Here is a 144,179-nt window from a genome sequence, read left to right as displayed (position 1 = left end):
CAATTTTTTATCTTCAACAGCATCCAGAAGTGTTGCCTGCAGCTCACTGTAAAGTTTCTTCCATTCTTCGAGCTTTTGTTCAGATGTGCAAAGTTGTGCTTCCAATTTCTTACGTACTTTTTCGCCATTTTGAATATTCATTTTGCACTTTGTATGATCTTCCAGGTCTGAAGTATCTTCAAGATCAACTTTTGTTGTCACAGTATTCATATACTCAGTTTCAATTCTCACTAGATCTCTGTACACCTTATACTCAGTTGTTACTTCCTCTAGCTGGTGACGCTGAGCAATTATTTCATTTTGCATGTCTTCTTTCTCTTTCATAAGTAATTCTTTAGCTTGTATTTCATATTCAAGTTCTTCTGCGAGAGAGTCTGTCCGCGGCACATCGTACTCATAATATTCATCCTCAAAATCTGTATATAGAATCTGGTCGTCATAATCTTTTTCTTCCATTTCGCTGTATTGAACTGCACATTTCTGTTTCATCTCTTTCAACTTGTTTTTGGTTTTCCGAAGTTCCTGCTTGATCCTTTTACATAATCTATCAACAGGTTCTTCGTGAATTTGCGTGAGTTCAGCACCGGAGAGACTGAAATCTCCTCTCTCTGGTTGTAGAATTCCACGTACTGCATTTTCCAGCTGTTGATATCTGTTCCTTGTTTCCCTTAGCTGCTCCTTAAGATTTATCACCTGATAATCAGCAAGTGCTGTCGACAAAAGGTGACAGAGCGACTTTTGATAGAGGGGAATGACTGGAGTCACAGCCAAATTATCGTCAGCAGATGCTTGTTTCCCGGTATCATGCAATATGTCATCAACTGAAACGGAATGCTGACGACATCTTTCCTTCATCATATTCAATTTTTTTGTTAACTCTGTAAGACGAGATTTCAACTGGGAAAGCATTTCATCTCCAGGTGTCCTTAAGAACTTACACACAATGTTATCGGGAGCACTGACGTTGAAACTCAACAAAACTTTTTTCTGGCCTTTGCGGAAAGAAAAAACATTTCCATCCACATTTTGGTAGTGCGCGATTTGTGGTGTATCAGGTTGTTGGCTATATTCACTTTCACCGCTGACTAGAAGACTCCTAGACTCATCAGAATCAGTGCGGACAATAAACTGTTCAATTGTATTACTGTCTTGAATTCTGAAATTTCTTGATTCAGTTTCAAGATCTCGAACTTTTCGTCTCAGATCCTCACACAGTTTATCTTTGTAAGAAACCTTCCCTTTTTCGGTTTCGAGTAACGCCATGAGTGAATCCAATTCCTGCTGAAGGCTTGCGTTTTTTTTCATCGACAATGAGTTTTCTTCTTCGAGTGCTTTATTGTTATTCGTCAGCATTGCTTTATCTTGCATGAGTACTTTTATTTGTGCGCCAAGATCTGGAGAATTCATTGTGAGCACGTCATATAGACTATCAACTTCATTTTCAAGCTCTTTAACTTTGACACATAGTTCATCATTTTTCGATATCAAAGATTCATTTTCTAGAAGCACTTTCTCTTTCTGTTCTTGAATCTCTGTAAGTTTTAATTGAAACTCATCGTATTCTTCTTCTGAATCATATATTCTCATTGCTGGTGGTTTGATTCTTGTCAGAGTTGTTGAACCTTTTTTTGAGTCAGAGAAAGAGGCTCTCGACTGCTCTGACAGTTGCTGAAATAGCATTTTTTAGAAAAATATGTTATGAATGACACCTGAAAAAATTCTTTTATTGTTGTAAAATTTTTCACCATCAACATTTAATGTGTGAGTGCTGTAGAATAAAATTTAGTCCACCATTGTGTACATTCAAAATGCCTAATGACATCACATCAAAAAACTAACCTAAGCTCTTTGAAGTAAGGTAATAGCTCCTTTTGCATCTGGGGGATCAACCGTGAGTTGATCTTTGATAAGAGAAAAAGTCATATCATAGCTTGTCAGTGCCGTTTAAATACAGATCTTTTGCATATACCAGTAGTCTTCTTATGATTAAAAAAAAAGCTGCCATGCAAGAAATTCATTTCAGGCCGGATTATGCTGGGGTAAATGCGCGAAATGGACAAAAAATTGTGGGGCAACAATTGTTCCTGGGCCTCAACAATCACTTTCGGAATGTATATTTAGTTACCATGTGGTTCCCTAGCAATGCGTTTCAGACAAGGATATGCCTTTACAATGGTTTGCCCCTCCTTTAATGCTGCCAGTATTATGTGTAATAGCTTATGCCCTTATAATGGTTTTTGTCACTTTTTCTATCGTCCCAGTAATGAGGCTTTTTGAATAGACGTCATAATCACCATCAGCATCACTTTTAGGAACAGGCAAAGGATGATCCCCATAGAAATTAGTGTTAAAATTGCTGATTTCACTTTAGAAATGCAGAAATTTAGTGGGGTTTTCCGCCCCATCAATAATTTTAAAAATTATGGTGAATTCTGGATTTTTGAAATATATTGAGTTTGCTTAGAGATATGAAAAGCCCACAAAATTAAATATGGAGTAATTAGCCGGATCTACTTTTGAGTTAACCAATGCAATAACATTGCATGGATTTCAACCTTTTATTTATATCTTCTCGAGCATGAAAATTAATGTCTCCGTATTGTCTCTTTTAATATTCAACTGCATAAACTCATATAGTTTAGGATGTTTGAAAATTAATTATGAACCCGTAAAGTACATCGAAGGAATTCCACAGCTTTAATTAAGCATTTTTTGAAGCAGAAACAGGCAGATGCATAACTTGCAAATTCAAGGGGGGGGGGGATCGAAATGCCTAGCGCTCCTTGAAAAGGGAAAAATATATTAATTTCTACGTTTCTTTAATCTAGATTTGTTTCATGAGTCGCGCGGGAAGTCTCCATATTGGTTAACTTGGATACGATTTGCATGTCCCTCAAAGAAAGAGGGAGATATCACGTGATCCAAAAAGCCTCTCATTAAAGAAACCCCGGGCAGTGCCGGGTATTATATCTAGTAAATGAATAAAAATCAAACCTCAGCAATGGAAATAGGTTCCAGTTTCATGTCTGCAATTTTTTTTCCATCCCAGCAGAACTGAAATTCCGGTTGCACAGTTGCGTTCTTCCTAAATTTCAAAATTAGATTCTCATAAGGATATAGCATTACAGTAGGCACCGCTTATTTTAATCACAGAAAATGTTATCATTCTGGTATTGTTATCACTTTTCCGAAGTATAGAATGGGGACCAATATCACATAAAATGGGAAATAACCAGGACTGTGGTTCCATTATCAATTTTTTTGGTCGGAAAGTTTTTTCATATTTTGAAGCTAAGGTGATTCTTAGGCTTGTTTTTATTATTATTATCAGTTACTATTATCAAACTTCAATACTATGTAGGAGGTCAGAAGGTGTCCCCCCCCCCCTTGAAGACAAAAATTTCCGTACTTCTTAATTCGCAATGCCCTTATCGGGCCCGTCTTTAACACTCGATAAAGAAAATTACCTTATACTAATAAGATAATGTCTACATTAAATTATTCTGGAGAACACTATTTATATATATATATATATATATATATATATATATATATATATGCATATAATACTCACACAGCTTCTTTCAGGTTGAAATCATCGCCAACAAAACCTCTCATGCTCAATTTGGCATACTGAAAATATGAGGAAATGCATAAATTGATGATGACACTAAGAAATTGGAATATACCAATAACTGTGGAAATGGTTAGACAATTCAAAACATAATAGTACAAGAAAAACTTGCATTCGTTTGGATATAAAGTGAAACTCCTATGTAATGATACTCAAGGGATTAGAGAAAAGTGTCGCTATAAAGGAGCTATCGCTATAGCTGTATTACAGAATTCCCAGTAAAATCTGCTTCATAATTTCCCTGGCCGAAACTCAAAAATTTCCCACACTTTACCTGACCAAACCGGAAGAAAAAATATAATTAAAAATCTCTACCTTCTAAAAATTTTGAGTTTTCTTTCTTTTCCCCCTTCACATAATTTTTCCCTGTTTTTTTTTTCCATTATATGCATAATTCCCTGACTTTTACCAAATATTTCACATTCCTTCTGACTTCTCTCCCCTCGACCATTTTTCATTTCCCTAACTTTCCATAAGTTTCTGAGAACCCTCTATTAACACTATAAAGTACATCGGGATCAGAGAGTAATATCGACATATAGGCGATCATCAATATAGAGGATATAGTTATATAGGATTTTTCACAACAAATTTATCTTCAATCAATATAATGCAGTTATTACTCCCTTGAAGTGAATGGTGCGACATTCTACGATACCACGAAAATCACGTGCATATTTACTGGAGGGGGCAGGGCTAGCTATAGCCCAGAGCAACAAGTTCAGAGAATGGATAGCCACACGAAAATTAGACTAGAATTGGAGGATGGCAGCAAAATTTGTATAGCCCATGGGTGGAAAATCCAAAAAAAAACCGCCCGTAATCCGATATAATCTGCACAAGATTGTTCAGGGGATGTTGAAAAATGTACAGGTTGGGCACAAATTAGTTGTACAATTTCACAACTGTATAATAATTTGAAAGATTGTAAGGTACCAGTTTAATGGCATTCGAGTAGTATTCCATGTTTGCGGATAGATGGTGTTTTTCAGTGGCAAGGCAACTTCTCATTTGAGTGGCAAAATGAATAGATATAATGTCGGGATTCGGGTATCAGCAATCCCTCATACTGCGCAGACCAGGGACCCTCAGTGCACGGCCCACAAAGCTCTTTGGTGGCATGTGTGTAGTATGAGCTTAGTGGGTTGGGAACTTCATAGAAATATCAAATGTGACCCTAGCCTAGGCAGTATGAGGATTTGCTGATCCCTGAATCCTGACATTATGCCCATTCACTTTGACACTTAAATGGAAAGTTTATGATGATTTGCTGATCCCTGAATCCTAATATTATGCCCATTCACTTTGCCTCTCAAATTAAAAGTTGCATCGTCACCCAAAATCACCATCTATCCACAAACTCAGGATGCATCGCTACCGTAAACATGGACTATTTTGGCCCCGGGGGTCCTTCTTTGTCTCAGGACAATAAAATAATAAAACACTCTAATTACTGCAGAAAACCTTTCTTGACACTATTTTCATTATTACCTAGAAAGAAACCACAGAAACTAGTTCTGAAAATAGTTTTACATAGTAAATATAGTATGTTTCATTGGTTTATCATTTTGAGGAAAAGAATCACCACTGGGCCAAAGCAGCCCCTGTTTATGGTACATAATTGCCATTGAGCTGACACCGTGCAACTAATATTGTGTAAATTATTATTCAGTTGGGAAATTGTCCTATTAATTTTTGTTCACCCCGTATTTTTGGGATGTGACTTCCAGAAAGTGTGTCGTGGCACTTTAAGATCTCGCCAAAGTTCCTCATCAAGAAGAAAGTGTCGTGAGGTATTTTAAATCCTATAATCTCATTCTTAAAAGTATTGTTAATGCAAAAAGGTTTTGGAATCCCTACATTAATGGTTCGTATAAATAAGGGTGGGATTCTTTATTTCAAAATGAATTTTGTTGTCGAGGCACAATTGCGTAATCAATCAACTGATTCCATAATACCATTATTAATTAGCCATAATACCATTATTATTCTAGATTATGAATATTATGTGATTTATAGCTGTGATTTACTTACCTCTATCATCATTTTTTGATAGTTTTTCTTTCAAATTTCACCTTTTCCTCTCGTCATATGGACTAATGCAATACAGCTGCCATGTATAGACATGTATCACACATTGGCGATTTAAAAAAAATGTATTTGCCTCTTACCGGGCAGTCTTATATCTGCACTCAAGCTTTGGCAAGGGATCTCCAGTCACTTCGCGAAATGGCCAGCCAATGTCCGAATTATTTCTGCAATTTGGACTTTGGCCGGTCATTTCGCGAAGTGGCTGGAGATCCCTGGCCAAAGCTTGATGTGCTGATATAAGACTGCCCGGTAGGAGGCTAATACATCTTTTTTTTAATCGCCAATGCGTGATACATGTCTATACATGGTACTATACTCTTGGCCAATTTGTGAAGTGACCGCCAAAAATTGGTCGGAACTTGTCTCCTAAACATTTTGATTGACGCCTATTTTTTTTATTTTTTTTTTTTTTGAGTTAATCAAGCCCTAGAAAGTAACAGTAAAAAAACTTTCTGGTGGTAAATCAAATTTGAATCTGAGAATGACTTAATAAGTCTTATAGACTTATAATGCAGTGCAAACGCGAGTTATAGACACGCAGGTATACGCGAAATAAGGAAAATCTGCAGAGCCTTTAAATTTGATAACGATATGGCATCGCTCACCAAGTCCCTACCAAAAAAAACCGCTGCAACTAACTTTTCCCTAATATTTCCATAAATCATAACAATGGACTATTTAACGAGCATTTGTACCGCAAAAAAAAAAGATTTTAAGAGTTTTTCTGATGTTGTCACTGAACATCTGAAGCTCCTTCCTTTGTTAAGCAATGTACAAATTCTACTCATATGCTTTGGCTCCTAAATTGAGTTTTGGCTCCTCTGTTTTTCAGGTTTGTCAAGCCTTACTATGTTGAACATATTTGACAGGTTTAATGTTGTCTACTCAGACAAATTTATTAATTCTTCTTAAAACCCCCCAAAAAAAAGAATAAGATACATACGACGTCTGCTCTTCCTTTATGGATATCCGAACACTGTCTCCGAGCAAACAAGAGCCATTTCAAGCAGTGGTTTTCTGCATGAAGTCTCTTGATAGCCTTTGTGAGAGGAAAAAAAACATGAATTAATAACTAGATCCCGGATTTATATATGCACTAAAAAAGTAGCGATTTCTACGCTAATTTTTGTAAAATTTCTACTTCAACGAGTGCTGATTTCAGTCATGTGGTGCAAACAAAAGGCTAAATCTCTCCTCAACTAAAACATCGATGTGGTTTGTTGCAGGCTCTTTCGACAGCTGGTGGAATGGACAGAGTTTTTGTAAATTTGACCGTTTGTGACTAAAAAATATGTTTATGAAATTGGCTGTCGCAGAATTTTGTTGACAATTCGATTTCGCACTCTGTCAATCTCTCAGCACTTGTAGCTCAGCATTAAACCTAGATATCTTGATGGAATTGGTGTCACCTATAGGAATTTTTTTCCCGCTTTTTTCAAATACAGTCGAATCCCATTATAGCGCTCTTGATGTCGCACTTACCATGCTTAGAACCAGAAATTTTCAATGAACAAATATTTCATTTCTAGGCATTACACTTGTTAAACGGTGCTTCAATATGATGCCAAAACTTGTTATAGCGTCGAAATTCTCAGAAATAAATGCTGGCGTTAAATCGGGGTTCGGATGTATGTGCTTATTTTGCATGTAGGTATTTCAGAAACTTCACAAATTGGGGTTTTCTTTCATACTCGACACATTTCCCTTCTATCCACCATGACTTAAAAACAGTTACAGATAGGGCAGTGTTGCTTGGGCATTTTATGCTCCACATGGGCTCGTCCATCACAACCATCTTTCATTTGCCGACTTGAACCATGTTATATCACAAATGTAATATAATATTACCTTGTAATGTATATTACCTTGTCATAGCACATAATGTAAATAACTAGTTTTTGAGTCATGACAATCTGTAGGCTTTTATAAGAAAAGTGCACCGATTTTTCAACAGGCATACAGTGCAAAACCTCCTATGCATTATCACAGGGTTACTTGGCGCTGAAAAGGTTGGAAACCACTAGTACGTGGCGGTGTAACTTTTCAACGGCTTGCACGACATGAATTAACACGTTATACCATGTGAAAAAACATCAATGTTAAAACCAAATTAAATATCACTAGAAAATTGTACTTACGTCGTCCATGCCACCACCCATGACATGCATATACGGCAGATGCAAGCCAGCTGCGAAAATATAAAGAAAAATAATCAAATGTCACCTAAAAATAATGAATGTGAATATGAGATGACGAAAAATAATATATGATAAAAAGATGATTTTAAATATGCCCTGGAATAATAATGATAACAAATGATATATAAAGTGGATCTCGCTTATAATGTGTTTTTCCAAAAACCATCGTGAAAAAATGTTGTAAGCGGGAAAATACTTTAAGCGGAAAATCTTAATGACAATTCCTTAGAATTGAGACGAGGTGGGGATCCAGGGTGATACGATTGGAGGGACTAATAGTTTGACCATCCCGTATTTCGAGGGGACAAAATTTCACCCATATCATTCCGCTCTTAGGGGAGGAAGGGAGGAGCAGTGGTTTCCATCCCCTAACCTGAATCTGCACCTCAGCAAAGGCAAATATTGCTGAGCTGCAAATGGAGCAGAGCCAGATAACTTCAGAGTAAATAAAGTGAGGGCAAACATCTTCAGCTTTCAATAGAGTGAAGGCAGACATCTTCAGCTTCAAATGGAGCGAAGGCAGCCATTTTCAGCTTCGATTGGAGTGAAGACAGACATCTTCAGCTACCACTGGAGTCGGGGCAGGCGGATACAGGGTGATGTGTCAGAGAAGCAGCATATTGTGTAGGTACAACGGATCATCCTGTATTTTACGGAGCAGAAAGCCACTGTGTGGTCGTGTGATCATAGTGACGCAACACAGGCATAACGCATCCCCCCCCCCCCACGGCACTGAGCCTTCAAGTGCAGAAAGGGCCTCATGAAAATGAAAATGCGATATGGTCAAACAGTGAGTATGAGTTTAGACAGTGAGTATGTAAATTGAGTAGCAGGTATTTCTAGCTAGGTGGGGAGGGGCGAAAAAATCATTTTCCTCGAGGGGGCCCGTAATGCTCTTAAGATGGCCCTTTAGTGACGGACTCGTGTCAAGGGAACCTGGGTGCTAGCCCCACCGATGACAAGTTGGTGTTCAGCCGAACTTCGAGGCGCGAATACGAGCCCATCTCTTCGTTGGAGAAAGTCTCTCCCCACAGAGACCATCAGGCCCACAATATGTTTGTACAAACACTACAAGCAATCAATAAAATCATTGCACTTCACTCATAGTTTGAGGAAAATAGGTAGCGGCACTAACAATTCCTGCACAGCACTGGATACACAGTCAAACTGTTGCGTACACATGCACACACTTCCGGCACAGCTCACATTCGGTAGTAAATTACTCGTACAAGTACTGCAAAAAAAAGCTAAAGATTTCGCACACGTCGGACTGCTATATCCAATGGCTACAGCTGAAATGAACGACTTCAGACATCAAAGCTTCTCGCGGAGGCTTTTCTGCTACAGAAGCTGTTGATTAGGTACAGACACACACTTCCGGCATAACTCACTCGGTAGTAAATTGCCCATGGCGATAGACCGTAGTTGTACTCGGTTTGAAAGAAAGACCATACGTCCCATGAAGTTTTACTTATTTTTGGCCGTCCTGTCGTTTTGATCAGAAACACCCACGAAGAAAAATATTAGGGGGGGGGGCTATATATATATATTTTGCTTTTACATACGAAATTCAATGGTGTACGCCGTGGAAAGAATGTGTTCTTACATTGCATGTTCATGAATTATTTGGTGTAGGGCGGGGGTGCACAAAAAGTATTGGGAGATACGAGTTGGGGGGCCTCACCTCCCACCGCCTATAGCTTTAACGAATACGTGTGTTGTTAATGTGTACATGGATGGGAGCAGAGTCGTACGTGGGTGGACATAGGGAGCTCGTCTCCACCAGAAGACAATCAAAACCTTCAATTACGTTAACGGCAACAAGACTCAAAATTAGGGAATCAGGGTGGGTGCATAGTCGGATTCAGAGAGGAGCGATGGAGCGATCGCCCCCTTCTATTCAGTGAAAAAATACAGTAAAGCTTTTGCCATCAGCGAGAGTGCAGAAGTGATCATTCGTCCCCTACCCCTTTCTCCGCACTCTCGGTGATTCACCCTCCCCCCCCCCTTTCTAGTATCCTGTGTCCGCTTATGGATGGGTGGTACCATAGGCGTATGGGGGAGGCGTCATCATTCGCTGCCAGCAAGCCAGTGGGCAGATTTTCAGTCTGAAATGGGGGGGGGGGGGGGCAGCCCAAAGCACCTCTTTGCGTAGTGACCAAGGATATTTTTATTCAGGCTCAGCAGGAGCAGGGCCACAACTAGGGGGGATCAGGAGGGTCTCGTGCCCCCCGAGGTGGCACAAATTTCATTCTGAAACCTCTCCTTCAACATTAAAAGGGGACGTCAAAATGCGAGCTTGCCCCGGGTGACCAAGCATCTAGTTGCGGCCCTGAGCAGGAGAATACATGCACCGATTTTTCGACCTATTCATACTCGTCGATAATAAACCTGCATTACAAAAAAAAAAAAGCGATAATGGTCTCACTTACCTGTGCCCATGGAAGGTGGAACATCCATGACTGCAGTCGTTTGATGAGGTATCAAAGGATTCTGACAAAAGATCATAAATACTATTGGTTACGAGGAAACGCATTTTAAAGCATTGTTAATCGTCACGTGACCCCATCTACATGTACATATGTTACTGCCAAAGAAGTTATAAGAATTCAAGTTGGGGCTTTGTTCAAAATGCGTGAAAAACCGCGATACTTGCAAAAAAGTCGGAACAGCCAAATGATGTGAAAATACGGGAATGTCCCGGGAAATACGGGGTGTACGGTCACCCTAGTCATATGGAAAACATCTGCCGAAGTTGGCCACTTCGCGAATTGGCTATCTGAAATTGTTAACCGCGCTCATTATTGTCAACCGCTCTTTTGAACAGAGTGGGAGCCATTTTCTGGTTTGGTAGTGGCTATCCGAAATTCAGGCTTTTGCCGACCCCTATATATTGATCCCTTCATATCCCTATATCGATCCATGTGATTCAATGTCATCGCCACGTTGGAGTATTTTTTGTGATACTTATGACAAAATTTATTATTATCCCTAGCTGGTCATAATTAATTATGGTTTGCTACGGCAATCCTTACGATCAAATGAATCTGAATATTGATATCTTGGTGATCCATATATATGTATATAGGGATCGTCATATAGGGGAAGGCCAAAACTAGAATTTCGGAAAGTGGCCGGATCAGCAGGGCCGGCCAGCTCGCGAATTGACCGACTTTGGGCTTTGGCAGTAACATATACGGTATATAGGAAATATATGCATATACCTACATATCACACTCGTCCTTCAATATCCTCTGGGTTAGTCCGAATTATGCCATTTTCACCGGCTTCTTTTTAGTGAATTTTTGTGTAAAAAAGAAGAAAATAACGTAATATATATGGTGGATCTCTGGCCCACCATATTGTATAACCTGCCAGCCTCTCATGTTAAACTGTCAGACCCGTGTTTAGGCTGGAACAATCCGAATACAGCCCCAGGGCCCCGAGCCGAGGAAGGGGAAGCCTCAAAATTTATACTTATTTTGCATAATAATAATTACCTTTTCAAGAGACTCTAGGGAAAAATCGGCCCCGAGGTGTCGAGAAGGCACACACTACGGCCCTGTAAAATAGTCATCTGTCTGTAGAGCTTGGGCCTTGTACGGTAGAGGGAAAAAAAAGCCTTTCATGTGGGAGTCATGACAAAGCTGTTCATTGGAGGACTCGTGATGATTATATTTGTTTTATTAATAATACATTTTCATAATTACAACATTTCTTCGTAAAATTCGTCTCTTGGGAAGGATGATCACCGACCTTCTGGATTCAGCCATGCCGTTCCAACACCATCTATAGCAGAAGGTTTCCGTGCGAAGCACCTGACGTCACTGGAGAAAGCCATCTCACCTACAGCCATTGGATGTACTACAAAAAAGTACAAAGATATCGCATGCGTCGGCTTGCTATATCCAATGGCTATAGGTGAGGTGACCTTCATCAGTGGCGTCACGAGCTTCGCGTGGAGGCATTCTGCTATAGATGGTGTTGGCCTTGCCCAGGGTTCCAAAGATCGATTTCATTTGTGCAACCCTTGTTCGTTATAAATTTAGTGTTTTTATTAAATCCAATTCGATAAGTAGAAAAGATCTCCCTCCTGTGTGTATGTGGATGAGGGTAGAGGAGGGGGGGCCCTGGGTAAGACGGGTGGCACGAGAAGAAAATAAATCCGAAGGGGGTGTCCCCATGGTAAAAAAAAATTGTGAAATACTGGTTTAGACATCTCTGGGCCATAACCGAAATCGCGATACATTTAGTACTAACTTTATTGAAAAACTCTGGACTAAACACATTTAATACATCTGAGTACAAATTGGTATGGACCGGACCACGGGCTGAAACCATGGATAGCCACTTACCCAAGCAATTATCAGCTGTCACTCAGCAACTGCATTTCTCAGGACCCTGATGCTGAAGTTGACCGAGTCGGAGAGGTACTGTGCCCTCGTTAGACACGGATTACTATGCTTTTGATTTTGCAACAATATGTATCAATTAATCCATGAAGACCCTTCGGTATTTAATCCTCTGCAATGGATGTCGAGATATTCTCGTTGGAAATACGCCGCCACTGTTGATGCGGCCTCTCTGTTGAGTACACGGGTTTCTTGTTACCCGCGTTTGTATTAGTAAATCGAAATTTTTCGAAGGAAAATTGCAAAATTTACGGTAAAACCTCTGTTTTGCGGACAAAAACTTTCGCCCGTAAAAGACGGGTGACTGGGTGACTGTCAATCAGGGATTTGAAATGCATAGTTTTATTATACAAGGGAAAATAATATTATTTGGCCGTAAAAGAGGGGTGTCCGTTAAGAGGGGTTTCATTGCACCTCGTATATCGGGCGAACACTGGGTCCTGGAATCAGGTCTCCGGCTCGGTTTTAGTATCATCTGGATTGTTCTCAATGAAGTGGTCTTTTCGATATACAGAGAGAGTCCCGTTTTCCAATTTTCAACTTTTCTCCATTCAACCTCATTATGTGACGATGGGGTAATACAGAAATACGGGTTTTTTGCCGCAAAATACTTGAGCCCGTCCTTATACAGAAATTATCGATCAGGGTGTTCTTAAGAACGTTACGGGCCCCCGGGCAAATTGATCTTTCTGAGATCCTCTAACTGACTAGAAATGATAGTTTGCCAATTTTCATGTTTTATCTCAAAAATCTCAACGAGATCTCATTATCATAAAGGTCATTCTGCACTTCGCGAACTCGGGCAGTGCCCGGATGGTCCCATGAGTTAAGACGGCAGTGTTTGGTATCTTAAATAATACAGGAAACATTTATTGCGTTTTTGAACACAATAACCAATCCCTTGAAATATAAATGATGTATCTAAGGTCTGCACGTTATTTGGATACTTTTGGAAGTAGGCTTCTATTATAGGTGGTTCGCAAGTAAAATGCGGCAAGGAGAGTTGAGGATTCACCCTGTATATACTGTACTTCTTTGCGATTGCCATGCGGGGGCCTCAATTGCATAGGGGCTTCCACGTTAAGATCTGACACAATGATGTATGACAATAAATATGCTTTTTAGAGGTGGTGGTGCCGCAGCCCTCTTTCATTTTGCCCTGGGGCTATGTTGCTTCTGAGACTGCCGTAGGGACTTTTTTTTGGATTAAATATTCAAACACTTGTTTAAGTTACGTAGAATAGCCTCATTATCATCAAGGGTTCCTCGGAACAGCCTTATAACTATCAAGGATTCAGCAAGAAACTTTACGTTGGAAACCCCTGTGTTCTAGGTCACTCTTTTAGTCATTCTCATGTCACTCTTTTAGTCATTCTCATGTCACTCTTTTAGCCATTCTCATGTCACTCTTTTTAGTCATTCTCATGTCACTCTTTTAGTCATTCTCATGTCACTCTTTTAGTCATTCTCATGTCACTCTTTTTCCTCGCTAACGTGCTTGCACACTCATTTGTTCACTCACATGCTTACAAATTCTCTAGGTCAGTCGCTCAGTCACTCACTCTGACCCGATTTTCACTCTCTAGGCAGAAGCGAATTTATACTTTTACTACCCGTGAGCTATTAAAAATTTTGCGACCCACACATTCCTCAAATTTGCCACCCTGGGGCCCCCTTCCCCCGTAAATACGCCGTTGATTATACTAATATGTTTGTTCGAAGAAAAAAATAAAATATATATGCAAACATTGACGAGGAAAACATTTTTGCAACACTTCCGCTTTCACTTTTTAATACGAGGGCGGAAGCCGAAATCGGAAGAAGTTGCCGCTCGCCAACGACTCAGTTCCGCCATTCGATTCCACGAAGTGAAAACTCGTCGACTTATTGGAATTATTCAACGACGTGTCGTTGAACAACAAATCCGCGGATGGTTCGAATGGTGTCTTGCGGTATTCCGTTCCGATATTTCCGTCTCCCATCGGCTGTTTGGCTCGTCAGTTGCTTAGTCGAAGTCGTAGTGAGTAAGTGGAAATGTATTATCATAGTACAGTCGAATCCCGTTATAACGAACTCCGAGAGACCGTAGAAATCACTTCGTTATAACGAAATTTCATGTTGTTTGCATTGTTCCTGTGTAAACTTATTAGAGGGATTAGAAAAGTGTTCGTTAAAACGAGATTTTCGCTACAACGGTATTCGTTAAAACGGGATTCGACTGTAATTAATAGAGCTCGGGATATAAGCGCTGAAAAAATGGCTAAATATACACTAAAATACCGCTTAAATATGCACAAAGAAAAGCTTAAATATGCACTAAAAACTTCAGTTAAAAATTCCGAGATATGACACGATGATATGATCTAATAATGCTAAAGTATGGGACTAAAAATGAAAAATTTCATAAAAAATTTTTAAATATGCATTTAAAAATGCTGAAATATGCATAAAAAAGAAAAATTTGTTCTGAAAATTCTTCAGTATATCCTATGGGAATATGCGTACGTGAAATGAAACAAAAAATGCATTTAAAAACGCTGAAGTTTCCCAAAAAAGGGAAAATATGCCCAAAAAATGAAGGAAAAAAAACACGGATTTTTGAAAATGCAAAAAATATCTACAAAAAAATTGCAGAAAAATTAAAAGCAAAATATGTAAAGAAATTAAAAAGTTACGCGGAAAAATGAACAAAAAAATGCCATAAAAATAGAAAAAAAAATACACTTATCAAAAGCACTGAATTAAGAAGCGTAAAGAAAAATGCGCAGTAAAACTGAAAACTACCGCATAGAGCAACAGGCCTACACAACGGTATACTATTCAATCATCACACTTCATACATAGTTAGAAAAATTGATGGCAGATGCAGCACTGCACATAACAAACATTACACAGAAACAAACTTCACGGAAGGTTCGCTACATGCACGCACGCACACACACATTCCGACATGTACCAATTCGTTAGAAATTAGAGGAATATGGACGAGGTGCATGTCCGGTTTAGTAGTAGTAAAACTGAAAAATATGCGCGAGAAATGAGAAAACGTGGATTTAGAAATGCCTAAAAATGTGACCTAAAATGGTGAAATATTTTCTTGATAAAAATTAACGAAATTTGATTAAGTTTTAAGAATAATCTTGAAAGTTTTAAGTAAAATGCGAATTAATAAAAAATGTGCTACAAATATGCACTTGTTCTGAAATTTGCATTTATATGCAGTAACTGTAACAGGATCTAAAATATGCGATTGCATATGTACTTATGCATTTGCATATTATCCGGGCTCTAGCAATTAATAGAGCTCGGATATTTTATGACAAGGCATATTTTTTTCTGTTTTGGTCATTTTATTACCCAGAGTAATAGGCATTTTCTTCTAAAAAACGCAGTACGTATTCAAACAATGCCTCTATCTTTAAAAAAACCTTTGTTTCTAGCGGTAGCCAATTTTTTGTCTGCGAGGTTGACCCCTTCCCCCGTGCTATGTTTCTGAAGGGGAACCTTGAAAAGCATGCCAAGCATGTGCAAATGATATCATATTCAATTGAGCATACTCTTTCATCATATCTGAAGGCTGGGCCGTAAATAGGATCCTTGTGAAGACGGACAAACTTGATTTTGCTGCCATCGCCACCATCACTGTAAAACTTTGTGACAGTGTTTTTAACATTATGTTTTGAAGTAAAAATCATTTTTCAAATTTTAACCCTGACGTTTGTCGCTCTCTCAAGATTGCCACCGGGGCCAATTATCCCCCTTCGCCTAGTTTCTGGCTCTGCCTGAAGTTGAGTGTTCAAAGCGTAAAGGAATTTCTTCCGAGAGTTTGGTGGGAATATTTTCATCACCGATTACTACTACAAACTACTTAACCGTAAATGCATCTCGTACACATTCCTTTACGGAATTTTCAACGAATAGGCACATGCACTGAATGTATGGGAATCTAACGTGAAATTTGTTTCTGTGTAATGCTAGTTATGTATAGTGCTGCCATCTGCCATCAAGTTTTGTGACTATAAGCGAAGTGTAATGATTGAATAGTTGCACCGTTGTAAGCCTGTTGCTGTCAATGGTGCAATTACCAGTGAAAATACTATACATTGATACTGCCCTCTATACCGATAATCGGCTAAATAACGGTATGCCCTCTATAACGATAATCGGATAAATAACGGTATGCCCTCTGTAACGATAATCGGCTAAATAACGGTATGCCCTCTATACCGATAATCGGCTAAATAACGGTATGCCCTCTATACCGATAATCGGCTAAATAACGGTATGCCCTCTATAACGATAATCGCCTAGAAAAACGATATGTCCTCTATAACGATAATCGCCTAGAAAAACGATATGCCCTCTATAAGGATATATAAGATATATCGCCTCTATAAGGATAGATATATCGCCTTTCTATGTAATGATAGTATTCTGTGGTTCCAATGTAATAGTGTTTCCAATTTTTCACAGTGTAAATATATATATTTTTTTAATTTTTTTTTTTTTAATTACATGGACACAAATATACAAAATAAAATAAAGACAACAAAACAAAAGACAAAACATACACTATGCAGCTCTTAGGGACCCATTTGGTCCGTCCTAGAGCTTAATAAATATTATATATAATAAACGGCACGCTCGATTTATATTTATTTCATTTCATTCATTTTTTTTTTTTTATTATTATAGATATTTCAAATTTTTCCTTGGTTACCTATTTATATTTTCAATAAACCTTTCAAAATTCGTTATAGAGTTTGAGAATGTGAAAATTTCTTTCTTGAGATGTTTATTTATTCTAAGGTCTGATAATTTTTTTCCGAATTTGTTACAAATAGTTGGTCCTAGGTAATTTATACTTTTTTGAACAAGGTATTTGTTTGTTTTTGGAGTTATATACAAGAAGTTGTATCTATTTGAGGTTCTATCGTTATTAGTTTTAAGAAATAAATTATGGTTTTTAGTCATAAAAATTATCATTTTATACACATAAATTTGTCTTAGATCAAGTATTAAAATTTCTGATTTCAGTAGATCTGGATTATTAAATAACATTACCTTACGTTTTATGCGATTATAGATGTTATTTAAGTTCTTAATATTGTCGTGATAGGCACCTCCCCACACTGTAATAGCGTAAGTTACTCTTGATTGGATCCAGGCGTAGAAAATTGTTTTAAGGAGTTCCGGACTTACAATGTTTCTTAATCTATATAAAGCTGCAATTTGTTTTCTTATCGTATTACAAACATTGTTAGAATGGCTATTCCATTTTAGGTCGTCTTGTATAACTACACCTAAATAACTATATTCTCTTACTCTTTCTATGTGACTGCAAGAACAAATTTGGGAGGGATATTTACAAACGTGTAATCTTAGTGATATTGGAGTTTCTGGTTTAATATCTCTAATTTTTAGACAGATGAATTTTGTTTTTTCTACGTTTGGAAGTAATTTATTTTTTGTTAGCCATGTGTTAATCTGTCTAAGGTCATCTTCAACTTCAGTTATCGAATGAGAAATATTTTTACCTTCAACATATAATACGGTGTCATCCGTGAAAGACACTATTCTACCATGCAAATTTAGAAGGCATAATTCATTTATATATATCAGAAAAAGTGTGGGGCCAAGTACTGTTCCCTGAGGTATTCCTTTTTTTATTTCAAGGTAATCACTGTTTTCATTTTCTATATAGACTGCCTGTATTCGTCCATAACAGTGCATCTCGAACCACCGCAATAGTTCACCACGAATTCCGGCATTCTCCATCTTATGTAATAACAAAGATGGATCTACATTATCAAAAGCTCTTTTTAAATCGATAAAAACTGCTATTGAATAATTATTGTTGTTGAAGCTCTGGTTTAGATATTCATTCACTTTTGCGATTGCCATTTCAGTGCTTTTTCCTGTTTGAAAACCGTATTGATTCTCCATTATTCCATTATTCCTCCATATTCCATTTATAACGATACGTTTCTCTGGTCCCTTGATTATTGATGTAGAACCATTTTTCACTGTATTTTATGTTGTGAAACATGTTAAAGTTCCAGCGCAAAAGTGATTTGATGTGCAGCAACACTACAATGCAGCTAAAGAAAGAATCAGTGAAGACGCGCGTCTGCTTTACGACAAGGAAGGCTTCTTTAAATATTGCTCCATTTGGAATTTTTTCCGAATTTTTATAAAACTTTTGCCGAAATCATGATTTCTTCAGATTTTCCTTTAAAGAAACAAAATGACAGCAGTTTTTCAAGATTTGAAAAACCATCCCATGATTCAGTGCGATGCTAAAACCTATTAGGATGGTAATTGCATACGGTTGCCGTAGTTTGAGAGATTCAAAATCATTGAATCAAAAGTTTCCAATGAATCAAAATCACTGGAAACTTTTCAATCAGGTAAACTGATGCATTTCTTGTTGTTGTTTTTAAATTTAATACGAAAGGGAGCAAAAACTGGATCGGAAGCAATGAAACAATCAGGTCACATTTTCATATTTTAAGGTCATATTTTCATATTTTAAGGTCATATTTTCATAGTTTAAGGTCATATTTTCATATTTTAAGGTCATATTTTCATATTTTAAGGTCATAAATGCTTGCATATTTCTAAGATTTTCAATTCATAAAAATTTCTAGCTCTAGTGCTTAACATTTACCGTTAATGTTGTTTGTATCATGTATGGTCATTATTTCAGATGATAACCCGGTTGTTAATTATCTCTTTTTTTAATTCCGAAGGCGAGACGAAAATATGTCCACCGTTGCCGTTCTTCTCGCTTCCTAATGGTCAGGTCGTTCCGATCGGATACCAAAAGTTCCGATTCTTATGCGATGACGGGTATGTGTTGGGTGGACCACAGCAGGTGCGGTGCTACGAAGGAGAGTGGTCATCGAAGATCACGCCGATATGTTGGCAGACAGGTTTGGATGCCTTCCCGTTTGTTTTATTGCCTTCCCCACGCTGATACAGCTCCTTTGTCAGTATTTATATGCGTCTAGGATTTTTGCCGCCTGGGGTAAGCATTATTTTGCTGCCCCACAACTTTAAAATTGGATAATTTTATAACGGTGTTCTTTGTTTGAACCCAAAACTGGCATCCCACCTCCTAAATTTTTCCGCCAGGGGCAGTTGCCCCCCCCCCCGCGCCTCCCTCTAGTTCCGGCACTGTGTAGAACCTAGACACCTAGTAACCGTGGAACACTCCCCTTAAAAGACGAGCCAACAGGGCCCAGGCCCTGAATTAAACAGGGGACCCTAAATTATCGAAGACTCTTTTACTTATTCGCAGATTATATTTTTTTCCTTCAATTCTAAAATCATTTCTTTTGTTAATTCTGAATTGTGATTTCTTTCTTTTACTTAAATGCGGGTAAAACGGTTTTTTTCCGCATTTAACACTATTTTTTCCCCAAATTTCCTCCATTTTTCGAATTCGAATATCTCAGTGAATGTTGCACTTGAAAACATTAATTTTTTTTTTTTTTTGGCATCGGGAGAGACAGGGCAACTATTTTCTAATTTGGTTTTTGGGGGCAGATGGAGACTGTGTATAAAAAGTTTATTCCTTTATTTTACTAACTATACAACCCCTTGAAACATGAATACACATGACTTACTACACGTTATTTGGAACCTTTTTTCTACTGAAATTATATCTCTACTGAAAGTTTCTCAAACTTTTTCTTCCATCGCCCCCTTGCTCAGATATTTTTTTCTCAAATCGCCCCGACTCAAGTGAACCCATAGGATCCTATTTTTTACGTGTAGCTTCTATCGCCCACCATATCACCATCGCCAGAGGGTGATATTGCCCACTTTGGGAGAAACACTTGTCTAAACCATAAGTTTCCCAAACTTTTTATTCCATCACCCCCTTATTCAGAAAATTTTCTCTCTAATCAACCCTTCTCCCATCCAAATCAAATGAACAAATATGTAGCATCCTATGTTATATCTATAACTTCTATCTTCCCCCTGGACTATTTCATCACCCACCTGGGGGGCGATATTGCCCACTTTGGGAAACATTGCTCTGGGATCAACGACTCGCCAGTAAAATGTCATACCCCCCCCCACCCCCGTTTGCTATCCCCATTGTTCAGCACAATTACTGCCTGTTTTCGCTTTAAAAAGAGTAAATTATCAAGATTTCGTGGGACATTGTTAAAATCAAATTTTTTGCATTTATTCATCACAAATGGCACACACACACACCGTATTTATCACTTATCGCATCTACACTCATGTCCATAAATTAAAGATAATTCAGAATCACACGGAAATCGAAATCCAAAGTAAAAATTTCACCTGTAGAATCATCACACACATCTGCAAGAATGATACGCAAATTTCAGGAAGCCACCAGATGATGCCGATAGTATGTCACAATGACGAGAGTGTAGGGGGGGGGGGGTACATAAGGAATCGTGGCAAAGAAGTGAAATTGTTCACAAGAGTTCTGTAAGGCGCTCAGTGCCATAAGCGAATAGTTATGACACAGAGGACGCATGTGGATGATTTTTTACGTGGTAGAATTATCGGCCGCCTGGAATGTGGGCGTACTCAGATGGAAGTATCCGAGGAACTTGGAATTGCCCAAAGTGACATCTCTAGGCTTTGGCAACGATTCCAAGATAACGGAAATGTCAGTAGACGTTACAGTACAGGTCGCCCCCGAGTTACAACGCCGAATGAAGACCGGTATTTGGCAGTAACTGCCAAAAAGAAGCAGACGGAGCACAGCATCCGACCTGTCTCGTCAGCTATCTGCAGCCACGGGTACCACAGTTTCAAGGCAAACCGTGTACAGACGTTTGGGAGATATTGGTCTATATGCTCGCAGGCCTGTCAGATGTGTTCCGCTCACGGCAGCGATTAGCCTGGAGTAGAGAACATGCAATGTGGACATCGTCACAGTGGGCTTGTGTGATGTTTTACGACGAGTCCAGGTTTAGCTTGCAGTCTGATTCACGTCGGACTTTCATATGGAGAACGCCAAGTACCCGTTACCACCAAGACAACATCATTGAACGGCACCGTTACGGCGGTGCAGCATTGCTCGTTTGGGGTGGAATTATACTGGGTTCCAGAACAGATCTGCATGTTCAAACCGGAACCATGAAAGCCCAAATTTATCGGGACATCATTCTGGAACAACATGTGCGTTTGTTTAGGGGTGCCATGGGCGCAGAATTTGTGTTTATGGATGACAACGCCCGTCCTCACCGAGCAAACATCGTAAACGAATGCCTTGAATCTGAGGATATAACCCGTATGGAATGGCCAGCATTCTCACCTGACTTGAATCCGATAGAGCAGTGGTTCTCAACCTTTTTTTGTCCATGGCCCCCTTTCACCCATTTCCCATTCCTGTGGCCCCCCTTGTGAACATGAATAATTTTCTACTCCCCCTTCCTTCTCCCCCCCCCCCCGTTTTCCCATTAGAAGATAGTTACTCAAAAATTGTCTGAAGTATATACATATGTTTGAATTTAATTTGATTAATTTTTAATTTATGAAAATAATGAAAAATCAAAACAAACACATAACAGAATACAGTAAAAAATAGAATATTGATTTTCAATCAATGTAACAATGCAACTCTGCGCTTAAAGACGGTACAATGTCATCAAGTTACTGTAGTGGATGAAATTTGTATTGTTACCAAATTAGTTTTTTTTTGTGTGTAAACGGTTATGGTTTCATTGAGAAATGTCAGTTGTAGCTTCCAAAATACGCATTCTTATAATGATAAAATTCGCAAAAAGTGGTAGCAAGCAGTTTTATTAATTTTATTCTCTTCATGTGCGGATAAAAGTAGTAATGAGGGAGTAGCCACACAGAAATGAATCACAATTGAAAAGTTCTTCCTTACACATCGTTTTAATACATGTATCAAGGATATAGGTTCATGTTGTAGTTCTACTATGAATTCAAAAAAATTAACTAAAATACGTGTGAAATTTTTCTGAATATTTGTTTGAACCTTTCATTCCAGAGAAATCATGTACGCAGTGACAACACTGTTCATGTGAACATAATAATGATTCATTATCAGGATTTCAAGCCCATCGGAAAATATAAATAATCAGATTTTCAAATAAGAAAATTATCAGTTTGTTGACTTCAATTTCGATACGTGAAAATCTGATATTTCGTTGGATGACAAGTTACCTTCAAGTGGCTTTTTGGTTCATAATATGACCGCTCTCTCGCAGGCGGACGAAGCAACGTGCAAGTTGGCTTAAACACAGGGCAATATTTCGCATAACAGTCTATACTATAATCAGGGCGCATAGGTAACGGGGCATATGACATTTTACTGGCGAACCATTGGTCCTAGAAGCATACTTCCACTTGGAAAAAGTACCCAAATAATGTGTAGTACTCAGATATTTGATTCATGTTGCCAGGGGTTACATGGTTATTAAAATAAAAATGTTAACTCTTTATGTGGACACCCTGTGCCCCAAAACCCAATGTGAAAGTTGTTTCCCGGTCTCCGACAAAAAAATTCAACGTTTCTAAGTGCAATATTCACTGAGATATTCGAAGAAAGTTGGAAAAAAAAAAAAACCAGCATTAAATACGGGGAAACCATTTTATCTGTTAGTGTTTTTTCCCAAATTTCCTCAATTTTTCGAATTTGCATATCTCGGTGAATATTGCACTTAGAAACGTGAAATTATTTTAGTTGGCATCGGGGAAAGACAGAGCAACGACTTCCTAATTGGGTTCTTTATCGCACGGGGACGGTGTAAAAAGTTGGGGTTTTTTATTTTATTTTATAACTATACAGCCCCTTACAACATGAATGACATATCTGAGTTGGTCACGTGATTTGGATACTTTTTCTAGTTGTATGTCGTTGGGTATATGTTGGGTATGTCTCTAAGACTAACGGCCCGCCAGTAAAGTGCCATACGCCCTGTTACCCATGAGCCTGCATATACACGTAAAAAAATAGTTTGGAACGAAATAAAGTCGACTCTCGTTTTAACGAATACTGTTATAACGGGAAAAAATATCGTTTTTACGAAAACTTTTCTAATCCCCGAGTAAGTTTACATAGGAACAATATAAAAATCTGGAATTCCTTTGTAACGAAATTTCGTTATTACGAAGTGATTTCTCCGATATCTTGGCGTTCATTATAATGGGGTTTAACTGTATTCAACTCCCCCCCCCCCAAAAAAAAAAAATCTGACATTTTTGCACTAAAGTAATTGAACTTCGGCAATTTGATCTGAAAACAGTCCTTTTTATAATAATTATGTCCTTTTTACTTCTTTAAATTTAGGAAGGAAACAAAAGGAAGAAAGGGTGGGTAGAAAAAAAGAAAAATTACCAAGACGGGCTCGGTTGTGCATAAATGTCTCGAAATTCCACTTGTGCGCAAGGGGATTCGCGCCTCACTCTCAGTTTTACGACAAAATTTGACATTTATGAGACGTTTGACTACCGTCACGATTAATCTCTATATATAGCTTTCAATATTAAAATATTTCATTTATACGAAGAATAATTTCAATTATTTGGCATTTTCATTTTGATTCGAACTCTCTAAATCTTTGGTATTTAGACATCATTTCTATATATCAAATCCACAAGATTTTTGTAGATTGTGAAAATGCGTCGCTGAATTGGTTTTGCATGCGTATTATCAACACTAAAAACCATAAATTTTAGGTTGACAGATACAAAGAGATGAATTCAGCCGGTTACGGACATTTCAAAGTGAAGACTTACGTGAGAATTTATTGTACTTTTCTGAAAATCAGCAGACGCAGTGAGTCTCAAATAAACAGATTTAAATTGCTTTAAATGTGGTCATACGCCCTTTAAGAATTTTTTTTCTAATGTCCACAACATTGTTCTTGCAGGATAGGAAAATTGCATTGAAATTATTTGGGATGTTGCAGGCCAGTAGTAGGCGCCTATCGACATTTGACTTGTTTATCGACAGTTACTTGAATAGGGGAAAATTTGCGAAAAAGATATGCTATATATATGCTATTCTATGCATTTTGTTTGCAATTAAATTTTTTTAATCAGAGTGACAAAAAAAATTTAATTTCATAAATTTTTTCGTGGCCCCCTTACCAGTAGCCGTGGCTCCCCTTTTGCGAGATTTTCATCCGTGGCCCCCCTGGAATATCCTAGGGCCCACCTGGGGCCATATGGCCCCCGGTTGAGAACCACTGCGATAGAGCATGTGTGGGACATGCTTGGCCGACAAGTTGCAGCCCGTCAACCACCTCCTACATGTGTACCGGAACTTCGGAGGGCATTGCTTGCTGAGTGGAGTGATCTTCCCCAAGATCAGATCGATAATTTGATACTCAGCATGCCTAGGCGTTGTACGGACTGTATTTCATCGCATGGGAGACATACAATGTATTAACCATCATACCAACCATGTAATAGTAAGATTTTGTAAAGGAGATATTTTTTACAATTGCTCCAGGGAGTAAAAATCGTAGTTTTTATGAATGGTATCATACATACACCATCGTTTTTGTTCTTTATCTTTTGTTTAATAAATGGGCTTTATGAGTAAGTAACGTTTGTTTTGTTTCTGAACCTTTATTTGCCGGAGCTGGCATTATCCTTAATTTATGGACATGAGTGTATTTATTTCGTAACTACGAAAACTGCTTATCTCTAGCGATCACTCGTGTCACTGTGTTCTTGCCATCTCCTTGCCAGTTTATTTAAATTCTATTTCCAGAGGACCGATGCGAACCTTTACCGAGCATCCCGAACGGTTACATACTCGGAGGAGACCAAAACAAGCACGACAGTGTCGTGCATTACTTTTGCAACGAGGGATATTCTCTACTCGGAAACATGGAAAGGACATGTCTCAGTAACGGCTTTTGGAGCGGCATCACTCCTGCTTGCATGGGTAAGTCTGAATATAACGTGCTCAATTGCCAATACACCGTCCCCTCCGATAGCTCAATAATGTTGGAAAATCCCGTATTTTACAGAACAGTTGTGACCATTAGCACACAATAAGTCGTCCCCTCCGAAACATCACCCAGGATCAGCACTTGCGTAGCCGGTCAATTTGTCGCAATCAACTTGTCGCGCTCAACTCGTCGCGCATCAATTTGTCGCAGTGCCAATTCGTCGCGGTACAAATTCGTCGCAGAGCCAATTCGTCGCGATACAAATTCGTCGCGGTACAAATTCGTCGCAGTGACAATTTGTCGTGTAACCAATTCGTCGGGACGTCAATTTATTGCAGAGTCAACTCGTCACGCGATCTGTATGTAGGTTTTTTGTCTCATACGTGAAAAAATAAACATGAAGAAAAGTTTTTTTCCATCAAGAAATGCACACAGTTTACTAAAATTTTTTTTTGTCATTTCGAAAAAAATCATCGAAATTAAAATTACAATTGATATTAATGTTTTATTATTTAATTATTGTAAATGTTAAAAAAAATCATTTTTTCTATGATAAAATTTTAAAATTCTGTAAAAAAATGTCGGTGTTTATGATATTCCCCAAATTACAGTACAGCGGAGGCTGTCTTTAAGTGTAAACTTGTATCTGTGGAATCGAGACTCCCACCAACATTAACCACTACAGTATCTCCACAAGAACCTGAAATAATTAATAATTTAATTTAATTAATATTTCATTTTCACCGGATAAGCCACACTTGTCGCTTTCTCTCGAGATTTCCATTACTCGTAGCGAGGGGAGTTGGGGCGCACACCGAGATGATAAATTGCGATCACATACATTTTCAAAATTTAATTTGCACCGGATAAGTTGCTCAAGTTAAAAACTCAAAAAATCCAACCAATAAAGTTCATAGGTTACATTCGAGCAAATGCAACCGATAATTTTATTGGTTGAATTTTTCAAGTTTTATAAAAGGACTTTTAGAACACTTTCATAGTGTAATGCTAGCCTTAGATATATTGTCGGTAAAAAATTCCTCAAAGATGTATTCCCTACATGGCAGATACATATTCAATAGTGAATTAGGGCCATTCAAGTATTACGTAAGCAGATTTTCAGCCATTTTTGACCCCCTCCCCCTTGTCAGCAAAAATCAGCAAAACACTGACCCCCATCCCCTCCCCCGTCAGCAAAATTTCACCAGAAGCTTAGAATATTTCATATCTTCAAAAAGGGGTGGTTGATGACTTAAGCGACCTTCAACCCCCCCCCCCCCCGCCATCAAAAGTCAACAAATCCGAAACTCCCTCCCCGATCCTGACGTAATACTTGAATGACCCCTTAGGCAAATTGTGCTTTGGGATGGGCATTGATCCTAATTTATCATCTTGGTGTGTTCGCCCAACGCCCCTCGCTGCGAGAAATGGAGATCCCGCCAGAAAGCGGGAGTGCGGCTTATACGGTGAAAATTTAATTTTGAAAATTTATTTTATCATAACTTATCTATCATCTTGGTGTGTTCGCCCAACGCCCCTCGCTGCGAGAAATGGAGATCCCGCCAGAAAGCGGGAGTGCGGCTTATACGGTGAAAATTTAATTTTGAAAATTTATTTTATCATAACTTATCTATCATCTTGGTGTGTTCACCCAACGCCCCTCGCTGCGAGAAATGGAGATCCCGCCAGAAAGCGGGAGTGCGGCTTATACGGTGAAAATTTAATTTTGAAAATTTATTTTATCGTAACTTATCTATCATCTTGGTGTGTTCGCCCAACGCCCCTCGCTGCGAGAAATGGAGATCCCGCCAGAAAGCGGGAAGTGTGGCATGAATACCATGAAAACTGAATTTTGAAAATTTATTTGATCGGCGTACTGACTCTGCGACAAATTTGTACCGCGACGAACTGACTCTGCGACAAATTTGTACCGCGACGAACTGACTCTGCGACAAATTTGTACCGCGACGAGTTTGTAGCACGACGAATTGACGCTGCTACAAATTGATTGCGACGAATTGTCGTGCGACAAGTTGATCGCGACGAATTGACCTAGACCCTCAGCACTTGGACTAATCAAATCATACGCAAACCTACCAAACTTACTACCCCCCCCCCCACCCAGATTATCGAAAATTTATTTTTTTGATGCAAATGATTGTTTTTTAATTAAATTTTCTGAAGGAAATTCCTTTATATGTTATTACAATCAATTTCTGTTAATTTCAATGCTGTTGAAGTCTAAGAACTCAAATATTCTCGTTAAGAAATTCATTGCGACCCACCCTCTAAGTCATATATGCTAAACCTCTGGCCAAATGTGGCACGCCACCTCGGACCTAGTTTTGTAAAAATGAACTAAGCGGCACATTTACAGCTCACTTGAGTGAACCGCTGCACGGTTCCAGAAAACTTAAGGGATCTCTAAATGTGCCACGGACAGCTTAAGTGACAAGTGGCACAGTTTTAGAGCCCGCAGTGCAGTTCTACATCACTCAAGTTACCCGCGACATATTCCCCAAACTACTTAAGTGATCAAACTACTAAGGTGTCTCTGCAGAGGACTTATCAATAGGAAGAAACGCTGATTCAAGTGCCCACAAACTAGCGAAAGCTTATTTTTGTTTTTTGGCACATTCAGTAAAGATACCATTAAGACTATTTCATATATTGGTGCGGCCGCATCTTTCGCACCTGCTTGAGCCCGGCCCTATGTACGCAGTTTGTAGTCCACTAACCATCCAATGTAAAGAGCCAAGATCAAAGTAGTGTGTCGTTATGTCGTCATATATGCCGTCGCATGCTTAGCATTTTTGATGTCAGTGTAACATTAACACGATTAATTTTCCATTGCGTCCACCAGGGGATGCCGAACCTCTCCAAAAGATCGCAGAACGTTTCGATGAAGGTTTCGTCAAGAAAATGGAGTCGTACACAAACAATGGTAAGTTAATTATAGTGGTTACCGCTCCAAGGGTTTTGTCATCCTACACCAAACTTTGAACATGATGTGTAATAACGATATAAAAAACTGACTTCAATTTTTGGTTCTTAGATTCCGTGCAATCCGTCAGGTTCTTGGATAAAGGCTCGGTCGAAAATGGTTTGGAGCTGGTTTTCCTGATCGACAGATCCAGCAGCGTCGACCCTCACGACTTGGATATCGCTAAAACCTTCACGAAGTTCTTGTTTCAGGAATTCAATGTTTCCAATGGGCTCAATGTTGGTAAGTTACGTCACTCATACGCCGTCTACTTTCTTGTCTTGTGGGGGACGGGCTTATGTATGTATTTGGCGGCCCGGTGCGAAAACAGCTTCACAGCCCCCAAAAAAATTATTTTTATAAAATTATTTTTATTAATTTCGTTTCTTCACCTTTTAATTCACTGTAGTGTGGCCTGTGAAAAATATCGGTCCCGGGGCCCACCAAAGATCACAGGGAGCAGCCTTGGGACCCTGCTGCAAAATGTGGGAGGGCCACGTGTCCATTACAGTAAAACCACTCTGCGGTAAAAAAAAAAATTTAATACTCTTACTTTTTTGCACCTTTCTCTTTCGCGGGATAAAAAATTTTTTCCGTAAAAGAGAGGTGGCCCCCGTTTCTGAGGGGTGTCCGTTAAAAGGGACTGCAGTACACCAAAATGGAAGAGCTGTCGAGGTGATAGACGACGGATCATCTATATATAGATATACCAAAAGTTGCAACTAAATACTCTTTCAGCTAGCAAGCACATACATTCCCCCCACTTCCCCATGCAGTTTTAAATACATCATTAAAGGGGGGAACTCCAGCTCACGCACGTCATACCCGCGTGCACTCTTGGCTTAGGGCACTACCTGTTCCTCGCATGGGAAAACGGGGAACCTGCCAAAGCCTCCTAGATACTATGTCTATCTAGGAGGCTTTGCACGTGCGTCCCAAAATTGGCTGCTTTTTTGCATCACAGGCAGGTCCACGCCTCTGCCTCACAGAACACTATATATAAGGGGGCCCAAAAAAATCATATTTGCACTGGGGCCCGAACTTATGAGATACAGGGCTTGGCTTGGGGGGGGGGTTGTCTGTCCCAAGTTTAAGCTATTGGATTGTTAAGAAGTCAAAATGTAACTCAATATAATCAAACTACAGTAAAACTCCTCTTGGTTTTTTTTTTTTTTTTTAACTATGAGTGAAGTGTAATGATTGAATAATTTATCGTTGTGTAGGCCTGTTGCTCTCTGTGGCGAGATTTTTTAATGGGGAGATCGACTCACATTTGCGCCTCAAAGTTGAGAACCAAAGGTACCCTATGACTGAAGAACTTCTTCTTCTTACTTGCCCACAAGTCCTTTCCACACTTCTTTCGAAATCCCTGGCTGCGGTCTCCGGCCCTTATGTGCCACTGGGCGCACATGCAATTTTTCTCCCTAGTCATTTGGTTCAGCTATACATTTTAGTCAAATGGCTTGTGCGTTGCATCGAGTTGATGGCTGTCTTCATGGGGAGAACGACGCGAGTGACTCGATACTTGCGAGCACGGGGCAAGGGGAGCCACCACTATAAATCTTTGCTAACTTTTCCGACGCTACTCTGCCTCTTTTGAGGTAACGGAAGTAAGGCGCTTTGCATCAGTCCGGGGTTTTGAGCGGTTCTATTTATCTATCTACTATTATTTGATCTAGTGATTTATTGCATATTTCCAGATTACTTCAGTGAACCGCGGCACTTTTACCGATCACTTAAGTGGTTCGCGGCACATTCCAAAATCGCTTGAGTAGCGTGTGGGCATATTTCCGGATCATTTCAGTCACCCACGGCGCATTCTCACTTCAATTAAATAGTCCACGAAACATTTCCAGATCACTTGCGCAGTCTACGGCCCATTCTACATCACTTAAGTTGCACGCAGTACATTTGCAAATCACTTCAGTGATTCACGGTACATTTGCAAATCACTTCAGTGATCCACGGCACATTTACAGACCACCTAAGTGACCCCCCTATAGCCCCGTTCACATGTACGAGATTGGGAGTGGCTCTGATGATAATTACCGGCATGACAACTTTTTTCCCCTCGTAGGGAAGATAAAGGTGGGAGAGAAGCTCATCAAAAAAGGCCCATCTTTCTTGGGGTGGATTGGAGGTCGACACCGACCTTCTCTCCCATAATCCTTTGCGCCGCGAAAACTACTATAATCTTCATCGTCAGCCATCTTGAATCAATCACTTCCGTTCAACCTACGTAACCAGTGACAACTTCCGGAAAAAAGAGGAGGATTACCGGCATAAACTAAACGTCATGTGAATGGTTTGTAGCGAAAATCCCCGTTACCGGGAACTTCCCGGGATGTTTTATTGCACATGTGAACGGGACTATAGATGTGACGGTGTAAATACTATTTGCTCCTTCTCTTTCCCCCCCCCCCAAAAAAAATAAGGAGCTGTGAGCACTGTAATACTCCATACTGTCATGCTAAGATTCAGTGGTTGCTTTTTTTTAAACCGGTTTATGAAATCCTAACAAGCAGTCAATGGGAGAAAATATCTCAAAATGTTTTCGGAACATATTGAAAAGAAACATCCAAAAATCTAAGATCTTCTCTTGTCTTTTCTTAAAATTATGAAAGAAAAATTCCAAAAAACTTCCAAAATGTTCCAAAAAATAAAATCCAGGAGATATTATCAGAGTTTGTAAGTAGAAGATAAGGAGAGAGGCAAGACTTTCAATGTCCGTGCTTAGAAATATTCACATGATAATATTCTGCCTTAGATAAGTTACTTCTGAAATACAGTCGACGTGCTTATTAGATCCACGGATAATGTTATCATTCGAGTATTGTTATCGCTTTTGCAAGGAACGGAGCCCACCAATACCATAGTATAGGATAATATTCGTTTTTGTTGTCTGGACTTCGGATAATACTATTAAATATTTTTATCCGTCGAAAGTATTTTTTGCGCATTCTGAGGCTAAAGTTTAATCAAACTTAATATTTTTTTTCGCTGAAAGTAATGGTTATCAGGCTGCACGACTATGTAGGAGGCTAGAGGGGTTTCCTATCCCTTGTTGACAAAAATTTCGGTAATTAATGTCGTAATCAGTCCAGAGTATTCGTTGTGCGTGTGGAGCTATTTTTGCAATGTTTTGGGACAAATGTATGACGCAAAGAAACGCTTTCGTTCAGTTACCTTATCAGTTTCTTTCAGTTGACCAGATTCAAAACTTCTTTTACCGAGAGAATTTCTGAAGGGATTTATGAAATGTATTTTGTGCATTAAAAAATATCGTAATCTGTGATATACATTGGATAGAGAGATATAGATGGCTTTTTTCTCAGCCAGAGATATCAAGGAAACAGTTATTTTCCGGATATTATGCTGAGGTGAGCTCGGAAAGAAAAGTCATCACGTCTCTGCCGGGACTCGAACCCAGTCCCTCTTGCATACCGGGCAAGCATGCTACCATCTACACCACTGGAGACACATGAATCTGCCTTCCTAATTTCACGCACTGTGTCGTGAGGCGCTGAAGTAGAGGCATTAGTAGCCTCTCTTAACTTCAGGAAATGGCCCCCGGGTGGGACGGTTTAGAGAGATATAGATAGCTTTTTTCCGGATATTTTATAGATATAATATTCGGAAAATAACTGTTTCCTTGATACATTGGATAGTTCCATCCTAACGCCTCGCAATGGCTCAGTAACAAAAATACAGCATTTTAGCGGAAAGGAAAGGAAAGAAAAGAAGAGGTTCCCCCCGTTTTAGAATCGAATTTTATTAAAAATGGAAATGATTGAACATTTTGCAACCAATTACGTGGAAAAGAAAAACAGTTGTCCCGTTTTACTAACGCCAATTTCCCGTTCGACCAAGCGGGATGTATGGTCACCGTACTTGCAAACGGGACTTTTCGGATATAGTTATCCTTTAATTATGGTTATCAGTCCTCGAGTCCCGATCTGATGACATTAAGCGGCATAGACAGTATAAAATTTTTTTTTTTTTTTTAAATTTATAGATTCAATATCAAGTAAAATATATTTGTACGGACCGGAAGGGGGCACCAAAACCATTTAAGTGCCGTTGCCGTTGCTAGTTGATGCGAAGTGCCGAGCACTGAGCTCTCGTCTTCTTCGTCTTGGTTTCTCTACTTAGGTAGACATATTGATCAGTCAATGGCAAAATGGTTGCTTAAAAACAACCACCGGTAATTTTTTTTAAAAATTATATATAATCCTTTATATATAAAATAGTCTCACTAATACAAAACAATATCAATATACCGTTAACAGTTTTCAGGGGTTAAAACATCTTCTACCCCATCAGACTACACTTACTTTCAAAAATAAATCTCGTCGATTGCAAACATTCCCAATATCTACAATATTAAACAAATCAGTTTTTCACAAAGTGACCGACTTTGCCGCAAATTGTAAAATTTTTACAACATAAGTTTACAGCATAGTTTGCAATATATTTCCATTTAGACAAAAAATTATATGTGTAACATGTAAACTCCAACAATGTCACCAAAACCATTCAATGTGATTTCTAAACATTTGACAAATATATTTAAAAAATAAATAATTATAAAATAGAAAAACAGCGTATAAGGTTACGAATGGTCATTAGAATTTACAGAACCTCAATACACTCCTCAGAATCATATTACGTAACTTTTGAACATTTAACAATTATATTAGATTAAAAAATCTATGCTGATTAGGTCACATAACAAATGGTTATAAAATTCACAAAGCGTTCATATCATATACCTTTCAGTTAAGTGCTTAGGGCCTTCAAATGTTTTAATCCGGCCCTGTTAACTGTCACCCCTCTTTTACGGACGCTATAAATTAACTATAGAGGGGCTCCATGAAAAGGCTGGAATGGGAGCCCTTGCTCTAGAATGTTAGGGGGGGCATGGGGTGCTTAGACTGATGGTACAAAATACTGCGGGCGCTCAGGCACTGGAACCAACATCCAAAAAGTCCCTCGAATTTGACGACATACCGACTATTGCGGAGGACTGCAGGCCTAAGTATCATTTTGAAAACGGGTACGCAAAATGTTTTAAGTCAGGAACCTCTTGTTTGGACTGCAGAACTGGTAGAGTTAGGATGAATATACCGAAAACCATAATTGGTGAGACAGGGTTCCAATGGGTAGTTATCAAACCCCCTTCATCATGACTCTGCCAATTCCTGTTGCGGTAGTGCAAGGATGAATATAACAGAACAGAATCAAATTGTTACCCCCCATGCCTAACTCTTAAATTCTAGGTGATTAAATAAATAATTAGTTAATTAAGCACAATAATAACTAATAAGCACTTATAATTAAATAAATTCATTTATATTTATCATCATTTGTTGTATCACTTGCAATATTTTATTTGTTTACAAATACATACATTGTATATTTGTAAATTTTAGTGTGTATACTATCTCTGTACACTTCTCAGAAACATAGATGGCAGCACTATTTCAATTTCTTTTTTTTTAAATATAATATGCTTATTTACAGAATTATGCTGCCCATATTTCTCTGACAAAAATATGGTAATATGAGTTCGCCAAAGGGGGAATATAAACGTACGCTTTAATTCGAATACTTCACACCGAACATCTTCATCCCGTTGCTCGCGAGTACCGCGGTGCTCCCCGAAGCCTCCAGGGTGCTCGATTCTCAGATCGCTTAAGTGACTCGTGGCACATTTTCAGATTACTTAAGTTGTCTGTGGCGCATCCCTTGAAGGACACATGGTACAGTTTCAGAGCACTTAAGCGGCCTCAGTGAAGTTCTATATCACTCTAGAGTTATCCACGGCACATTCCCAGATTATTTAAATGATCCGTGGCATAATTACGGATCACTGACTTGAGTGACGCGCTTCACAGTTGTAGAGCACTTAGGCGGCCCGCAACACATTTCTAGAACACTTGAGTGGCCCGGACTCATTTCTAGATCACTTGAAGGATACGCGGTACATTTAGAGATCACTAAAATGACTGTAGAGGATATATATAAAGGAAGAGTGTTGGTTCTCAGGTGCCCACAAACTAGAGAAAAATTTTTCTGGTTCTTGGCACACTCAAGTAAAGACAATTCCGTCTTAACGTATGGCCTGGGGGGCTTCAGAAATATGAGAAGTAGTTTAATTTTTCGAGAATTTGCCGGGAATGGCCTCAGAAAAAGTCACTTGGCCCGGGGACCCGTGATGCTTTTGAGACGGCCCTGAATAAAGATGCCATTAATGTTTCATGTTTTGTAAACATTGGTAGATGACATAAGCATCGGTCCAGCCCTTCTCCCCTCTGTCATCAAAAGTCAACAAACCAGAACCACCCGCTCCCATCGATGCTGACGTTATACTTGAACGACCTCTAACAGAGAAGGAAAGAGAGAAACAAAGAGACTATTTCCCCTTCCTTTCAGCACAGTAAATAAATATACGCTCAGTATATATAAATACTGCAAAAAATCTTTTCTCCCCCAAGAAAAGTATTTCTCTTCCTCGAAAGCCATGCCCTTCATACCCTTCATAGTAGGTCTTTGTATCGTAGTGAGAGAAATAGAAGTGATGGGCGGAGTAAATTTTCTTGGTTTCTTGTTGGGGAGGGGAAGTATTCATCAGCTCGCAATCGGAAAAAAATATAGGTGGCAATTTGTAGAGGGGTTTATGATTTCCAATGTACGGTCAGGAAAATTTTAAAAACCGCTTAAGGGTTAAAACTTTCAACTTGATAACTCTCAGCAAATATTGAAATGAAAAAAATATATATATCGTGCTTTTTCCTTTTTTTAGATGGAACAAGAGTCGCTGTCATTGCCTTTGGTTCCGAAGTTGAGGTGCTGATCAATGTGGACGACGAGAAAATAGACAGCAGTGAATCCGCATCTAGGGCGCTTGATGAGCTCCTTCAGGTCAGAAATGTCATAGTACAGACTTCTTGTCGAAAATGCCAAGTATTAAATATTCAATATGGGGCCATTCAAGTATTACGTCAGCATCGATGGAAAAGGATGTTTCCGGACTTGCTGACTTTTGATGACATGGGGGAGGGAGGGGGGTTTGACTGATGTTTACGTCATCAACCACCATCAAATATGGAACATTCTCAATGGCATCTTTACTAGGAATGAGGAAAATTAGAATAATTCTCCCTAGTTTCTGGGCACCTGAAATAACATTTCCCCCTCTATTGATAAGTTCTCAAAAGACTTCCTTCTCTAATCGACCTCAACAGGCACCCCCTTCCCCGTTCTCATTTATGGGCGGGGATAGCTATACGGTTTTGTATCCACTCAGTGCGTCACATGCTTGGTCCTTGAGTGATTTGCGAATACACGCTCTTCGAACGGGAGGGGGTCACTGAGGGTGTGCATGGTGACCGTGGGAGAATTGTTTACTTTTGCCTTGCCACCCTATGTATTCCCGATCAGAGACGCACCAAAGAATCCTAGATGCTTCTAGGAGCTTTGAATTCACTAAACAGTCCTGGGAAACAGTGGTCCAGCCGAGAGGTGAGCAGAGGCCCACTGGGTTACCCTGATGGGATGGTCTGGGGAATCGGATGCTTGAAGGAGCGTTGCCCATGGTGTCTGCGGCTATGGAGTGTGATGGAAGCTTTTTTATGCTTCACCCCCACCCCCTCGGGGGTACTAGGCAATAAGTCATCTTTTGTCAGGCCTGGGTTGAAGTCGGATGTAACTGTAACTGCTTCTAGGAGGCTTTGGGCGTACGCAGGATCGAGGATGCACAAAAGACTTAGGGGGTGGATCACAGTGAATGTCTCGAAGAAAATTTTTGAGTTATTAGTCCCTTCAAACAACATTGAAATTGACAGAAATTGATTATAATAACAGTTTAAGGTATTTTCTTTCGATATTTTAATATTTCTTACACATTTTTTTGTACATCAAAAATAAATTTTTGATCGTCCGGGGGGGGGCATAGGGGGCTCCCTTTCCCTTCCCCTCCTGCGTGCGTCTTGGATCCCAATATGCGTTAGGAGATAGAGAGCAAATAGCTGACGAAATTTCGCTAACAAGTGAGGGAGTCAAAAAAGGTTAAAAATTTGCTGATGTACTTAATACTTGAATAGCCCCCTAGGCACACTTATATAGTTTGCAAGTAGTTGGTAGTAACTTAAGTGTAGTCGCAAATTATACCTGTGTAATAGTGTGTGATAAACGGCTAATTGCTCATTAATAATACATTAAAACTTTGAGTGAATGCTAAATTCATTGGCCTTTATTTGACAGCCTGGTGGTGGTGGTACAGCGATGGTGCCTGCGTTTTCCACGGTCATAACGAGAGTCATGTACCTCCTACGAGACAACACAAAGAAAGCCATCTTCCTGATTTCTGACGGTGAGCCTAACATCGGTGGTGAAGGTGCGTCACCAGAGGACATGGCAGTTGATTTGAAAGACTACGCTGGTGAGCTTGCGAATTCTTTCTCCTGGTGAATTTTCGCTATTTCAGTTATGAATGATTCACGAACTCATTAGAAGTCGATGATTTTCGCTGAGCACCGTTTCCGCAGGTTTCGAGATATTCGCTATGGGTGTAGGACCAGAAGTCAACCAGAAACTGATGGCGAGTGTGGCATCGGAACCGATCTCGAGCCACGTTTTCCTTCTCAGAGACTACGGCGACTTGTCGACATTGGTAGCGATCATCAGGAATAAGCCAGTCGAAGGTTCGTTTCTTGTTCCATCTGAAGGCTTTACGCCGGTCGTCCACTGGAAGCTACCCCCGAGCGAAAACGAGTCGTGTGCATGCGCATGACCGCTATAGTAGTCTTGCGCATACACGCGACTTGTTTTTGCTTGTGGTAGCTTCCAGTGGACGACTGGCCTTTGGCTTCTTGAGACGGCTACACACGCATCTGCAAACTTGACAAACAGGCATGTTCAATCTTTTTGTACAAGCATGCATAACTTCCTTTCGCCTCTACATGGTACATGCATGCTTGCAGAAGCACCAGTTTGTGCAATGAAGCAATTTGCGAAAAATTCACCGACAAACAAATCGGTACAAGTAAGTGAGTGAATGAGAAAATGAGCAAGTCAGTGACCAAATGAGCGAGTGAGTAAATGAGAAAATGAGCAGGTTAGTGAATGAAAAAATGAGCAAGTCAGTGACCAAATGAGCAAATGAGCGAGTGAATGAACAAGTGAGTGAATAAGCAAGATAGTTTACCGTGTCAGCAAATGAGTGTGCGCGAGTGAATGAGCAAGGAAATGACCAAGTGAGAAAATGCGCGAGTGGATGAGAAAACGAGCAAGTGAGTGAATGAACAAGTGAGCAAGTGAGTGAATGAACAAGTGAGCAAGTGAGTGAATGAACAAGTGAGCAAATGAGCAAGTGAGTGAATGAGCGAATGAATGAATGAGCGAATGAATGAATGAGCGAATGAATGAATGAGCGAATGAATGAACAAGTCCGAATGAGCAAGTGAGTGAATGAGCAACTGAGCAAGTGAGTGAATGATCAACTGAGTAAGTGAGTGAATGAGCAACTGAGTAAGTCAGTGAGCAAATGAATGAGTGCGAGGGAATGAGTAAGTGAACAAGTAAGTGACCAAGTGAGCAAATGAATGAGTGCGAGTGAATGAGTAAGTGAACAAGTAAGTGACCAAGTGAGCAAATGAATGAGTGCGAGTGAATGAGTAAGTGAACAAGTAAGTGACCAAGTGAGCAAATGAATGAGTGCGAGTGAATGAGTAAGTGAACAAGTAAGTGACTTACCGTGACCAAGTGAGCAAATGAGTGAGCAAGGTAGTGAATGAGCGATCACTTGCTCACTCACTTACAAGATGCTGAACCGTATTTAGTGAATTTCCCAGTCCATGCTTGTGTACCAAAATTCTTTCGAACCCCAAGCCGCTTGTACAATCGCAATGCTTGCTCAAAAAGCTCTTTAAGCTTCGATAATGCTGTCAATTCTGTCTCTTCCTCTCATCAGCTCCTCCGGTCAGTCCTGTAAAATGCGGACACTTGCCGGATGAAAAGGACACTTGGCCTTGGTTGGCAGCCGTATATATCTCAGTAAAAATGGAGCAGCAGGTCGACAACGGGACAGATAACAGCACCAACGACGACGTGGTGCCCTCTAAGATGAAGCTCTGTGGTGGGGTACTCATCTGCACCAAGTGGGTCCTCACTTCCGCGTCCTGCTTCTTCGACGTCCATGGAAGAAGCGTCTCTTTGAATATGGAGGTAAATGTTCATCAAGACACCATCCTCATACCAAGCAAAATGACTTCTGTGTATTGGATATGTTCCGGTAAAAGCCTAGAGACTAGTAAAACTCAGGCCCATATAATAAGGGCTGTCTCATAACGCACCAGAGTCGGTACCAGCTGACGTCATGGCCCTGAGAGAACCGGTTAATTGCCATTGGCTATCCTGGTATTTCAAGGTCGCGTTTTAGTTGAGAAGTATTAGAGCAGTGACGTCACGCACCTGATCCGATACCCACTGAGCCAAGGCGGCAATAGAAACTTCAAAGGGATGAGACAGCTCTTAACATATAACTCTGGGTTTTACCAGTCTCTGGGCTTTTATCGTGGTAGATATACCCAGTATCTTCTTTTCTTTTATTTCAATCAGGAGTCCTTTGTGGTTTTGGGCGAATACAACCTGTTGAAGATGGACAGGGACCAAGAAAACTTTTACGCCACTGATATCCAGATTCATCCGGATTTTGAACCTCTGAATATACTCAGAAATAACATCGCAGTCATCAAACTAGACCGACCTGCCAAACTGGGAGCACTCAGGACCATATGCTTACCACCCACCGGTAAATACCCTCTCGTATCACATTTGTCAATTTGCAGTTTCCCTGCGATAGAAGCTTACACTGCAGTCACAAAACGTTGTCTTCTCTCAAAGGCTAAGTTGTCTCACTGCTTATAACAAGTATTCTTAATTTTTTTTCCGAGCCGCGACCCAAAAACTAACAAAAAGATTAGACTAGCGACCCATCATGGGGCATTGTTTTTCGAAATTAATGAAGCCGGTGATACAATAAGTGCAATTGTAATAGAACTGTGCAAGGGCGTAGCCAGGGGGGGGGGACTTGGGGGTCTGGTCCCCCCCCCCCGAAATGTGAGAAAATGACCGAAAAAAGGGAAAAAGATGGCCAAATCCATTGTTCTGTCACTTTGGTCCCCCCCCCCCGAAATGAAAGTGGTCCCCCCCCCCGAACGAAATTTCTGGCTACGCCCCTGGAACTGTGAGTGGATTTGTAACCCAAAGTTGGGTTGCATCCCATAGCTCAAGAGCTCATGGTTGGTGAATTTGAACGACCAATTTTTTTGTTTTTCGGAAGCACCTGCGAATCAACTACGCATCGTGAAGCGTAGCTCATAAATCCCTGGCTGTAAGCGGATTTGTACGACCCATTTCGGAAGCCATGTTTGGGTCGTGGCTCAAAGCTCAAGAGAGCCTCCGACTTTAAGTTCATTTGTACCACTGATTTAGGAAGCCGCTGAGAATCAAGTTCGGGTTGGGACCCATAGATCAAGAATCCCTGGCTGTAACTGGATTTGTACGGAACTCGGAACCTCCTGCGAATCAATTTTCGGTGTGAAGACCCGCAGCTCAAGAACTCCTGGCTGTTAGTGGATTTGAACAACCCATTTCGGAAGCCTATGCGAATCAAGTTTGGGTCGTGACCCGTTGGTCAAAAATCCTTAGCTGTAAGTGGATTTGTACGACCAATCTCAGAAGCCAAGTTTGGGCCATGACTCCTCTTTCACTCAAGAACTGTTGATAGACTTGAACGACGCCATCGCGGGAGCTCAGTGATCGGAATTTTGGTCGTGACACATATGTTAAGGACCTTTTTCCTATACAGTACTTTCTGCAGATCCGTAACTAGGACTTTTGCCACCCGGGGCAAACATTATTTTGCTGCTCCCCACCACAACTATAAAATTCGATAATTATATAACGGTGTTCATTGTTCCCACCTAAAATTGCCAACCCCTAAATTTTGCCGATCAGGCCAACTGCCCGACCCTCTCTAGTTCCGGCCCTGTGTCTTGTATTACCGTATGTGATGCTTTCGGATTGTTTTACTTCCAGAAAGAGCCGTTCCTATGCACTTCGACGATTCGCTGAACGTAACGACTGCCGGTTGGGGTACTTCGTTGCCAGGAAGGATCGACGACGTGGTCACAGCAGGCTACACTCGCGTCAGCATGACCACCAAAGAAGTCGCTCTGATGGGAGGAGGAGCTTGCCGAAGGATGTCCATGAGGAAAGCTGCTGACGGGTCGGTTTTCTGCGCAACAACAAAGTAAGCGTTGGAATTTGTATCCTTCATTAGTCACTTTAATCAGAGGCCTTTCACAGTTCTTTCTTGAAGCATATGGGGTCCATGCAGAGACTCACCCGCGCCCCCTCTACAGGATGATTCGGAACTCGTGCGCAAAAAGGAATTGTAACTTCTAAACCAGAGTTGCCCTTAGAGGTGTGCGCGACAGGTGCGGTCGCACCAGGCACCGTGTATTTTTGTTTTTGTCTTCTTTTTTTGGGGGGTACACTCTCTTGAAGCAGATAATTTCTTTCACAAATTCCATCAATTCTGGAATTTCATCAATTGTGCAAGTATTTCATTCGTTTATTCTGTATATTCAGAGTTTTCATCAATTTCTACAAAAATACCTTTCCCTTGTTCTGTTTATTCTGAATTTTCTTCAATTTATAGAATATACCATCAACTCTAGAATTTCGGATTTGGGACCATTCAAGTATTACGTCAGCAGATTTTTTAGCCATTTTTGACCCCCCCCCCACTTCAGCAAAAGTGAGAAAAACACTAACCCCTCCCCCTTCCTCCTTGTTAGCAAAATTTCGTCATTAGCTAAGAATATTTCATATCCTCTGAATTTTCATCATCTACGGAACTCTAAATTTTCATCATATTATGGTCATCTTGAGCATTATCTCACTGGCTCTCCCCCTCCCCCCAACTTTTCCGAATGGTCTTTCTTCGCAATGCACTATGGTCGGCTTGCAGCGGCCATGGTGCACACTCGTTCAATCGGCCATTAAGATTTTCCTATTTGTTCTGCTCTGTTGAGTTCGTGGAGAAAATCAGGGGCCACAATGCACCCCCACCTCAATGTAGATATAGCAACATAGACCACATAACCAAATTAAACACGACAGAACTCGAATTTTGTTTTGGTTGTAAGCCAAGGGTGAGCAAACCTTTAGGAGAGTGCGGTCCACCTCATTTATTTTAAAACATATCGCGGGCCACTTAATCAGGGAGAGTGCCGCGGGTCACTCAAGAGATATGAGAACGTGCCGCAGTGATCTGTTAATATCATGCGAGTCACTAACGCAGTGTTTCTCAAAGTGTGCTTCGTGACTCCTATAGGCGTCACCAGACTTTGTCAGAGGCGTCGCAGTGAGGTGGAGACATTAATTTGCGTATCTACAGATTGTCCTTGAACTCACGGGCTTTAAGGGAAGGTAAAATACACATAAAGATGAATTTTTTTTTGTATAGCAATGTGGGGTCGGAAATGAAAAGTGTTGGCGGAAAAACTCTGATGAGGACCTCATTGCAAAACTTTCAGTCGTTGCTACAACTGTTCGTAAAACAACCTGGCACACACACACACACACACACATACAGTGCATCCTCGAAAGGGTACACCAACTACTTGCTAGACACCGCCAGGCCTGCATCGATGTTGGCGGTGGTACATTTGAGCAGTTACTGTTATTACATAATATAAATAGATTTTTCATTTTCTCAGCATTTCATGTTTTTCCGCCAACACTTTTCATTTCCGACACCACATTGCTTTGCATAAAATGATTATGTGTATTTTACTTTCCCATAAAGATTGGCCCATCTATTCAGGGACACCTTGTATATATATGCTTTGAAGTGGTTTTTCATATTGAGTCAATATCTACTAAACCAATCTGGGGAGCCGCGCAGGAATCGTGAATTGGATAAGGGAGCAGCGGGGTGACAAAAGTTTGAGAACCACTGCGCTAAAGGGGATCTGGGAATGTGTGATGGGACGCTCAAGTGATCTGAAACGGTGCCGTGAATCATTTTACGTTATCTGTAGGCATGCCGTGGGTCACTCCACTCAAAGAATCTGGGAATGTGCCGCAAGCGACTCGCTTCGCAAATAATGTGGAACTGCAGTGCGGGTCACTCAAGTGATCTAGAAACGTGCTGCTTAGTTCACTTTCACAAAATTAGGTTTGATATCGCGAACCACATCAGATGACTCCGAAAGCTACATTTGGCCCGCGGGTCATGGGTTGAGCATGTATGAAGTAGGCCTACGTGCATGTTAAGAAATCCTGAGTTTCAGAAAAATCCCATAAAAAAACGGATGGTATTGTTATCGTTTTGAACACTTATTTACATTTTCGTCAAAATGGATGAAAGTTCAGGGTGAAAAATGACAATTGTGATCTGGATTTCATAATTATTCCTTGACATTTTCTTGCAGGTACCCGGACCAATGCACAGGGATTACTGGTTCACCGCTGGTAGCTGAAGACCCTGGTTCAGGAATATATCACGTTATAGGTATTTTGAGCGAGAGGAAACGCTGCGACATGGGCCAAGGAGAATACACGCAGCTCACGACTCACGTCAAGTGGATCAATAAAATCACTGGAAAATGTCACTTCAAACACTGGAACTGAATAAAAAAAATGATACATTCAAAACTTATGAGAGAATAATACCGTTTTTGATTATTATGTTACCCGGATTAAGTTACCAGCACTCATTATGTCACTCGCTCACTCTCTAAATTACTCAATCTATGATTGGGTCGCTCATTGGGACACTCACTCTCTAGGTGTGACTTACTCTATCGCTAGGTCACTCACTCTATCATTCGCTAGTTTGCTCATTTACCAACACTAACCACTCTTTCACACACTCACTATAACACTTGTATCATTTGCTCACTGACTCATGTCGAACTGTTACCAGTGACTTTACCGTCGATGAATTGTTTTTCGGTGAATTTTCTGTCGACGAATTATTGGTCAGTGAATTTTCCGTAAATCGCTTAAGGGGGTTTTGCACGCAAATTTTACAAAATACTATATTTTCCCATTTTTCAATTTTTAAATACTATGAAATTTTCTGCGTCTAACTGTATTAAAGTTTTTGCTCGACCTGTATTAAAAGTATTTTTATATAAACTGTGCTGGCAGGCATTACACATGCTAATGTTTTTCACTAAAATGCGTTTTTCTCAAAACTACGTTTTTTGTTAGATAAGGAACAATTTTTCGAACACCGCTCATTCAAATGGCGTGAAACTTTGTGTGTCTCTCAACACTATTCTGTTACATACTTTAACACGAGCTTTTAGGATTTCAATTGTTGGTTATGTTTTTATCGAAATTTAACTCAAACAACATGCAACTTTTTCAAAAATCCTCAAAATTTGCCTATATTTTGTGCCATAAAAATTTTTAAAATAATTTTAATACAAAATCCTCGAGTTAAAGTGTGTAACACTAAAGTGTTGAGAGACACACAAAGTTTCACGTCATTTGAATGAGCGGTGTTCGAAAAATTGTTCCTTATCTAACAAAAAACGTAGTTTTGAGAAAAACGCATTTTAGTGAAAAACATTAGCATGTGTAATGCCTGCCAGCACAGTTTATATAAAAATACTTTAAAAATGCTTTTAATACAGCTAGGACAAACACTCTAATACAGCTAGGACAAACACTCTAACACAGTTAGACGCAGAAAATTTCATAGTATTTAAAAATTGGAAAATGTGGTTTTTGGAAAATTTGCGTGCACCAACCCCCCTTAAAAGACAAATCAAAAAATGTTCACGGGATGAATCACACGTGTCTACGACAAATGAGTTCCAACAGGTGTGGAGGGGCCCCAAAATAAAGGTGCTCATCACCATTTTATTTTCCATCGACATCAGTGATTATCATTATTATTATTTTTCCATCCGCCTCACTGATAACCATATAACAGGGAAGAGAGGCAAAGAAAAATTACACTGAACTTGCTTATGGAAGTTATGGCGCCTCCCCCCCCCCACCTCATACAAATTCACCCCATGGTCGTAGATTTTCCTCCTCATACCCCCTGAACTAATAGTCAATGACATTTCGTTGGAGGGGGAAGTAAACAAGATGGAAAAAAAAAACAAGTTAACTAACCATTAGATGACTCATGGTTTGCGGTTTACCCGCGATTGCGCAACTCTCTTTGAGGTTAGGGACACAGGTGATATGCTCATCTTCCGTGAAGTTAGTCAAGCAAAAATAATATATAATGCCTCAAAATGTCGCCCTCGGGTAGTTCCCAGCCATTTTATATTCCTTTATATTCCCATGTGTGTGTGTGTTATTGTTATATTCTTATACTTATTATTATGTTCGGTATACGTTCGGGTCGGACGAGTCCCATTTGGAAACGGTATCCTTATTATGCGCGTGTTTCTGTGACTTGAATTGTACAGCGAACCGTTTATAAGCCATGAATCATGGGCCTTGGTTTGATGAGAATGGATTTATTTTAGAGATAAATTTAAAAGAGTGCATTTATTGGTTTTGTCTCTCCCCCTTCTCTCATTTTACTAATTTTCTTGACGAATCGTTCCTCAAATCTGCCGCCCCTACGAAATTGCCACTCTAAGCTATAATTGCCACTGCTAAGCCCCAGGTAACAAAGTGCATATCATACGGTAAATGTGATGAATTATGCGTAATCGTCCATCATTTTGGTAAGTTATCACGTTTACCGGTGATTATGTACAGTACCCAAGCAACGTTGGTAAATTTGATAGATTCAAAATCAATCTAATTTGATTCTTAATCAATCAATCACTTTTACCGGTGATTGTGCATAATACGTAAACCTCGTTGGTAAATTTCCGAAAATTAATCACTTTTACCGGCTGTTATGCATAGTTATGCATAGCACTCAAGCGACGTTGATAAGTTTGATAAATTTTTCTAAATCAATCACGTTTACCGGCGATTATGCACAGCACGCAAGTGTCGTTGGTAAATTGAATAAGTTTTTTATTTATTTTTTTTTATTTAACAAAACGTGCAAACACATAATACAATGGACTATGCAAAACATGAACTAAAACATGAAGCACTAAACAAATTTATCACTTTTAAGGGTTATTATGCACAATACCCTAGCGTCGCGTCGTTGGTAAACATAATAAATTGTACCAAATGAAATGCTATACATGATAAGTCATGCGTGTACTGTATAATTATATCGGAGTACGATCGTAAAATTTGTTATCTTTATATCGGGGTCAGACTATAGATTCATCACACATGCAATTGCGTTGTTGCAATTTTTTCTCATATTTATAAAATTCACCAATTACACTAGGGTATTATGCATAATCACAGATAAAGGCAATAAATTTTCAAGTATTTATCAAATTTTACCAACGGCACTTGGTTATTATGCATAACCGTTTTTAAAGGTGATAATGTTTTCAGTATTTATCAAATTTACCAAGATGATTGGTACGTATGCATAGTAACCGATTCATCACATTTACCGTAACAAATATACAGCAAACTTCTCCAAAGACCTGGGCTGGTTAGAATCGATTGCGAGAAAACGATTATTCAAGTCAATGAACTAGCATAATCCAAATTCTCAGAAAATATCACGTATAAACTATATAATATTTTAACAGTTATAAAACATTTTTGTTTAACTCATTTCATATGTTCATAATTATCTGTAAAATACGTGCCAAGCTGTTTTGATGAAATAAATGCAAACCATAATTTTTTTTAATCCTTACGAATACAGTATAGCATGACCGCCGGAAGATGGCCATAAACCTTGTATTGCCTTCATGACCATAAGAAAGAGTGCATTTTTCAGTGGGGAAAAATAGGGAAAAAAACAAAATAAACATCCTCAGGGTTGCTGATGAGTAGTGCTTTGTCCCCCTAACTGAAGAATTCCCTCTCTTTTCATGTTGAAGGCCATACATGGTCAGAGGTAATCTTTCCGTGGTCATACTATACCTCGAATGTCAGCTGGTATAGTTCCCAGCCGTTTTATATTCCTTCATATTTCAATGTGTTATTGTTATATTCTTATTAATATGTTCGAGTTGGATGAGTCCCTTTTGGTAACAGTATCCTTATTATGCATGTATTTCTACTACTAATTGTACAACGAACAGTTTATAAGGGGCCGTTAAAGTATTACGTCATCATCGATGGGGGATGGGGGGAGGGGGTTTCCGATTTGCTGACTTTTGATGACAAGGGGGGAGGGGGGTTTGGATAATGCTTACGTCACCCTTTATGAACATATGAGTTAGGATTCAGAGGGGCAGAACTGATGACGAAATTTTGCTGACAAGCGGGGGGAGAGGGAGGTCAAAAATGGCTAAAATTTGCTTACGTAATACTTGAACGGCCCCTAAGCCATGAATCATGGCCGTGGTTTGATGATGTGTACTCGATTTATTTTAGAAACTGCGAGTGTCCCATAAATTCCTATTCACTTGAAAATTCATAAAATTGAAGGAATTCGTTTTTATTGAAAGCGGTATGCGAAAAAAAGTTATTATCACGAAGGGGGGAATTTTATTAAGCACCAGAAACAAATTAGTTACCATTTTCGTCGATAATGGGCGCTGCATGGAAGCAGATCACAGAATTTTAAACCTGGACCTTTCTTCAATATCTTCTCTGTCCGAAACGTTCGAGAAGCTTCAGCTAGAGATTCGTGGCTGAGATAAAACAACTTCACGTATTTTCGGATAAAAATGAAATTAAATAAAAATAAGTGTTATAATATGAATGATAAGAAAGTATAAATTATTAATCAGTCAAGTGTATAATGTTAGCTTTCTTAACATTTGTCAACATTTTTAAACATAATCAACATCTCACCAATCTAATCCATCAAATCCTAAACTGAAGTTTGAGCGAAATGTCCTGTCAACTTGAGTAATTAACTGACCATTCATCATATTCCCCAATACAAGCTGGGGACTACACATAGTCACTGGTAAAAAAAAAAAAAATCTGATAAAAATTCCCAAAATGATTGGTAATTATGCATACTGGATTTGCCAGATTTAACGTAGCATGTACTACAAGGAAGAGAACTTTTTTGTGAAAATTGTGGCCAATCTCCGTCAATGGTTCGCCAAATTACATATGCCCAGAATCGATTTTGATAACCAATTATACTTAAATTATTTAGAATACTTTTTACCTATCACAATTATAAATGGAAAATAATTTATATGTTATATATGAACTTTACAACATTATAACAGTTATAAAAAGTAATTTTTTAAAATTCATTTTAGTATGTATAATCATGTAAAAATATTTTTAAAGCTGTTTTTTTTATGAAATATATAAATGTAAACTATCATTTTCTTGATTTCTCACAAATTATATACAATAGTTGACACCAGGTAGCGTTTGTCTCAAGAAATTTAAAAAAAAATTTTGACGTTCTGTGGCATGGAACGAATTTATAGCATATTTTTCATTTTACAGCAATACCTTGCAATTCGAATTTGGTTTGAAGACAGTTTCGCGGACCACCCTCTTAAATGCTTTATCCACCAATGTCAACATCACAATGTAAACCTTACGGAAGCGCCAGTAACAGGCTAATTACGAAAAATGAGATGTTTTAATCGTACACCCAACATTTCATAGGCCTGATTTGCTTTTGTGACGTGACCTCTGTCGACAAAAATTTGAACTAATTTTTTTCTGTACTGAAACAAACCCCTCTTTCGTAAGAACAATTTCTCCGCGAACCGCATTCAAATACAGTATATACCGATTTTTATGAATTTTCAAACTATTTACGAATTAATGGAACACCCTGTATTTTAGAAATAAATCCAGAGATGAATTTATGTATAGTTTTGCTGCCTTTGTGTGTGTGTGTGTTGGCTACAAAATTTTCCTGCCTTACTCGAACGGTCCAGGTTTATTTTCTGGACCACTTATTCCTCGAATGTGCCGCCCCAGGATCTGTGCCGTCCGACTTGGGCACGGCCCGGGGGCCTCAAGAGAAGAGGGAACTCAGAAAAATTAGAAGTAGTTTCATTTCTGAGAATTCGCCTGGTAGGGCCTCCGTAGGTCTTTTCCCAGGGGGGCCCCCATGATGCTCTTTAAGACTGCTTTACCCAGGCTGTAGCCTGATTGGCTCCCTGCCACTGTAAATACGCCTGTCTCTAAGTCACTCTTTTGGTCACTCACTTCCTTGCACACTTTCTTGGTCACTCTTTTGGTCACGCACTGGCCTGGTCTCTTCTCTGAATCACTGCCCTGCTTACACGATCTCTAGGTCAGGCATTTCCAATGTTTCGGTTCAGGCGGAACCCCCTTGAACTTCGCCAAGGGTTCATGGGACAGTTTTGAAATCATCTAAACTGTCCCATGAACCCTTGGCGATAGCGATTTTGTTCCACGGAACCCTTGGCGATTGCGGTACCACGGAACCCGATTAAACATGAATATTTCTCGAATGCAGCTATTTCTATCGTGAAAGCAATGAAAAAAATTTTACAGCTTCTGACGGAACCCCTGAAAGGGGCTCTTGTGGAAACTTACAGGTTCACGTAACACCAGTTCGAAATCTATGCTATTAGTCATTCTTTCGGTCGCTATTATGCTCACACATTCTCCAGATTACCGTTTTGGTCAGTGCTTATAGACTCTCTACAATGAATGAATGAATGAACGCCAGGGGCTCTGCCACCGGACTTATCCCGTTGCCGAGATCTCTTCCAGCCCAGCTTCGTGGCAGAGTCTGGAACAAAGTGAGTGCACCTAACAGTCTCTGTGTGTGTAGCTAGTGTTGTGCTTGATATTTCAGTGCTGCCATCTATACTTCAAATTGTGAGTGAAGTGTAATGATTGAATATTTGTTACGTTGTAGGCCTGTTGCTCTTTGTGGCGAGACTTTTTAACGGGGAGATCGGCTCGCATTCGCGCCTTGAAGTTGGAAACCACAGAAAACCAACTTCAGCTGACCACCACTGTGGCGCCGTTGGGGTTCATATAGACTCTCTGCAGAGGAGTACGCAAAGTGGATCACGGGGGAATCGTGCCTCCCACCCCCAAGATGATATAAAAAATATTCCTATTCAAAACATCATTGTAAAAAATAATTGAAATACTGTAAAAGTACCTTCTTGACTCTTGCAGTCATACGTGCTCAAGAAACGGTCCGCGGGCCGAATTTGTCCCTTGGAGTCATCTAATGTGGCCCACGACTTCTAAACTAATTTTGTAAAAAAATTTGAACTGAACGATGCATTAACAGATCACTTGAGTGGCTCGCAGCACATTTCCAGATCCTATAGGTGACCAGTGGCATATTTACAGATGACTTCAGTGACCTTTGGTACATTTCCGGATCACTCATGTGGCCCGCATCACATTCAGAGATCACTTAGTATCCATAACCTGTGGCACAGTTCCAGAGCTGTGGCTCGCAGTGCAGTTCCACTTCAATAAAGTAACCCGTGGCAAATTTACAGATCACTTACATGATCTGAGGTGCATTTCCATAGCAGTCAAGCTGTCGAAAGTGCAGTTCCACATCAACAAAGTGACCCGCGGCAAATTTACATATCACTCAAGTGACCCACGGCACATTTACGGATTGCTTGAGAGACCCTCAGCACAGTTCCAGATCACTAAAAGCGGCCCGCAGCACATTTACAGATCACATGAGTGGTCCGCGACACTTTTCCAAACAAAATGAAGGGGCAAAAATTCTCTTGAAGTTTCAGCACCCTTGCTCTAGGTCACGCTTCTAGTCGCTCACTGACTTGGTTGGTCCTTCGCTTTCTACGTTTCACTTTTGGTCGTTCACATGCTTGAAAACTCACAGGTCCCCGCTGTCTAGGCAAAGTCGGATTTGTGGTTTCACCATCTTCTGGGGCTATAGAAATTTTGCCGCCTTTCTTTATCCTACTAATTTTCTTGTCAATTCATTCCTCAAATTTGCCGCCCCTCCAAAATTGCCGCTCTGAGCTAGATACCTCTAAGGGCTCCCCTCCCCTCACATGAACACGCCTCTGGTAACAAAGTTTGAATATATGTTAGGTAAATGTCTTGAATCCGTAAATATGCATAACAAACGGCATTTATGCATAATTACCACTCTTGTCGTTAAGTCCGATAAATTTTGCTACGTTTATCACTTTTTCCGGTGATTATGCATTTTCCCGAATGGAGTTGGTAAATATGAGATAGGGGCGCTACTAGAGACCTATTCACAGGGGGACTTAGCGGGCGAACGCCCGGGACAGCAAATTTGGGGAATGAGTGGTCAAGAAAGTTAGTAAAATGGAAGAAGGGTGGCAAAATTTGATTTGCCCACAAGCGGCAAAACCATAACCGTCTGCCTTAAAAGCTGTCTTTATACTCTTTATTGTAAGGACTTTATTATAGGTCTTGATTTACAGGGCCTCTGCCTAAAAGGACGAGAGACTACGTCAGCGAGTGACCAAACGAATGACATAAAGCGTGAGTGACCTCGAGAGCGAGGAACCAGTTCAGTGAGTGGCCCAGGCAACGAAATATTAAGTGGTGAGTGACCAAAAAAGTGAGCAAGCATGTGAGCAACTAAAACAGTAACCTAGAGAGAGAGGTAGGTAAAAAATATGTGACCAAAATTGTGAGCATGGGATCGACCGAAAGCGTGACTTGGAGAGTGTACATGCATGCGAGTGGCCAAGTGAGCTAGTAACCAGATCAGTGAGCGATCAAAAGAGTCGTAATAACCGGATTTATCATATTTACCGTCACGTACACTGCAAGGCAAAGATATTTCTGTGAAGATTGAGCATATTCGACCTTATCTCCACGTTTGAAATGTGCCTAGAATCGATTTTGCAAACGACTATTAAAATTCAGCTACTTATCAATTTTTAACTGTGACATAACAGACAGTATTCTCAAGTATTTTATTCTGTTGACTTTGCAGACGCTGCATGTTGGTTTTTGAAACATGGGCCCATACTGGGGCGGCGTAGGTCATGATAGGTCAAATGATTGATTTAAACAATGTGACTTTGTTTTTAAGAGTTAGTCTTGTGCTTGGAAATGTAATGCGTGACATCATTCCCATGGTTTGGGTAGCCTTAGTTCTTACGTGATTTATTTGAGGAACGAAGGATAATGATTGGTTTAGAATACATCCCAAATATTTCACTTCCTTCACAGGTTTTATGGCTTCTCTGCTCAGCTAGATTGGTGCTCTAGTGCAGTGATTCTCAACCAAATTGTTCCAGTACTAGGACAATTCGGGGAGGGGGGCCACGGAAAAAAAATGAAGTGGTGGGGGCGGGGGGCATGACATGTACGTAGTTTGGAGGGCCTCAGAGAGCTGAGTACAAAAATGTAGGGAGGAAGAAATAAATCTTTTTCAAGTCAAAGGTGTTCAACCCTTTGAAGAGTGCAGGCCAAACTTCATTAATTTGAGAACTTGTTGTGAGCCACTCAAGTGATCTGGAAATGTGCCGCTGGTCAATTAGTAGAATAGTGCTCCGGGTCAATTGATTGATTTGAAATGTGCCGCAGGCCACTCAAATGATCTGTAAATGTGCTGCTTCGTTCATTTTTACAAAGTTAAGAGTTTTAGGTCACGGGCCACATATCAGATGACTCTGAGGGCCGCATTTAGCCCGAGGGCCATGGGTTGAGCATGCATGTTTTAAGTGAAATATAGGGGAAGGGACTGACTACTTATAGACTCCAACAAAACCTCCCGTAAAACCAGTGTCATCTTAAGGCATTTACCATCCTTAAATGACCCTCTACATTTTACAGCAGGGACCCAAGAATGGGGCGTCATTCGTAGGTCTCCTGGGTAGATTTTTCGCTGGCCCCTGTGTATTAGATTTATACTGTGAAAAAACACAAATTGATGAGAATCATATCAGGCCCCAAGCTGCAGTTCTGTTAGTCCCAATTCTGTGAGACGCCAGACCCGGGGGTCCTCATGTCCATAAGTGACCCCCCCATGAGATTTTGCACAGTACAATAAATTTCTAAGATAAATGGTAGATACATACTGTTTTTTAGACTATTTCCAGCTAAGTATGGGACTACCAGAACATCCCTTTGCCTAGGGGCCCATGACGGTGAGACTGCCCTGAATTGAAGAACTCGGACTAGAGGGGGTGCTCAAATATTAATGAAAAAAGTATGTAATATAAATAAACTTCATAATATATATTGTAACAGTTATAAAAAATATTTTTAATAATGCATTTTACATTGCGTTTGTAATTACGTAAAAATATTTGCAAAGCTGTTTCTGATGAAATAATATGTGAGAGACAGTCATATTATATATTATTTTTTTTACTTTTCTCACAAATTATATGCAATATTTGACGCTAGGTGGCGTTTGCCGCAATGTATTTCATGGTGTGTCGTGTGGCACGGAACGAATTTATTGTTTGTATATTATGCCGCATTGTACTCCATTGTACATGATGCCCTGCAGAATAAATGCATTGTTTTGGAGGTTCTCATTTGGCCCTTTATAGGTCTCTGGGATAAAAATTTCCCACCGTTGAAAATTAAATTAATTATTGAAATTTATTATTTTGTCTCGTGAAATTGTATGAAATCGGGAATGTTCATAAGATGGAGTCATTTTAGGTATGAGCGAATATTAGTGAGTCTCTGTCAGAGTACCGGGATTTACTATTATCCGCTAGGGAGGGGAGTTCAGATGTGGCAGTGATTTCAGTGTGTTGCCAAGGGGTAGTAGGGGGGTATAGACAATACCTTCTAAAGCAGAAGGTTGCCTTCTTGCTCTAGAAGGTGTTGGTATAGGAGTAGGATCCACCAATTCAATATAGGCCTGAAGGACATTTGCTCCTCACTTGGGGTCACGTTCTTGGAGCTTCCCGCATTTACCGATAGGTGGCTTCGTTCGGATGGGATCCATCTAAATAAGAGGGGGGTCTGGGAGGTTTACGATAGTCTCAGGTCAGGTTTTTTACTCCCAGACCACGTAGTCGGGAATGCGGGTTAGTTAATGATAATCACAACAGTACTGACGGGGAATTACCTACCTCTGACTTGGATGGTTTCTCGATTGACACTAAATCACCGGGCAAATTAAAATGTGTTCTAATAAATACCAGGAGCTTGGGTAATAAGAAAGATTTTTTAGAAACTATGATAGTTGTGGAGGGCTTGGATCTTATAGCCATTACAGAATCTTGGGCAAACGATGGGGATGAATCTTTCTTACACATCTCAGGATACGATACTTTTTTGAGAAATAGATCTGATAAGAAAGGGGGTGGAGTGTTGATATACGTGAAAACTTCTATGCCCGACACCGATTTTCCTATCTCTTACGCGTTTATGCCTATTTGCGTTTAAACAGATCCAGGACGAGAAATGATTTCTGATACAAATTAATACTGAGAGTTGAAGATTTTGGTGAATAAGAAATTTTTCTGAAGTCTTCAATGCTAAAAATATCCAAGTTCTACCGAATATAGCCTCTGAAATTTACGAACAAACTTAAAAAAATATTAAAAGGGTATTTATGGCAGGAAAAATTGAAAAAAATGCATTTTTACAAAAAAGAAAGGTTGAGATAGGCAAAAAAAGGCATTGATGGCATTTTGCCTGAATTTCCGGTCTCTGATTATTATTTGTGCATTCGGTTTTTTTTTTAATGTTTTATTCCAAAGAATAGGGTAATTTCATATACCAATTTTAATTTAAATAAAATTTTGTTTCATTCACTTGATTTTTTTTTTCTATAGATGCAAAAGTGGGAAATTGTGTTATCCTATCGCTCACTCGATGTAGCAAGTTACGCTAAACGGGCGGTGGGATAGTAATTTCCCAGCCCATAATTTGCATAATATCATGAAATTTCTACAGTGACATGGTCTTATATACCTTCTGACATATAGCAAGGCAAAAAAGAATTGAAATCTGTGCCTTAAGTCTTTTGCCCTATAAAGGGTTTTGAGCTCAGTCACTTTTTTAAATAATTTTTCAAATTAATATTGCTCATAATATTATCATAACATCGGTTGTTGTTTTTTTCCGCAGGTGGATTTAGTGAATTAATAGATAAGATGTTTGTAATACAGAATTTTCCAAACATCAACCGCTTTATCTTAAAGCTATTTTTAGAAATATGTCAAAAGTGTTCGCTTTGTTTTAGAAGTAGTATCGAAACTCTCATTTGGTATTGGTATTTTGTTGCTGAGCAGTAACATCGACGCTTGAGGTCGGCTGAAGATGGTTTTCTGAACTTGGTTTCCCAACTTCTCAAGGCACGAATGCGAGCCGAAAATCAAAATATTATTTGATTTGTGCAACTACAAAAATCAAATAATTCCTCATTTGGTTATAATTTAATTGTGAAGTCTGTCTACGGACTACTTATGCCATCGTCACGGACCATATAAGCTGAGATACGCTATACTAGGATATTATGTTCAAGACGATAAATTTCAAGTATTTACCAATGACACTTGGTTATTATTCGTATTCGCAGGTAAAAGTGATAAATTTATCAGACTTAGTAAGGCGATTGGTTATACTATGTGTAATAACCTGTTATTAAGTATAATAACCGATTTACCATAACATATAACCCAGGCTATATTCATGAGTATGGTCAATTACCTCCACACGCTTGTTGACAAAGGATGGGTCGTGTAAATTTAAGTGCAGTTATGGGGGGTGGGGGGGGGGGCCTGGAGCAATAAAGTATACAACGAGGAAGAGAAAAAATATATAAAAACCTTGAAAAATCTTCCGTTGATCTTTTTTGCCGGTGGCCCCACACAGCAAGTCTGCACTTCTTCATACACATGTCAGTGATGATTATGATTACCCCCTTCTGGGATCTAGAAAATAATGACTCATCCGTCATTACAAGTGTTATTTGGGAGAGAGATGGAGAAGAGGAAAAAAAATGGTTTTCTCTCATCAAAAAAATGTCTGCAGGTGTGTAGATGATTCGTCATCGTGGCACTTTACTCCAGAATAGGGTGCCATGACTGAGACATGGCATTAAACGGGCGTGTCAACTCGAATGTCTCGGAGAAAAACAAAAGAACGAAATGGTGGGAACATGGCAAAAGTTTTGAAAAAGCTATTTTAAATACATTCATACGCATTGCAGCCATGTAGGCAAGAATTGTTGATAAAAGACACTGACCAAGTCAGAATACAGCGGCACGCAAACATCCGATCAGAACAGTAATGATGTAGACACCATTGGCAAGGACACAGGTAGGGTGTGTCTCTCGCATGGACTAACGGGACACAAGCCTAGGGTTCACAAATCTTTACTGGTGCTTCTGTAATTTAAACACGGGATCACATCCCCCGCCCCATGTATGCCTCTACCTCAAAGAACACAATGTACATAAGGAGGTGACAAAGATTCATATTTGCCCATTGTTTTAACTTAAAAGGAACAAGTCATGGACACAAGAGCCAGAAAGGAATTGCCTCCTCTGATTTCTGTTTAACCCCTTTGCTTAGAAGCTTTTGGAAAGAAATTCGGATGATCTATATTTGACGAATTGGCGATAAATATGGTAACCTCGCCTTTTTACTTCGTGCTAATGAAATTATTGGTTAAGTTACACAAATCAAAATGTTCAATCAAACAGTGAATCATCAATCAATTTATCTTCTTTTTTTTTTTGTTCAATTCAAATTTTGTTTACATACTTTATTTAAAATAATCCTTAAGCTTGGATTGATGCATTTTTTGCTCTCTGAACTTTGAGCCTTCACAAATTCATCTATAATAGCAAGAATTTCAAATACAGTCCGACCCACTTATAGCGAACACAGATATTACGAATTTTCACATATTACGAAGTTTTCCACTCTCCCGAGATTTTCGTATTGCTCATCTACGCTTATAAAGCCGACACGGATATAACGAAGTGCATGTATAACGAATATTTTAGCTGGTTTTTTTTCTTCCGACTTCGTTATAAGTGGATCCGACCGTGTTTCGAGCACTATTACCTCTGTTTGCTTCAGGAAATGTCGCAGCGTTTTTGCAGCATGTGTTTAGCGTTTTTCACGCTGTTAATTTTATGATTACCATTCAGAATAAAAGACATGGGTATATGCAGGATTTCCCCCCCCCCCCGGGGGAAGGATTAAAATATTATTTTCTTCTGAAGGGGGGTATGTTTTTTCCTGCAAATTAACACTATAATCTCGACTCGGCTCCCCCAACTCCGCCTCTGTGTAAGCCAACGTAAGGACCATTGCTATAAATAAGAATAAATGATTTCTCCAAATAATTATGAGGCCTTGTTTGAGATAAGGGAACTGGGCCCATGGGCCCCGTCGAAAGAACCCATTAGGAGACACCATTGCCTATCTGAATGGAGGCTGTGGCGGGCTCTTGATTATTTATGAGTTATTTATGTAGTTATTTATTTATTTATCATCTTCCCGCCATCAGCGTTGAAGGCGCTAAACTTTCCGGCATTTCCTCTACGAGACTTTCTTCTTCATCTTACTTCCCCCCACCCCCCAGACATCTTATTCTTAACCAATCAGAATGCGGTTTACACTTTCGCGTAGGCGTCTCCACCCGGTTCCAGTTCTTGGCTATTTATCGCCAATTTGTTTTTTCCCCCTCGTTTTTTTGCGGAAATGAATCGGTGAACTTGAACATAACACGTGCAGTGTTCGCCAATACGCATCGAGACGCGATTCACGCATGAAATTTTTCAATTTTACTCCTCTAAATTTCATCGAGGAATGAAAATACTCCTTCAAATTTGAGGATTTTTTTCAATAGTTACATATCACTGACAAAAAAAACATTCCTAAACTGTGGAGAGGAGTGAAATTATTCAAATTTATATTTTCGGACAACACTGAGCGCTTGTGCCTTTTTTAGTGGCGTATTTGCAGGGGGACAGCCCAGGGCGGCAAATTTAAGTGGCCAAGAAAATTAGTAGAATGCGAGAAGGATTTTCTAGAACCCTAAATAAACCCATTTCTGTCGAGACAGTAAGGGACTGGTCATTGAGTGACCAACACAGTGACCTAGAGCCTGTGAAAGCATGTGAATGTCCAAAAAATTACATAGAGCATGCGTAGAACTGTAAATGATCAAAAGAGTGGCCTAGAGCGTGTGCATGTGAATGACTAAAAGAACGACGTGGAGAGTTTTCAAGCACGTTAGTGAGTAAAAGAGTGACTTACAGAGCGAAGGACCAGGTCAGTAAATGACCTACAGCGTAAAAATCATACGAATATCCAAAAAAAAAAAATGACATAGAGCATGTATAAATCTTTAAATGATCAAAAGAGTGACCTACCATGTGAATGACCAAAAGAGAAAATTAGAGCGGGTGCAAACAGGTGAATGACCAAAAAAAATGACATAGAGCATGTGTAAAACTTTAAATTATCAAAAGAGTGACCTAGAGCGTGTGCAAGCATGTGAATGACCAAAAGAGTGTCCTAGAGGAGAGTTTTAAAGCACGTGAGTGAACAAAAGTGACTTACAGAGCGAAGGACCAGGTCAGTGAGTGACCTAGAGTGCGTGAAAGCCATGGCTTCCACATACTGGAGCAGGCCCCTAGGCTGGGATTTTTTGCGGGACTCCTGGTTGGACTTTCCACGGGTCCTTCTGCAGTTAATTTATGGCGTGAAAAGTAAAAAATTGTGAGACTTCTGAGCCTCAGGGCTAGACCCTTGTCAGCTTCGCCCTTGTGGAGGCTATTGTGAAAGCATATATAAAAGTGTAGATGATAAAAAGGGAGTGACCTTTAAAACAAGGAACCATGTAAAGCGCGACCAAAACATAGGTGGAGATGGACTTGGAAGTCTGGGGGGGGGGGGGCACGATGATGATGATGTCAATTCATGTATACGCATATACATTAGATCTGTCGACTCCATCTTTGACGCCCCTGTATCTCCACCCATGGACCAAAAGCAATTTCTTTCATCGCTCAATACACTCAGCATTCTGTATATTCTGAAGCAAAAACATTGCACTAGCGGTAAAACATTGAACTTAATCACCAATTGAAAAATAAATTGATGAAATGGGTCGGATGGCATTCAATGATTAATTAATTAATTAAGTAATTAAATTAATAATTAATTGTTTCAAAAATTAAAATTTCCCAATTAATTCTAATCAGATAAGTGAATTGCGATGTTTGGAAAAACGTTTCCCGAAATATGTTCCGTAGACCTCAGGTGGTGGATCCTCAGACAGACATATCCTCACTCGGTTGAACATGATGCCGTTAAGGGATGGGCATGAATAGGCAAAAATATGTCACGATAAAATGTGATAAATCCGATTATTATACATATACACCGGTTATTATGCGTAATCACCGAGCATTTTGGTAAGTTTTATAAATCTCTCGAAATTTAATATTTTAACGGTTATTAAGCATAATACCCAAGTGCCGCGTCGTTGGTAAACATGATAAATCGTATTTATATCATATACTATCTCACATGATAATTCATACATGTAGTGTATCATTATATCGGGGTACGATCGTTTGTTATCATTATATTGGGGGTCCGACTATATTCATCTCACATACTAGACACATTTGGATTTTATTTTTCATGGTGATTAAATTCACCAATTACACTTAGGTATTATGCATAATCACAGATAAAGGCATTTTCAAGTATTTATCAAATTCACCAACGACACTTGGTTATTATTCATAATTACCGCTAAAAGTAATAATTTTTTAGCATTTATCAAATTTACCTACAACGTTTGGGTATTATTATATTCGCCGGTAAAAGTGATAAATTTGTCAATCTTACCAAGACGATTGGTAAGTTGCACAGTAACCGGTTATTGTGTATAATTACCTATTTATCACATTTACCTTAACTTATACACGCATTTTCAATTAGAATGAATGTAAAATTTTTAATGTTGATAAATATAGAAGACGGGTGCCATCTTTCGATGGATGATAAAAACTACTTAACAGTTGCAATAATTAGAATAAGCTTTTTTCCAAGACATAATTTATTATCAAAAATATTTATAATTAATATATAATTGTTTTAGTACCAATCATGGGAATAATTATCCGAATCTTATAATTTGGAACAAAGTAGTTGATAGATTATAAAGATGTATTTTATAGATATTTCTCCAATTTACTTATTACGGCGCATTGACAAATGAAAGTTTCGATATACATACGGCTGCGATGAACATCGGGGTCCCATATGTCAATCTATTTGCACCCGATTAAAGCCAGGGGCCCAAGGAGGAGCAAGGCCACATCCAATTAAAGCAGGGATGTCAGACTCAATCGGACCGCGGGCCATTTGCTTTAGAATTCTCTCAAGTGGGCCGCCTATTATTAAAAATGAGTAACATCTGTTAATTGATAACAAAAATTTATTGTGAACATTTAAAAAACGGTTCGATAGGGAGTAAAAGAAGAATTATAAAAAATTAATTCTACCTTCATACCAAAAGTAATTGAGAATATTGTCTTGCAAATGGCTTTTGAGCAGATTCAATTTACGCATAAACTTGGTTTACGGAAAATTCACCGACAACAGTTCGTCACAAGTCAGTGAGCGAAGAATGACCGAGTGAGTGAGCAAACTATCGAGTGACAGAGTGAGCGACCTAGTTAGTCAGAGAGTTGCGCACTCAGAATGTTAGGTACACACACTTGCACTTACGGCACAACCCCACTAGGTAATAAATTGCCCATGGCGATAGCCCTGAGGTGTGATCGGTTTGAAAGAAAGTGAGAGTGACTTAGTGAGTGACCTGGTGAGTTAATGATAGAGTGAGCGACCTAGTTAGTATAAGGAAGAAAAAAGAAAAGAAAGATCTAGTTAGTGAGTGGCAGAGAGAGTGACCAGGTGATTGAGTGTATAAACATAGTGAACAACCTAGTGAGTTGATGATAGAATGAGTGACCTAGGGAGTGATTGATCAGAGAGATGATGATCAGCCTAGAGATCAAGTTAGTGACAGGCCTACTGAGAGAATAATCGAGTGACATAGTGAGTGACCTATGAAGTAGGTGAGTGAGCAAGTGAGTGACCCGGTCTTAAACAAATTCCCGTGCCCTAGTGATGCTAACCCTGCAAACCGTTTTCTATTTCGGTTATTTTTCAGATATATTGAGCCTTCTTTTCTACTTCAACCTACGTGTTTTCTTTCGCTCTTACGTGAATATAGTAGAAATATACATTATATGTTTGAAAGAAAAACTAGAAGTGAAAGGAGGAAAAGAAAAAGCAAAGCCCTTCGTCCCGTCGAAAATGGACGTCATATTGGGAGGGTCGTTATATCGAAAGTAAAATATATACAGAGTATAATATTCGTTTTATGAAAACATTTGAGATTTATCCTACCGGTCGTTGCAATGTAATCGTCGCTATATCGTCGGATCGTTATAACGAGCGTCCATTGTATTACGCTAACGAACGTCCATTGTATTACGCTCGTCGTAAAGAAGTTTACAAACATTTAAACTTCAAAATTGACGAAAAAAAAATCTCGGAAAATAATTTCGAAAAATTAATGAATATTTAAATTTAAGGTAAGAAATCATTTTGCAATTAATGAAAGAAAAAATTTTCAAATAAATGAAAGAAACTGTCCAAAATTAATAAAAGAAATTTTCCAAAATTAATGAGAAGTTATTCAAAATTAATATGAGTTTTATATTAATTCTGAACCTATTTCTTTTTTGATTATTCTGAAATTAGTTCTTTGTATCCGTATTCTTCTCTCATAGGCATCTTTTTTTCAGCCACCTCGTTGGGCAATTTGGCTGTTGTGGCCTTGGTGTTTGTCATTCTATAAATTCTGAAATTACTTCTTTCATTTATTCTGAAATTATTTCTTCCATTAGTTTCAAAACTGTTTCTTTTATATATTCTAAAATTATTTTTTTCAGGTATTCTAAAACTATTTCTTTCATTAATATTGTGAATTTTCATTAATTCTTATTTCTTTTTCATTCTGAAATTACTTCTTTCACTAATTCTTAATTTTTATTGATTCTGATGTTGCTTTTCCCATGAATTCTAACGTTACATTTCTTACATTACTTCTAAAATTATTTTTTTCATCAATTGTGAATTTTTTTGATTCTGGAACCATTTCTTTTACCAGTTCTGAGTTTTCAAAACTACTTCTTTCTTCATTTCTGAATTCTATATTTATTTATTTCATTAATTAAGAAATTATTATTTTCATTAATTAAGAAATTATTATTTTCATTAATTAAGAAATTATTATTTTCATTGATTAAGAAATTATTATTTTCATTAATTAAGAAATTATTATTTTCATTAATTAAGAAATTATTATTTTCATTCATTAAGAAATTGTTACTTTTCGTGATATACTCTGAAAAAAAAATTTGTGGCCCATTTTGACAGAGCCCAGTGCCGTCTTAATGCATAGGGCCCACCGAGGCACGGCCCGAGGCCTCACAAACACGAGAATCAGTTGAAATTTTCCGCAATTTGCCATGTAGGGCCTCAGGGAAATCAATTGGCCCGGGGGGGGGGCATGATGCTACTGTATTAAGACGGCCCTGCCTTGGCTAGGTCTCGGTTGTCCCACCCGTTGAGATATCCCCCGTGCAGTTACGGCAAAACAGCCAGACAATCATTTTTATGAATTTTTAAAGAATTAATTAGAAATAATTGCTAAATACACACACACACACACACACAATTGCTCCAATTGTTTCCATTATCAAGGGTAAACAAATATTTGGCGTAGAAAGCGTTAAAGATCGCCAACTAGCCGATCCAAGAGAAAGGATATTGGCGAGGGAAAAGAAAAAGTTGGTGTTGTTTACCGTTGGAGATTTCGCATCATTGCAACCTCTCCACGTACAACACAGAGAGAAGAGATGAGTGAGTGAGAAGAGAGAGGATGGTAGCAACAAGTGTCTCTATCATTTTTTAATGGCGTTCGTTGATTATGTGATTATATAATAATAACAATTTCATGGTGCTTATTATTTATAGAAAGGAATTCAGTTCACGTACTCAAAGTACTTTTTTTTTTTAATATAAAAAGAATTTAAGTGCACTTGGTGTCATCAGTTCAGTGTTCGTCCCGCGTCCGTGCATTGGATTTTAAACACGACTTTCACTCCGCAACAGAGTATAAGGGTATGTGTTATATTGTTGTTATATAGCATTGTTGTTCCGTCCCGTATTCGTTGTTGTGCATTGTTTAATCAATTGTTGTTAGTATTTCGTTAGTATTAGCGTGATTTGTTGTAAATCACGCCCATACTTGAACCCCGTGACCTGTTGTTTTTCGACTTTTTAGTTAATCGGTTTGTTTCCGTGGCCCCCGCCACGAAAAGAAAAAAAGCTGAGAGGTCACTAGATTTGGGGCCCGGGTATGGAATTTTTCGACCAGATTTAAAGTCGTTAGTGCTGGCCCGCTAGAGGCCCTGGTTTTTTGGGACCTGCCAGAAAGAGAGTCGCCCTTAGGGCTGCGCGACAGGTGCGCGCGATCGCACTGGGGCCCCGCGCTGTGGAGAAGAGTTCCGCAGTTACGGTCTTGGAAGTGAAAGAATATGTATCAAACGCATTTTTTTTTTGTTGCAAACAAGTTGTCTGTGCTTCAAATATGGTATTCTGGAGTTATTTCTTTCATTAATTCTGGCCTTTCAACTATAGAATTCTTAACTTCCACCAACAATGGAATTCTGAACTTCCATCAACAATGTAAGAATTATGAATTATTATCAAATGTGGAATTATGAACTTTCATCATTTTTAGAATTCTGAATGTTCATCAACAATGGTATTCTGAACGTTTATCAACAATGGACTTCTGAATGTTCATCAACAATGGTATTCTGAACCATGGGCGTAGCCAGAAATTTCGTTCGGGAGGGGGACCAAAGTGACAGAACAATGTATTTGGCCATCTTTTTCCCTTTTTTCGGTCATTTTCTCACATTTCGGGGGGGGGGGGAGGGACCAGACCCCCAAGTCCCCCCCCCCTCGCTACGCCCTTGGTGGGGACCACTTTCATTTCGGGGGGGGGGGCAAAGTGACAGAACAATAGATTTGGCCATCTTTTCCCCCATTTTCGGTCATTTTCTCACATTTCGGGGGGGGCAGACCCCCAATTCCCCCCCCCCCCCCGCTACGCCCTTGTTCTGAACTCGAGTCAATTCAGGAATTCCGAACGTTCATCAACAATGGGATTCTGAACTTTCATCAACAATGGAATTCTGAACTTTCATCAACAATGGAATTCTGAACTTGCGTCAATTCAGGAATTCCGAACGTCCATCGACAATGGGATTCTGAACTTTCCTCAACAATGTTCATTTTATGATTGTTTTATCTATTTTTGCAATATTTCGAAATCCTTTTGATTGTAAATCACGCCAATACGTGACTTGAACCCCGTGACCTGTTGTTTTCCGACTTTTTTTGCAGTTTGTTTCCATGGCGGCCCCCCCCCCCCCCAACGAAAAGAAAAGGCCGAAAGGTCACTAGCTTTAAAGGCAGCTATGGAATTTATGCATTTCTTAATTTTTTTGCGAGCTTTGAAGTTACTAGTGCTGGCCCGCTAGAGGCCCTGGCCGTGGGCCTGCCAGAAACAGAGCCGAAAGGCTGCGCAACAGGTGTGGTCGCACTGGGACCTGCACTTACGGTGGTAGAAGTGATAGCATATGTATCAAACATTTTTTTGTAGCAAACAAGGTATTCGTGCTTCAGATATGGTCTGGGAATTATTTATTTCATTAATTCTGAACTTTCTTCAATTCTGGAATTATTTCTTTCATTATTTCCAGACTCTCATCTATTTTGCAATTATTTCCCATTAATTCTGAACTTTCATCAATTCTGGAATTCCGAATTTTCATCAATTCTGGAATTCTGAATTTTCATCAATTCTGGAATTCTGAATTTTCATCAATTCTGGAATTCTGAATTTTCATCAATTCTGGAATTCTGAATTTTCATCAATTCTGGAATTCTGAATTTTCATCAATTCTGGAATTCTGAATTTTCATCAATTCTGGAATTCTGAATTTTCATCAATTCTGGAATTCTGAATTTTCATCAATTCTGGAATTCTGAATTTTCATCAATTCTGGAATTCTGAATTTTCATCAATTCTGGAATTCTGAATTTTCATCAATTCTGGAATTCTGAATTTTCATCAATTCTGGAATTCTGAATTTTCATCAATTCTGGAATTCTGAATTTTCATCAATTCTGGAATTCTGAATTTTCATCAATTCTGGAATTCTGAATTTTCATCAATTCTGAATTTTCATCAATTCTGAATTTTCATCAATTCTGAATTTTCATCAATTCTGAATTTTCATCAATTCTGAATTTTCATCAATTCTGAATTTTCATCAATTCTGGAATTCTGAATTTTCATCAATTCTGGAATTCTGAATTTTCATCAATTCTGGAATTCTGAATTTTCATCAATTCTGAATTTTCATCAATTCTGGAATTCTGAATTTTCATCAATTCTGGAATTCTGAATTTTCATCAATTCTGGAATTCTGAATTTTCATCAATTCTGGAATTCTGAATTTTCATCAATTCTGGAATTCTGAATTTTCATCAATTCTGGAATTCTGAATTTTCATCAATTCTGGAATTCTGAATTTTCATCAATTCTGGAATTCTGAATTTTCATCAATTCTGGAATTCTGAATTTTCATCAATTCTGAATTTTCATCAATTCTGAATTTTCATCAATTCTGAATTTTCATCAATTCTGAATTTTCATCAATTCTGAATTTTCATCAATTCTGGAATTCTGAATTTTCATCAATTCTGGAATTCTGAATTTTCATCAATTCTGAATTTTCATCAATTCTGGAATTCTGAATTTTCATCAATTCTGGAATTCTGAATTTTCATCAATTCTGAATTTTCATCAATTCTGAATTTTCATCAATTCTGAATTTTCATCAATTCTGGAATTCTGAATTTTCATCAATTCTGAATTTTCATCAATTTTGGAATTCTGAATTTTCATCAATTCTGGAATTATTGCTTTTTTCAAGTCTGAAATTCTGAGTTTTCATAAATGCTGGAATTATTTCTTTCACTAATTCTGAATTTTGACAACGCTGGAATTATTTTTTGCATTAATTCACATTTTCACTAATTTTTTGGGAATTATTTCTTTCATTAATTCTAAATTTTCATCCATTTTGGAATTACTTCTTTCATTAGTTCTGAACTTTGACATGCTGAAATAATTTCTTTTTTAATTCTGAACTTTCAATTCCAGAATAATGTCTCTTTCAATCGTTTTTCTTATTCTTCATGCACCGATTCTAAATTTTCATTTTTTTTTCAGACAATTTCTTTCATTATCTTCTGCTTTTCATTCATTTTCATATTATCATTTTATTAATTCGAAATTACTTTTTCGTGCATTACTGACTCATCAAACTGAAATTTTAATTAGTTTTTGTGTTAATTCGCATTCAATTGTATCTACATTTTTACTGAGCCCCCTCTATCATTTTCTCCCCCGCCTTCGCTTCTGGTAAGGGCGGTTCCCTCCATAAACACTGACCTGGAGATATATGGGTGGGGGGGGGGGGGTAATTCTTGGGATCCATATGGCCATTTAAGATGTTTAACAATTGTTAATTTTTCTGAAAGGAAATATTTTGCATGAGTTTTCTACGATAACACAGATGGGTCTTTTCTCGGTAAATGCACTAAATGGCACATTTGAGGCTTGCCTATAGAAGATGGGTAGCAGCATCAGAGGCATATTTACGTGGGAGCTTAGCGGCCCCAGGGCGGTAAGTTTCAGGAATGAGAGAAGGGTGCCGAAATTTCTATAGTCACATTGGATAAAACCATAATTATCCCTCTGCCGAGACACTAGGTCAGTAAGTGACGAAACGAGTGACCTATAGATTTTGCAAGCATGTGAGTGACCAAAGAAGTGACCCAGACAGTGAAGGAACGGGTCGGTGAACGGTGAAAAGAGCGTCCAAGGAAGTGTGCAGCATGCGAGTTGAGTGACCAAAAGAACCTATATAGGGAGTGTTTGAGCTGGAAGTGACCTATGACTGATCAAGAAAGTGTAGAAGCATATTAGTAGTCTTGAGAGTGCAATTTAAATAGCGATCGACTAAGAGACTGGCCTAGAGATCGAGGGGAGGGCAGGTCGGGGAGCAACCTACGGAGCAAATGAAAATTTCGAAACAGAAAAAATTAGCCCATAACAAAAAGAAATTATCTGACAACTAATGAAAATTTAGCATTGGTGAATTGAAAAAATGATAATAATTGAAAGAAATGATGCAAGCACCCCAAAGGAAATTCAGAAATTATAATAGATATAATTCCTGATTTCACGAAAGAAACAATTCCCAGAAAATTCATTGAAATTCAAAATTCAGGAAATCATTCTAGAATTAATTAATGAAACGAATAATCCCATAATCTAGGAATAATCTCAGAATTACATAGTTGAAGCTCAGACATCTTGTTTAATACAAAAAAAAATGTATTTGTGTGAGATATACACTGAAGTGCCAAAAGTCATGGGATACCTCTTAATATCGTGTGGGACCTCCTTTTACCCGGCGAAGTGCGGCAATATTAAAAGGTATGCCATGACTTTTGGCACTTCAGTGTATATTTTTTCACATCTATTACAATAAGTGCGGAGCCCAGTATGACAGCACCTGTTGCACACTCGCCCCCCTACGGGCGGCTCTGGAGGGAGGGAGAGAGGGGGCATCATTTGCAATTCAAAACCTCGCCTATCCCCTTGTAGTTCGTATTATATTGTTCCATGTAACATATGAACATATATTTTGACAGAGTCTGGTTTTGGTCAGGCTTGAATAAAGCTTCAGCTCATGTTCTAGAAAAATGAATGCTTTCTGAAGTTTCAGGTGTCATGGTCTCCACCCGCTATTGAATCAATGTTTCTTTTTTACCTTGTGTTTGTATGTTGTGGAAAGTGTGTCCCACTTAAATGAATAAGAATATCATATCGTGAAAGTTGCTTTGTCTTCCTTTTATCATTTCTGTATCTTCTAAGTGCTTGTGAATTGTGCATGTTGACCTAAATCTTCTTTGTGGTTGTTTGAAAGCGAATCCAAAGCCGATCAATCACTACGGTGATCTGATCAATTGTGTGAACAGGTTCGTTTCAGGGCCTAATTGTTGTTATTTCTCTTATAGAAAATCGGAAAGCAATTCACACACACACATTAAACGCCCGTGGTGAAAAAATGCGATATAATACGAGGTTCTGTAAATATTTTCATCATTCAATCCATTGGAATACCACCGTTCGCATCAGTGCTGCTCACCCGGCACGTGAAAGGACGTGGGTTCGATTTCCCGCAAGGGTAGTTGAATTTTCTTTCCTGTATCTATCTTCGCGTCAACCAGCTGTCGAAACGTTTGTGGCTTCTCAGTGTCCGTCGCCGACGAGCTGAAAATATTTATGACGGGCCACCCTTATACGCGGGGCCCCGGTGCAAAAATAATTTCGGGCCTCCTTTTTGCTCCGATTTTATATACAATATTTTGATGGGGCACCCAAAGATTTATGCATTTCCAAAGAGTATACAAGAATGCTGAAAAATATCTATTTGCCAATGAAACTTTAGAATTTATCAAAAAAAACTCCCAGAATTGATGAAAATCCAAAATTAATGAAAGAAAAAATCCTAGAAGATGAAAATCCAAAATTAATGAGAGAGAGAAAAAATCTCAGAATTGATGAATATTCGAAACTAATGAGAGAGAAAATCCCAAAATAATGAAAATTCAGAATTAATTGGGAGAAAAAAATCCCAGAAGAAGAAAATCTAGAATTAATGAGAGAGAAAATCCCAGAACTCTCTCTGATGAAAATTCAGAATTAATAAGAGAGAAATCCCTGAACTGATGAAAATCTAGAATTAATGAGAAAGAAGATCCAAAATTAATGCAAATTCAATATTAATAGGAGAAAAAAATCCCAGAATTGATGAAAATTCTGAATTAATGAGAGAGAAATCTCAGAATTTTGGTGACAGAAATAAATCCAGCGTTTATGAAAATTCCGGAATCAAATCAGTTGAGGCTCAGACACCTTGTTTAATAAAAAAAATGTATTTTTTGGATATATTTTTTCACTTCTATTACAGTAAATGTAAGCCGCCCCCAAAAACCAGAGGGCCCAGTGCGACCGCACCTGTCGCACATCCTTAAGGGCGGCTCTGTGTTGATGTGCGCGTGTGCCTCTGTGTTGATGTGCGCGTGTGCCTCTGTTTATGCTGTGACATGATTCTTTTATGAATATGCACAATATCTAAACTATTCTGGGCACCTACAAAGATGAAACATGAATAGAACAAAGGAAGACGTGAGCGACAAAAGTTTGAAAACCACTGGGTTACGTGGTACGGCGCATGCGACACCCCCTGGTCCTTGGAAAATGAATGACACTCGTGATTACAATCCATTCACGTCATCCGTCATTATTGGATGCTATTTTTACGTTCCATTCTACATGGATGTTTTTGCGATATTTCTCTTCTTTATTTTTTTTTACCTTGTGTTTGACAACCTTTGCATTATGAGGATATCTAATAATGACGTTTGAAGCATTGTTTTTTTCACTTTTTCTTTCGGAATATCTGCTATATCATCAAAATATCGTGGTATCAGCTGTCGACTAATAAGTGTCCTCATTACGTAAAAAATTCAAGTATTCTGAAAATCGGCACATTCCTCGGAATGGCATTTTGTTTTTACTGTTGGTATGGTCTTATTATTTTGTGATATGTAGTCGTTAGCACTAGTCAACGAAAATGCTTCCATAGTTACAGAATTTATAGAAATGCTGCAATAAAAACATCATTGAAAAATGTGTTAAGTATATAATTGGTGAAATCAGTAATTTAAAATTTACTTTCAAAACTAATGGTAGAAATGATTTCAGAATTGATGAGTAACAATTTCAGAATCAATGAGGCCCCAAAGCTTAATTTGCCAAAATCTGAGACGTACGTCACAGAACAATCTGAAAGAATTTTAAGAAATGTGTATAATGGGAGTTTTTATCGCAAAACATTTTTCAGGGAGCCGGGGACTCGTTGCAGAACAATGCGAAACATTCTGCTTTTGGGGAATAAGGAACAATTCCCTACCTACTTATTGAAAAAAATATATTCAGAATTGGTGGAAAGAATTTCGCATTTCGTTAAAATTCATAATTAATGAAAAATATTTTTAGAGCTATTTAATGAGTAAATTAACTATTTTACTCCAGAATTAATGAAAAGGAGTTTTGAGCAATGTTTCTAGAATTAATGAAAAATATATGCAGAATTTATGCAAAATATTTTCAGAATTTATGCAAAATATTTTCAGAATTTATGAATAATCATATTTAATTGTAAAAAAATCTCAGTGTGTTGTTTATATATGAATAAAATTCTCAAATATATAGGGCCCTCTGTTGAGACTCGGTACCCTCGGCTTCGTTGGCCCTACCCGTTAAGACTAAACTGTGAATCTATACACCACAGTGTGACTTGTTGGCCCTCGAGCTTCATCGTGGGAACATTTTTTTGGCCGGCAATGTCTGAAAGCCCCCCCCCCCCCTCCTAGGGGCGATATTGCCTACTTTGGAAAACACTGATTTAACTCCAATGATAATGAAGTAAAAATAACCTAGCATGATTATTGAATGTATGTTATTCCTTTTATATGCGTGTTATTGAAATGTGTTAATAAAAGAAAAAATATCTCGTAAATATATATTCGAACCTAATTCCAAGATACAGTGCAGAAAGATCTATTCCTAAATTTTATGCATGGGAAAAATATAAGCTAAGGTAAGCTTAGTCATAGCTGCACTAAGTATTGCTCTTAGAAACGTGGATTTGTTTTAGTTGGTCTCAGAGAAGAGCCAGGGCAACAACTGCATTACAATGGGACACTAAGGTTCCCCTGATAAAAAGAAACAAAAAAAGTGGCAAAATTAGTTCCTGTCTTGAATTATATGACCTAATTGCTGATTTAAGATGGTAATAGATGTTGCGCCAACTCATAAATAACGTCGGACGTGAAATTTTTTAAAAGTAAAAAAGTCTAAAGTTTTTGCTCGTTTTTTTCCTTTTAACCAAAACTCATTAAAATCTGTGAAGGAATAAAAACGTAAGCTATTAAAAGCACCGTCATGCAAGAGTCCAAAACACATCATAATAAATGCATCCATCAATTGCGCAAGAAACAATCTCTAGAATTTGTTTATTTAGCTGATGCTAAATGGCACTTTGGTTGTGCATTCAGTGATTTGCGAAACATTGCCTCACACTTGATACTGAGTCGCCACCAGACATTTACTTCTAGAGGGGCTCACATGAATAAAAGCGCTCTACAAGAAAAATGTTATTCCATGAATTTTATTCGGGCTCAAATGCCTTTCACGTTACATAAACACAGATTTTTGGTGTTCATATTTCTTGCTTGTTAACAGTTCGTTTGTTAGCTTATTCATTAATGCTGAATTAAATTTGAGAGATTAGGTGAAAAAAAAATGTGTTCTTTTTAATGATTAACGGATAACAGATAAAAAGATTTTTTTTAATTAATAAGCAGTCAGTCAAATTAAATTTTAAAAATCGGATTTCAATCAGAAAAAATCATGATTTTTTTGATACTGTGGAAGAACACGTTGCGGTTTTACTTACATGTTAAGTGTTCTCTTAGTCACCACGTGATCAAGGAGAACGTGACCAGCAAGCAAAATATGTTATGGAAGAATCAAGTTTGACCGCGTGCAGTTCGAAGTTCACGAAGTAGCTTGTTCTTTGGGGGGAACAGCGCGTGTCCGTCTGCGTACGCTGCCCTACAGTTTTAAAAAAAAAAACCTGACCGTCAACAACCATCCAGACCCAGAAGTGAAGGTTAGTGACCCCTTTCTCCCCCCCCTTTCCCCCCTTGGGGAGTAATAAATACTACTACATATGTATGTTCCGTGGTGTTCCGACATGTTCCTGACGGACACGAAATGGTTTTTCCTATGAAGGACAACCCATTGTGGCATAATGGAATTTTATTCGTAATGAAGGGATTTGTCACTTTCACTGCTGATCCAGACACAACAATGGGTTGTTCAACACTTGTTCTTTCTTTTCGAGGTTGGTGCATACAGTGCATGGAATGATTCCCCCCAGATGGAAATAAGCATCGTGGAGTGGTACCACGTGTTCGTTCCGTGCTGTATCTAACAAAATGTTTATTTTCGCTTGGGTTTTTTTTTCTCCTTCGCTTCATTCTTGGAATCATATAAAAACATTCGCGTTTTGTTTAATCAGATATTTTCCCATGGGAAAGGAAAAAGAAATGAATATGTGTGTGCGGAAGCCATGGAACTCGGTGTGTACGCGCACGTGATGGAAGAGAACGATGTTTATAGGTCTCAATACCCAAGCCATTATTAGTCTCTAAACTATTTCAAAATTCCAATATCTTTGCATTTTTATGCAGACATTTTTGATGATAGCATAAAAATAATAATAATCATGCTGTTGCCCCTGCTGCCACCTATCACATAAAAACAAACAAATTATAACTAAACTACTATCACATAAAAACAAACCAATAACTAAAATTCTTCAAGTAAGATTGGTTGTACGTTTTAAACCGGCGTGCGGCATGAAAATAAACAGTGCATATCATATATTTGTTTATTTTCATGCCATACACTGGTGTGAATTTCAATACCGGTTACTTGTTTTGTGTTCACCACAAAATAATTTTGCGGCATTTTTGTATTTAATAGGCGGCAGCAGGGCTCCTAACGGTGGCAAAAAGCTTCTTTATTCCAAGCGATATTTATTCGCATTTCTCTTCTATGCAAAGATATCTAAAAGGGAAAATCGAATAGAATTCGAACAGTATCAATATCTAGGAGGTGGATCTGGTTTGAGAGAGAGAACTGTCATTTCTCTTTCACTTTTTTCCATCATTTGATGGTGTGATTCAAAATTAATGGAAGGAAAATCTCGGAATAGATGTAAATTCAGAATTAATGAAAGGACAAATAACAGAATTCAATTGATGCAAATTCAAAATTAATTTAAGAAGATCTCAGAATTAATGAAAATTTGGAATTAAGTTAATGGAAGGAAAAATTGGAAAAATTTCAGTATTTTTTTATTAAAATTCATGATTAATGGAAGAAAGAAATCTAAGTATTAATGAAAATTCAGAATTAATGGGAGGAAAAAGTCCCGTAATTTTTAAAAATTCAGAATTAATCAAAGAAAAAACACCTCAGAATTTTTTGAAATTCCAGAATCAAATCAGTTTACACATATCAAGCTGGATCTTGTTAAAATCTTGGTGGAGAGGGTAAGAATAAGAACGAACCAGCTCTGAAATATTTTCATCAAGTCTAGAATACAAATACAACGCCACAACAGGCAAATTGCCCAACGAGGTGGCTGACTTAAGAACATCATGGATCCCCGAGCCATTTTTTGGAGGCCCTACCTACTACTGCTACCCGCCGCGGAACCCCCAACGAATCGGTACATGTGGGAATGTGCGTGTAGTGAAACCTGACGTGAAGTTTTTTGTTTCTCTGTAATGCTTGTTATGTGTAGTGCTGCCATCTGCCACCAGTTTTTCTAACTATGAGTGAAGTGTTATGATTGAATGATTTATCGTTGTAGGACTGTTGCTCTCTGCGGCGAGACTTTTTAACGGGGAGATCGGCTCGCATTTGCGCCTTGAAGTTGGGAACCACAGAAAATCAACTTCAGCCGACCACCACTGTGGGGTTCGAACCCGGATCCTCGCATCGCGAGTCCGTCACTATAACCACTCGTGACTAATTTCCACTCGTTATCTCGTGACTAAAATGGATTGAATATACGGCTTTCATTTCAAAATTTTCTCTCGAAACCATTCCAAACAGAAAATTTGTGGCCATGGTTTATGACATAAAAAGTCAATAGCAAAAAAACACATAGTCATTGTACTAGGCCTTGCCGTTTTGAGAAACGAATAAGATAATATAAAGAGAAAATCTAGTCAAGGTTATTGAACTCTTTTAATGATGTTACAGGTAAAAGCGGGACCTGTGTTAAAAAATTATTCATTTTCGTACACCATTTCCTGCTACCGAAAATTCTATACAGCAGGAAATGCTTCTTTGTTTTTCCAGTCTTTTCTCTTTTTTCGAAAAGAATTTTCATCCGTGAATTTCCTGAACAAAAATCAATTACGATTGTCGTTCATTAATTAGCTCTGCGGTGCTAATTAAAGCACTCAAGACGGCTCGCAGCTTGTACTGGATTTCGTGCTGGTGAGACAATTAATTGATCGACACCCCCAATTATATCGTCGCATTGAATTTTTGCGTTCAATAACGCTATTTGAACGTATGTCAGGGTTTGAATATGGGTTTTGGTGGATGCTGGACTTTCTCAGTCACCTCGTTGGGCATTTTGCCTGTTTTGTGGCGTTGTATTTGTATTAACGTTTTTAAACGATTCTATAAATTTCACTCATCCACATTATAACTGACACAGTGGAAGTAAAAATGCCACATACAGTCGGACCCGCTTAATCGGATATCAACGATTCCATCACACAACATCCGATTATGCGGGACAACAATTCAATTGCCATTTTACAACGTTAGTATGGTTCGTATGTTGGGAACTGGTGATAAAAGGATCAATATATTTAATAAAGCACCTCGAATAAATCACGCATCAAAAATGAAATGGAAATTATATTTAATTACTATGATCCCAATAGTTAAGATTTTTACTTTTCATTAGCAGCGCTCTCTATTGGCTCAACAAGGAAGAAAAACTGAAAAAAGTAAATATACGTATTCAAGACAACTTGGGTACTTGGAAGCCAGTACCTACTGTATTTATCTCAATTTAGTGACATATTTTCCTTTAATTCCTAATGTTTCGTTCAGTAGAAACATTATGTGTATAGTGGTTGATGTGTATTAACAGTTGGCGTGTGAAGCGTAATACAGTCGAATTCTGTTATAACGAACTTCGAAAGACCGGAGAAATCACTTCCTAATAACGAAATTTCGTTATAAAGGAATTCCAGATTTTTACATTGTTCCTATGTAAACTTATCTGGGGGATTATAAAAGTGTTCTTTAAAAAAAGATTTTCACTATAACGGTATTCGTTAAAACGGGATTCGACTGTATTCAATTAAGTGGGGAAAAGTCGTTGAAATTATGATATTAATCGAAGAACTTTAACATCATCTCTATGGGAGTAATTTTGGTGAAGGAGGATTATATCCGCTATCCGATGAAGCCGGACCAACTGAATTCTCCGGATTTGGTGCAGGTGATTGTGCTTCCCCATCTCCGAGAACAGTGAAAAAACTGAGGAAAAGAACAACTCTATACTGCACTAGATCCCGCTTATAACGTTCCCCATTAAAACGTTTTCCCGCTTAGTAAGACTTATAATCGTGATCCCAACTCTAATTCTCATTAGAATTCCCCGCTTACAACGTTTTTTCATGGTGGGTTTTCTTAAAAATGTTATAAACGGGATCCACTGTGTATATTTATACTGCTCGCATACTCCTATACTTTTCCAGTACGAAAGGGGCGGAGTTTCAAGTACCGTCTCACTCCTTCTGTTATCAAAATGAGAACAAAAACTGGCTCCGCCTACTGTCAGTTTATCGATTGGTTGGGGGGGGGGGGTTGAAAAGTACGCTCAAATAGGAAAAAACACCGCGCAGTCTCTGTGCTCGTCATTCGTAAAATGAGAGGGTTTTAGTGAAGCGAGATATCTCGGGATTGTCGCTGAGAAGGTTGATCATGGCGTTTATCTAGGCTTCGCCTGTGTAATTGGATTTGAAGGAGCAGCACTCTTGGGTGCTTCAGTGAGCACAGGCTGGAAAGTGCATATTTTATCTGCATAGTATGTTGATATTGTAAGCACAAACACTAGCACTTACCGATAGGAAAAATCAATACCGGGAAAGTCCACTGACAGCAGTTCGTTACCAGACAGTGAGTGACCTAGTGATTGAGAAAGTGAGTTGGTGAATGAGCTATCGAAAAAGTTAGTGAGTTACTGAGTAACCGTATGAATGAACGAGTGAAGAATCGTATGTGTGAACGAATGAGCAATCGCATGAATGACCGAGTCAGTGAGTGACCGTATGAGTCACCAAGTGAGTGGGTAAGTGAATGAACTAGTGAATGGGCGAGTAACCGAGTGAGTGATCGAAAGAGTCAGTGACCGATTGAGCTAGTCAGTGATCATATATGAGCGACTTAGTGAGTGGGTAGGTGACCGTATGAGTCACCAATGAATGGGTGAGTGAGTGAACTGGTGAGTATGCGAGTGATTGAGCGATTGAGAGTCAGTGATCATGAGTGACCGTGTAAGTGAGTGACTGTATGAGTGACTCACTAACTAGCTCACTCCTTGCTCACTGACTCCATGACTCACTAGGTCAATCACTCACTTGCTCCTTGTGTCACTTCGTGGATGAATTGCTTGTTGGTGAATTGGGTAACGGTGAAATTTTCCTTTCGGGAAATTGTGTGGTGATAAATTTATCGCACACGCACCTTTTCGTGGTTATTGAACTTATGAAACTAATTTCAATTTATGGGTACAGAGAATATACAAAAAATAGTATTTATTTATTTTTTGAGCCAAGTTGTGTTTTTAGGCGTGGTTATTATGATGTTCTTCAAAAGGTGACGCCGAGACCACAAAGAGCTCGACTCAATTAGATCAACTGTGGAATAACGAACTGTGGTTTTGTGGCGATATATTGCATCCAAATTAGCGTTTTTAGGTGTTTTTATTTATTTATTTTTAAGGTGGAGATTATAAGAGTCGTTTATAAGGGTGGTTTTTGGCTGTGTGCATGTATGTTGCCTTCGAGCGGTGCTTCTATAATCACTCTGTGTAACATTTGCAATTATGTATTTTCTTTCCCTGATATTGTATATTACTCATTGCGCGTGTTATTAGTTGTGTTAGCTGCTCGTTTATTATACACCAGTTATCGCTCCCGGGCACGTGTTATTAGTATTTTCCTTGCCCATCGGCGCCTCTTAAAAACAGGATCCTTTCTTGAGCGTCTTTTAATGAGGGCGGGGCCTTTGGGTTGACTTTTATTTTGTTTTTTCATTACCACTGCCCTGTGTCTTAGGCCGACGAGACAGCTAATTTTGATGCCACTATATCCGGGTTTTCAATGTGTCTTGAAAAGGAATCACACACGTACGTATCTAGGCCTGCTTTGATGTTCTCAGCTTGACTTTGCTTGTTCTGCTATTTATCCAAACAATACTGAGCAAGATACTGGGTCTCTGTTTGTGGAAAGGGCCGTTCATGGTTTAAGACGCCATACAAAATTGTTCTGTGAGTAATTGTGTTGACTTTACATGAATATGTGGCCCTCAACATTACGTGTCTTTACTTTCAATTCTTTCAATAGTCAGTGATAAAGATTATCCTTAACTCACAATTTTGTCTGTCATCGTTCAATACGCCCTCAAATTCTTCTTTCATCCCCCAATTTTGTCTCTAGTTCTTAGATAAGCTCGCTATTCTGTCTCCTTTAATGAGCTCTCAATTTTGTTTCTATTCTTTCAATGAGCTTTCAATTTTCTTTCTATTCTTTCAATAAGCTCACAATTTTGTCTTCCATCCTTAAATGCGCCCTCAAATTTGTCTTCCATCTTTCAATAAGCTCATAATTTTGTCTCTAATCTTTCAATAAGCTCGAATTTTTTTCTTTCATCCTTCAATACGACCGCAAATTTATCATCCATCCTTCAATACGACCGCAAATTTATCATCCATCCTTTATAAACTGGTAAATTTTTCTTCGTTTTTTATTTCATGAAGCTTCTCTTCACAAAATGTATTGGACCAAGGGTGCACAACCCAGCATATCTTGCCCGTTGGCTGAAAAGGTTGTGCATCCCTATGCTAGACGGATTATATCAGAACTGTGCCGGGATACACAATGCTTACTGCAACGTCGTCGAGCAAACGTAGATGCTTCTACCGCATTACTTTGGTCATTTCGTACACGTAAGAACAGCTCTTGCCTTCCCTCATAAATGTGAGGGTCAAATTACGTGTTATCTCAATGGAAAAACAAACAAAACTATCAAAAGCAACCGGTTTTTAGCGCGTGTGTACATCGTTGAAAGTGACTCTTGACCCCGCATAAGGAAATTAACATTGCAAGGAACATCACGCCAAGTATGCATTATGGTGATCTATGTCAAAAATATTCAATATACTGTATTTTATTGATTTCTGTTCTTTTGTCTACATTTTCGACCGCGAAATTCCGGGTTATTTTTGTGTGTGATCTTGTATAACTTCTCTTGAGCATCAGAATCCTTCCCCCCCCCCCCATCTCTTCATCATTGGCTGTATTCTTTTTTTTTTACCATTCTATGGTTGATGAATTGATAAACGTTCTTGTTGAAAAAAAACTAAAAAAGTAGTTTTTACTTTATCAGGATTGAAAGTTTTTGCACATAATATCATAACTTCGGCTGTGTTATTTCTTTATTGAAATCATTCTTCACCGTTCGATAAGTTTTTAACTCCCCTATACACAACACATTCATTATTCTTCGACAACTTCTTTGTAACATTGTTCCTCGTCCTTTTTTGAAACAGACTTCATAACATTATTCACTACCTTTCAATATAGTGAACTATGAAGTCACCAATTCTCTCAAAAAAGCTCGGAAATTTTTTTCTCATCCTTCAATAAGCTCTCAAATTTGTCTTCTGTCTTTCAATAAGCTCTCACATTTTTCTTCAATCCTCCAAAGAGCTCGTAGATTTGTCATCTCTCCTTCAATAAGCTCGCAAATTTGTCTTCAATACTTCTTAAATTTGTCTATTTACTTTTAATAACTTCATAATTCTTATCTCAGATGCTTGATTTTGTCTGCTGTCCTTCCGAAACTTCACTTTGTTTCCGTTTTTCACTAGCATTTTGAAATTTTCATCCTTGAATCAGCCCTATCTATATTTTACTCTTCAAGAAACTCATACAATTGTGATTCTTTTTAATATAATATCCGCCCCCCCCCTTTTTTTCTTAATTTGCTCTTTCTAACGTTTTTTTAATATTATCTTTCATTAAACTCGACGACCATCTTTCATCGGGCTCATAACTTTCATTCGTCCTAGAATCACGCGCACACACCACTTAGCCTATGAAAGTTAATAACGGGAGGGGCTATGCATGTAAAAAAGAATAAGTAGTAAAATTATTGAAACGCTTGCTAAACAAGAGAACACGCTCAGTGTATACAAGCAAACATGCGTCGCACAAACCTCTCTACATCCCTTCCTTTTCAAAACGTGGAGAACGTTCATTTGGATGAAAAAAAGAAGAAACATGGCTTAATATGCTATTATTGAAATTACTGTTGCAAGTGTTTTTCTTTTTCCTTGTGGTATATTCCAGGAATTTGTGTAAAGGTAAAAAAGAAGAGGGAGAAAGAAATGCGATGAGCCGTTGTTTCTAGAAAGGTGCCCCAAAACAGGTGCGCGTCGTTGTTCGCTGCGCCCTCTTTTGTCGGATTTTTTTTTTTTTTTTTTTTTTTTTGCTTTCTTTCTTCCTTACCCTGTCGTGTTAGTGACCTGCAGACATCTCTTATATGTTGAGCACCAAATTTTTTTACTCAGATGCAGCTGAGAAAACATTCTATCTGGGAATTAATGTGTGTCGTGCTTGTTTATGCAACTTTTGTTTGAGACGGATATTTTAGGGCCAGACATTGTTATATATACACACACACATGTGCATAACATGTGTAAGCGTAAGACCATTTCCGGTTATAACTTCATATATTGGCCAATGCAATGAGGCCAGCTCCAGTTAATTGGCCATTTCAGTCACGTATAGACGTGTGAATGGTATTTGCGTTTTAGCCTTTTATCTCTCACACTTATTGGGGAAACACTTGTGACACCTGCGTATATACACTTACCACACTGGTCGTAACGTTTTCTGAATAACAATAATACAGTAATTGCGTCGTCAGAGACATTATAGCAGTGGTTTTCACCCTTTTTTTTAGCCCATAGCCCCCTGTGGACCATATTTTCTTCTCGTGGTCCCCCGTCTTGCCCAGGTCCCCCGACCTTCATCCATGAGCGTGACCCTTTTTACTTATTAAATTAATTTCAGTCAAAACTAAATTTACAATGAAAACAAAAATTTTATAGATAAGATCGATCTGTAGATTCCTAGGGCAGGCTTGAATCTAGAAAAAGGGGGAGGGCTGATCATTCCTCTCAACTGATGAGTTATGTATTAAAAATAGGTGTGCTTAAAATACAAAACGATATAGCGAACTTACATGGTCAATCCCTCTCTTCCCCCCCCCCCCCGGCACATCACTCTGAGCTGCTCCTTTCTAGTCGAAATTCATTGCACCAATTCTCATCATGTACCCCTTCCCATGGACATGAGGCCCCGAGTCCCTCCTGTCGAAGACATGTGTTATGACTTATGAGGGTCCTGAACTCTGAAAAGTAGTCTCATTCTTTTTTCCCAACAAATATTTTATTTATAAACTTATATTTTCTCACATCTCGATGACCCCCCACCCCCCCTTTCATTTGAGTTTTACCCATCGTCCCATTAGGATATCCCAGTACCGTAAGTAGAGGGATATGGCCCCAGGTTGGGAACCGCTGTATCGGAGTACTAAAACCAGATGGAGTACGAGTGCGTGCCAAAACGAAATTTTTTTCCAGACGCTCTGCAATATCTAAATTTGTGCGCAAGATCCGACTTTGAGAATTCCACTATGCTGCTCGTTCATTCTCAAGAATCGCAACCATATCTCATTATCACGACCCCTCTTCCCCCCCCCTTCCGTCTTCTGCACTTAAGGTCACCAGGCTGTGGCCGGGTAGGCCCATGCATCAAATAGGCACTGGTGGTGGTCAGGCACTATTTGGTCAGTCCAGTGAACTTATAATTTTTTTAAATCTGCAGTCCTTGAAATTTGGTAGCACTGCGCAAATGACTCTTGACTGTGCAGAAATAGCGCCTAGTGGGTTGAGGTAAACCACAACGCCCACTTTCCTCTCCCTCGTCCATCCTGCGCATAAACTAGTGCTTGGATCTTGTCGCTATGCTGTCGTATGGGCATTATCAAATTAATTAACAAATTTTTCTATTTATCGAATTTTTAATCATGAAATCACGATTTTAATCGTTAAAGTCTGGAAATTCATTAAATGGGAGTTCGTTTTATCGGGGTTCGGCTATATTTATCAAACATACTAGACCAAGGGTGCTCAATCTTTAAGAGAGTGCGGCCACTTCATGGTTTGAAAATGTCTCGTGGGTCACTTCTGTTATCATTATATGCGCCACGGATCACTTAAGTTATCTGTAAATATGCCGCGGGTCACATAAGTGATCTGGGAATGTAGCGCGGGTCACTTGAGTCGTGTGGAAATGTGCCGTTGGCCATCCGAGTTATTTGGAACTGTACTGTGAGCCACTTGAGTGATCTGTAAATGTGTAGCTTAGTTCACTTTTATAAAATTAGGTTGGAGGTCACGGGGGGCCATATTTATCAAATTCAACAATTGCGCTCTAAGGTATTATGTATAACCACTGGTAAATTTCAAGTATTTATCAAATTTACCAAGTAGCTACCTACGCTTGAATATTATGTATAATCATCGTTAAAAGGGATAATGTTTTTAGCATTCATCAAATTTGCTAACGACGCTTGGGTTATTATGCATACTTACCGGTAAAAGTGACAACTTTTTAGTTTTCATCCAATTTATCAAAATTACTGAGACAATTGGCGGTTATGCATAATAACTGATTTTTCTCATTTGCTGTAACATATATAAAAACACTTTTCGTTCTTTCTCAATACTTCTGCAGCCCGGGGTAGGCCTTGGTCTTCTTCAAGAAGCCAGGCTGACCTATTGATAAAACTTGTTCACGGTTAGAGAATCGAATTTAGTGGATCCCGCTTATAACGTTCCCACTCAAAATGTTTCCCCGTTTAGTACGACTCATTTCCGTGGTCTCATCTCTAATTATCATCAAGATTCTCCGTTTCACAGCATTTTTCCTACTTACAACGTTTTTTCATGACAGTTTTTTTTTTTCGGGAACGTTATAAGCGGGATCCACCGTACTAATAATTGATAAGAATTTTTTCATAGTGATGCTTAAATTAAAACGGGATTTCAAGAACGGAAGCAGTTCTTTTCTCTTACTTATCACAATATTATAATCATTTTACGTATTACGACTGAGATAGAAACACGGATGTCTCCTTTCCGAGTGATAATTCAACTTGCAGCAGCAGCAGCAGCTGGATAACAAAGAGAAGACGCAGCATTTCTCTTATGTGTGTGGCATAGCATTCCGTGAATTCCATGATTTGCTGTAAATTACAGCCTTGTTTTTCGCGGGGCATTTCCTTTTCTCTGAAAAAATTCTTTAGAGTTTCTTTCTTTTTTGGTCTTTCCCATAATTTTCATTCTCCTTTGACAAGTGTTTCTGTGGCGATGATGATAATAGTGTGTCGTTACGTTATCTGGAATGTGTTTTGCGCTATTATTTCACATCTAAAGGCAATCAAAAAAGAATTCTAAAGCGTTTTCAAAAGAGGTAGAAAAATATGTATCTTTTTTTTTTTCAAGGACGACCACAAAATACAGTCGACGTTCGTTATAACGACCGTCCTCGCTCCACGGAAAAATGACGTTATATTGGGAGGTTGTTACATCGAACGTTCAAAGGAATCTTCTTGAAAGTATTCATATCTGGGCAGAATAAGAAATAAAAGCATTCGTTTTGTCCTACTATGAGTAGTGGAGGTAAAAATGCGGAAGGTTAGAAAATAATAGTAATATTGGAAGAATTAATATATTATGCTCAAACCTATCAATTGAATTCTACAATATAGAGAAAGGGTTCTTAACCTCTTTCACCGCGACCCGAAGTCAACAACAAGATCAATTTCGCGACCCATTGGACTGTTTGCTTTTCGAAATTATATAGTGAAACTACTCACGCAATAAGTGCATTTATAACAGACTGTAAATAAATTCATACGATTCATGTAGGAAGCCCCTCCTGCAAATCAAGTTTGGGTCGTGGCCCATCGCTCAAAAATCTCTGGCTGTGATTGTTCTTATACGAATCTCAGACGTTCTTGTGAGAATCTCCGACGAATCGAGTTTGGGTTGAGACCCATAGCCAGAGGTGCATTTATGGTGGTTTTGCCACCTGTGGGGTACACGAATTTTGCTGCCTTTCTCCCATTCTAGTCGAATTTTCTTCATTACTCTTTCGTCGAACTTGCCATCCTGTACTAGAACCTGCTTGGCCTACCCCCCCCCCCCCCCTTCCCTTTCTGCAAGCACACCCGCGTCTCTAAGTCAGCGGTTCTCAACCTTTTTGGACTCGCGGAGCCCTTGTTAGTAAAAACATTATATGGCGGAGCCCCGTAGGCCCATTTCTTAATTATTCATCAAAGTTACTCATTTATTTTTACTATTGGAAAATATTTATAATTATTTTATTTTTATAAGTCTATTTTTTAATCACTCACTGACCTAGCCCCTTACTGTCTTGGCAGAGAAGGATTTACTTAGGGTTATACAAATTTTGCCACCTTTCACCCATTCTGCTTTTTTTCCCCACTCATTCCTCAAATTTTCCACCCCTCTGAACTTGCCGCCCTGGACTGTAACCCGCTAAGCCCCCCCCCCCTGAAAATACGCCGCTGCCTATACCTCGAGAACCCCCCGTCTGTTAGTGGTTTGATGAATGACCCCCCCCCCCCGCCCCGGAAGCCGCTGTGACCCAAGTTTGGGTCATGACTCATAGATCAAGAACCTCTGATGTAAAGGGTCAATGTCAAATACAATTTGTGCAAACTCAGAAAAACAAGAATTTTTGTTCATTTCTTTGTGAAAGAGGCGGAGCAGAGCTGCCATCGACCGCTGTATGGGATTGAATGATCTTGGTACGTGTCGCTATATTGGATTAGAAATAACAGGGTATAAATAGGGAAAAATTTGAGGCTTGTCGTTCTGGTCGAAATAATGAACGGTCGTTATAACGAGCGTCGACTGTACTATCGTAAAACTTAATTTCAGCCTCATTTGTTTTAATGCATTCGCTTATAGTAATGGGAGGAAAATACTCCTATTAGTTTTATTTGATGGATAAAAATATTGTGCTGTTATTTTATCAATGTTTAAATTACATCATAGTTCCCAAACTTTTTCTTTGCTTCACATCGGTCCCTTCTTCATTCCCCTCTTTTTTTTTCTTCATCACCCCCTAACTCAAGCATCCCATAGGATCCTATACTAAGCCTATAGCTTTAACTGCTCTCCTGGACCATTTCATCGTCCCTCGGAGGTAAAAAGTACCCACTTTAGGAAACATAGAAAAGTTGTTGTCAATACTTACAACACAATATAAATTCCTAGGCTGACAATAATTCTTTCATGAAAATATGGGATATAGAAAATCACAAATTACTCAGATCTTCAATGAGAAAGTTTTCTTGAATATAATTAGTGTTTCTTATAGTTTTTTGGATGCTAATTACTACTACTTCACAAACTCTGGCCATATCGCTATGTACTGCCACTAATGAGATGGGTTGGAAATGAAGGCGCTGTCTATCAGTGGTCGCCTCAAGCTCGTTAGGGAGCACAGCTTATCTATTATCCTCCTTCGACTTCGAACCCGGGACCGTGGCAGCAACCTTCACGGTGGCAGACGAGCATCTCACCACTACGCCACTCGGACGCTAATTACTGGAAAAATGATTGTAAAATTCCGCCGCGTCTAGTTTTTGAGATAAAGTGAAAATTAAATTTGAATAGTAATGTATAAATACGTCTTTAAAAAACAAAACGTACGATACGCGCGAAAGGGGTGCCGTTAAAGTACAAATACAACGCCACAACAGGCAAATTGCCCAACGAGGTAGCTGACTTAAGAACATCATGGATCCCCGAGCCATTTTTTGGAGACCCCACCTACTACTGCTACACCACACATGCTATCCATTCTTAGAATAAGACAACCATAAGTATTCTTTATGGGCATTGTATAATATTTTATCATGTGTATACATTGTTTATAATTTTTATTAATTGCATTTTTAATTGGGTTGCTATATTTTTGAAATATATGACATCCATATTTTTATGGGCATCTTTTTCTCAGCCACCTCGTTGGGCCTGTTGTGGCCTTGTATTTGTATAAATAAAACATTTGGCTGTGAATGCTCCAAATTGTGGAATAACATGAACATACAATTCAAGACGATCCCGATACACATCACCGTTAATCTTCTTCTCCACAAATAAGAATGGACCAATTACAGCCTTAAGTTTGGGGCTGCCTCGTTCGTGTTCGACTGAAATGCGTTTCTGATTCGCTTGACACTTTTTTCCGTTGTCGATGGTGGGCCGTAATTTTTCACAAGCTCAACATTTCCTGTGTGTTTAAACTTCTGCATCCATGCATAAATTAAAGACATATTTAGTGGATTTCTATGGTTCATCAGACGAAGCTTTCTTTACGCGGTTTTCGGCGATTTTGTTTCCACTAGCCACAGTACACACTGCGATTTCTCCTGCGCGCGCGCGCGGTCGACATTTTCGTTCCTTATTACAACTGCAGAGCAACTAGTGCCGTCTACCTCAGGCGATTGATACTAAAAAAACTGCTATATTTCTTCATTGTTTTGCCGCAAACTGCATTTCATTTCACCTTTTCGTATTTTTGTTATTAATGTTTAGAATAATGAAGATCTTTCTCGGGCACCCTGTAGTTTGGATACTCAGAAAAATTCTGATTCACCCGAAAATAATTGCCTTAAAAACAATCCTAATAAATGCAAGAGGTGCCTTTTTAAATATTCAGGTGAACCAAAAAAGCTATAGATATCAAACAAGGGTGAAAGATCAACTATTAGGAGAGTGCGAGCCACTTCATTGATTCCAAAACGTGTCGCGGGCCGCTTGAGTGATTTATAAATATGACGCGGGTCACTGAAGCGTTCTGGAACTGTGCCGCAGGTCACTCAAGTGATATGTAAATATGACGCGGGCAACTCTCTCAAGTAATCTGGAACTGTGCTGCGAATCACTTACGTGACCTGGAACTGTGACGTGGGTCACATAAGCGCTCTGTAAATGTGCCACGAGTCGCGTAAGCGATCTGGAACTGCGTCGCGAGTCACTCAAGTTATGTAAAACTGTGCCTCGGGTCAATCAAGAGATCTGTAAATATGCTGCGCGTCGCTGAAGTGATCTTGAAAGTGTGCCATCGGACACTTTAGTAATCTGAAACTGTGGCACGGGTCACTCAAGCGATCTGGGAATGTGCCACAGGTCGCTTATGAGATGTGGAACTGCACCGCTTGGCACTTAGCCCTTAAAGCGGTTTTTAAAATTTTCCCGCCACATTGGAAATAAAAGCGTGTTAAGAACTCGAGATGTTTCGGGGGGGGGGGGGGGGTGACCGAAAATAAAGCAGATAAATTTGACGAGATGTCTCGGGATCGCCACTGTAAGGGTTAGGGTTACGTGATCTGGAAATGTGCTTGGGGGGGCCACTTAAGTGATGTGGAACTGCACCGCTGTTTACTCAGGTAATCTGGAAATACGGCGCTTAGTTTCATATTTACAAATTTATACTTGTGGTCGAGGGCCATATCAGATGACACCCCCCCCCCCCCCAGGAGGAACCCCATTTGGTCCGCGGGTCATTGGTTGAGCATGCATGAAATAAAAGAAAGTTAGAAGGGCAAAAATACGGAAGAAAATCGGAATGTTGTGTTATATTGGAAATGTTATAAGGGTGTTAGGAATGTGATATTTTAATCGCCACTTCAAGCAAGGACTCTTCGGCGATTATTATTTATTATTTTATCCTTCGGACATGCATTAAATGGCGATGGAAGAAATATCCATGTGTGATTTGGCTTCCTTTTTTTTTCCCCCTCACTCGTACACGTATAGAAACAAAAAGAATTCTTTTTTCAAGGTTCGGTAAAGAAATGTTTTCTCTTTTTCAATGTATTTTTGTCGCGAACCAGCCGACCATGTGTATACGTATACATTTTTCTCTGGAAATTGGAAAGTCTTTTTTTTTTCATAATATATAAAATGATAATAACACACCAATTCTGCGGTTTTGTGCCCGCATGTACATGAGTTATTTGTGCTATTGGGTGCCCTTTTTTTTTTTTTTTTTTTTGCTATGTGTTTCTCAAAGTTTTCACGCACCGATGCTGACCTTGGATATCATTGCGTGTGTGTATTTATTTGTATGCTTAAGTTTATTCACCGATAACACAAAACTGAAGGAAGAGAAGAACAAAAGTTATGGTATCCCGCCGCCGATGTAATATTTGAAATCCGTTATCTTCCTGTTACGTGTGTGTGTGTGTGTGTGTGTGTGTGTGTGTGTGTGTGTGCCAGTTCCATTGCACAAAAAATGATGATGATAGCGGCACTTGTTATTTTATCTTCTTTTTTTTTTTTCAAACGAGGCTATATTTATTGCTGTATAACATATCTCAACAGCAATTATTTTATCAGCGGAAAAAAATATATGTATCGCAAAGCAAAGCTGTTTAGTGATTTCACATTCCGAGAATCGTTCGATGATTTTTGTTTGCATAGATCTTGAATGGTATGCCTATTTCTAGAGCAAAGCGGTTCTCGATCTTTTCTTTTGACTCGCGGAGCCCTTCTCAGTCTGTAATTTCTATGGCGGAGTCGCACAGGCCTATTTTTTTTCATTTGTTTTCAAAATTTATTGATTTATTTTATGGTCCTGGAGCAGCCGTGGAGCCTCTGAAAATGGCACGCGAAGCCCGCGCAGGTTGAGTACCGCTGGTCTGTGAGAACTTTATGCCTGTCCGCAAAGCATTTCGCCTAATCTAAGTAGCCGCTTCATAATTGCATGTTTGAAAAATATAAAAAACTGCAAATTATTTTTCATTCCATTTATTCATATAATTTGCTGGTCCCAAATCATTTTTCCTATTTACTTATTTCATGACAGTCCGCAAATTATTGTTCGTGTTTAATTTTTTTCCAGTCTGCAAAGTATTTTCCGTATTTAGTTTTTGCCAGTCTGCAAAAATTATTCCTCCTATTTATTTATCTTTTGCTGGTCCGCGGATCATTTTTCCTATTTATTTCATGCCAGTCTGCAAATTATTCCTATCTATTTATCTTCAGCCGGGGTCCGCAAATTATTAGGCATATTTATTTTTTGCCGGTCCGTTAATTATTTCCGTCACTTCCGCCCCGATCCCCGAAATTGTTCAACTATTTTCACCGGTGAAATAACGTTGAAGAAGAGTGCTCTGCCCCTTCGCAGACTCGGGTTTGCACTCATATAATTTGCTGAGCTCGTTTTAGATGTGGGGTTAGTGGCTCGTGAGGCTTTTTGTAGATCAGGAATCTTCAACCCTTTGCTCACGCGAGCACCGCGGTGCTCCCTGAAGCATCAAGAGTGCTCAATTCTCATGCCAAATTTCGTGCTCGCGAGCACTTGATCAACTCTTCAATTAAATACCCTGTAAAAATTGCATTCAAGAATTCAAGCATACGTATGTAAACGTTGCCATGAGGCCTACATGCTCAACTCGTGATCTGCGGGCCTAATGTGGTCCTCGGACTAATATGATGTGGCCCGTGACCGCAAATCCTAATTTTGTGAAATTAAGCGGCACATTTACAGATAATTTAAGTGACCAGTCCAGTGATACAGTTCCAAATTGCATAAGTGGCCCGCGGCATATTTAGACATCACCTCAGCAACCAGCAGCACATTTGCAAATCACTCAAGCGACCCGTAGCACATTCACAGATCACTTAAGTGGCCCACAACACAGTTCCAGATCACTTTATCAGCCTGCAGCACATTCACAGATCACTTAAGCGCCCTTTCCCCCCCCCCCCCCCGCCGCACAGTTCTACATGATTTAAGTGATCCGCGACATATTCGCAGATCGCTCACGTGGCTGCCGCTTATTTAAGTGGCCCGCACTAGACACCCGTACCGTTAGGGGGTGCTCCTTGTTTGATGGTAAGTATGGGTAGTGTGTGCGCGCTCGCGACTCGAGGAAGGTTGAAGACAACTGTTGTAGATACTTGATTTTTCCATTTTCCAGAGAAACGACTGATGAATGAATTTATTTTATTTTCAAGGAGTCCTCTGATTAGTTTTTTTGGTGAATCCTAATTTTTTTTAAGGCACACACTTGCAGGATAAAAATTATTTTTCCTGACATTTTTGGTGTGTCCTTGGTTGTCTTTGGAGTATGTACTGAAAATTGATTTTTACGGTAGCTTTTTCATTGTATGTGAATTATTTTTTCGTAATATGTACCACCCAATGTTATCCGAAAGAATAATTTTTGAAGGGTAATTTCACTCCCTGTCCAAAATTCTAAGGAGAGTTTTGTAAAAAAAAACCGGTATTTTTTTAATGGAAGACAGGGAAATAACTATTTAAACAAAATACCTAAAATTTGAAGGAGAATATTCGCTCCTAAATGAAATTTGGAGGAGTAAAATTTAATTTTGATGCGTAAATCATGCATCTAGATGCGTTTGGCAAGATGCGTATGGTACCACCCACAGAGTAATAATACTATAGAGTGCGCGCGAGGGGTTACAATGTGAAGCAAAGATCTTGAGTCACGTGACTCCGGTCGAAAGGCTGGTCAGGGAATCTCGCTGGCAATGCTTTCCTTATGGCTACTCGTATGACGATCTACACGCGCTGTCTTATTTTTGATTAGAATGGCCAACACTTGCGCAGCTTTCGGATGTTCTGAGCGGTTTAGGAAAGGGCGACCAGTATCCTTTCACAAGGGAATACTTTTTTTGCTTATTCCCCTTCTTATAAATTAAAAATTGGAATATTAAATTGACGATGCAATGGATTTCTGACGTAATCTCAGTTTTTAACGACTCCATTTTGGATTTAATTCAATTAAAGTTCCAAGTTTTGGTAAAATTCAAATGTCATGAATCATTATTAAATGTTTTAATAGAATTTTTGGCAATAAATGATTGAAATTGTGAGTTTTATGAAGTTTTAACTGAAATATACGTCTCCGCAAGATTTGGCGAGATTTGGCGAGCTAGTGAGTTCATTCGACTTTTGCTCAACTTGGAAGAAAATATGCTTTTCAGGAGGAGAAATTTATGAAAAATATTCTATTTAAATAGAATGTGAGGAAAACTCCCCCCCCCCCCCCCACTCTAGACAATTGCAGTTTTGCATAAAAGTGCATAACAACCTCTAAAAATAATAGTATTTTTACCCCTCTTCACACCTGAGATAAAACTATTACAGAAAATAAATTTTTTTATTCATTAATTTATGTTTGTTGTATGTGAAATTGCCGCTTCAAACAAGAAAATTAATTATTCAATTGATTTTTTGAGTCAATATCTGTACTAAGACCTGAAGTCATATATTGTGTACCTCAGATGTTATCTTGAAAAAGAATCATTCTAAAAACGATTTAATACCTTAAATTAAGATTAACATATGCATACTTTTGGAGCGGAGAGATTACATATGTCACATATGTATATATATGTGACATGTGTAAATATTATATTATATATATGAAATATTATATCCTAAAATATTATATATATATATATATATATATACACACTTTAAATTATTACATATATACTCTACATGGAATTTTAATTCTTATAATTTAGAGAAATTGATGATGAGATTCTGTAATTTTCTTGAGTAAAATCTATTTTAATCCTGAAATATTATGTAAGTGTTTACAGTTTTGTGTGATGAGGTTATAAAAGGTTTTTCAGGAATGTTAGAAATGAAACTTTTTCTTATTGTTTGAATATTATTTCATGACTGAATATGGTATGAGTGTGAATGTGTTACATTACATAACATAATATGATGCATTATAATTAATTATACATTAATTATGAGTATATAGAGTAATTGTAATGTTCTGGAAAGATATATTTTTGTTTTAATAACCCCTAGTATAAATAAATTTTCGAAATTAAAAGCGACAAAGTGAATGAAGAGAATATTTAAAAATATAAATGAATTAGGCTTTACAACATATACGTTGTTCCGTTTTCCAATATTTGTTTATTTTATAGAATTTATTTTTTCAAATCTGATACTCCCTAAATATTTCACATAAAAATGAGTGAAATTCATTGAAAAAATGAAGGAAAGTTTTCATCAACTTGATCGAATTGAGTCAAATTTCGTTACAGCAACATCCTAGCTTCTGCGAAAACGCGCCAAATGTAATAGCGCAGAACCTGTTCTTTCCCCGACAATACTGCTCATCTTTTCTTCACGTTCGACAAGTTTTATGAATAGCGTGCGCGGTCTATTTATATCTTAAGTCTATGGTACCATCATATAGGAGGAAAGGGTTATGTTTGGAACATCAGAATTAATTTTTAGGGCAATTTTTCCAGCGAATCATGATTTTTCTTTCGCGTACTTATGGTATGAAAATTATTTTTACTGTACTTTTCGGTGTGTTTGGATTATTTTCAAAATACTCTCTGGTAGTATTCAGACTACTACATTGGAATTATTTTTATGGCTTTTCTTTCTGTTGTATCTAAATTATTTTTCAAGCCACCCTTGGAGTGTAAGGCCGAGATTACAATATAAAAGTTAAATAAAAGATCTTTTTCAAAACTTGAAAAAAATCCAATCAATAAGCTTATCTATTACATTCGAGCAAATATAACCGATAAGCTTATTGGTTGAAGTTTTACCAAATATTTTTACAAAGTATTTTTAGAGTTTAATACCGATCTTTGAAATTTGTTTCTTAGGCCGGGATAAAAGCTCGATAAAAGATCTTTTACAAAACTTGAAGAAAAAAAAACCAACCAATTAGCCTCCATGTAACATTCGCTCGAATGTATCCGATACACTTATTCAAGTTTTGAAAAAGATCTTTTATCAAACTTTTACAATGTAATCCCAGCCTTCGTTAATTTTCTGTGTATCTTGGTTGTTTTCAAGGCGCGCATCCTACCATGGAGTTAGGCCGGTATTACACTACAAAAGTTTGATAAAATCCCTCTTATTAAATTTAAAAAATCCAACCACAATAAATCTGATAGGTTACATTCGAGCAAATGCAACCGATAAGCTTATAAAACTTTTATAATGTAATCCCGGCCTAAGAGAATTATTTTATGGTACTTCTTCGGGTACTTGAATTAGTTTTTAGCAGGGTTGGTAAAAAAACCGGTTTTTTTGAAAAAAACCAAAAAACCGGGTTTTTTTGGTTTAAACCAGGTTTTTTTGGTTTAAACCGGTTTTTTTGGTTTTAAATAGTATTAACATTAAAAACAATGAAATTTCTAAAAAATCATTCAAACTTCCAATAATTAACAAAAATAAAATGTTTATTAATGTAATTAACACTATTCCCATCCTAATTAATCATATAATATATAAAGGTTTTTCTCCAGTTACTTTCAGTATACTTAATTACGAAGCTATTTTGCAAAAAGTAATAAAAATTAGGTGAATATAATGCATTTAATGATGCATAAATAATGCAGATTAATTAACGATGATTTACGATATACAGGGTGATTATAACTAAGGTTCTGATTTCAAAACACTAAAAAAGAGCGATTGTCAGAATGACTTGAAAATTGACATGAATATTCCTGAAAAAATGCAATTTTATTTGATAAAGGGGTAAAAATACTTAAAAATGTAAAATTAATGACATCATCCAACATGTGGGAAATTTGCCCGCAGAATGGAAACGATAGACAGTCACGGCAGAATGATACCTTAATTATAACATTTCATAATTCATGGAAACATCACAAAAAACGAAGTAATTGAACAAATAACTACAACTTACTTAAGAAATGTTAAATATGTTGTCCACCACGTGTTCTGGCTATGAGGTTGAAAGCACAAAAATTCTTGTTCAACAACAGAATCGAAGTATGCCATGGTCATAATGTGGATGTGCTTGCAATTCAGCTTTATTAAACCAAACGCGCCCCCTTTCCCCCGTTCATATTCCTGAGGAATGAGGAACTTCTAACATATATGGAATGTGCTGGAGATTACAATTCATCAAAGTTTGCAATCTGACCACTGTTTATAACATTTTGAGGTACCCCCACAGCCAGTAGTTGCAAGGGTTAAGGTGCATCCTGTCAAAATGGGTCTTCAGCAGCTGCTTTGCTGGTATTGCAATGTGTATCTTGATAGAAGTTCTATCCACACACTGATGCTGTGGAAGTGCCGAAATGATGTGGTTGCACAAAATAGATTATACTGCTGGCCAAGTACAGCATCATCTACTTGCACATTTTGCACTTTTTTCTTTAGCGAAAGAAACATCCATTGCTTCAGGAGTATCCATGCAAATTTTCAGGTCATTCCGATCAGTACTTATTGTATAGTTTTGGAATCAAAACTTAAATTATAATCACCCTGTATATAGCTGATTATTTTTTATAAATCTGTTACTACTATACAGTAGAACCTTGATTAACTGGGCTTAACAGTGTGTGTGTAAAAGTATAAAAAAACAACTATTGAATATTAAGACTGGGAGATATACAGTAGGAGATGTGCTACTTCTTATGGGAATGAAAATGTATGTGAGGTAATGTAACAACTAGTACACTAGTCTTTGTCCTTTAAGGACAGCTGGTGTCTTCATTGGATTATAGGACCTGCCCCTAGCATGATGGTGTCACTACTGTAGCTGCTTCTTTGTGAAAGGAAAAAGAAACCCTGTGAGATATGTAATACACCACTACATTTAGATGTGTGATGCAATCCTTATTCATGAATTTGCTAAAGATAGAGCATCAGAATGTAGCCAAAGGTTAGAAAATGTTGTAAGAATGAGAAGTTTTGGCTTTTATATATAACTTTAAATGACTAAGATACTTCATATGAAAAATATATATATATTCTGGCCACTTTTATGAGACTTTTTGAAAAAAACCACTTATAAAATCTTATGTCATTTAAAGATATACCGTCAGAATGTACCCCAAGGATATAAAATGAGGTAAAAATGAAACATTTTGGCTAATAATGAACAAATATGATATTTTTCAGGGGAAAAAATGATATTTAGGCCACTTTTATCTGATTTTTTGAAAAAAACCAAAGTGGTTTTTTTAAAAAAACCAAGGTTTAAACCAAACAACCCTGGTTTTTAGAATGTATTAGATTTCATGCGGTGAATTATAATTTCTTTAAATACTCATTTGAAGAATAAAAATTATTTTCACAGCTATTTTTATTGATTTTATTTATTTATCTACTTTTTATTGTGTCTAAGTTATTTTTTTTGCGCGCTTGTATTTTTGGGACCATAATATTTCAAGGCACTCTTAGAGTTGGCCTATAAAAATTATTTTTGCGGCACTTCTTTCTGCATCTGAACCTTTTTTTCTTCAAAACACTACTGGATCATTAGATTACGCTATAAAACTTTTATAAAAGATCTTTTAAAAAAACGGTTTTACCACTCCTTTATCGGCGTGGCTGCCAACACCATCTGTAGCAGAAGGCCTCCGCGCGAAGCTTTAACGTCACTGAAGAAGTCGATTTCACCTGTAGCCATTGGATATAGCAGGTCGAGCATGCGATATGTTTACCTTTTTTTGCAGTATACCCAATGACCCAGTGAAATGGACCTCTTCAGTGACGTCACAAGCTTCGTGCAGAGGCTTTCTGCTATAAATGGAGTTAGGGTGCCCACTTCTTCATCTCCAAAAGTCTTTTGAATCTTGCGGATCGCTTCCACCAAGCTTCAAGCAAAATATAGTAGGCCTACATTATAGCGTTGTTCAAGTGTTTCCTGCCATTTTGTCAAAAATGAAAATACGATGGCGCTCACTTACACTTCCTCATTCATCGGTGGTCTGCCGGCAACTACCAGCATCTGCGGGGCAGGAAAACAAATTTCAGGCCGGCGCGCTAAGATTGCCTATATCCGTGCACCAACCACGTCTCCCTAGCTTCATTGATTTACGCACAGAAAATTAATTAGAACGAAACGATCTAAAAGACGTTCTAATGCGGATAAAACAGACAATTTTCAGCTGTTTTATAACTTGACATTGCAAAAAATGGAAATTCGCTGTCAGTTAATAAGTCCGTTATAACGGCACTTTTACTCGTGTGGCTGTGAACTGTCGTTATAACGGACATTTACTGCATTTTAGAGGGGAATTTATCGATATACCAAAATCATTTCTTCAATCTACTGTTGGATATCAAATTTTCTTTTTGCAAGGTACCTCGCGGAAACGGAAGTAGTGAAGACGTTCGCTAACTGTCGGGCCGGATGCTGGCATTGCGAGCTTCATACGTATCCAGCGCGCGACATGTGACGTAACCGAACTTTCAGTTTCTATCGAAAGCAATGGTATCTTCAGATGCACATCGCAAAGGTGCATTCAGTGATATTAGTCAGGTTTCAATATCTCTTCCCGCGTAGGCACCAGACCCGCTGCCCTGATTTTGTAACAAATCGTTTCCCGATATATCTTGAGCAGTTCCAGCTGAAACAGATGGCATTGGTATCGTTTGTTAGCTATTCCAAAAACAAAGCCGATGATAATGACGACATAATTTCATTGTCGGTACCTGCCACACAATTCGGGGCACAAATTGCGTATTCACGTCAAAACTTGCGGCCGTGTCTCAGACACAGTCCACCCGAATTTTTTTTTAATTTCAGATATACATCCGAAATTTGAATGATGCCTACAACTGCTTGTGTAAAAACCCGGAAATTAAAGAGTTCTTTAATTGTCTTTAATAGGGTGGGCATTGTGCTGGACTCTCGTCCTCAAGTTCAAACCCCGTTGACGGCACACTGGTGGTCTGCTAAAGCCGGTTTTCTGCGGTTTTCCGGCATCGAGGCGCGAACGGGAGCCGGTCTCTCATTTGAAAAAGTATTTCCGCAGAGAGCAAGCATACCTACAACCCGATACTGACAAAGCATGAAAAATTCAATCATTTCCATCTTTACTCAAGATGGCTTAAAAGATGGAAGCCAGATGGCAGCACGAACACGAAACAAGCGTAACTTGACAACATAAATACGTTAGGGCCCCAAATACATTCGTTAGAAATTCCGTAGAGGAATGTGTACGAGGTGCATGTCCGGTTTTAGTAGTAGTCTTTAATAGCCAGTGTAGTAGAATACTTGTTATTAAATGCGGCTCTCGCTTTCACATAATGTTCAAGGTGGACGAGAAGTCCTGTACACATTTCGAAAATTAATGGTAAATCAACCAATTGGCATGAAAAAAGGTGCAGTTTGCACTGAAATACTTATCGTGACCTAGATTTTTTTTTTATGTTGATAAATTTAAAAAACTTTTTGTTTTACAAATGCTACTCACAGGCGCTGCAAAACGAAACACTCAACATACTTATAATGCAACACAAACATTTTTATGTCAGTTGGTTGATTTGCTATTAGTTTTTGAAGTGTGTATATGGGTATATATATATATATATATGGGCCTGTTCTCGTCCACCCTACATATCTGGTTCAGTGGTTCCTTTGGTGCATTCAAGCAACATCTCCTAGAGATAGGCCTCCGCACGGGTTGCCATAAACGTCATTCAGACTACCTAGCAAGTTTGCCACATTTTGAAACACAGCATCCTATTTCGTTTCTTCTTATTTTGGCGTAAAATCTTCCTGGTTGGCTCACAAATACCGCACGGTGATTGGATGTGGCGCATAGAAATCGCCAATTCTGAGCCCGGTCATTTCTTTTTCGCACAACGATGATCCTGGCATGAGCAGGGAATTTTTTTCCCCCCTGAATATTCTTAGGGAAAATGGACAACTTACTGACGTCACAAGCAGCGTGCGGAGGGCTTCTATTTCTGGTAGGTGCCGATTCACGTCCCCTGACTAAACGAGCACCAGCAAAAGTCAAACGAGCTCACCGACGAGCACGAGTAGTGTGTACCGACACATTGAAATGCGATTTAAAGAAAAGACCTATACGATATATTAGCATGAAAGAGCGCCATTGATCTGTTCTAAATGAACCCGATTCCATTTCGACAGTGCATTTGCATATTGATATGAGGTCAAGAACTTGATCTCGATTCGTGTATTCTCATTGGTATTAATGATAGTCTGTAGCAACAGCATTTTCTCCATTAGAATAAAATACCGAGGATTGCGAGGAACGAAAATACTGTGCGCACCCCGTCATTATTTTATGATTGCCATTGGTATTGCAATAATGTTTTTTTCACAGGTTTGCGGTAGGTTAATCGAGGGAGAAGGTGTGGCTGGATAACGACGACTCTATTGGTAGTCTTTCTTTTTACCCCTAAACTCAAGAAGCCGGTAATTCAACAACAAAAGACAGATGCTAACCCAACCTGTCTGTTTATGCAACCGGTTTCGTAAGAGCCCGTTATTGACCGGTAGAAATGAAATCTTCGTGTTTCTTGCTCTAGTTTCAGTCTAGAAGCCGGTGTACGGAGAGACTTCTGTTACCTAACTCTTATAATAATCAGTAATGGATATTTTTTTTTACTATACCGTTCTGTTTGAAGCCACCAAATGATAAGCGAACGGGTTATATTTCAGGTTAAGGGTCGGACTGGCTTACCTGACTATCATCGGATGGGCCACCTAGTCGGAAAACCAAATGGGTCCTAAGTGGTGGCCCGAGTGCCCGGGGGAAAGAAAGAGAAGTGGCAGGTCAAAATATTTCACATGACCTAAACTTTCTGGAATTGACACACCTCGGTGCTAGGGGGCCCCCACCCAACCCAATAGGGTAAAGGACTTATATCCCTCAAGGGACAGAGCCCGGGTGTTGTCTGGACTTCAGGGGGCCCCCACATCCTAGAGAAATAATCTTACGTCAAGATTTTTGACGGACCTCCGGCAAAAACTTTCAAAAAAAAAAACCCCCGAATTGATTTTTAAAGTAAAATCAGACAAAAACTCACACAAAAATTTATAGGATTTAAAGTTAAATAAAAAATGTTGATTCTTGAGTCCCCCCGAGTTAGAGCCTCGCCAGCCTTTCTTTCATGGGGGTCGTGGATCTATTAAACTGAGACCAATTTTTTAGAGCCTATTCCACATGAACTGGGCAGAAACATTCATGTTCCCAATACGAATTCCATTTTGCTTTAGTAGGGAAAAATGTAGACCCTTTTCAAAAAAAAAAAAGTCCCATTTATGCCCAACGAGTCGTTTACGATCCCTTCCAGATTTCCATGTAGAATATATGGAATTAAAAAAAATGAAAAATTGTCATATTCTTGACATAAATACAGTATATTGAGGGATCGGACACACCCCGCTTCATACGGCAAGTACAGTCTATTCCGCTTATGACGTTTTCCAAAACACCATCATGAAAAAACGTTGTAAGCGGGAAAACGCTTTAAACGGGAAATGTTAACAAGAATTATATATATATAGAGTTAGAGTTCAGACCATGAAAATGAATCGTACTAAGCGGGAATACGTTATAAGCGGGATTGACTGTATATGAAACAATTCGATTTTGCTGGAAAAAAGAAGTTTCGGGTACAAATGAGTTAGTTGCAGGAAAAAAAATAGACCCTTGTCAACAAAAAGCATTATTAGTTGCAGGAAAAAAAGACCCGTGTCAAAAAAATAGCATTTATTAATTAAAGTTAGAGCCTACTGGGCTTTCACAGATTTAGATAACAAATGAATAACAAATTGCAGGAAAAAAGTAGACACACTTGTCAAAAAAAACATTATCAATTGCAAGGAAAAACTAAACCCTGGTCAAGAAAATGCATCAAGCATTAAAATAAGTCAATTTTATGAACAAGAATCCGCTTCAGGTGCTCAGATCTCTCTTTTTGACCAGCCGCCTTCCCTCTTCATAAAAATAACCCCCCGGTGCTACTGGAAAAGTCTTGAGTATTATTTCCCAACCATCGAAAGAACCCCCCGCCACCAGATAACCGACGTCGCATTTCCCTGAAAACAACCAGCGCAGCACGTGCGCGTGAAAAATAATTCTGATTGTATTTTAGTGAAGAAAAAAAAATGCAATCCACATTGCCCTGGTGCATCCGTCTTTATTATTATTTTCGCCCCCCTTCTCAGAAATTGTCGCCCCTAATAGACCAGACCAGACCGTGGTAGTAGTAAATTGGGTTGTTTTTTTTTTCATCTCCCTCCCTTGTCTGTTTCCAAAAGGGAATTCCTGGCATAGTTTCCACCAGCAAGTGCCTGGTACCAGCGACATCTCGGACGTTAGTAGGAAGGCAAACAAACGTTGATTGAATGTATCTCTTTTTCCACTCGTCTTTTTTTTCCATAGGAAACGGAATTTTTACTTGTTTTTTCTTCTCTTCCTTTCCAATATAATGATGTAGTGGTAGTTTTCTGTTAGAATAATAATAATAATAATTGTATTGAAAGGAAGTTTAATGTGGAACCAGTAGACATTTGGGGAAAGAAGAGTTTATTTTGTGTGTGTTATTGTTACCTTTCCTTTTGGGGTATAATCTGTAATGAAAGGGCTTAGAAAAGCGGAATTGTTTCTATGGGGTGTTGTCAAGGGCATAGAGATTTATGTTTAACTTGTCGCTTGGGATGATTTTTTTTCTTTTTCAATTGTTGTTGTTGGTGGTGATGGTGAGAAAAACGAAAATATTTCGAAGGTCGGGAACCTTGAACTTGCATGAATCCACCCTATCTGAGAGATTGCTGTTATTACAGTATCTTTGGGGATGGGTTATAAAATGCTTTTCCCTGCATGTGCCCTAATTCTTCGTATATATCTGTGTACTATAATTGTGGAGGAATAACAAATCTTCATCATGATAGGATCTTTAAATAAGCAAAATATGGCGGGGGAGACTATAATTTGGTCACTGTCCTTGCTACTTTTCTTTTATGAACTAAATTTTTATGATTTTTCAGTCTGATAATGCTCATGGTAGCAAAGCCCAATGAATATACCCCATATTTTTTTAGGTTTTTTTTTTGCTCCATAAAATTACCAGAAAATCAATTCATTCCAGTTGAAAAGTAAGAAAACCAGCAAATGTTTCCGGTCTGAGGGCGTCCGCGGTATGGAAGCTTCGAATTTTTTATGGGAAATTTTCCTCAGATGTACTATTATTCTGTTCGTTGAGCAACCCGTAAGGCTAGTCCACTGGTTCTCAAACTTTTGAGCAAATTATTCTGCCTTGCCCAATTCATGGTTCATCTTCGGCTTCTCAAAATAGTTTGGCAGATATTTTCCTATGTTAAAGAACCACTTCAAAGCATTATATAATAGGCAGACAAATCAATATCTCCAGCTCGTCGCGATGCCTTGACCAGAGCCACCCTTAGGGGTATGCAACAGGTGTGGTTGCAACGCGTTTTGGGGAGGCTCACTTACGGTGATAATTTCTTTCAGAAATTCTGAATTTTCGTCAATTCCGTAAATCGGCATTTTCATCTAGAATATATGAAATCGGAACTAAAGGGCCCGAAATTATTAAGACTCATCTATTATTTTCGCAACGGGCCCTGCATCTGGTAAGGGTCCTGCCCCCTGACAAAGGTTGGCGATATCCATAGAAGCCACAACACACACTTTGAGAAACACTGGGCTAGTTCGATGAGGATCCCATAGCAGCAAGATCAAACGGTTAATTTTTTATCACATTTATTCCTTGTTCTTCCCATTTAAAAACGGCACCCATATAGTGCCGTTTACAATACTACAACATATGTCGGTTTATTTTTGTAACTTTTATTTGTCCTTTTTGTTGGCTTTATAGTTTCACAAATCATTCCAGATTCTACCATGAAACCGTGCTGGAAGAGATCTCGGTGGTAGTTTTATGGCTTTCATGTCATGTTGAAAAGTCATTGTGAATTATCACTTCCAAGCGTTTCGAAGTGGATCATTTCAATTTCCATCCTTCCCCCCCCCTTTCCCCAAATCTTCTCTAGTCCTACACAGGGTGATTCAAAATTCTTAGCACAAACTTTTGATAGGGGTGATAGAACACACCTAAACATTTCCGATTTTGAAATGTGTGATCGATTATGAAGCTTTGAGGAACAAACACTTGACACATTAATGGCACTAATTCTTGCGGCAAAGTTCTGGAATTTCAACTAAGTCGCATGCAAATGCTCAAGAGATGGCCCATAAAAAAGAGTCCAGACAGGAAAGATCATCGGATAGAGGGAGCTTTGAAAAATGGGCGCAATGTGTCCAATCTGTTGGAACAGATGGGGCGGCTCTTGGAAATCCGAGTTGAAAAAGCAAAAAAAGGCTTTGTTGAATTAAAAAATTTGGTTTGGGAGACAAAAATAGGTCTCACACCACAGAGACTTTTTTTTTTCATCCATCCCTTAGAACAGAAATGCAGTATTCAAATAATTCCATTTCCTATGGTGAAAACAGGCTTGCCTCCATCATGCAAGAATCACATGATTTCTCATATGATCAGTGATACACGTTGCTGCAAATCCATCGGGAAAATATATGCTGCATTGCATCAGTTGTGTGAAGTGATGTTATACACGCTATAAAAGCCCCTCAACCCCTCTTTGTTATAACAGTTTGATTTTTTGGATGTGATGTATTGCCCTCGAAAGTTTTCACTAAAAGTGCCTTAGTGAGTCACCTTGAATAATGCAATAAAACTCCTCTTAACAGACACACTTCATATAATGTTGTATTATGTGTACAGGAGAGGGGGGTATTTTTACATTGTGAGAGTTTTTTACATTCCAAAGTTATTAATTGACATTGCAGGTTTTCTGCTTATTCAAATTAGCTTTTTATACCGAAATAATAAAGTGTTTGGGCTTTTTGTGGTTTAAATTAGTGTTTCCCAAGCTTTTTGTTTCATTGCCCCCTTCTTCAGAAGTTTTTTTTTCTCCCATCCCCCCTTCATCGCTAACCCATACAATCCTATGTTATACCCATAGTTTCTACCACCCCCCAGACTATTCAATCACACTCCCCCCCCCCCCGGAGGTGATATTGCCCATGTTGGGAAACACTGGTTTAAATTAATTTTTTCCCCTTCTTTTTTAAACTTCTTTCATTTTTATAAATGATTTTAAAACACAATCAGCATGAGGCTCCACCTGCCCCCCCCCCCTCAAGGAGGCAAGTGGAACCAACGCTCCACTAAGAAATAAAATTAATCTTGAAAAGGGAACACTGAAGAAAATGTTATTAACCAATAAATGATATTTAATACAAATTTTTTTATTCTCTTTTCAGAATTTATTTTACCAAATGATTACTTTGGACGTTTCCTTTTGAATCAAGACAAAAGATGCTAAGACTCGATTCTTTGACAGATTATTCTGATGTCAACTACGTGATACGCCAAGACTTATTCCTGATAAAAAGATAGAAAGTTTCCGAAAATAATCACACTTCGTATCTGAGTTCAGTTGAAACTGTAAACATGTTGGTCGGACTGTCTTCTCCTCCAGAATCTCCAGAGACAAGTTTCAACAGCAAACAGGCTGAAAATTTTCAAAGACGTAAGATAGGAAGCATTCGAGATAATACCAAGCTTTTCAAGATACTCCAGCAATTCGAAAATGCTTGCCAAGAAGAAGACAAGATCTCACAGCATTCTAGGAAGTCATCTATAAGTCAGTCTTCGATAGTCAGTGCTCCGTGCTCATTCACCAACAAGGATAATGTTGAGGAATTCTTCAAACTTGGCTCGACTGTGAAAAACAAATCTCTGGTCACTCCAAATCATGGAAGAAGGTTTTCTGATGGTGATACTATTGAAAATAATCAGCCTGTTGTTAGTAAAGTGAAAGGCACACTTTTTAATCGAAATGCAAAAAAAGAAGCCAATGATTCCAATAAAAAGTTCAAAAAACCGGTGAATCCAAGTAAGGACTTAATACCGAAATGTAACCAGAATTCTTTTAATAAGAGCACTGTAACTGAATGCACAAAGAAACCAGATTCATCTCTTCAGAGCTTATTTGCAAAAATACAGGAAAAGTCATTCTGTCGGACAAAGGAATCAGAGATATATCATTGTAGAACAAATGATAAGTCCAACATATCCCGAATTCCAGCAGAGCTTAATTCATCAATGTCAAAGGGAAAAAGTGAACACAAAGGAACTGAAGATTTTATTTCCCCACCACCACCGATTCCAAAACGTGGACTTTCACTGCCAGTTTCTCCAGTCATTAAGAGTTCTGCCACTCCAGAAGAATCGAAGTCAAATTTAACAGCACCCCAGGTAGTACGTACGCCAGCTTCGCCTCGGAATGTCATCAAGCAAGATAGTGTGAAGAAAGCAATTCAAATATATGAAGGTTTGTCTACGACACCGAAATCCCAGCGCAAGAGGAGCAGCTACCCAAGAGTGGTGATGAAGAAAGAGGTTAATGTCGATACCAGAGGAGCAAGAGTTGTTGTCACCCGTAAACTTTCAAAGAAGAACAGTTTCAGGCAGTTGAAAAGTCAAAACAATGTCAAAGACGACTGCAGAAAAGTCAGTAACAATCCAAAAAGTGAATTTCAGGATATTTGTTATTCCAAACATTCTAAAGAGGATAGTGGCGTCGGTTTCAGTGATACCGAAGACAGCAGGACACCTCAAGGGATATATCAGACTCTCTGCGGAATGACTCCGACTGGTGATCAGTGTGATACGTATGACAGGCTGAATAGGATTCATGACATGGTCAATAGGATCCACAAAGGACAGTTGTCAAGTTGTGCTGCTTGTAGAGCTATACCAACAGGATCCGTCCAGTCACCCCCTACATCAGGGCCATCATCCCTGCTGCATATCAAATGCAACGAGATGGCGCCACATCACCACCCTCCATGTATCTGCTTCTCCTGTCAACATTCAGTTTTCAGCTGCTCCCAGAACACTCTCTCGAGTAATCACTCATTTGAATCTGCACTACAGAGTATGTCTTTAAACGATGATGAGAGCCTTTATTATAACATGTGCTGCCTTGGTGGACTGACACATAACAGTTGGAGGCAGTCGAGGAGAAGACCTGTTTGTGAACAAAATGGTAGGGTGTGCGTGGTGAACTGTGATATGGAGAAACGGAACAATTCAGAACTTTATGAGAGATTGTTTGACTGGAATACGTGCAGTACAAAAAAAGCTCCTGCTGTGCAGGTATCGAAACATTTCTCTGGTAAGTGCCAATTCAACTCAAATAACCATTTCTCAACAACTCTTATGAACAGGGCCATAACTAGGCTGGGGAAACTAGGCTCTGCCCCTGGGCCCCAAGCCAAATAGGGGGCCTCACAAAAGTTGTCATTTGTTGTGTATAATAATTACCCTTTCAAGAGAAGCCCCCTCCCCCAAGGAAAAGTCTGCCCCTGGGTCCCACGAAGGCACACTACGGCCCTGCTTCTTCTAAAACTAATATTATTCAAGCACTCATGAAACTAATAATCCAATGTAAACATATTCATTTTTTGAATATGTTTACATTGGATGAATGCAGGTGTCGAGGAGATATGATCGAAGTGTTCAAAATTTTCAATGGGATGGATAGGATGGACCATGAACTTTTAGTACACCGCCAATCGACTGCTTCTACAAGGGGACACCAGTATCGATTGGTGAGGGACAATGCAAGGTTGTGGTGTCACAGGGAATTTTTCTCTAATAGGGTTGTTAATGAATGGAATAGCTTACCCCCGGAGGTAGTAAATTGTAACACAATTGACACGTTTAAAAAGAAATACGATAAACAGGTTGGTGTAAATCGAGAAGCTATCCATTTTTAGAATAAGACAACCATAAGTATTCTTTATGGGCGTTGTATAATATTTTATCGTGTGTATATATTGTTTATAATTTGTGTTAATTGCATTTTTAATTGGGTTGCTGTATTTTTGAAATATATGACATCCATATTTTAATGGGCATCTTTTTATCAGCCACCTCGTTGGGCATTTTGCCTGTTGTGGCGTTGTATTTGTATTTGTATAATATTATTCAACCACTCATGAAACTAATATTATTCAACCACTCATGAAACTAATATTATTCAACCACTCATGTTTTTTTTAACAAAACTGTCTAACATTAAATCTGTGGAAGAATAAAAGGTATAAATTATTAAGCAACATGGTTAACAACTTGCAAGTCTCTCAGTTACCATTAATAAGTTGTCATGCACATCAGAAACACATCATTATAAATGAATCCATCAATTGCGCAAGAAACTACAATTTTATTAATATAGAATATGCTTTTCATTTAGTTGGTGATGAATAGCCCTTTGGTTGCACATAGAATGAATTGAAATACCAGCAACACATATGTAGTACTGAGTTGCCACCAGAAGACATTTACTTTGAGATTGGGGGAGGGGCCTCATTAATAAAAGCACTTTCTACAAGAAAAATGTTAATCCATGAAGTTAATTCGGGTTCAGTGACCGACCTCTCATGCCACATAAACACAGATATTGGTGTTCGTATTTCTTGCTTATAGTTCGTTTTTGTTAACTTATTCACTAATGCTGAATTAAATTTGAGAGATTAGGTGAAAAAAAAATAATCATTCCTAATGATTAACAAGATTTGTTTTAATCAATAAACAGCCAGTTTAATTCTAAATTCAAAAATCATGATTTTTTTCATACCCTAAAATAATATATTCAACAGCACATTTGAAACAAACATTATTCAAGAACTTATTCAACAATTATTGTTAAAAACGGGCATTATTCAAAAACTCATCATATTGCTATTCACCAACTCATTAAACATTAGCATTCTTCCACAACTTTTATTGAATGACCAGGTCTTTGTGTGACTCACTCCGAACAAAAATTATTCCTTGCATATTATTCAACAATTTATTGCAAAAAACAAACATTAAACAACAGAAACGTTCATCTGCAATGAATTGTTGGATACGGACAAACATTAATCAACGACTTTTATTGAGCAAAAAATTATTCAACAATTCATTATAAACAAATGTATTGTCTGTTTTGAAATAAATTCATATTTTTCTGATTGATCTGAATTATGGAAAAATAGATTTATTTTATTGTTATTATTTTTCATATCCTAACCAATAAATTATTCAACTGAAGAACAACAAGAACTCTCCAAGATGTTTCACCAGTCATGGTCTTTCATTTTCTGCAGTTTTGAGGCGGGTCATCTTCAAAGGTGAAAACTACTGCTGAGCGCAGACAAGGTCACAATGCTCATTGCCAACTTTTTTTACTCCTGCTCACTACTACTAAACCACACATGCACCTCATCCATATTCCTCTGGGGAAGTTCTAATGGATTGGTACATGTTGGAATGTGTGCTCCCATGTTATGAACCTAACGTAAAGTTGTTTCTGTGTAATGGTTGTTATGTGTAGTGTGCTGTCATCTGTCATCAATTTTTCAAACTATGAGGGAAGTGTACTTATCCTTATAGGCCTGTTGTTCTCTGTGGCGAGACTTTTTAAAGGGGAGATTGAAAAAAGTTGACAAAGAGAGCACCTTGTCTACATTTCACAGTAATTTACACCTTTGAAGATGGTGGCACAGCTGCAGGTGAAACCTCAGAAATTAATAGGAGACCAATAAATTCTAGTTGTTTTTCATATTTGTGTGCGTAAAAAAAATTAATCTTTTCAATATAAATCCTTTTTTTTTTAATTTGCTGAAAAATTTATGAGTCTATGTAATCATTATTTATTATAGAACATGTTCTTCAGTGGAAAATGGCAGGAGAATATTTAAAATAAGAGTGTGTGAAATGCATTACTATAAAGGCAGGTACAGTAGACTGGCTAATCCGGCACATCAGACCAGGGTGTGCCAACTTACTGGAAGTTAGTTGAAAATCCCATTGAAATAATTTCAACTTCTGCACATATACATGCAGTGTGGCATGTTTTTTTCTTCTACACTGAAATGAAAAACTTTGGATTACTGGACAAGCCGGACCAGCTCACGGCCGGATTATCGAGAGTCTACTGTAGTTTCATTATTATCACATTGTCTCTAATCTTCTCTTTGAAACTCTTTTTTTATAGACTTTTGTACTTATATTGTTCATGCTAAAAAAAAAAATTCTTCTTGACTAAAATCATAATTCGTGCATTGCATTTTTCTTCAACCATTCCAAAAGTAGTTCCCCCCCCCCTCCCCTCGTGACTTTTTCATAATGACATAAGAAGCATGCACAGTATGAAGTACATTAGACCCTCGATATTCTGGCCATGAGCTAGTCTGACACATCCAGCAATCCAACATTTTTAGGCAAGGGTTTTCTTCTAATATAGAAGAGGAAATATATATCACTGCATGTCTGTTCACAGAAGTTTATAATGTATGAATGGACCTTTTCAACTAATCCTGCGATTTTGATAATCCGGCACACCCTAGTCTAATAATATTCCAAATTAGCAAAAGTCTACTGCATAATAGCAGTACCATTCTTATCAACATTAATTATCTCTTTTTCCTTTCTTTAGATGACAGTGATGAAGGTTGGGTGGACATCACAGATTCCGAAGACGAGAAAGCCATTTGGTTGCAGGAAAGGTAAGATTATAAATAAAGTCTGTTTTTTTTGTTGTAGCATCTTGTTGATTTGTTTTGATTCAATGTTCATCAAGTTCTTCAATAATTTAAACTTTTGTTCTCCTTAGGTCTTTGCCTGTTAATGACACATTGACGAGAAATGCTTCAGATGCATCTTCAAAAACTTTGGTACCTGAAGAAAATGGAGATGAAGGCCAGAACGCTTCGTATGATCCTAAACAGGCTGTCGGACTCTACTCCAAAGTATGTGATTTATCTGTACAATATCACTCACAGTCAGTCCCGCTTAAATCAATATCAACATAATATTCAAAATTAAGCAAGAACAATTAGTTTGCAGTTTCATACTGTAGTATAAATTTTATATTAAAAATATATATACTGTAATCATGTTATCGAAGCAGAAATGTATCAGAGAAGAATGAATCTTAAACATCAGATTTTATGTTTAATATATTCATAACATGACAATATCAGCACCAAAAAAAAAAAGACAGCTAGAATATACAGCGTGATATGTGAAAGAAAACCTCAGTGCTGAAAGAAAAAATCTGCTGAAAATTTCAAATTGAAACTAATACTATGTTATCATATGTTTTTATATTTTCAGAGTTTTCATAATATCTTTGGCAATTTCGTCTGTTTTTTGCCTGATCATTGGGAGCTTGATTCATACATTTTTAGCTTTTTCAGCATAAAACCATTGCAATAGAAATTAGTCGACACCGTCAAAATTAGATTTCCTGTTCCATTTTCTCATCAAGTTTCTGTTCTTTCGCAAATTTTCTGTAATTTCATCCGCACTTTTTGTGATGCTTGATGCCTGGGCTTGAGAAATTCTGTGCTCTTTGGGAATTTGACAGTTTCCGTTTTTTTTATTAGTAGTAGTATTTGCATTCAAAACTTTCAGTCTGATTCACAAATTCTTTCTTTTAGCATATTTTTTTTTTCTAATTTTAAGCTGGAAGCCATGGCATCTGTGAAGATTAATTAGAATTTCTCTTTTATTTGAAAAGTTAGCGCCCTCTATGGGCTATGCAAAGAACAAGAAAATAAAGTGAGATAATTAAATGTACTGAAGATAACTTTGACATTACAGAGTACCAATTCTGAAATTTTCATAAATTTGAACTGTTCAAATTTTTTACTTAATTTCTGAATGCTTCACTCGATAAATTTTCTTCACATAGTGGTTGATATGTATTTACAATTGTCATATGAGTTCCAATATTTGATTAAGCGCAGAAAAGTTTTAGAAATTATCACATTAAACAGGGAACTTTTACATTGTCTCCATGGGAGAAATTTTGGTTTCAGAGAATTTTATCAGTAGAAGTGGGGTATCAGATTGTTCTTTACTCGGTTAAGTGGGGCCAACTATATTTCAATGGAAAGAATCATAGCATTAATGTTTATATGTAGATTTTATGTGATATCTAATATGATTGAATGATGTACCGAAAACATATTACAGCTGATTTTGCTTATCACTTTTTCTTTTCCTTTTTAGCTGGGGCCTGAAAATATGTCAAGAGCTACTTCCTCTGAGCATTTATATGAAACCATCGCAGACTTAGAAGCTCAAAATTGCAATGATACCAATAATGAAATCATTGATGCCCTACAAGCAAAAGCTGATGCATGCGGTGACAATGATCCAGACAGTGGAGAATGGTCCACAGAAAGTTCGTCTCCCACGCCTATTGAACAAGAAAACTCTCCAGTGGAAGAAAAACCTTCTCCTACTCTGTCAGAGATGCCAGTGTCTCGTTTCTCTGTTGGCTCTGAAACTAGTCCATTAGAATCAAGTTCTAAGAAACATTTCAGGCTTCCTTTAGGGAAAAAGAATCAGGCACCGAAGAAAAAGATGTCGAAATTCTTTGTACCATGGTTGGTGTCAAACACAGAGTATGTCGCATCAAGAAGTCCTAAACCAAGTGTCAAAAAGCAGAACAGTAGAACTATAAAAGTTGACAACAGTCCTAAGGCTGCCAAAACTTTCACGAAAAGCAAGAGAAGTCAATCAATCCCTTCTTGCGTGAATGGAACTTCCTTGTCTTGTACAAAGATATTCTCATCTACAGAGATTCTCGATAGGTGTAAAAGTGATATGAAAGAACTTGGTGAGTACTTTTTTTTGGTCTTGAAGAATTCTGCTTATAGTGTTCCCACTTAGTAAGGCTAATAATTTTTGTAGTCCTAACTCGCATTAATACTTTACCGAGATTTCCCGCTTACAACATTTTTTCATGACAGTTTTCTGAAAAACATTACTAGCAGGATCCACTGTATTGTGAACCGATTTTGTTAGGAGAGAAAATGCTTGGCACTTATGAAATTTTGCTGGCACTTGAGTTTTTTTTTTTTTTTTTGATTTGTCAATCCCTGTTTTAGTCGCTTACTTAATAGTATCATTTTTTTGCTGAAGTTGTAAGCATAATAAATCATGCAGAACTGTGAGATGCAAATTTTTAATTATCTCTGAAAGGTAATCATTTGATGTGGATTTATGGCACATAGCTTAAAGCATTTCAATCCACTTCTTACCTCAGCTAAATGTTGAGTGTCTTGCAAACCAGAGTAAAATTTTTTTAAACCAACTAGTTGCTGTGCTGTATTCACACACACAACTGCATCTCTACTTCTCGCAAAGCTAACATTTCTGGTAGCTTCAGCTTTATTCAAACTTCCAAACATATTTTCAAATGTCACATGGAACCAAGCCATGAGCAATGTATCGGTGCTGCTTTTTCCAGAGATAAATTTGCTGATGTTGATTTGCTTTGGTCAGATGACACACACCCTACAAACTATACTTGTACACAAATACAGTGATACCTCGGCTAACGAACACCTCGACTTATGAATTTTTTAGCTAAGGAAGGTTTTTTTTCCTTGATTTTTCTGCCTTGGCTGATGAATATTTTCATTAATATGAATTCCCAAGCTGACATAAAACAGCAGCGTAGCGTAATGCGCTGAATTTTTTGCACCAATCATCATCAGAATTACACTATCAGTTTTTTTACTTTCATTTCATTTTTTCACTGAAGAAGGGGGCTATAGTAGCCCCGAAAAAGTTGGCTGGCATTCTTTTCCATATATTTTAGTGAACATCGTTGAATTTTTGCATTCTACATTGCTAAAAAGGTAATTCCATGATATCAGAATTACTGTCCACTAGAGCCCAATTAACTCATGTACACCTTAGCATCTTTTTCCAGATGCACCTACACTTCTCTTTCTGAAATTCTTTGAACCATTTCATGTGAAGTGAAAGATTCAGCTACTAGAAAATGCACTGGAAAAAAGTATAGCTAGAGGTTTCAGAGCATGCGTTCTTTCAGTGTTATGCATTACACAGAAACAGGCTTCTTGTTAGGTTCACAACTCGTACACGCACATTCCAACATGTACCAATTTGTTAGAAGTTCCACAGAGGAATATGGACGAGGTGCATGCAGACCTGCCAATTCTCCCAATTTAGGCGGGAGACTCCGGATTTTTCATCCTTCCTCCCGCTCTCTGGATTTGTTAAAATTTCTCCGGATTTTGGCGGAAAATTAGATTTTACGCGAACTTTCACATAGTTGTGGCGTAAATGATTACCGTCGTCGTTAAGGAAAACACCCATAGAGGACAGCTGTAAAAAAAGTCTCTCTGACCGCATTTAAGCAACTGGCAAAGACTTTGTTTTCGGCAATCATTTATCAGGGGCATGACCTTGGTTGTCGAAATTCCTGTATAATTGTTATTGTATTCCATTAACATCCGTGCGGTCAGTGATGGTAACTCATGGGAAATTTCCCATATTCGTGGGAAAAATTAACCAAATTTGCCCAAGGGGAAAATTTTGTAGCATTTGTGGGAAATTTTGCCAGTTCATCGAACAAAAGAATTTTTTGAAAAAAATAGAAATAAATGCAGTGCAACACTTTTCTATTGTAAAATACTTGATTACATACCTTTCCCGCTAGATGGCAGCCCGTTTTTCGGAATGCGTGGGAGAAATTTAGTCAAAAGGGAAATTTTGCTGGAAGAGGTTACCATCACTGCGTGCGGTAAACACGTTTTTTCGTCCGCAGCTTTGTAATTTGAATTTTTTTAAATCGTTTCTTCTGATTAAATATCTTCAGAAAGAAAATATAAAACTTTAAGCTATATACAGCTAAATATGAAGCTTTTAAGAATTCATATACCCAAAATTATCAATCACTGATAGCATCCCCGAAAGGAAACACTTATAATTTATGAACATTATGTAGATGTGATTTCTCTATTCCGCATGGAAAGACTGACATGGAATTATATTCTTCTCAGGGGCAATGCAGAACCTGCCTTGGGGGGGGGGGAAGAATGTAACTTTTTCTTAATTTATTTTTTAAAAAAAAATCCGATTTTTTTTTTTTTTTTTTTATGAACTTTTTTTTGATCGAGTCTATGAGTGTCGGGGGGGGGGGTATCCCCCTCGGGAGAATCTCTGGATTTCAAAAGTTGGCACGTCTGTGCATGTATGATTTAGTAGTAGTAGTAGTTCCTTTAGGGCAAGATACTTAGCATCAAGCTGAACAGTCTGGGCATTCTAAGAGATTATATTTTTCATCCACATGTATCAGACACAGAAATGAGTTGACCAAATCACAAATGGACACCTACAAACCCAACTGGGTTGTGCCAACACAAGCTTTAGTAGACTAAAGCTGGTGTTGTTTGTGTACATTATAGAAAATAAAGAGATGTTCAGCATCACACACCCTCCTGTAGATTCTCGTTTACCCAATTTTGAAGCTATTCATCTTAGCCTTCAATCAGTTTTTGTCTTTTTTATGACATTCCTTGGTGTTTTAAAAAAACTTATCTTTAAAGGACAGAAGCTGTATTGAATCAAACAATTTTCCATAGAAACCTAAGGGAAATCACTTTTCAGCTTATGAAGATTTTGGCTAACAAATGTGATTCTAACACAAATTATTTTCATTAGCCGAGGTATCACTGTGTAGCAAAACATTTGTGTTAACTCAATATTTTAATGCAAATTATATGCAATATAAACAGATATTTGTCAAATCTTATGTGTTTGTCTTGTGTTTCAGATGGAGCTGGTCCATCCGCTGATTGCCCAGAGAGCTCTATGAGTTTGAGTCTCAGCTCCATCAGTTCTTTATCTGTAAGGTAATGGAATACTATCAAAATTTACACATAAGAAAACATAGCATGTGGTGTTACCACTATAGGCGAACGCAGGATTTTCTCGGGAGGCCCAATATTATTTTTTATATGTTTTTTCTGCAAAATAACACTATAACCTTGGGTCAAAGGGGTGGGGGCATAATTCCAAAACCCCCTTTTGAGTACACCAATTGTTACCACATTAGATATTATGTAGATGTTAGGCATTCTAAGCACAGATTCATTGCCTCACACACTGTAATTATATGTCTAAAAAATATTGCTGTTTATGAAAATATTAAAGACTTTTTTTCTTCTACTTTAAATTTAGTCAAGGATCGTTAGCATCCTCAACATATCTGAGACCAGACCAGCTCAACATTGCACCTGCAGCAAAACAAAGACCCTCATTACCAGGTGATGCCATAGATGTTTCTGTGGAGAGAGTGTTCAAGCGCTGCCCATCTGGAGAAAGTATGCACAGCTACATTGTGTTCAGGCCTGTCAAAGAAGAGGTGTGCTTACCATTTTTCTACTCGACGGCGCATATAATTTCAATGTGTTTCAGTGATTGTACATGATAAAAAATAACATATCGGAAACAGGAAAATATTTGGGACCTGTCATACTGGTTGTTATAATGGAATGGTCATTTTAATGCACATCAGCATTATGATGCTCACAGGACCAGGGGTGTATTAGAAAATCAGAATGATCAGATAAATATTCCACATTGATGATACTATGGGAAGTCATATTGTCATTAGTTTTACACACATCCAGTCACAAGTATAAACACTATAAATAAAATACAGTTGACCCTTGTTATAGCAAAATTGTTTAAAACAAACCGCTGGATATAACGGAGTGAAATTTTTATCGATCCTCATTCCCATATGATGATAGATCTTTGATTCAATTGGATATAGCAAACATCAAAATAATAGGGTAAACATTTTCTATTCCTTAAAGTTCGCTATAATCAATAGTGGTTTGATCATGAACAACTATACTAGCATTAATAAAATATTAAAAGTGAAAATAAAATGAAATTACAGTTGAACCCTGCTGTGACAAACTAAAAAGGACTGAAGATTAGGTTCTCCATATCCAGAGGTTCACTAACTCTGTTCTAATATGAGAAAGTGCTTGTGGGATGAGGCTGAAATTTTCTTTTGTGACATCTGTTGATCCATTAAAAGCTTCATTTACTATTGTGGGGGTTTCTCTGCAACACCAATTCAGAAAAAGATCTGTAATAATGAATTATTTTTTGAGTAATTTCTCAGATATAATATTTTGTTAATTATTCTTTAGTTTTACTCACCAGTGTAGTAGGAAGTGTGTGTTAGATAATTGAGAGTAATAGTCGAGTCTATTGTAGCTTAAAATTAAGTATAATGAGTCCTTTTTAAGAAGTTTTTCCTTGTAAGAGTTCCTTCCAGAGTCCTGATCTTTTCTTCCTATATCAGAAAATTTCTCATTTTTCAAAACTCAGAAGGAGTTTTCTTACTTAAACCCATTAACGACAACTTTGATTTTTTGAAAGAAAAAACACCGAGTGGGAACCACTCCCACCATTTATTAGCAAAGAAAAAAATTTAAATTTCAAATGGAAATTTTTCTTACCAACTGGCGTTAATGGGTTATGTTTTCATTGTATGATCCCGATGACAAAATCTTAGTGCAATCCTCAGTATACATGTTACTGCGAAAAACTGTAATTGGCCAATTTTGTTGTCAATTGACTCAGCCAGTTTTCAAATTTTTGGCTTTGGCCAACCAGTTGTCAAAGTGGCCAAAGATCCCTGAATTCTGATAATAAAGCACATGATTTGGAGTCATTGGCATATTTTCCCATGATAATTATGTCCACGTTAGCTATGGAAACCCATCAAACCGCAGTCACAATTCTGTAATTTTTTTTTTCTCCAAAATTTGACAGAAAAAACTGTTTGTATAATTTATCTTTTTTCTCTCATCACATGGAGCTAATCTACTACATATATATCCATGTATCACATGTCGGAAATGAAAAATTTTTTTTTTTTCATTTCCAACCACCACCGGAAATGAAAAGGTAGGAAATTTAGGCCTTAAGGTAGGATCTCTGGCCAATCTCAAATCGTTTCTGCAAATCAGATTTTGGCAGTAACATTACATTTCCGAAAGCTGTCTCATATTTTATATGCTTAATTTTTATCCTTCCAGTCAGATTGTCAAATTAATATCATTCAAAACTTTTAAGATCTAAATGATTTTATCACAGATGGTATTTCATCCTCAGGCCACCTATCTAAAAACCTTTGCTAATCATTACGAATGCTTATTTTTTTAATTTTTTTTTTTGCAAGCTGTTTTATTTAAACATACTGCATCGTGAAAATGTTAGAAAGAAATGAATTTGAAACACATGTTCACAGGATGTTCCTCTGTACCAATTTTACGAGAGAAACATGAAAGAAAGAGTTGCTTTGTGCCGAAGTCCAGATGGCATTTCATCTCCTGTGATGTTATCTCCCAGCGTTGACATTGGTGCCAACTATGACTGCAGCAGCCATAGAAAAGCAACACCCCTGAGACCCCAGCTTTCTGTTGTCGAGCAACTGAGCTTGGATGCCAAGGACATCAAATAATTTGGTGCCTACCTAGCCATTTTACATCAGCACATCAAGCTTTGGCCAGGGATCTCTGGCCAATCTCAAATCGTTTCTGCAAATCAGATTTTGGCAGTAACATTACATTTCCGAAAGCTGTCTCATATTTTATATGCTTAATTTTTATCCTTCCAGTCAGATTGTCAAATTAATATCATTCAAAACTTTTAAGATCTAAATGATTTTATCACAGATGGTATTTCATCCTCAGGCCACCTATCTAAAAACCTTTGCTAATCATTACGAATGCTTATTTTTTTAATTTTTTTTTTTGCAAGCTGTTTTATTTAAACATACTGCATCGTGAAAATGTTAGAAAGAAATGAATTTGAAACACATGTTCACAGGATGTTCCTCTGTACCAATTTTACGAGAGAAACATGAAAGAAAGAGTTGCTTTGTGCCGAAGTCCAGATGGCATTTCATCTCCTGTGATGTTATCTCCCAGCGTTGACATTGGTGCCAACTATGACTGCAGCAGCCATAGAAAAGCAACACCCCTGAGACCCCAGCTTTCTGTTGTCGAGCAACTGAGCTTGGATGCCAAGGACATCAAAATGCTGTGGTGTGAACTTCCGGAAGTGAGTTTTTTTTAATGCATTTATTAGGGTACATTTAAGAGACAAAATACAAGGGAAAGTAATAAATAGAGCCATGACTAACCTGCAGAGAACAGATTAATCATGGAACTTAGAACTCTTCGTTGTGCATGGTAACTCACTATGATGTGTCATTATCATTTCCTGAGATCGTTGAATCTTCTCTTCCAATGGTTGAGAGGTGATAGGCTTTTGCTCCTTTTTTATGTGTTGTGCTTCTAGTAGTTGTAATAGATTATATTATGTCTAGTTATATTGTAACATTTTCAAACTTCTATAATAACACATTTTTACTCGATAGAGCACTCTTTCCATGATCTTATATATAAATGTGAATGTATGTATGTATGTTCTTTACACAAATCTACAGTTTTAGACCGATCGTCGCCAGATTTTGCATATATACCAAACAGGTCCGGGATTGAACCATAGGCTACTTTAAAAGTTCGTCAGAGCTGGGCAAATGCCCGAAATGGGCGAAAAACTGTCGGGCAACAATAGTTTTGGGGCCTCAACAATTACTTTCGGAACGTTTACTTTGGTTACCGTGGTTTCCAACAATGCATTTCAGACGTGAATATATGCCTTTACAATGGTTTGTCACACCTTTAATTCTGTTATTATAACAGTTTATTTCTTTATAACGGTTTGTCACTTTCCCAATCCTCCCAGTAATTGAAGAAAACCCGGGAAGTGCCGGGTATTTCTGCTAGCCTATATACAGGGTGTCCTGTAAGTACTAATGTGGCCTTTATCTCATCAACCACTCATCGTAAAGTTATAGTTTCAATTTAAAAAATGCTTTAAAGGCGTTTGAATATTATTCGCTGCACAAGCTGGACGTATGACGTCGCTAACAACAGAGAACAACAACTACGACGACAAAACTGGGAATAAAAATGTTCAACGCCAACTGATGAACTCAATGCTTGCCTCAAATCATCAACACTCTGGCACGAAGTTAAAAAATTATCATTATCCACCAACATGCGAGTTCAACTGCAAAATGACTCAGCACTGCTATCATTTTCACATCAGTTGACCAACCAGTAGACCCAAGCACTGGACCGATTACGTTTCCAAATGGATTTTGCAGTTGTTAAACTCAAGAATTTGCAGACAAAGTCTTCCCAAACATTCAACAAAATGACCAAAACCATGAGTGGCTTTCTGAGAGCGATTCTGGCACCGAAAAATGACAGTGTGAACAAGATCAACGAAAAAATCCTAAAAATTATTCCAGGAGACTCCACATCTTACAAATCGGTTGACACTGTCACAGACACAGCGCAGACATTTAGTTCTGTATCCTGAAGAATTTCTGAACTCCTTTGGATATTCCGGGTGTGCCACCACACAATTTGACCCTCAAAGTCGGAGCACCTATAATGCTTTTAAGAAATTTGGACACACCGAGACTCTGCGTGAAGAAATTGCACAATTGCATCATTGAAGCAACGATTCTAACTGGATGTGACAAAGAAAAAGAAGTCTTCATTCCACGTATCCCAATTATCACTGAAGAAATGCCATTCACTTTCAAGCGATTACAGTTCCCGATTCGTTTAGCTTTTGCCATGACAATCAACAAAGCACAAGGCCAGTCGTTAGCAGTGGCCGGTATCAACTTACTTGAGCCCTGTTTTTCACACGGACACCTTTTCGTCACCTGTTCGTTTGTTGGTAATAGCAAAAATTTGTACATCTACACAACAGATGGAAAAAAGAAAAATATTGTGTATCCACAAGCGATTGCCTGAAGATTTTAATTAAAATATTTAAAAATGAAAGTAATTTTTTTTTACTTGATGCAGAAATTTTTTTGATTAAGAAATAATTAATAAGCTATACATATATAAATTTTTTACGGGGTTGGCAACGTCGCAGGGTATCAGCTAGTGTAATTATAAGCCTCTGGTGAATTTCAGCCTCTGGCACAGCTTCTGAGTGGAGAAATCGAATCACTGCTGTCTGTTCCAGGGCTACAATTAGAGGGGAAACAAAGGGGCAACTGTCCTGGGCAGCAAATTTCAGAAGAGAACGAAAACACTGCTATGAAGTCCTCAAATTTTACAGTGGGGGAGGGGGGGTTGAAAAATCTTGTTTGTTTCTCCCCCACAAAAATTCTAGTTACAGCTCTGCTTTGTTCCTCAGTACACACCAGTACTGTCTTAATGCATGGCTTGGGGGCTTCAATTGCAGAGGGGTCCCATGATAATAAGATCTGATTGAAATTTTTGAGAGTAAGCATGTAAGGTGATATGCAGATGTTTCTAACTTGGTAGGAGGGGGTAACTCAGTAAAATGACTTTGCCCGGGAGCCCGTGATACTCTTTAGATAGCCCAATTGTACACTGTTATATTGAAACAGTAGCAAGAAAATTGATGCTATCAAAGTCAAGCTTTCCTAACATGACTTCAATAATATCAGCTGTATATGTGAATGCAGCGTGCAGCAAACCTAAAAATGTGTTGCAGTGAAATTCGAATAATTTTTCGGCTTTCCTAACTGTTTAAAACTCCTCAAATGTTTTTCTAGAATAATATCAACAATAGTAAAAACTTGCAACACTCCCCTTCCCCCCATAACTTGGGCTGTTGTTTGAGTATGCAAGTTTTTAATTCAGAAATTCATCATAATTTTTGGCATTGATTCCCCACTAGGTGAAAGACAGTGGAATCCTCGAGAGAATTTCTGCACAAGAGCTGAAACTGCAGGAGGCTGCTTTCGAATTCATCCAGTCACAAGCGTCCTATATTCGTAGCTTGAAAGTTCTGTATGAATATTTCATATGTGTACCTGAATTTTCAGATGTACGTTCTACTTTGTGTGTGCTGAGCAAACATGAACACGATGTTTTGTTCTCTGACATCATTGGAGTCAAAGAAGTCAGTGAGAGGTACTTTGAAAATCATGTGCAGTAATCACATTAAAAGTAGTAATAATTCTATAATGATACAAATTTATTTTAATCATTCTCCAGTATTCCAGCCATTTTATACATTAAAACAGTGGTTCTCAACCTGGGGCCATGTGGCCCCCCTGCAGTACTGGGATATTCTAAGGGGACCCCTGTGAAAATCGGATGAAAGAGGAGTCACAAAAGTGGTGAAGGGGGCCAAGGAGAGCTGTGAAGAATTAGAGCTTTCAAGTGAAATATGGTGCGGGAAAATGTTGCTACTTTCAGAATCCTGTAGCATTGTCCATAGAACCAGGGCGATCTTAACCAATGGGCCCATGTGGCCATGGCTCAGGGTCTCATATCATTGGGGCCTACATGATTAGGTACTATGATTTTTCAAATGTAAATATCTAATCTGTTACTTCCAGCTAAGTTGGAGCTCCCGGAACATCATACCTGAAGGATGTTCTGGGAGACACATGATGTTGAGAAGGCCATGCATAAACCCTACAAAGAGGAAGCTCACGTGGACCCAGGATGATATGTCGGTAGGGTCGATTTTAGGTTCTTGCATTACATCGCCCCAAATTTTACACAGACCTATTTTTCACATTTAATTCAGCTCTTGTGGGATATGATCTCCTACTTTCTGGATCCATGCCTGACCCAGGGTTCCAGAGATCTATCTCATTATAAATTTTTGTTCATTATAAATTTAGTTTTAATAGAATTCAATTCAATAAGTAGAAAGGGTCTCGTTCTAAGAGGGGGCATGAGGCAAAAATATTGCACAGAAAGCATGGTATATGGGCTGAAAAAGGTTGAGAAACACTGCAATATAAAGGACTGAATTATCAACATACTAAGATCAATTTCCAATGATTAACATACGATTGATAGGGAAGAAATGTTTTTATTTTGATTTCATTGTGCCTGATTTTATACATTTTCAGGTTGATGGCCGAAGTGACAGCTCGATGGAGTGATGGTATTTTGATACCGGATATCTGTGATATTATTTATCGACACGCAACAATGCCAAGCTTCTCGGTTTACATAAAATACTGCTCCAACAGAGTTTATCAGGAGAGGACTTTGAAAGAACTCAAGTGAGTATACATACATATGAAAAGGGTCTATTTGCCTCTCGCGAAATTTATGCACATGACCAAAATTAAATTTTCCAATGGGTTTAAATTAGGCATCTTCAACTTCATCTTGTAAGCACCATTGTAGGCCTTTTCTACATGTGCTCTGGGGTTGATAAACAATTATTTGTGGCTTTTTTTCCACTCATACAAAAACTGGTTGTGACCCACACAGCCACAGCCTTCCATCATACAAGATTAGAGAGCGTGGCATGAGTCTCTTTGATGTGCCGACAAGAAATGGATCCTTACAAGTATAGTTGTGTCGTCGCACATTTATCCTGTCCACATTACATGTGAGCTCTATAAATCTCTCAAGGGCAATGATTAACATTTTTATTTATATTTTGTTTGATATAATCACTTTTCTTGCAGAGATGTACGAAACTCCATCGTAATTATGATTGTATGAGTCGGAATTTCTCATCCAAATGAATTCATCATGAAACTTTATTGTGTAATTGTATGTTGATGGCAGACTGTTTTTCCAGGGAAACGAGGCTATGTTTTCTTGAAGTTCTGAGAAAACTGGAGAGTAATCCTGCTTGTCAGGGTTTGAGCTTGGAATCATTCCTTTTCTTACCAATGCAACATATCGCTCGTTTGCCACTTCTGCTGGACAGTATATTCCGGTGGCTGAGTTCAGATTCTCCTTCATTCAGCACTTGCAAAATGGCACTTGAAGCAGTTCACAAAGTAAATATTTTTGCTTGTTATAATTGTGGATTTTTTTTTTTTTTTAACATCTGATGCCTATAAAATTTCTAAATCGATTCATATGCAGTCGACGCACATTGTAACAACCCTCTACATTCCACAGAAAATGGATGTTATATTGAGAGGTCGTTATATAGAACGTTTTAAAAAAAATATTAAAAGTTTAGCTCCTCTTGAAAATTGTATGATGGAATGAAAAAAATTCATTTTGTTGTATTGTTACGATGCATATTCAATGATGAAACTGTTTTGGCTTTAAAATTCAATTTATCGTCAACTTCCGTCAAAACTTTCCATTTCAGATCTAAAGTTATAGCACTGCATTTATTTAAGATAACCATGTTGAATAAATTATTTTTAGCATGAAAAATAAGTAAAATTGTGCAGTGGAATGTGGAATAAGATAAAAGAAATCAACCACAGGGGAAATGGGCCACCATGTGAGAAAATGAAACAGAATGGCAAGCAAAGTGGAAAGGGAGAAAATGGACACCTGCAGTGGGTTTTGCTATGATTCTCCCCGTTTCCAGTAATGGCGATAGTTAACCATCAGGATTTCGATAGAAATGATAATGCTCTATCTTTAAACCATCTGTGTTCCATACTCTTTCTTCTCCAAGCATAGAAGGCCAAGGTCAAAAACACTCAACGACAGATTCTGTCTATTTCTTCACAAAAAAACCCACAATACGTCATTCCAAGCTAAGTTTGGTTGCTGTAATGGATTGAATGATATTTGCGGTCGTATATTGGATAAAAATTAACATGGTGGAAATAGGAAAATAGAAAAAAAAGGTAGTTTGAGTTATACATTTGCTTTTAATTTATACAATTTTACATTATTAATTACATTATAATTATACAAATTACATTTTTTGTGATAATTTGCTTTTAATACCATAAATCTTTGTTTATTGCAAATGTGTCTTATACTTAGCATATTCTTGCAGATTAAATGACTTAAATGTAAAAATTTATAGATTACAATGTATTTTTGTATTCTTTGATGATGTATTCAAGATTTGAATAGGTAATGCAATAAAATAGAGAATTTCACTGCAAAACATGATACTTTAATACAAAAGCCACAGTGGAGATTTCTTGAATTTCTGAATATGAAAAAAAAAGTGCAAAACACGGTATCTGTATTTTGTGCTAGGTTGGCGATAATTATGTTAAAGCAAAAAGTAAAAGCTTAATTTTGATTATCATTATCAAATTTCTGGACAAAACATGTTTGTCCCAAAGAAAACTTCAATGTGTTATTCTGATTCGCATATTTATTCTGTATTTAGTCGATTGCTATCATCTTCTCAATGTATCATGTGATTCTCATTAAACCTCACTTTTCCCGGCATAACATTAAAAAAGCTGGTGTCCCCAATTTTTATGATGTGTTCAGTGGCATATTTATGAGGGGGCCTTAGTGGGCTATAGCCAGGGGTGGCAAACATGAGGAATGGGTGGCCAAAAAAAAAAAGAAATAGAGTGGGAGAAGGGTGGCAAAATTTGTATAAAATTCAATCAATCCGCCTCTACCCAGACAGCAAGAAGCTAGGTCATTGAGGGACCAAAAGAGTGACCTGGTGAGTTTGCAAGCACATGAGTGAGCAAAAGAGTGACTTTGAGTGTTAGCAAACATGCAAATGATAAAAAAAAATGGCCTGCAGAGTGAGGTCAGTGTGCGACCTAGAGTGTGTGCAAGAATGGCCAAAATAATGACCTTAGAGCATGCGTAAAGAATCAAGAGTGGCATATAAATGACTTAGAGAGTGTGTGAGCATGGAAGTGACCAAAAGAGAGACAAGTGTGCTCGCAGGAGTGGTAGTGGGGATGCCAAGCAGGGGGTGGCGAATTCAAGGAAAGAGTACTCAAGAAAATTGGACTAGAATGAGAGAAGGGCAGCAAATTTTGTGTAGCCTACAGGCAGCAAAACCATAAATGCGCCTCTGGTCATGCTGACTAATGTGGGGGGGGGGGGAATGGCAATAATACTTATAATAATCTGTTTATAACCTGATTTTAGTAATAAAAAAGGATCTGATAACCAAGCCAAATAAATTTATTGCTAGAAAACAAGCATGTCATTGCATTTATGATCACTGTACAGCCATAACAGTGTTTCAAATTATGAATTGTTTTTACAGACATTTATGGAATGTAACGATGGAGCAAGGAGAATGGAGAGACTTGAAGAAATGTTCATTCTGAACAAGCAACTGGAGTTCAAAGAATGCAAAGTTCGTACAATTTATTATTTTTATATTTAAACTGTTGACATGATCTGACTTCATATCATCAGGGCTCCCACTTGTCCCGAAAAATTTCAGGACAAGTGGACAGTTTATGAGATTTCAGATCATATTTTCTTCTCACGCACCCCCCCCCCTCACATATTCATAAGCAGATACCGGTTCTTAGAAAGGAGGAGACGAATCATGAGCAAAGGTGTATATAGTGGAGAGGGCAATGGACCACCTCCACCTCCATCCTCTCGCCTATGCCAATAGTAAAGTTTTTTTGGTGAACAAAACAGAATCGATTGCCCTTGTCACCCCTCCCCCCTTATAAAGGAGCCAGACCTTTTTCACTTATTGAATTGAGTTTTTCCAAATCAATTTAAAGACCCCCCCCCCCCCCTTCAATGCTTAATTTTAATGATCTTCTCTCTCTTGCAAGGTTTCTATGTAGGGCCCCTGGGTAAAGTGATGTTCTGAGAACACATACTTAGCTGGAAGTATAACAACTTACATGTTTTCACACTAGCTATCGAAAGTCATAGTACCAGATTTCATGATGTAGGCTTCCTATGGGCATGAGGCACTAGGACATGCCTGGATCAGTCCATGTTCTATGATGGCACTTGGGCTGGATCCTGAAAGTACACTAGTCACATTTCCTCCCCCCCCCCCCAATATTTAACTTGAAAGTTTCTTTTCTAAAAAAATCTGAATTTTTTTTTTTTATCACATCATTTTCTGGCCCCTTTAACCACTTCTCATGGCTTCCCCTAAAACTTAGTTTTCACTGGGAACCCCCCCCCAAACTGGAACACCCCCCCCCCCCCACTTTCTCCAGATCTATGCTGTCGTGATCATAGATCAGCTGTTCTTAACCGTCTTTTTAGAGATTTCTGGATGTCTGCAAGCTGGGATTTTAAAAAAATGTACTCGTTATTTTTACACCATATACTGAATTCCAAAAAGGGGTCCATAACATTCATTTTATTGTTACAAAGGGTCTATGGTCTTCATTTTAATGGTAAAAGGGAGTCAAAAGTTAAGAACCTCTGTCCTAGAAGGTTTTGACAGTAAATAATTGTGGTAATGTGTACAGCGAAAAAATTATATATTTCTTCTTTTTTTTTAATTAATTGAGTGGAGAGTGTTTTGATACCTTGATACTCAATATATTGTATGCAATTTTTTTTTTTTCCTGCAGGCAATACCTTTAATCTCTGCATCGAGGTGGCTTCTTAAACGAGGCGAGCTGGTCAAGTTGGAGTTTGACAAGAAAACATTTGGGAGGTCAAGTCGCTGTGTTCGAGTTCCACTTTATGTCTTCCTTTTCAATGACCTGCTGATTATAACGAAGCGCAAGAGGTACTTTCCCCAGTTCATGTTTCTTGGGGTGGTTTTTTTTTCAAACTATCTTTCGAGCCCTCATGAGCTGTTCAAGGACTGATCTGTACATTTTCCTCATGCAACAGAGGAAAAGTATACGCATGCTCCCTTTGGATACAACTCAAAGTTAGGATTTCCCTCCATACATTCAGTCTTGCTTTGCCTATATTGTACTAGCAGGATATCGTGACGCCATTCACAAAAAACTATTTCAATGTGGCCTTTAGAGTTTGGATCGGGTGTTTTCCCAGTGATTATTCTGTCCAAATTTTCATTACCAATTCATTATTAGTTTATTCAAATTTATTTTAATTAGCATTATCACTGCTAAATTCATTACCACCACCTCATAACATAGCTTCCCAGTCTCCCAGATTTTCTGGGAGGCTTTGAATTTCTGCTCTTCATCTCCCAGACTCCCCCGAAAAATACTTATATCTCCCAAATTTTGACTGTGAATGCAAGAAATCCCTACTTTTGGAGGGGGAACGATTCCTAAGAATTCACTGGGAAAAAGACTGGCTTTCATTTTTTATCCTTGAAATGACATCACAAGTGTAATATAAATTGTTTCCATTGTGTCAAACCACAAAACGAAATTCATTTTTGGCTGGAAAAAGACCAAATTTACTGAGCAGCCAGCATTAATTCAGCCTTTTGACATCCAAAATTGGCAAGACTTGTATCTGCTTTGACCATATGTCCCATTGAGTCTGTATGTCTCGTATCGGGCCCGATGGTTTTTTTATTAGTGAGATTTGATTTGAGAGTAGTAATGACAGGTAGTTCAACCTACTCAATGGCGATGGCTGGCGCAATGTCACATTTTTGCAAAGGGGAAAATCCCTATATTGTTTTTCAAATATCCCTTTTATATTTATTTTATACAGAGTTTGGATCCACCTGAAAACCCTCCTAATTCTGATTCTCCAAAGTTGGCAGCTATGTCATAAGCAAGGGAGAAATGTAATGTGTCTGAATCTCATCAGTTTCCCCAAAGTATTGAAAAGGGATGCAGTTTGTGCATAATAGTAATTTTTTTCTCTTTTTTTTACAGTGACGATTGCTACTTGGTTCTAGACTATTGTGTGAGAGACAAAATTCAAGCTATTCCTGTAGATGCCAAAGATCTTCAGCAACCAGATTTAGTGCCTGGAGCGTGTCGTTATCTGATGAGCATCACTCTGACATGCAATCATCAGGGAAATTCAGTAGAAATGATTTTGAACTGCACGCTGTTGTAAGTGAGCGATATTTGATAATTTAATTTTGATTATGGTTTACATCTTGGAAAGGTTAATGGAAAAGTTGTGTGATGAAAAATTATAGCATGTATGGTTTTTTTTTTTCACTCTGACACAACTGATCCAATTTTTATGAGTTGTGCTTACTTCATATTTTCACAAATCTTGGAATGAATGTGGACGCAGCGCTAATGAGGATACAGCCTTGCAGAAATATTTGTCCTATTTTTTTTAGTTGTTCAGATTAAATGGGTTTAGAGTTATTTGGTTTCTACAGTAATGCAATTTTCCAAGGATGATGTCACTCTTCGCTATCCATGTAAAGGTTCTCAACAGCTGGCTGATACAAAGATGAATTTAGGAAAGAGAAAGAATTCAACTGCCCTTGCGGGGAATCAAACCCACATCCTGTTACCCACTAGACTACAAAGTTAATAAATTTCAATCTTTCCTTAGAGCTCGTGTGCACTGAACGGAACCGTACATGGGCGGTTGTACCAGATTCAGGCCCAAGCTCCCAATTGCTGACACTGCCACCAGGTGGCAACTTATCCAAGGATGATGTCACTCTTTGCTATCTCTCAAAGGTTTTTTTCCAGGGCAGTGAATTTTCTCTCTTTCCTAAATTAATCTTTGCATCCGCCAGCTGTTGAAAACCTTTGTATGGATAGTGACATCTTCTTTGGGTAAGTCACCATCTGGTAGCAGTATCAACATTTGTGAGCTTGGGCCTTAACCTGGTCCAACCATCCATGTACGGTTCCATTCAGTGCACAAGAGCTTGAAGGAAAGATTGTAGTCTAGTGATCCAGGTCACTCACCTCTCAAGTGAGAGGATGTTTGTTCGATTCCCCGCAAGAGCAGTTGAATTTTCCCTCTTTCCTAAATTTATCTTCGTGTCAGCCAGCTGTTAAAAACCTTCATAATGCAATTTTGCTTTATTAAAAGTAAGCGGACAAATCAAATGCTAATGGAGTTGATTCATAGCTACTTTTACTAATAATTTCTATTAACTTTTATCATTTTCAGAAGCGAAAGGACAAGGTGGCTTGAATCCATTCATCCAGTTCCTCAAAATAAGACTTGTGAAGTTTGGGAGTATGGTAAGTTTTCATAACGTTTGAATTGCTTGTGCAATCACAATGCCGTATAACTGACTGTAGAAGTTGTCCTATGGGAAGAAAATGTTTCTCGAGTCGCTTAACTCTTGGCATGAAGATTTCTTCTAGTTGAAAAAAATGTATACACCTATAGCTGTATTACATAAGAGTATGTTACAGAAAGGCTGAACATAGGATTTCCTGTAGGATAAAATTTTTACCGTTTCACATCCTATATTATGAAAGTTAGGATTGTGTTAAATTTCTAGTTTTAACATTAGGGCTACTCCTGTTTATATTGAGAGTTTGTAAATTACAGTCAAGTCCATTCCGTTGATAAACAATGATCATTAATGAAAGGAGTGACTGTGAAAAAAGTTTAGCAACTTTGATAATGGCTAAATGCAAAGTACATCTCAAACAGTGATTTTCCTAAATTGAATAAAAAATATTCAGACAATATAATTTTTGTGCAATGCATATGTATAGTACAAAAGCAAAACAGGGTTCTAGTCCAAACACACAATGACTCAAAAAAATATTTAAAGATGGCTTGAGTTTAAAACGTAGCCACATCTGTAAGTGGATCGCAAGTCCATGCGAGTTTGTAAAAGCAAGCATGCATGCACTTTACTTACACAAGATAAATCAAACAGTTCCTATAACTACACTAGAACCTCACTAATCCAAACCCTGTCAACTCCAAAACGTGTTTAATCCGAGCAGCTCTTTTAAAAAAGGCAATCTGCTCCAGAAAGTTGAAGAATCAAAAACAGAAAAAAACAAACTCTCATAAATTCTATATTGTAACATGTTACACTTTACTTGCAAGGAATACATGATCATACCTCATAATGATAAGTCATATAATTGCCTTGGAAAAAATCTTCCAGCTTCATTTGACAAGGCAACATGTACTTAGCAGTTCATAGGTTCGTAGACATCCTCTCGGAAACATGATGTCTGCAGGTGTTGCATTATCATACTGCTCCACACATTGAACGGTAGTTCCAAAAACAACCCCAGCTTCTGAATGAGTCTTTGGTGGTAGAGTGTCATAATCTAACCCATTGATTGATGATGAGTCATTGCCAGTTAAAAACTCTCAAAATGATTTCTGCATCCGTGAAAATTTGATGGTTAAGTCTAACGATAACATTTTATTCACATCTTTTTCCTTGCAACCAGAGATTTTTCTTAGAAGCTACAGGATTTCATCTGATTCCTTTATTTTTGTCGAAAAGCGAATGTTGGCCATAATTTTTTCCAGGTTTTCTTTGAATGAATGTTGTATATGGTAATGTATGCCTCTGCAGCCCAGTACACGACATCTTTCACTGAAATTTTGTTCACTATTATTACAATCGTGGTAATCCGAACTTTTGCTAATCCAAACAGGTCCCATCCCAATCAGTTTGGATTAATTGGGTTTAAGTGTATCAATGAGAACATCATTTTAGGGATTCAAAATCTCTCAACCCACCCAATGCTTTTTTTTCAGCCGCAAACCTTCTAACAAAATTAAATATATTTTATTAATTAATTTCCATTGTATATCAATTTTACTTTGAGTTATTCATGAAGTAATTTTTTCCACAGATTGTCCGCAAGTGCAGTGTGTTCGCAGTTATATCGCGCAGCAACCAGACGAGCTTTCATTACAAGAATCAGATGTTGTCACTATTTATCGAAAAATGAATGACGGTAAGCCAGTTTTGAATTTTCTCGTGGGTGTTTCATGATGCAACAAATGTATACATAGATGAGTTGATCCACTTTGCCAAGCGAGCAACCGAGCGTGAAGATTTGGTATTCAACCCAAATGGGAAACTCGGTCAGCGAAACTAGTGGTAAAATTTTTCCTTTGAAGACAGCACCCATTGGTGTTGAAATGCATTAGGACTTTTATTATTTATTGTGTATTTGCCTTATTCGTTGGTGTCTTCTAAAAAATGTATACATGTTCCTTATCCACACATATGAAAATTGCATTTGCAGTAGAAAGTCCTATACTATGATACTCAAGGAACCCGAGAAATGTATAATTTTAAAGAAGCTATCATTATAAATGGAATATATTAACATATGAAAAGTACATTGGGAGCAGAGAGTATTATCATTGTAGAGGGTATTGTTATATAGAATTTTCACTGTACTAGCTCGAGTTCCTATTCACATTAAAAATTTCATTACAACAACGTGCATGATAATGATGCTCGTTTCAATTCTGCATCTAGCAGTTCATCCTTCGAATTCCTTGAGACTAAACACACATAAAATTGCCACATATATTTATATGAAAATTTTTGCTTTACAATTCAATGGTTTCACAACTGAACATTAGTATGGCAATAAATTAGTGTCCAATGTGAGGTAGCATTGTATAGTTACAGTAGTGTCCCTTTTTTTTACCAATTTCTAACAAATTTTTCTACGTAGCAAAATTTTTTACAGCACGCTGACTAACCTCTTTAATAATTAGTATAAAAGATTATTTCTCTGTAACATAATTTTTGTGCACAGTCCACACCACTTAATGTGATCGCATTGGGATTCTGGGTTTCTGATAACAATAACCGAATGATAAATATATCAGAAAAATTCCAGTTTGCAAGTATGATTGTCATATGTCCAATTTGGTCGAGCATAGGGTTTCTGAATTCCCAACATTTCAAAAAAATTTTAGCTAGAATCTCGCGCAACAGAAGTGAAACTTCTAGGTTGTTTAAGTCTGACTTGACATGACTAGATTCACCTCACATCTATCTTTTACTGGTCGCAAGAAGCATATGAACACACACTCCTTCCGGCTCCACCCCTTACCTAATTTTCTTTTCTTTCACACTATGCATCACCCATCTCTAAAGAGGACTTTCCACAATTCCAGTGGCATCACAGGGAGTAGAAAAAGGTATTAAACTGTCTTTGTCTGACACAAACTGAAAAATGGTTCTGACAACTGTTCTTAAGGGAAAGGAACGGTTATTCTGTTTCTTCCTTTCGCTTTTTTTTATGTGGATCTCAAAAATCTACCTCGCCTAAGAAAGTTTCATTTCCAAAAATATCAGAAAAACAGATGAGAAAATTTCTGATGGCCTTTCGTGTCTGTATATGTATCATAATTATGTTCCAGAAATAAATTTGGATCTGATAATAGTTCAGTAATGAATGAATGCAAGGTATGTGATACAGAGTCAAATTCTGGTGTAACTGAAACTAAATATCGTTTTATCCTATGTCTTTTGTCAGGATGGTATGAAGGTAGGAGATTAAGAGATGGCTTGCAAGGCTGGTTCCCAGCATCCTATACGATGGACATTCCTTGTTCGAGGGCAAGAGCTTCAAATCTCAGACAATGCTATCGTCTCCTGATGTTGTCTCAGAAACATGAAGCAGGACGTTGAAAAAAATGTGTTTTTTCTTGAATGTGTTTTATGTATATAGATTTATTACGCGTGACAGTTTTTTTTTCAGTCCAATATTTTCCCTTCCGATCAATCACATTGAAAGTACTCCTCCTCTGTCTTTCAGTGTTTTGTACATACTGTATGCACGGAATCGGTGTATGAGTTTACATGTTTGTATGAGGTGAAGAAAAATTTTTCTTTTTTGCAAAGCAAAGTGTTTGTAGATATTTCGTTGATCTTATAGTTGACAGGGTGCATTTTTTTTTTTTTTTAATACTATACTGTACTGTTTCTGCTTCCAAATGATTTTAGTTGGTAGTTTGTGGGTGTTCAGAAAGGAAAACAAATAAAAATGTTTTTTTAATGTATGGACTCTGTCTGATTGGTTTTTCATTTTGTCCTCGTCTGTAAGTACAATGAGCCAATATTGAAGTATGGCATGTGGCCAGGGCCAGACTTAGGGGAGTGCGAAAGGGGACTTAGGGGACACCAGGCCTCAAAATTTCAGGGGCCGCAATTCTTCCGGAAGAAACCCTTTTCTTTCTCAGCAGATGTTTTGGAAATTTTTGATTAAAATTTAATTTTCCCCCTATCAAACTATTATTGATTGTGAAAGGAGGCTTTCAGTTAGAAGCCCTATAATATCATTTTTAGTGTTATTAGGTATGGCATTAGCTTATTTCAAACAGGAAAAGAGTGTATGCAAGTGGTCACATTCTTTACCCCCGAAAAAAGTCTGGCCTTTATTTTTTCTGCTATTAAAGATATAACAGGGCTGCATCAACCACAAGGAAAAAACATGCTTAGGACATCAAACGAAAGGGACACCACAAAAGAAATCTAGTAATTTTTTCCCAATGACAACCTCCCCTCTCATTGGAGTTACCATCTGGTCTGAAGGTATCAATAGTGCTCACAATGCGTAGTTTCATCCGGTGGTGCTTCCATTAGCTATAGTAGCCTGCGACATGGATATCTCTAGATGACGACTGCCTCAGAATGAGGCAACTTCGACTGTCCTTCGGAGTGTTAATTGCATACCTTCCTCGGAACTGTCATGATGTTTTCCTAGGGAGCAAGGCCGTACTGTGCCTTTCCTGGGCAGACTTTTCTTTGGAGCCCTTCTTGAAAGGGTTTCTATTAATCAAAATAAATGTAAATTTTTTGGAGTCCCCCCATTCGGCTCGGGGCCCCTGGGGCAGTGCCCCATTTGCCCAGCCTAGTTACTGCCCTGCTTGGGAGGCTTGAAAGCTTCTTCGAAATTTCCTAACGCCACCATCTGAGAATAATTCTCTCATATATCCCGGAAGACGGATATAAAATGTACGAATTCTAAATTGTGACAATTTTTAGAACTGAGCTTTCAAAAAAAAAAAAGGTAAGACGTCTCTTCCTCTGATTTTTTTTCTCAATCTAATTACTCATTTAGTAGAGTACCGACATTAGAGATATTTTGTTTCATGAACAGGGAGTCCATGCATAAAAACATTTAAGAGCACAAAGGGTTAAAAATTTAGGATGTAGGCGACGTTGCTTGCAGCCCGATAGTTCATTCTCTGATAAGAAAATGGGTTTGCCAACTATTAAATAAATTATATCTGAGGTTTAGACTGACTGCAGTAGCGTTGCTAATATTCGACAACTTATACAAGGGCATCTTTTTGAATTTCAAGTTTGAATATTCAAATATTGAGATTACAATCTTGGATATTATTTGTGGCAAAAAACTCTTGGTTTTAAACAAGTAATAACATCGGAGTGCTCATATATAATGAATCCCACTTAACGCGTTTTTCAAAAACTCGTCTTAAAAAAACGTTGTAGGTGGGAAAACACTTTAAACGGGAAATTTCAAGTGCTAGTAAAAGTTAGAATTATGAAAAAAAGTCGTACACAGCGAGAACTTTTCAAGTGGGAACGTTAAACGGAATACACTTTATTTTTGTGAATCCCAGTACTCGATTCCTTTACTACTATTATTTACATTAGTTGCGCAAAAACAAAAATAAGATTCGAAAAATGATCAGAGTTATCGCATTGTAACATATCTTTGATAAAGATGATGAAACACTTTAAAAATATGTCAGAAATGCATGTCTGTTCAATATGATTCGAGCCACGATGAAGTGTAAGCTGGTGGACCACGCTAATTATTATTAGTCATTTATAAATTTATTTTGTCAAATTAATTAAAACGCAATTTCCTCGCAATATACCATGTCTGATTACGATCTCAACTATCAACGCGTTCCTGAAATAATGGAAAAATTAGCGTAATAAAATGTGTTCTTCCTGAACAATTTTTTCCCCTTCAAGATTTAAAAGGAGAAATTTTATTTTATTTCCAGAAGTCTAAAAAATTACAAGTTGGGGAGCGACTGCATAAAATTTTTTGGAGGGGCCGCGAAATTCCTAAGCCCGGCCCTGCATGTGGCCTGGGTAAAAGTTTCAGTTTAATAGTTTTCTTTTTGAAGCATACAGTCATGCTTAAGCTAGGGCCACATGTGTTCATTGATCAAATGAACCTTGACGAATATTTGCTTCCAAAATATTCTGCAAGGGTACTCCCATGTTGTGACTGTTGGCGTTTGATTAAGTTTGAGCATTGTTCTTCTTGTGGTGAGACTGATTGAAAGATTGGGAAGGAAGTTGGATCCTTAGGACAGTGCTGTCTTAATGCATGGGCTTCCCTGGGCACGGCAAGGGAGTTATTTAGAAGGTCGTGGTTGAGAATGAAAAATTGATGATGTAAACCACAATTAACAGACCAGACCGATCACGACCAGGCTATTTCATTTAATTGTTAATGGTCTTTCAACCACAATTAATGTCGTTTTCACTGCCAGCTTGGGTGAGTCTTAGAGGAGGCACATAAGTAATAATTATGCATTTATATATTATTTCTCTTCTAAGGAGGTGACTGTACTTCACAGAGAAGAATTCGGGAAAAATCGGGTTCCTAAATAGAAGCCATCGCCGTCCCTACCAAAAAAATTGTCAAACATAGAATAAGTTGCCGTTCTTTAATTGCTGAAATTCAGCGCTGCCGCAAGTTTTAGTGCATTTTACGAATAAAGGTTAATCGTATATAGCTAAAGCATACCGTATTTTAAACTGAAGAGCCAAAAAAACTGGTACAGGCATGCGTATGCAAATAAAGAGATATGGATCCAATCAGAGTACGGCGCTGCGGTCGGCAACGCCTATATAACACAACAAGTGTCTGGCGTAGTTGTTAGATCGGTTACTGCTGCTACAATGGCAGGTTATCGAGATTTAAGTGAGTTTGAACGTGGTGTTATAGTCAGTGCACGAGAGATGGGACATAGCATCTCCGAGGTAGCAATGAAATTTGGATTTTCAAGTACGACCATTTCACGAGTGTACCGTGAATATCGGGAATCCGGTAAAAAATTAAATCTACGACATCGCTGTGGCCGGAAAAAGATCATGCAAGAACGGGACCAACGACGACTGACGTCGAATCATTAAACGTGACAGACGTGCAACCCTTCCGCAAATTGCTGCAGATTTCAATGCTGGGCCATCAACAAGTGTCAGCGTGCGAACTATTCAACGAAACATCATCGATATGGGCTTTCGGAGCCGAAGACCCACTCGTGTACCCTTGATGACTGCATGACACAAAGCTTTACGCCTCGCCTGGGCCCGACAACACCGACATTGGACTGTTGAGGACTGGAAACTCGTTGCCTGGTCTGACGAGTCTCCATTCCAATTGCTTCGAGCTGATGGACTTGTACGGGTATGGAGACAACCTCATGAATCCATGAACCCTACATGTCAACAGGGGACTGTTCAAGCTGGTGGAGGCTCTGTGATGGTATGGGGCGTGTGCAGTTGGCGTGATATGGGACCCCTGATACGTCTAGATACGACTCTGACAGGTGACAGGTACGTAGGCATCCTGTCTGATCACCTGCGCCCATTCATGTCCATTGTGCATTCCGACGGACTTGGACAATTTCAGCAGGACAATGCGACACCCCACACGTCCAGAATTGCTACAAAGTGGCTCCAGGAACACTCTTCTGACTTTAGACACTTCCGCTGGCCACCAAAATCCCCAGACATGAACATTATTGAACATATCTGGGATGCCTTGCAACGTGCTGTTCAGAAGAGATCTCCACCCCCCTTACTCCTACGGATTTATGGACAGCCCTGCAGGATTCATGGTGTCAATTACCTCCAGCACTACTTCAGACATTAGGAGAGTCCATGGCACGTCGTGTTGCGGCACTTCTGCGTGCTCGCGGGAGCCCGACACGATATTAGACAGGTGCACAGTTTTTTTGGCTCTTCAGTGTACGAAGGATATATCAACTGGCTGTTGCGAAGATATATTTTGGAAAGAGAGAAAATTCAACTGCCCCTGCGGAGAATCGAACCCACGTCCTTTCACTTTCCGGGCGAACGCCCTAGACCACTAGACTACAGAGGCACCGAATCTCAATCTTTCCTTGAAGCTCGTGTACACTGAAAGGGTCCGTCCATGGACGGCCAGACCCAAATCTGCATTAAGAGTCTTTCAAGCAGCTTTGGCCGGACCAGACTCAGGCCAAGCTCACAACCGCTGACGCTGCCACCAGATGGTGACTTCTGCCAGTTGTTAAATCCTTCGTATGGTAGCGGAGAGTGACGTCATCCTTGCACAAGTCGCCATCTGGTGACAGCGTCAGTGGTTGTGAGCTTGGCCTGAGTCTGGTCCGGCCGTCCATGGACGGTCCCTTTCAGTGTACACGAGCTCCAAGGAAAGATTGAGAGATTCGGTGCCTCTGTACTCTAGTGGTCTAGGGCAGTGTTTCTCAACCGCCGGGCCGCGGCCCGGTACTGGGCCGTGACATCATTCATACCATCATTCAACACATACATTTCCCCCCATTCATTTTCCATTAGTCGTTCATTTGACCGGGCCTCCCACTTACAAAAATAAATGAAACCGGGCCGCGGGATTCCAAAGGTTGAGAACCACTGGTCTAGGGCGTTCACCCGGAAAGCGAAAGGACGTGAGTTCGATTTCGCGCAGGAGCAGTTGAATTTTCTCTCTTTCCAAAATATATCTTTGCAACAGCCAGTTGTTAAATCCTCCGTATGGTAGCGGAGAGTGACGTCATCCTTGCATACCGTATTTTACAGAGCAAATACGGGAGATTCGAATCCTAAAGACGGGACATACGTAATTCTCAGAAAAATCACCAACGAAAAATTCAAATACAAGGAAAATGCGCAACTCCTAATGCATTTCGACACGCTATGGGTGTCGTGTTCAGAGGACAAAACATAAATCACGCTGACCGAGAATCCCACTTGGATTGGTTATCAAATTTTTACATACGTAATTGCCGGAACCAAAAAATGGGATCCGGAAATTTCGCCTCCGACATTTTGTCCGCCCTGACCGTATGTGTGACCAAGTAAGTGACTGACTGTGTGAATGACCATAAGAGGTTGGGTGAGTGACATTATGATTGAGTGTGTAACTATGGAGGATCAAGTGAGTGAGTGACTGACGATTTAAGTGGATGGACCCTTCCGATTGGTCACCCACCAAATGACTCAAGTCATTCTTATAGTCATTCACCTACTGACTTCAAATCATTCTTATAGTCATTATTATTCACTCATACGGTCACTCACCACTCATTTGATCACTCATATGATCACTCAGCCACTCATTTACTTGGTCACTCACACGGTCAGGGAAGACGAATTGTCAGGGGTGAAATTTCCAGGGACGAAACGTCGGAAGCGAAATTTTCGTAAACCCAAAAAATAGGTTTTTTCCCATTTAGATTCATTCCTCCACCGGTTTGCCAATTATTTCTACCATCTCCATTTACAACGGTCTGCAAGTACAGTATAAAAAAAAGTTGCAAAAAAAAAATTTAATATATTATATACACAGGGGTGGGAACTCTGCGCCAATTGCTCCGCACTGCGCCAAAATTAACATCTTGCGCCAACCTGCTCCAATAGGGTATTTTCGTATTTTTCTGCGCCTAATAGCGAATTTTGCTTGAATATGCCCGGAATTTCGGAAAGGACATCAAAAAATTTTACAATTTTTGTTGTCAATTTTTTGACGTCAAGTTTTTGCGTCAAAAAAAAAAGGACGTCAAAACCTGCTTGCCGCAAAATGATTCTTTACGAAAAGAGATTGTTTTATTCCACTGTACTTCAACTATCGCCGTATTTAAACTATCGGCCCATCATCGGGCTTCCCATCGCGAAACCCTAATAATATCAGTGATCGTGCAACTGAGGATGGTTTGCAATGGTCTTTCAGCTTTAAAGCGAGTCAGTTTCCGTTTTAAAAAAAAAAATGCCGCCAATGGAAGCAGCAGAAATTACTGTAGTCGATCGTCATTGCGTCAAATCCCGATATTTCGTGAAAAAAAATATTCCGCGAGTGAAAAGAGCATGTCCGCCGAATTATGATTGCTAATTTAGAAACTTTGCTGAATAACAAGCGTTAAATTGCCAAATAACGAGTGTCAGATCGCCAATCTCGCCAAATAACGAGTGTCAGATCGCCAATGTCACAAAATAATGAGTGATGAATCGCCAACCATCGTGTTGATTCTTCAGAAATTCTCTCCCATTTTTCAACAATTACTTTCTGAGTATAAACAAATTGAAAACTTGATATAGAAAAGTTTATAATATCTATAAAGACTAGAAAATGTTTAGCCCATTTGAAGGGCTGCTGTTCCAGACAGCAAATAGTGCCCTGAGTAAGCAAAAACCATCTTAAATAGACTGGTGCGAAAAATTTTATGACAGCCACTCTTTCAAACAAAGTGTCAAAAGCCTGAAACACCAAAAACAAAAAAACAAGCTGATGAAAAGATTTTTGATAACAAAAGGCAGGGCAGTTGTTCTATTTTGAAAAGGGGTGATGGTTAACGAAAATATTGTTGTTAATTTTGCTGCTCCAATTTATAAATATCTGCTCCGAATCCTATATTTTGTTGCTCCAAAACTGTTCCGAAATGGACTTTGTCACTTCCCACTCCTGTATACAGTCAAACCTCGTTAATGCGTCACCCGGTTAACACGTCGCTCCGCTTACAGGGACCACTTTTTAGAAGTCCCAATTACCTTTTGGCACAGCTATGGCTTACTCCGTTTAACGAGTTACTCCGCTTATCAAGTCATATTTTTTCTCTCCCAAGAGTGACTCATTAACGAGGTTTGACTGTATATACAGTCAAACTTCGTTAATCTCTCTTGGGTGATTAATCTCTCTTGGTTAATTCACTCTTGGGAGAGCAAAAATATGACTTAGTAAGCGGAGTGACTCGTTAAACGGAGTAAGCCCTAGCTGTGCCAATTCCTGTTTGAGGACAATTGGGATTTCCAAAAAGTGACCCGGTAACCGGAGTGACGCTTTAACCGGGTGACGCACTAACGAGGTTTGACTGTATATATATATATACGTATTGTCGATTGACAACAAACCACCGGGCAAATTAAAATGTGTGTTAATAAATGCCAGGAGCTTGAGTAACAAGAAAGATTTTTTAGAAACTATGATAGTTGTGGAGGACTTGGATCTTATAGCCATTACAGAATCTTGGGCAAACGATGGGGATGAATCTTTCTTACACATCTCCGGATACGATACTTTTTTGAGAAATAGATCTGATAGGAAAGGGGGTGGAGTGTTGATATACGTGAAATCATGTTTGAAGGCTAGAGAGTGTAACGTGCAGAGAAGTGATATTGAAACCATATGGGTTGAACTTGAGAACAAAAGACGTCATAAGCTTATTGTTGGGGTTTGTTACAATCCACCGAATAGGGATCAAAATTATATCGCCAAAATGCATGATGAAATTTCCTACATGTGTAAGCGAAAGAGGGTTCTCATACTAGGGGATTTCAATTACCCGGGTATTGATTGGGAGAACCTTTCATCTGGAAATCAGTATGAAAGAGACTTTCTTAAGTTGGTGCTCGAAAATTTTTTGTATCAGCATGTATCAGAAGCCACTAGGGGTACTGCTATTTCGGATTTAGTTCTTACTAGTTCTGAGGATCTAGTTGAACATGTTTCGGTGGGGGAAGAGTTTTCTTCCAGTGATCATCGTATCGTCAGATTTCTCTGTAACTTTTCCTCGGGTAAGGTTGATAACAAAAGACTGGTTCCTTGTTTTCGGAGAACTAACTTTGATGTTTTGCGAAGAAGGTTAGCGGAAGTTTTCAAAGACCGGTTGGAATCAGTAGGGGTGGTAAGTCAATGGGAAGAATTTAGTACGAAGCTGTCCTCTGTTTTGCACGACGTCATACCCTTTGTTCGAAAAAAGCGTGTTTGTACATCACACCCTCTATGGTTCACGGATAGCGTGCGGAACCTTTATCTTGAAAAGAAAAGAGCATTCAGAGAGTATAAAAGTGGACGAGGTGACCTATCATTGTTTACTGATAAAAGAAGACTGTTGAAGAAAGCGATAAGGGATAGTAAAAAGCAAGTTGAATCTAGGTTGGCAGATAACATTGGCTCTGACCCAAAATCATTTTTTCGATACGTCAATAATGGATGTAAGGGGACAGTTGGCCCCCTCTCGATAGGAGGCTCAAAAGTAGAGAGCAATGTAGGCATGTGTAGTGCTTTCAATGACTTTTTCGCGTCGGTTTTTAATGGAGATAATGATATTCGATATACGGGTGTTGCATGGGGTAATAAAACGCTCAACGATATTCAAGTGGAAGACGTGGAGGTCCTAAATCTTCTAAGAAATGTATGTGCAAGCAAAGCACCAGGACCAGATGATATCTATCCCAGGGTTCTCAGGGAAGGTGCTAATGAATTGTTGGGGCCAGTCGCACAGATATACAGGAGTAGTGTTGCTGAGGGTATCGTCCCGAGAGATTGGAAACTGGCTAACGTTGTTCCTATATTTAAGAAGGGTAGTAGAGAAGTGGTGTCTAATTATCGTCCAGTGAGTTTGACGAGCTCCCTCGCGAAAATTTTGGAAATTATCATCAAAAGGCAGTTTGTGAAGTGGATAGACGAGAATAATGTATTGTCGGATAATCAGCATGGGTTCAGGAAGGGGAAGTCATGTGTAACTAACCTCCTTTGCTTCTATGATTACGTGACTAAGGCTTTGGGTAAGAGCAAAAATGTCGACGTGGTTTACCTTGATTTCCAGAAGGCATTCGATCGGGTCCAACATGGCAAACTCTTGAAGCGTTTACACGAGATTGGAATAGGGGGCAACTTGCTGAATTGGATAGAATCGTGGTTAAGAGATAGGTCGCAACGAGTTATGGTGAACGGGGAATTCTCTGGTTGGACAGACGTCACAAGTGGAGTTCCTCAGGGAAGTGTCCTTGGCCCCATACTTTTTCACTTTTTATCGATAAACTCGATCAGGGTATCGATGGAATTACTAGCAAATTCGCAGATGATGTGAAGCTAATGGGGGTAATCGGGAATGAAAGCGATAGGGAGTTGCTCCAGACCAACTTAAACAAGATTGCAGCATGGGCAAATGAATGGAGCATGACGTTTAGCGTAGATAAGTGCATGGTCGCTCATTTTGGTTCGAACAACCCACGGTTCTCTTACGAGTTGAATGGTGTCACTATCCCGGATGCAACTAGAGTCACCGATTTGGGAATTCTCATTGACGAGCGACTTAAGTTTTCTGAACATTGTTCAGCGGTTGTCAAAAAATCGAATAGAATGCTTGGTCTCATTTTCAAAAAGGTCTCTTCGCGTTCTCCTAAAGTCATTCTTCCGCTTTTTCGAGGCTTAGTTCGTCCTGGACTGGAGTATGCTGTAAGGTTTTGGAGACCATACCTACAGAGGGACATAGACTTGGTTGAAGGGGTGCAGAGAAGAGCTACGCGTGTCCTTATTGGCACACAGGGCTTGAGTTATGAAGAAAGACTTCATTTTTTGAATATGTTTACATTGGATGAACGCAGGTGTCGAGGAGATATGATCGAAGTGTTCAAAATTTTCAATGGGATGGATAGGATGGACCATGAACTTTTAGTACACCGCCAATCGACTGCTTTTACAAGGGGACACCAGTATCGATTGGTGAGGGACAATGCAAGGTTATGGTGTCGCAGGGAATTTTTCTCCAATAGGGTTGTTAATAAATGGAATAGCTTACCCCCGGAGGTAGTAAATTGTAACACAATTGACACGTTTAAAAAGAAATACGATAAACATGTTGGGGTAAATCGGGAAGCTATCCATTCTTAGAATAAGACAACCATAAGTATTCTTTATGGGCATTGTATAATATTTTATCATGTGTATATATTGTTTGTAATTTGTGTTAATTGCATTTTTAATTGGGTTGCTGTATTTTTGAAACATATGACAACCATATTTTTATGGGCATCTTTTTATCAGCCACCTCGTTGGGCATTTTGCCTGTTGTGGTGTTGTATTTGTATTTGTATTTGTATTTTAATATACATTGGAAAACCTGCTGCCATCTACAGAAAATAAAGAAAGCTGCACACTCCGTTTCCTGCCGCAAAATATGCCATTGCCCGATAGTATCAACGATGTTCATATTCGGCACATGAAGAATAATTTCTGCGGCAAAAATAATCGATTTCATCCATCCATACAGGGTGTCCTGTAAGTGCTAACGTGGCCTTTATCTCATCAACCGCCTATCGTGGAGGAATAATTCCAGTTTAAAAACTGCTCAAAAGTCATTCAAAAATTACCCTGCACCAGTTTTGAGAGTGAGAATACAGCAGGGCCGTCTTAAGAATATAATGGGCCCCCGGGCCAAGTGGTTTTTTGGAGGCCCTACCCGGTAAATCCTAGAAAATTTAAACCGGATCTCATTTTTGTGAGGCCCCCGGGCCGTGCCCGGGTGGGCCCATGCGTTAAGACGGCACTGGAATACAGCGTGTAACAAAATAAGAAATCTAAATTTTTATACGGTTCCCTTGTCCTCTAACTTCCAATTAGAAAGTTGGTGCCCTGAGCCCAACAAACAAAATCCCACGTTTTTAACTGCAATATTCACCGCGATATTTTAATTCAAAATCGGAAAAAAGTTAGGAAATAGCAAAAACAAACGGACACACGACGTTCCTTTCTCTCATTTATGCTGTCCTCTCCCGACTTCTCTCAGATTTTTGAATTCCAATATCTCTGTGAATATTGCAGTTAAAAACATAAGATCTCTTTTAATGGACTCAGAAAAGGCTTTTCTGAGTTGCCTGAGGCACCAACTTTCTAACTGGAAGTTAGAGGGCAGACAGATGGTCCTTATAAAAATGTAGATTAGTTTTTATTTTGTTACACACTGGATTTTCACTCTCAAAACTGGTACAGAGTAATTTTGGAACACATTTTTAGCATTTTTTCAATTGAAACCATACCTCTACGATAAACGGTTGATGAGATAAAGGGCGCATTAACACTTACAGGACACCCTGTATGTATAAAATAGCACGTCTTGACTGACTGATTCATCATCGCCGAGCCAAAACCGTTGAAGCTATAAATATGAAATTTGGTCATTGGTTTCATTTTATGATGTAAGGACTCACTGAGAAGGAGTTTTTTTCAAAATTCGATCCCTCAAGGGGCCTACACACGTTCAGTTATGCCTGCACAGTTATACCTGTACAGGCATAACTGCGCAGGCATAACTGAACGGTTCGATGCATCCACACCATTCAGTTATACCTGTGCAGGCGAAGCTTCTGGAACCGGTTCTAGGCAATCTGTGGGGATATTTTCGTTCTTCGGTATCTGTCTTCGCGGTCTTTTGATCAGTTCGGATTTTTTCACAGTCTATAAAGTTCGGAATTTTCTAGTATGATTTCCACAGATGATGCTTTGGGTGTAGTTGGATTGGTTACGGCACTGAAAGTTATTAACTCAAAAAAAAAAGAAAAAAACGGGTAACGTGGTACAAAGATTGGTTTAAAAAAAAGGCAACAATATTCGCACGTTAAATTATTACAGGAATTGAGATTTGCACCAAAAGATTGGCATAATTTTCTCAGAATGGATCAAGATACCTACTCAACGCTTCTTTTTTTCAATTCCTTTCGGAAATTGCTTAGCAAACTGTTTATTTTTTTAACAACACTGTCTCTGTTCGCTAGAGGATCTATTTCTCTAATTTTCCACACCAATCTCTCATAACTATCATCTTTCTTAATTTTGTTATGATAATCTTTAGTTTTCACCTGCCACAAGCATTTCTTATTCCTATACATTTCAATGAATTCTTCCAAACATTCGCACTGCCCGTTTAGAAGATCACTCGTCATTATAAACCTCGAGTCGTGAAAACTAAACTGAACTCTGAACTGAGCTCTGGTGGAGTGTTAAAATTGGTGTTTCCCAAAGTAGGACTATTCAGGCTATGAATGGACACAAGGGGGACGAGAGGAAAACATTTGTTTTCGAAAACTCAGACCATTTTACCAAGGAAGCCTTTGTAAATATGGGCCTTGGGCAAAAAAAAAAAAAGAAAACTAATATTGCACACAGAAATTCGTACTTGTTTCATCAGAGCTAAAGTGTTTTTTTCTCCCTTTGAATGTGCGCTGTACATTCCAGATGTATTGTAACTGTAAATTGATCGGTAAAGCCTACTGTCCCAGATCTCCACACCATCTGGGGTCCTGCATCCCGGGGGCTGGTTTTACTAATGAATATTGTCATTATTCGAGCCATTTCCCCCCCCCCCCAACCCCTACAAAGATGGGATTGGGATCAGGATTCTGGTTTCAGAGCCCGAGACGATTCCAATCATTATTTTTTCCCACGTTAAAAAATTCACTATAGTGGCGGCTCGGCAAAGAGAATGAGAAGCCTCTGGGCCCTGCGGCAGGATGTGGGTGGAGAGGGGTAGGGGGGTGACGCCCAAGAGCGTTTGAGGAAGACTGCTGTAACGGAAGATGTTTGTTGAATCTACACCACAAGTACAATAATGTATTTTTTACTCCTTCAAAATTTTGATGTTACTAAAACCTCTCATAAACACCGATTTTCATGACTTAAGTAAAAGGCACTACTGCCTACTCATGCTTATCAAGAATGCTACCCATATCTAAAGTGATTATGACAATATAGGCAATAAAAGATAAATTTTGATATTACAATCGACACCCCATATAACGACACCTTCGTCCCGTCGAGAATCGACGTTATATTTGGAGCAAGGTTGCAGCGAGGGGGAGACTTGGGGGTGTGGTCGGGCCTGATTGGGACGGTCGTTATATAAGTAAAACATAAAACATTTGGGACTTACCCTGCCAGTCTTTGTCGCTATAACGTGCAGTTGTCATAACGAGCGTCGACTGTATCTTCGAAAACAAGCATCGTTTCTCCTCTGAATATACAGATAGGGAATACATGCTCCTTCAGCATCGTATGATAGTATTTTCTTTTCGCGATAGCGTCGATTTAAAAAAAATAATTTTTTTGACTTGAAAATTTTTACGGTAACTTACGTAGTGTTTTTCCTTGAAAGAAAACTGCTTTTTCACGCGACCTCTTACGATTAATTCAACTCAATTAGAAATTGACTTATTATGAAGCATAGTATGTATATTAATAGTATTACTCAGATATAATTATATTATCAATCGTATATATCTCTAAGAATTTTTCGATTGTTTTCTTACGTTTAACTAGCGTAATTTCATCTGAATTTTTTTCTTTCAATGTTTGAGCTGAAAATTGAAATTCGTTGCAATCTGATGAGATGTGTCCAAAAAACAAATTCAATGAGATTCATTAAGAATTACATGTAAAAGAAAATAATAAATTGCAGTGATTTTTGTCCTGTTGATGCTTGCTGGTTTTCGGTCAAGAAAGGAGTAGGAATCCTGTGTTTGAAATTGCAAACAATTGCAAACATTAACCGACTCGTATAAACACCTGCTTGATTTCTAAAGGAAGTACATGTGAAAGAATACTAAAATAATCTGATGTCACGGGGGTCCCTAAAATCTCCAAGAACCCTGGTTAGAGACCTCCTCTCTAAATAATCAATAAACAATTAATAGTCATAGCACATTATTTGAATATAGAGTTTGTGTGTTTCGGTGCATAATTTCGGGCAAATTTATTGAAAAGAGTGATTTCAGAAACAAAATTGCGAATTTTAACAATGGTCGAAATATTTCTAAAATTTTATTTCGATTTTTTTATTCGATATGAAATTGTAAGAAAATATCGTGAAAATTAGGCCATTAGAAATATTTCTTCTAATTAAATGCAATCCCTCTCCTAAACAAGTTATTCAGTTATTATTGTTCTATTACATTATCAGTGAAAAAAGAAGAGGGAAGAAAGAGAAGGGCGAATATAAGAAAGCGGGAAAAAATAACTGCACAGTTATACCTGATGGCCCATACACACGCTCAGTTATACCTGCGCAGGCATAACTGTACAGTTATACCGAATCGAAAAACCATTCCCTTCAGGTCGCCTGCGCAGGTCAACTGACGGCCCCTACACACGCTCAGTCATGCCTGCACAGTTGGCCTGTACAGGCATAACTGCGCAGGTATAACTGAGCGTGTGTAGGGACCTTAAAGGGGATCAAAAAGAGTCTTAAAAGGTTATAC

The 144,179-nt window shown here is 38.4% G+C and overlaps 2 protein-coding genes across 2 annotated transcripts; both read left to right on the top strand.

The window, feature by feature from the left end:
• Positions 1-14,179: 14,179 nt before the first annotated feature.
• On the top strand, positions 14,180-42,981 carry LOC149084741 (complement factor B-like). The gene is made up of 12 exons (XM_089235175.1): positions 14,180-14,359; positions 19,088-19,270; positions 25,081-25,257; positions 28,128-28,208; positions 28,320-28,490; positions 35,053-35,171; positions 36,513-36,690; positions 36,797-36,952; positions 38,221-38,474; positions 38,868-39,060; positions 40,350-40,563; positions 42,755-42,981. The coding sequence occupies exons 1-12, from the start codon at positions 14,266-14,268 to the stop codon at positions 42,951-42,953; spliced, it is 2,019 nt and encodes a 672-aa protein (XP_089091301.1). The 5' UTR covers positions 14,180-14,265; the 3' UTR covers positions 42,954-42,981.
• A 19,217-nt stretch (positions 42,982-62,198) lies between these two features.
• LOC149084740 (uncharacterized) lies at positions 62,199-129,936 on the top strand. The gene is made up of 17 exons (XM_089235174.1): positions 62,199-62,477; positions 101,705-103,623; positions 106,936-107,005; positions 107,113-107,248; positions 108,516-109,128; positions 112,099-112,177; positions 112,506-112,689; positions 115,179-115,412; positions 118,095-118,330; positions 119,287-119,442; positions 119,973-120,177; positions 122,346-122,438; positions 123,640-123,800; positions 124,879-125,061; positions 126,095-126,168; positions 127,765-127,869; positions 129,415-129,936. The coding sequence occupies exons 2-17, from the start codon at positions 101,895-101,897 to the stop codon at positions 129,567-129,569; spliced, it is 4,413 nt and encodes a 1,470-aa protein (XP_089091300.1). The 5' UTR covers positions 62,199-62,477; positions 101,705-101,894; the 3' UTR covers positions 129,570-129,936.
• The last annotated feature ends 14,243 nt before the right edge of the window (positions 129,937-144,179 follow it).

This window comes from Pholcus phalangioides, unplaced genomic scaffold (genome assembly GCF_987345545.1).
Source record: "Pholcus phalangioides strain wild (caught in Gottingen) unplaced genomic scaffold, Ppha-v1.0 ptg000008l_1, whole genome shotgun sequence".
NCBI lineage: Eukaryota > Metazoa > Arthropoda > Arachnida > Araneae > Pholcidae > Pholcus > Pholcus phalangioides.
Note: the sequence above shows the minus strand (reverse complement) of the source record. Positions and strands in the feature narration are given on the sequence as shown.

Bases quoted from the DNA above. Each gene is read 5' to 3' on its own strand.
- LOC149084741 (XM_089235175.1), top strand. From the start codon at position 14,266: ATGGTTCGAATGGTGTCTTGCGGTATTCCGTTCCGATATTTCCGTCTC. The intron at 28,491-35,052 runs GTAAGTTACGTC...TCCTTTTTTTAG, and splicing joins TTCCAATGGGCTCAATGTTG to ATGGAACAAGAGTCGCTGTC. The intron at 35,172-36,512 runs GTCAGAAATGTC...TTTATTTGACAG, and splicing joins CGCTTGATGAGCTCCTTCAG to CCTGGTGGTGGTGGTACAGC.
- LOC149084740 (XM_089235174.1), top strand. From the start codon at position 101,895: ATGTTGGTCGGACTGTCTTCTCCTCCAGAATCTCCAGAGACAAGTTTC. The intron at 107,249-108,515 runs GTATGTGATTTA...TTTCCTTTTTAG, and splicing joins CTGTCGGACTCTACTCCAAA to CTGGGGCCTGAAAATATGTC. The intron at 115,413-118,094 runs GTGAGTTTTTTT...ATTCCCCACTAG, and splicing joins TGTGGTGTGAACTTCCGGAA to GTGAAAGACAGTGGAATCCT.